Here is a 144,179-nt window from a genome sequence, read left to right as displayed (position 1 = left end):
TATTGATAGCATGGTGACTGCATGTTTCCTTTCCGCTTTTACAAGTAGACGATAAATGCATCCTTATAAGCCTGGGGTATTGATGATTGGAAAACTTCAGTCAGTTACCTTGCCTTATGCGAGCCGTCGGCTTTGTAGACCTCTGCTGGTAGCACATCTCTTAAATGTGCTTTTCCATTTGACAGCAGGTAGATTGCTTTCATTCAGAGTTTCGGTGAGCTCTGGACCATCAGCAAGTGATATGTTTATTTCCACTTGGGGCAGTCGATAAGCTGATTGAGGATGTGGCTGAAGTGTACCGTCCATCTCTGGAGTATCTATTCTTCGTGAGTGAGCATGTGGTGCTGTCAGCAGTCAGTATAGGAGTTCCTGATGCATTTGGCCCTTAGATTGTTTTTAAAGCATACATTAGTTCTTTATATCATTCCTTTCTGTGTAGGACTGAATCGCATATGCCATATGCCTTATTGTTCAGCCAGAAGTTTTGCAATTCTCCTAGTTTGCATTGAACTGTCACGTTGATGTTGTTGAATGCTGCCTACTTTAATGATAAATTGCTGTCTTCTAGATAAACCTTATGTAGTAGATGTTTCTTATTCAGAAGTCTCAATATGACAGCATCGTTCTCACCAAACCAATTTTGATGTTTATGTGTGGTAAGACCGAGTGTTTTGGATGCAGTTCAGTACACAGTCTCTGTAGTATGCCCTTTTAACCTCGACATTCTCGAGGTTTGTACCGATTATATCCAACTGGCTAAACAGTTCATCAACAAAAGCCTGTTTCACTTTCTCCTGTTTTCATTTTGGCAACAATTAGGTTTTTGGGCAGTTTTTGCCTTGTAGCCGTCCGCTTCGCTCAGTTTGGATATTAAACTAGGAGACTATGAGCCTTCATGCAATCGCACATCCTGCCTGTCCTTTCTCCTGTTTGTGACGTAATCACTAAGATGCCAGTGGTTTGGTTTCTGTGAGTATGAGAGTGGCCGATTAGACTGTGCTCTGAACTGTCTTTGACGCACTTGACTGGTCGAAGATCGCCTTCCCTCCTTAAGTTGGTCGTAGAAGATCAGATTTTCTGACATCGCTATTATGATATCGTGGTGACATGACCTACCCATTTTTCAACTTTGATTTCATCAATACAATGTGGATTTTTGGAATGCCTGCTCGTGTGAGACCCTCAATAACCGAGACCATATCCTGCCATCTAAGCCTTCTTAGTTTCCTCAGACAGCCCACGTGAAAATAGTTCAGCTTCTTTAACGGCTTTCAAGTTTCGCAAACATACCACAAATATGTTTGTAGTCTGCCAAAGCCACGATTACGTTAGCAATATTGACGTTGGTTTCATCATCGATGTGGAATGCATGTGACAGTGTGCTGATGATAAAGGTAAACGTATTCATTACCTCGAGGGCTTGGTCATTTACTGTGATGGTAGGCTCTATGTAAAACTTTCCTTGTGCAGGTCGGTGCATCACCTCTGCCTTAATGAATCTTATTGTGGGACCGAAAATGCCACCAGCTGAAGAGAAATGGTCAATACTGTGCTCTATGTCAGATTTAAATTTAGCATTCAGGAACAGTTATTATCAAATAGGGGATCAAGAACAGACACTTCATGTGACTTCTTCTTCGCTTGTAGTTTTTTTTCTGATTGAACAGCTTTCCGTCAGTCCAGTATCGGATGTCAATCTCACTGTCATATTACGGAAGGAATCAGCAAGTTTGGCAAAGAACATTATACTAATGAGGGTTGGGGCATCAGTCTTGCTTGACTCTATTGGTGGCTGGGAATAGTTCAGATTACTCATCGCCATCCACAACACGAGCAAGCATGCATTATGGAACTGCCGAACCATCGTTAGGAAATTATCTGAGCAACCAATATTTCCCATGATCTTCCAAAGGCCTTTCCTGAAGCCACACTGACTCTCAGGCCAGAGCTCTTGATCGATGTGGTGCACAAGACGATACGGCAAAATTCAGGCAAGGTCTTTGACGGATACTGACAGCATGTTGATGCCGCGTTGATTGTAGCAGGGTTGTCTGTTGTCCTTCCGCTTGTAAGGCAATGACTACCGGCTGGCGAATCCTGAGGGAAAGAAAGTGGCGGACAGGGCACCATTTACTTTACAAATATTCCGATTCAGTGTGCTCTGGCTGCAGAGCTTGATTGAGCAGAACGCAAACAGTAGACAGTTTCTTCATGTCTGCGCAATGGAGCTTTTAGGTGGAGCGCAGTCTGCGCAAACTGGTCCCCCTCTCCCCTTTAAGCCTGGTGTTCATCTGACATGGCCTAGCAAGCCAGGACGGGGACAGCGATGTCCACAGGCTCTATGTTTTATATCGGATTTTCCCACTCATAGGCAGATACCAAACATGGCTAAAGAGATCAGCCTTCCCTGCTATTTCGAACCGTAGCTGGTCGGTCACAGCCGCAAGTTACTAACAGATATGGTGCGCCCTGGTCCCGACCACTTGGCCGTTGATCTAGAGACCTTCCACCCTAGCCGGTGACTTTCCTGTAGAAGTTCATACGCCTAGTGATGCAGTGTTAACACCACCCCCTCAACGTCGTTTGTCCTGCCAGGTGAATCGGTGTACTGGACTATGCCGGGAATTGTTCCTTCTTGGAGGCAGACGGGAGAGATTTGGGAGACGGATTTGGACCAGTGCGTCCGTCCTCTCAGAGAGTGTAGCTGCCAGACAACAAAGGTACTCCCTCTATCCAGAGCCCCCTGTACTCCTGTCAACAATTAGAACACCCGGATTAGGCATATGTTATTGCGTACGACCATGACAGTAAATTTACATTCACCCTGCTAGATACTCTTTTATCTAGGAAACGTCTGTCTTGTCCTCTGACAATCCCGGTACAGTTGTATTCCATAAATTGATCATTTCATGTAGGTCTTACAATTTAGCCAGATACTAAGGGCCCACACAAACGAAATTCATATTTATCTTTATCAATCGTTTCAAAGCTTTGCAATTTATATCTCGACCTAAAATTTCACACCAAAATTCTCAATAAAGTCACACACATCGAAAACACGCAAGGCTTTTGTTTGAGAATAGTATTTTTTTTTTCTCAGGAATACATATATAATAATAACAGACTTTGATCAAGGAGATTTGTTTCCTACTGGTGCCCTCTCCTACTTCTACTAAAAATTACCAGACTATCTGGTTTCCGATTTGATTAAAATCAGATCTCGCCGTCCTACGCGTGTAATAGTGGAAATCTGATTTGAATCGGATTGTCTGGTTTCCTGCTCTGTATTTTCATAGTCTGGTTCCATCTTTTTCACACTGCTTTTCAAAATAGTATACAGTTTCGTATCTGGTCAATTCCACAGCATTCAAATATCAGCTGGTCAAACGTACATAATAATGTGCCTATATATATATATTTCCTAATAATATATGCTAAATAGTCAAATAAAAAGTCAGAACAAAAACTCACAGTGCGAAGCTACGGCCTAATTGTTAAACGAAAGTAGGTCAAAATGTAGGTTTGTGGAAAGGTCCGAAGTCTAAGTTTTGTTAAACTGATGCATTTTTTTTATAGCTTCAGTATCAATGGCGGACTACAGTCGGAATGGAGAGACAGCAGTTATTACTCTGAATAACCCTCCTGTCAATTCATTAAGGTTATAAGATGAAATTATATGGAGTATGCCAAGTTGCAAAAACGTTCAAGATCATAGGGGCTCGTTACAAAGAAAATCAAGGGATGGGTAGTCCTACATGTAAGACATAGCACATGTTGATTTTGTAAATAAATAAATGTCAGCGTCAGGTCTTACATGTAGGACTAGGGATGGGGGTTCTAACCTGTAATAAGTGTTATATTATTACAGGTTAGAACCCCCATCCCTTAATTTTCTTTGTAACGAGCCTCTGTGTTCAAGATAGATTCATTGTTGAATTTGAGTTGAACCACAGATGTCCAGTGTCTGACGTTTTATCAATAAGGAAATCTCTGACATGAAATCACCTTATCGGTAATATAAATGAATGTTCATTTATATTACCAATAAGGTGATTTCATGTTGTCAGAAATTTTGCCGTACCTTACTGATAAAACGCCAGATTCCTTTAGTTGAACTCAACGTGCACATCATACTTCCAACCTAGTACTAATATTAGTACCCTTACTCCAACCTCAACCACAACAAATCAAGTTGAGGCTACGACATTGTAGCTAACTTCCAACTGCTTTGATGGCCTAAGTGGCTAAAGCGTGCGCCTAGAATGCGGAAGGTCGCGGGTTGCAACCCCGCCGAATAATACTGAAGATTTACTTTTTTAAAATGGTACCAGCAGCTGCATTGTTTGCTGCTCAGTATTAAGTGTTTAGTGATAGGACTGGTCGACCTGTGTTAGGAATAATGTGGACTAGGTGGGAGATGATGCTACACGTCTGCGCCTAGTCCTACATTGTAAAACGTATCACATGCTGTTTTCGTTTTGCAATGCATCTTGCAGTGCACTATAAACTGCCACACTGCAGATACCGTAGCAAAATGTCTGAACAAATTTGAAAACCATGTTAAAAATCCGAATCACAAATGCACGTCATACTGCTGAACTTTCAAGTTCCATAGTGTTGAGGGGGGGACTAAAAAAGCATGTTTGTGATTCCAAAGGAGATCAATGCGCATCATACACAAATAAGCTGTTCTGTAATTTAGAAAAATTTGTCGACTTTAGTAGAAAAAAAAAAACTGAAAATTCAAACTCCATTTTTTACACAAAGTTGCAAAATTAAAAAGAGGGAAATGATTAATTGATATACCAATTTATCAATATCCTCACATCGATAAAAGGGGCAAAAATTCAATACAAAATGATACTTTTGTATAAGTTACTTTAATCTTTTGCAGTCATGAATAATTATTGTCATTTGCCTTTTTATTCTTTATATTGATAATTCATCTGTAGCATGCACTTGCACTTATTTATGCTGGTAACAAATAAAAACTGTTGAAAACACACCTACAAATTAGCAAACACAAAGTGACTAAACTTGGATTAAAATCCCCTACCCCGCTTCAAGCTTATTATTTTATCCCACCAGAATGCTCAGCTCGTACTGTTAACAAATATCAACATATAGAAGACATTCAAGATTTGTTCACCATGTATGATTTAAGTACTTTACCGATTATTTAATAAACACTTTATTGATCATTTAATAACCACTTACACAAAGTTTCACCATTGCTTATCATTTTTTCTATTTGAATATGAGGGCAACACTTCTGGTGTGCCATGCAGTGAAATATGTTACATTCAATTCTGACTGAAGGATTTTGTTTGTTCAAGTCCTCAGTATAACAATAACCACCAATCAGAACTAACTTGTTCACTACACAACACAAGTATTGAAATCCGAGCTTGATCTAAATACAAAGCAACAATGCAGATGTGGAGCACTGCATATACTCACTTATAAGAAGAGCCCAACTGCAAACTGCACAGACCCAGATCTACTGTCATATAATGCACTGGCAGATTAGGGTCTTTGCAGTTTGCATGGAGTGATCAGTAGAAAAACAGACTCTGATCTGCAGATGCATTATGCTACAGCAGATCAATATCTATGTTTGCAGTTAGACTCAACTTATAAGCGAGTATATACGGTATATAATTTTATTGGAACATGATTGTTACATGCATGATTGTTTGTATAATAATATGATTTGTTTGGTATGTTATGTACCTGTGAAGTTGTAGCGAAATAAAAAGTAAAAATTATTACTTACAAAATACAACTTATACTGAGACAAATTATAATTATTTTAAGATTATGTAGGTTGGATTGTTGTAAATGCACAGTTTACTTATTGATACCTGTGATATATGTTCTAGGCACAGTCTTTTAGGTGTGGCAAAGTATTCTGTGAGATTTGAGTATTTTCCCAGGGACATGTACACACGTGATTTTCAGACAGATGGGTTTTTTAAAGATAGATTTTTTTTCATGTGCGTTGTTTGACCAGGGCAGAAAGCAGTTGTACAAACTGCATTTCAGCGGTGGACATTTTGCACTCATGCATTAGCTAGTTTGAGTTCATCTGATGCTGGACTGATACATGTTGGTTATTAAAACATTACTGATGTTCAGTGTGTTCCAGTTTATAGTACATGGGTTAAACATGTCATTTTTTGTTCAAAAGTCCGTACACATAATCGTTAGTCATGAGCTGCTCCAAATCCAATATTTCTAAGGAAGAACCATCCACCATTAAATTTGTTACTGTACAGTTGCTCTCTGCTGCATTCAGTGATGACAGAATTTATTTAATAAAAATGTGTCTTATTTATGTACATTGCCAGGATGCATCAGTAAAGACCAGGGGACTTGGGTCATTTAACTGTTGCATCTTCACTAGCCAAGGTTCCAATAACCGATAACCCTATCTACACCTTGGCATATTGAGCAGATATTTTTGAGCTTCGAGTCTGTGAATTTCGGTGGCACTGCATCCAATCAAAATTAAATTGTTCAAATTTGAACACTGTTCCAACAGAATCGAGACAAGGGGAGCACACAGTTTGAATGGACTGATAAATATGCCATTTTCGAGTGTTGGTCCATGTTTGCACAAATACCTTTCACTCAAATATACCTGTAATGGCTTTCTTCTGGTACAGAGTCATAGTTTCGATGTTAAACTTACAAAGTAATTTTTTTTTAAAGTTCATTGCATCCACTATTTTGGTGGCTGTACAATGCACCACACTGTTGGTTAGTTGGCAATATATACTAAAGGAGGCAACACATGAAATCCAATAGATGTCACTAAGACAAAGCACCAATATAGCTGTTTGATCTGCCAAGGTGTAGATTGGGTTTAACTTATCAGAACCTTGGCTAGCAAAGATGTAGGGATAGAGGATAGTGTATTAAACAAGTGTGGCAGGCATTAATGTTAATATTCATGACTTTAACAAAAAGTCACCTAGGATGCTATTATTTTGATTCTCTTGAGCGACAGAGTGCCCAGATAAAATGCATAATTAATATTTCATTAAATATGAGAGTTTTGAGTGCCCAGTAGTTATCATGATAGATTTGCAACTTATGAAGTACAGGTTTAATGTAATCAATCAATCAATCAATCAATCAGTTATCCACCATGTATGAGGACTATCAAATAATGGAATTTGATTTTACTTAAAGAGAAAGCAGACTTCATAAATATTCTCAAATGATATTAGTTGTTACCAGTTGATTGAGTTTGAAATTGTAGTAAGAAGCATGTTTATTTACATGTTAATAATGAATTTATACATTGCAGCTCTGCAGTTCGTAGTGGATTAGCAAGTGCAGTTCAGAGGGCATTAGATGATCGTGCCATAAAATGCATTGTCATTTGTGGCAGTGGAAACACTTTCTCAGCTGGCGCCGATATCAAGGAGTTTACTAGCACAGAAATAAGAGGTTCTGGGAATTTAATTTTTATTTAATTTAATTTAATGATACGGTAAATTTTGAGGCACTGTACATTATCTACTCTAAGATGAATGCCCACTTCAACTGATGTCTAAAATGGGACAGATATTGTCCCCTTTATGGAGGTAGGATAGTTTATGTATTAGACTCCAGTCAAAATGCTGGAGATCTTGTCTCCATGATGGGAGTTCTGGAGGGTAGGATGACCATAAATGATAGAGACACCAAAAGTGAATGCTGGGCATCTTGTTTCCATGATGGGAGTTCTGGAGGGTAGGATGACCATAAATGATAGAGACTCCAAAAGCAAATGCTGGACATCTTGTCTCCATGATGGGAGTTCTGGAGGGTAGGATGACCATAAATGATAGAGACTCCAAAAGCAAATGCAGGACATCTTGTTGTAATGACAGGAATGCTGGATGTTAGGATGACAATTAATGATTGAGACAACAGCAGCAAATGCTGAAGAGCTTGTCCCTGCGATAATCAACATGTCTACCAGAAATTATGCAGCTGAGAAACACAACTATGTTGTGTTATTGATGATTGAGCTAAATGTTTTTGTATTTGAAAAAGTTTTTGACACTGTCCCTGAATTGTTAAAGGATCAGCTGTTTCATTATTGAATTGCAGGCATAGACTCTTTATTATGCTTCCAGAAACAACATGTGGTGGTAAATAGTTCTAAATTAGCTTGGTCCAAAGTAGCTTTGGGAGTACTGCAAGATACAGTACTTGGTACTTGGACCAGTGCTCTTTTCCTTGCACTCGATGATTTCTTGATTGAAACTGAGTCAGAAATTTGCTTCTTAGCAAATGACTGTATGCTACACAGCCTCTTAGCAAATGACTTTATGCTACACAGCCTCTTAGCAAATGACTTTATGCTACACAGCCTCTTAGCAAATGACTGTATGCTACACAGCCTCTTAGCAAATGACTGTATGCTACACAGCCTTTTAGCAAATGACTGTATGCTACACAGCAATCAAATTCAAGCAGGATACTAGTATATCACAAAATAAGTGGGCACAAAAATGGGGAATGCAGTTCCAACCCCCAAAAATGCACCATATTAATCAAAATTACAAAAAGCATGAAAGATATGCCACAATGATAAAACAAGTATTTCATATTCATTGGAAAATACTACTTTAGACAACCTCAAATAAAATATTTACGGTTACAATCACTGTTGATCTGAAAAGGAAGCTCCAAATCAGACTTATTCATTAAACCAGTTGAACTTGGCCCTTTTAAGATAACCTGTCATCTTGCCCAGAAACTGAAAGAATTAGCCTGCAAGGGATTAATTTGACCTATTTTAGAATATCCTTATATGGTTTGTGACCCACAGTCGTACGTTTTAGAAGATGAAATTGAAAAAATCCAGAAGCATGCATCCAGGTTTGTTACTTCGGATTATGATTATACACCAGGAAGTATGAACTCAATATTGAATAACTTGTCTTGAAAATGTAGACTGGATGTGTGTGTGTGTACATATATATATATATATATATATATATATATATATCAGTGCTACAAATAATTCACATATCCAGACATCTTGCTCCCCTCCAAGTTTAGATTGGGCCTGTCCTGTATTCAAAGTGAGATGCATGCTGGGCTTGTTGAAACAAATCTAATTTGCCTGAAGAAACCTTGAGTGTGTCATACTAAAAATACAATTTTGTACTCCCAACCCCATGACACGGTCATGTTTCGAGAAAAATATTTTTCACTATCTTCAAAAATACCCCCCCCCCAACACTACTTTCATTATGTGCCCGTTACATGTAGCATGCATAAACAGTAAACAGTCATGATTGGAGCTGATGTAAAACTATCCCTTGGGCAGTTTAAATAGCAGCAATTACAGGTGAAATGGCCAGGTATAAATCACCATTTCACCTATTACTTAATTGGTTGACAGTAGCTAGTGAGATGCGCTTGAAGGCTTCAGCAGGTGAGTCCATTGTGCTAATTTACATAGGATCATGAAATGGAACAACCCATTTTAGGTAAATCAGAGATGCTCGAGGTGTGTACAGGGCCAAAAGTTATTGCATAATATTGCCTTAAATGTGATTTTTTAAGCCACATGTATTATATTTTTGACAAGTTTGTGAACAGCGGTAATGTTACTTTGAAGTCAGATTTTACTGCATATATAGAATGCAAAGCATGATCATTTCATTTGTCGGAATAGTGTTCAGGTGTACTTCATTTCTGAAGCCAATTTATTAAGCAGTTAGCTATCAGCAAAGCATAACAAAAATAAGTTCAGAACTTTTGGGTTATGGATTTTACTTTGTGAAGCACACCAGCCAAAATAAAGATAAGGGGTGGGGGTGGAGCTATTAATTCTTTACACATACTGCAAACAACACATTGACATATGTCAACCATCCAGTCCCTGGTGAGTGTAGGGATGAATACTAATGACACTTGCATTACCTTCAAGCCATTTTGAACCCTATTCAATTTATATTTAAATTGTAGCTATTGCATCATTGTGTGACAATATTAAAAATTGGAAATTTTAGGCACATGGAAATTGGAGTCTGGGCTTGTGGAATTTCAGTCAGGGCTTGTGAGTCTATTTAAGTCACCAGCCCTGGGCCAGTCTATCTATATATATCTATATATATATCTATATATTTATATATATATATATATATATATATATATATATATATATATATATATATATATATATATATATATATATATAGTTTTAGATGGCAGTTATTAATGAAACACATAATTATAATTGGGATTAACTTTGGAAATAAGTCTTTTCATTTCCAGTTTTGTAAAATGCAGCATTGGAAATTAAAATCCCTCACCCCTCAATAACATTTTGGATTAATCTCATTTGGATCCACGGTTAAAGTTTTGAGAATATTTGTGTTTCAGGTACAACTTCAATAGTTGATGCTGGTAACATCATAGAGAACAGCAGGAAGCCAGTAGTGGCAGCCATAACTGGCACTGCCTTGGGAGGTGGGCTGGAAGTTGCCTTGTTTTGTCACTATAGAATAGGGCATTCATCATGCAGGTAGGAATCTGGTCTCTGTTTCGTTAGGTTCATGCAGAAAATGTACTCAGCTTTGTGCATTAAGTAAGCCTAGAGAGGAATGCACAGCAGTAATATGATTGCTTTGGCTAAAAAATCCTGGGTTTCAATCCTTGTCTGGCACATGCGAGTGTACAAACGAATATGTACCCATCTAATGTTGTGGGTTTTTTTTTTATAGGTTCTCCAGTTTGCAGCATCTGAGAGACCAAACAGTGTCTGAATTTATTAAGAATATTAACATTCAGTGAAATCTGTCACTTAAGGACACTGGTGACCAAAAATATTGTTCTTTATATGCAGGTAAATTTTATTTCAGGTTTAACAAAACATTGAACCATTATAAGCAGATATCTTTTTTTACAAAAGCACCTGCTACACAGAACATTGGTACTACTTTTTATATGATCATTGGCAAAATATTAAAAAATTTGATGCTTTTTTTATACCTACAGCCCGAACATTTTGTATTGGTTGTAGTTGCAGGTATGCATTTAATGCTCACCATATTTTGCCCTTTTACCATTTTGAGTTAAAAATTGAAATGAAGTTGAGTACAAGGTTTTGGTTTGGTGCTTTACGGTACAGGAACATGGGCAGAATTTTAGCGCTGGAATTGAAGTAGTGCTTTGCCTAAGGACACATTACAGCAGCTGACCCAGACTGGTCGGATGGTATGATTTTAACCCATTCCCTTTTGGTTATGGGTCAGGAACATTAACTACTTAGTGATCTGAAGTATGACAAGCATTGTATAGTTGATGCAATCTTGATTCCATAGCAACTTGGACAAGGTATTTTGAGGCACATGTAGCCCTGTATTGTTAATTGTTATAAATATTGAATATCATTACCATATATACTCACTTACAAGTCAAGTCCAACTGCAAATGCACAGGTGAATATATACTGTATTCAGTGTTTGTAAAAATCATTCCTAAGTGAATTAAGATGTATCCAGGTAACTGAATACATGGTTTAGTCTTAACTTAGACTTTATAAAACACAAGTTCAAGTTCTACTGATGGTGTTTCTCAAAGAAAACCATAACTATGATTGGGTTATGGTGTGTTACTGACTTTTAACACAGAAATATTTGATGCAACAATATGTATATATTTCAAATATGCTGGATCATTTTCTCGATGAGTGTAGATAGATTCATGGTGAAGGGGCGTGTGTGGCAACATAGATACATAGCTGTATATACATAGTTACAAATTCAAAGATACTATGTGGTGTATTATAATTTTTAGGGTGGGATTTCCAGAAGTCCAAATTGGCATTTTGCCAGGAGCTGGTGGTACTCAGAGACTGCCAAGGTTAATAGGGGTCAAAAGTTCAATTGACATGATCACATCTGGGAGACATGTGATGGCAGATGAGGCCTTGAAACTTGGAATACTGGACAAGGTACATTCATCGTGTGATGCTTTTCATATATTTCTTAAACTTTCATAATTTTTCTATTACACATACTGTATTTACCTTATATGTTGGGACATCATATTTGTTGGGACACCATAAGTTTATTTTAAAAGTAATTTTTTTGTGCATTGTATGTTCTGGGACACATCATTTTTTTGTTGATTGTAAGTTGTGGGACACCTTTTAAATCATTCGAAAATTACGTGTCGGAAAATGTACTCAAATGTAAATTAAATTAAAGAAAACTTTAAAAAAAAAATGCTGTGAGTGTTGTTTGTTTACACTTTTCTTCCTAGATGCAAATTTCTAAGAACAAGAGCTCAGGTAAGAATGAATCGTTTGTGTATATGAGAACGAGTTCAACTTTTTCTGTTTTAATTAATGCTTCAACAAAGTTTTTTTTTACAATTAAATGTCAAGGTTTATTTGCTGTTCATGCTCGTTACATGACTTATTTTGGCAAAATAAATATTGATGAGCACAGTATAAACTATTCACTGTAATTATGTAAAAATATTTTCAGAGAGAGAGAGAGAGAGATACCAGTAGATAGTGACAGTACAGAGTGATTGATAAACATACTAATTCTGAAACCGAACATCTTTTATTTACACAGCAGTGATATCTGACAATCCAAGTACTGCTAAACAAACTTGAATGCTGCTAATATATTTAATTTAAATCTTTCAATCTGTCCACATTCTTAATTGCTCACTCAACCTTCTCAGACTCAAATCTATTGAATTTGTCCTCTTCACTGTTGCTGCCATCACATTCAGTATCTCTTATCATATTGTCCTCACATCCATTCAACTTATTGTTAATACCACAAACTTTAAATGATTTTCAGATGAGATCTGGCTTGCCATGAAACGATTTGACTGCTTTCACAATCCAGTCCACAACTGTTTATTTAAAAAACCTGTTGCCCAGTTCCTACTGGCTTGAAACTCAATTTATAGATGTTCACTTGGCACAAATTCCTTGGCATAAGCGCATATAGTGTCCACACTAACAGTGATCTGCAGACCGCATTGGATGAGAACCCACTTTGCAATTTTTCCATCTAACTCATTGCCATATGATACTAGTCTCCCACTCTTTGCTAAATGTCCCCATTCATTCAGCTGCTGAGAAAAATCTAGTTTTGACCAGTTTGCAATGGCTGGTTTGGGGATTTTGAAATGTCTTGCTGTTACTCGAATTCCATGCAGTTTTGAGAAATTTACAACTTCCTCTTCCTGCTTTAATGTAAAACACTTGTAATGCCCTCGCCTGATATCATCATTTTCGTAGGCATCATCTCTCTCCTGACTGGGGTCTCCAATTTTGTGTCATTTTTGCAGCTGGTTCTTTTTCTTTTACATCACATTCCTCCTCTCTAGCATACTTTTTTGGTCGTCCTATGGGCCTCTTAGGTGAAGCTTTAAGCAACTCATTTTCTTTCCATGCACAAGGCAAGGCCTCTGCACTGCTTGAGTATTGTACGACAAACTTATTCACAATGGTGGAGATCAATAATTTTGTTTATTTTGTTTTATTTTTATTCACTTTTATATATGCTATGTCCGTGATAGCAAAGACTGTGAGGTATCACTTTTTGTTTAAATGTTTGAGAAGTTATCGTTTCAGTGTTCCATTGTTTCTATTTATTTTCAAAATCCCAGTGAAAACCGGTAGAAAGAAATCAAAGTTGGCTTCCCCATGTTGGCCAACTTTGTATACATGTGTATAGTTGAAAAAAATCTCCACGTTAAAAGAAATCCAAAGTCTGTTTCCAGGGTCAGCTTGCTTTCTAATAAATTAACTTTTGTAGTTGATATCCTACTGTTTATGGTTGCTATAAGGTGTGTTTATTTTATACAACACCTGGGCTTTCATTTATATGCCATCTGTAGTCATAATTGACACAAACGGGTTTTGAGTTCTTCAGTGTAAATAGTACACACAGCATTAACTTGCTTTAATAATACTTTTTTTAATCCATGGAATCAAAAAGATTGTCATATGTACTGACAGTGAGTGTATTTCTAAAAATGATTTTAGTTTGTGAGATATTGTCATATTGTTACCCTGTATATAATACACTCTTGGTTGTTTGGTACCTTACACTGTGTCACGCATGAATGGCAGGTGCTTTTGAGCAATGGGGTTGATAATTCTCTCTCTCTCTCATTCGTATGTGATTTTGTAGGATCCAGTTTTCATTCTCATGACATTCAAAACGTTGAGGACAACCAAACATGATTTGTTTCTCAATATTCACGTCAATGACCAAGACTACAGATGGCATATAAATGAAAGCAATAACACTACGGATGCATGCGCTACTTATACGGAGTTCGTGGATATAATTTTCCTTTAATAAAATGCTAATGTGCTAATGTTGACCAAAAAAGTGAATAAATGATAACAGTACAAGGTTAGTTTCTTTCATTTTATTATCAAATAAGCATTTTATTTATCTAATTTATTGCAACATGTGGTGTGGCTGGCTGTGGCCTGGGTGGGTGTGTGCACAAATTGAACACAATTTATTTCATTTCCTAAGTCTTGGGACGCATGATATAGGTTTAAAAAAATTCACCAAAAGTTCTGGAACACAAAAAAAATTATTATTTTTTTTGTGTCCCAACATATGCAGTAAATATGGTATGTCATGATGTCACAGTATATTTAACAGTTCTCAGACATTGTATATGAAAGCTTTTTGTTTGACACCTTATTTAATAAATGGCAGTTTAACATAGGATGCATTCATTTGCTTTAACCATTATTTGACAGACTGGAAATATGCGCTTTCTGTCAAAGCACTTTATGCATGGAAAGTTAACATGTTTGAATGATTTAAAGACGCAATATTATTGAAGAACAGACCCTCTTTAACATTAATTATCCATTAAAAACTTATTATATTAATTGTTATTAATTATACCTAAAAGTTTATTATTATTATTTTCTTTATTGTTAAGGCTGTTCTATTTAAACATACATGCTACCCAGGGAAGGCAGTTAAAAAAAAAAATATGACAGGGTACACAGAGTTTATTTTAAAATGTTAAGAAATTTCTAAATTGTATCTATGGGTGATCTGCTGGTACATTATGCAATGACAGATCTTCAGTACAGTTTACAGCTGAACTCAAATTGGTGGCGCTCTACAGTTTCGTATTTTGCATAGGGTTAGGATTTTAAAGAAAAAGACTTCTAATTTCCCCATAATTAATGTCACTACTCACAAACATGCCTCATGGCAAATTATGTAAGCAAGAGCAAAATGAGCATAATTGGCTTATTTTCATGCTTAGCATCAATATGAATGTACCATTTTATTCAGAACATCTTACATAATTATATGAAAATTAAACAAAATAATTGCATACATTTTTATTTTTGCTTTAAGCTGGCACTCTACAGTCTTGTATTTTGCATAGGGTTAGGATTTTAAAGAAAAAGAATTTCCCTGGCTTTCCTCACTGGTTATACTGGCTATTTAAAAAAGACCTTGTATATCTTAGGTATAATTGAAAGAACCTTTAATTCCCTTTATTGTGATGTATGATTGATGGGTGTAATATGGGTTATAGAGTATACAGCTTGGCCTTACTCCAGATGTGCACCTTTCAAAAAAGTGCTAGCTCTACTTGGTGATTTTCACTTCCTGAACTTCAGAGGTAAATTGTATAAAAAAGAGCAGATAACTTTTTTTTACATTTTTTATATTTGGTAATTCATTCATTGCACTTTCAGAAGCTGTAATGTCTAGTCTGGCAAAATTCATTTCCCTATTTTAATAGCTGCTATGGATAGTGCACTTTAGACTAATTCAGGCTGATTTTTTAGCACAAGGGAGCAGTCATTTTAGTTAACAGTGTGCTTAAATCATGTTCAAGTTCCAAAAGTACAATATCCAAAGAAATATCATCCACATTACATTAATGTAGCATAGAGGTATGCCCCAATTTTCTCCATTGTGCATGTTTTAAATGCAAACAGCTTTACCTTAAATATGTCACTCTCTCAAAAGTACATAACTGGTGAGTGCTCCCATTATAGGTGATATGAACATTTTCATTGCAGAAAACAATTCTTCCATCTTTTTACAGGTTGTATCAGGTGACATTGTTAATGAAGGGATCAAGTTTGCTTTATCTGTAAGAAGGAAGAAACTGACTGACCGTCAGCTGAAGAACAAAAACGTAGACCTTGTTGATCCTGGCATTTTTGATGGTAATATAAGTATTTTAAACTTTTAAGTACAAACAGAATATATTTTATCCCAGTATGAAGATTTTTTATCCGCATGGGTTGAGATATATATATCAGCTATGTTGGTCTGTCTCTCAAAACACATTTGTTCAGGACTCATTAATTCTCGGGATTGTATGGTTATGTCAAATTTGCAGTGGCAAATTTGAAAATCTTATTACATAAAAATATTAGCGATCAGTTTATAGGAAAAAATGGATGTATCCTAAATTCTTGGAAATTCTTTTAAGATAGTGGAGCATCAGTCCCTTCAAGGAACTATGTTTTTCTTACTCGAATTTTGACTGCTCTGGTGGTCTAGTGGTTAGAGCGTCCACCTCAGATGTGGGATGTTGTGGTTTCGAACCCCAGCCGAGTCAGCCCAAAGACTTATAAAAATGGTACCAACAGCTACTTCGCTAGGAGCTCAGCATTAAGAGGTTAGAGCTAGGACTGATTGGCTTGGTGTCAGGATAATGTGAATGGGTGGGACATCATGCTACATACCTGCGGCATGATGCCTCAGAGTTAACAATGTTCCCACGCTACTGGGAAATTGGTGAAAAAGTCGGGAGAAATTATAACTTTTTTCCCGACCGTGAAAAGTCCTTGAATTTTGCAAATATTGAAGAAAGTCAGGAAAAACCTGTGCATTTTTCTCCACAACTTGATGCCCGACACAGTTACGTAATTGAGTCGTAACTGAACTGATTGTGAGTTAAATTTATCGAGTTCTAACCAGAACATTAGGAGGTTGCAGTATGGATCATTGCCATACATATATTTGTTAAGACAATCCAAACACTCAGTGGATTGGATTCATCTAGTAGACTTTTTTTTCACAGCTCAATATCTATATTTTTTATATTTATGGAAGGTATGAAAAAAGTCTAGCATCACAAGAGGCCAACATGGTGGTGTTAAGGCATAGCCGCTTAGCAGATGGCTAGCAAACTTAAACGTTGTTAAATTGGTTTATGCCTGCATGAAATCGATATGAAAATTATTTTTTTTCTTAGAAAATACAAGTATTAAAATCATTATGTCTTTATTCTGCTGAGCGACAATAAAACTAATGCGCTGATAAAGTTTGAGCTGGTATTAGCGATTTTGATTGCTGGTCACATGAGAATACACAGTCTCACAACTCTCATTTTCATATATTGTAGAACAAAATTTAAAGTCGTTGAAATAAAAATACAAAAATGAAAGGGCACAAAATTCTCTATATTTATTCCGAGACCAACTTCCAGAGTTTTGTTGTACCACATGACTACCATGTTAACATGTGCTCTCTCACTCAGGGCACATACGAAGCAGGGAACCAGACTACTCTCCTTGATGAATCAAGTTTCTTGTAGTTGTTCTTGAAATAAAAATGTTGAGTTGTTTCGGGTTTTTACAAAATTATATCAGCCTTTCATTTATTATAATTGAAATTTTGTACAACAACATTGAAAGGAGTTTGTTGTTGATATCACTTGACTGTTGGACTTCTGATGTTGTTGTTTGAGATTTGTGAAGTCATGTGACTATTAACGCAAATGGCTAGTACCGTGTCAGGTTTCATCTATGCTGAGTTTCGTCTATTCTGTCAGCGAATTAAAGAAATAACAATTATAATACTTGCCATTTTTGAAAAAATAAATATTTTCCTTTCAATTTCATGCAGGTATAAACCAATATAACATAATTTAAATTTGCTAGGCCCACTGGTAAGCTATCTTACGGTGGCGGCAGATTTCAAATATGTAATTGTTCTGAACTCACACTCCATCCTAGATGTCCAACTGTGAATATTGGGTTGGAATATACTGAGGAAACCCGGATTAGAAGATTAGAAAAATGTCGAATCTATGAGCTGATCTTTGGCGTGAAATTATTATGCAGTGACTTGTATCTTGAAGCATTGGTTTTAGATCTTAACATGGACTGCAGGAGAAATGGGAAGTTGTCATCCCTTTTATGTTATATTAAGAAACGATAAGAGCCCATGCATCAATACAGGTTTGGGAACTGGTTTATTGAACTACAAGAAGAGAAGTTGATTTTACAGAAAATTCAGCCCTTGTTTGTACAACAAAATAATTTTGAAGGTCTTTTGTCAAAATTTAAATCAACCCTTTTGTAAATGTCTTTAAATGATCAAATGTCAGTTGGTTGAAAAATCTTGTTTGAGATTTTATTGGCACACACAAATTCAGGGTTAAACTTTTTTATGTTACAAGATAAGATTCTAATACTTTGCATTTGTTGGGGTTTTTCATATTGTGATAACAAATGTTTACTTTGTATAATATGCACATATATTGCTCTAGGATTCTTTAGAATTAAAGGTTTGAAAGGAAACAAAATAAGCTATGCTCATTGTGTTGTTTCCACGGAGCAACATAATGCAGGTCAGCAAAGTAAAGTTAGAATTTTTATTCTGTACATTGAAATGGCTTTAAATGCCAATTCATAGGAATATAGTCAAATTTGTTTCATGTGACTCATTTTGTGGTTTTGTACATGATCATCTTTTCTGACATATATATTTTGCATAGTCTTGAAATAGAAACATCTTCATATTTGGAAAATGCATGTTTTATAATCCAAAATGTTCTTTAATTCCATTCAGTAATGGTCATATGTTAACCTTGACAAATGAATTGCATCCTGGAATAAACCTGGAAAAGACCTGTAAATTTATATTTAGAAAAGCATGGGAACCATGTGTTAGACATCACTGTAAACTGGGGGCCTCGAGTGTCCAAGTGGTCTAAAGCACTTACCATTATGGATCACTGCCATCTCACCTCTGTCTACATGGGTTCGAGTCTCGGGTTCAGCCAATTTGGGTATGTGAGAAAGTTTGCCAGTAGCTTCTTGTGGGTCGGTGGTTCTTCCTGGGGTTTTCCCGGTTTCTTCCTCGACCATTAATACTGGTCGCCATGTATAGCCTATCTTGTGCTGAAAAATTTCATTAAACCCCACGACAACAACAACACTATAAACTGCCACACTGCAGACATTGTAGCGATATGAAAGAAAGATTGTTAAAACTACGTTAAAAATCCAAATCAGATTTTTCATCATTAATGAAGATTAAACTGAAACCAAGAATTGATTGAATGAGATTTTATAAAAGAAGATGTGCCACTTCCTGGTAGATATCATTTGCTATATTTATTCCACCAACTGCAGTTAGAAATTTGGTCAATCAAAGGTATATTTACCATCATAATTTTACTACTTGAGATTAAGATAGTCTCATGAAAATTGATTATTGCTGTGTAAGAACATTATTTATGAACTATAAGTTTGACCGAAGTTTTGTGTAGGGTCATGGAACAAAGGACATAAAGCATAAAAGATCAGGTACTGTTTTCTGGCATGATCATCAACAGTATTAATGTTCTTTGTTAAAGTTTTAGATAAAAGGTTTTGATTCGTTGGATGGTTGTTAATGGCAATTCATTGTCTATATTACCTGGCATGGATGTTCCTGGCTTTTAAAAAGTTGTCACCCAAAAAATCGCCAACCTCAGTATTTTGTCACCAGTTTTCAAAAAATGTCGCCAGAAGAAATAATGGATATTTTTCCAAGTCTATGACTGTGATAGGCAATGAAAATTGAAAAAGATGGGATAGTTATTACTTTGTTGACAAGAAGAAATACAGCTATGATATTACAAAATAAATCATTACATGACTGTTTTGCATTATTAAAATGTCATAGAAAGTCACATGATGATCCGTCACGATGCTAATAAAGTAAAATAAAGCTGCAAAGAAAGTGTTCCTCATGGCACAGATAATGGCATTTTTACTTTTACTATTAGCAGTGATCTTCGCTACTTCCATGGTCTTTGCATCCCACATCATTGTTAGTACATAGGTATGACTGTTGTCACTTGAAAAAGATGCATTATCAAATGTAAAATATCTACTTTCCTGACATCTATGGTGTCTTGCTCTTTTTTTAAATAAAAACATCAGGTATTAAGCAAATCTATATTATGTATATCATTTTCCAAATAACAGTTTTGTAAAGAACTTTAGTTAATGACATTTTAATACTAAAACCCTATGATTGTATTTTGCAATGTAAGATAAGTGACGTATAATATGACTGTCGATTTCATGCATTCAGGAATTAAATGTCCCACCCCCTTTTTGTGGCTAGCTTTACAAAGTACATCTCTGTCAACCAGGAGTTCAGAAATGTATTTTTGCCACGCTTGACATGCTTTGCTTATAGTGAATTGCTTCCTAAATCCCAAGAATGATCACAGAACGCTGTAGATCGCAGCAAGCAAACTAAGATCTCCATTCCCACCAGTGAAACTTACACGAGTCAACACCTGGCATTAATGTATTGTATATATAAGCATTAATTACCATCATTAAATTAGAAGAAGGAATGAAGAATCATATCACAGAACATATGTCCCCCCACCCAAAAGCCAATTCTGAAAAAATTTGTAATTGAGTCAACTGTTATATGCATATACTAGTTAACAATAAGGAAATAAGGTGGGATATAAAATGTAGGAAATAGTTATCACATGCATGGTAGCTTGAGACATCATTTGAACTGTTAATATAAATTCATGCCCATTTTATGCATTGTTAGTTACAACAAAAAAGGGCATTGTTTATTTATCAATCAAGTGCTAGTGCTTTCACTCATGGTAGAACAGACGGTTTCTTTGAAGTATGTCGAAGAGGCTTAAGTCTAACCTTCAGCTATAGTATAGAATATGAAGTGGAGGTACGTTGGGAGGCGGGCAAATAACACACTTCACAGGGAGAAATGACATGTCCATTTTGAGAATTTCACATGTACTGGACCCGAAAAATCAGAGAATATTTATTGAAAACGATGCTTAAATATGCCACAAAAAAAGCTTCCTGATGATAGGTCCCAATCGCGTGTTTTCAGATTCAATCACCCGACTTGGCTTTTGAAAAGATTTATTTTTTGCATGGCACACTAGAATAACTGGTATTAACTAAAGTTTTTCAACGACTATTTGAATTCTTTTAAAATTAATTATTTCAGTACATTTGAAACTTCAACACAGAAGGGGCATTTTTCATTGGAACGTATTTTGATTTCTTGCAACTATTGGAACTGATAGGACTTATAGGAAATAGGAATTCATTCACCATGCTGTAAGTTAATTTAATTCTTTCACTCCTGTATTTTGAAAAATAAATTATTTTCAATTATGCAAAATTTGTTTGTTTTGCTATTTCTTATTGTGTAGTTTAAGTCCTTGCAGTCATAACCTGGGATTGATGGCAGAAGTAAAAGATCAATGAACAAAATTAACATGTATTACTTACCCTGCCTGGATTCATGTTCGGTGACACACTCTTTCAAAATATCACAGCCATTTGTAAATGAATGGATGACTTGTGCCTTGATACATATATCACAGAACATCTGCTTTAACTTTGTATCATATTTCAGACACAGACACCCAAGTTTCCAGCTATCGAGAAATTTTCCGGAACTTTTGACCAGTTCATCATGATATGGTGTTGCACATGAAGCATTATTACCATCACTACAAACCGCTCCAGTGGCATAGTGGTTAGAGTGTATGCCTCGGATGCAGGAGGTCATGGGTTCGATCCCCAGTCGAGTCATACCAAAGACTTACATAAATGGTACTAACAGCTGCCTCAGTGCTAGACATCACTATAAGCTGCCACACTGCAGACATCATAGTGATATGACTGAAAAATTGTTAAAGCTACATTCAAAATCCAAATCACACAAACACACCATCACTACATGTAGATGATGTTGGACTGCCAGGTATAACATCAGGTTCAGTGACTATGTTGTCTGATGAATTTGCACTAAATCCAAATGCTGTTAATTTTATTAACTTACTCTTAGGATGACATGATGAACATGCAACGTCTGACTTATGTTTAGATTTTTTCCATTTGCTTTGTATTTATACACAGCAATTGGTACTTCAAAAGTAATCAGTTTTCTCAGAAGTTTCAGCAAAACTATTTTATTGGTATATTTTATAAAGAAACAGAAGGATTTTGATGTCTTTTAATTTATTGTAGCTGTTTCTGTTTGCATCTCCAGAGGTTGGTCAATTGTAGGTATAGTCTATAGCATATATTACTCAGTCCAGATGTCAACATAAGCGGATTATGATGTAACAATGCACTGTAAAGATGGGTTTGTCAATACAAACAAAGGATTTGTTTATGTAACAGATATATTCCAGTGCATTGTGTCTAAGTATGTGGCTTCCTTTCATGGTCCTTTTCAGTGTTCCTTTCCAAATCCATGATTTATGTACAAATTACACAACCAAAAAGGCTGTTGCCAAAAAAGTCGCCAGATGGTATATTTTTTCACCAGTCAGGAAAACAAAATCGCAATTTGTGACATTGGTGAAGCCCAGGACAATCCCTGCCTGAGGATGTGGAAGTCCCTTTACCAAGAACATACCAAGACAGTCAACCCAAGGTGGCCTCAGGGTAGGTATTAAACCCATGATCTGGGTAGGGGGAGTAAGGAGGGGGGTGAGGGTGTCATCATAGTGTGGTATGATACTCAGTTCAATGTACCTATTGTTATTTGTATTACCATGACAACTTTCTCATGAGCATTTCTTTCACATGAAAAATCTTTACATTTCAGCTGAAATTACTCGTATAAAGAAGAAGTATAAAGGCTATGTAGCACCAATAGTAAGTATAACTGTACACCAATAGTAAGTATAACTGTATACCAGTAGTAAGTATAACTGTATGTACCAATAGTAAGTATAACTGTATACCAATAGTAAGTATAACTGTATGCCAATAGTAAGTATAACTGTATAGCAATAGTAATTATTATTGTATGCCAATAGTAAGTATAACTGTATACCAATAGCAAGTATAACTGTATAGCAATAGTAAGTATAACTGTATACCAATAGTAAGTATAACTGTATACCAATAGTAAGTATAACTGTATACCAATAGTAAGTATAACTGTATACCAATAGTAAGTATAACTGTATACCAATAGTAAGTATAATTGTATACCAATAGTAAGTATAACTGTATCCCAATAGTAAGTATAACTGTATACAGTAGTAAGTATAACTGTATACCAATAGTAAGTATAACTGTATACCAAAAGTAAGTATAACTGCAATGATATTGATAATAATGATGACAGTTTCAGACCATCATTTGTATATTTCCCCTGTTCAACAATCCTTTTAAATACTATGCAATCTTCATCATTGAAATAACAAGCCACAACATTCATCTCTATAACACGGACAACCCTAGGTCACTATGAATGAATGTGCAAGTTAATTGGATAATTAGGTACTCAGCAAGTAGTGGGTGTTGATATTACAATAATTAGGTACTCAGCAAGCAGTTGGTGTTGATATTACACTAATTAGGTACACAGCAAGCAGTGGGTGTTGATATTACACTAATTAGGTACTCAGCAAGTAGAGGGTGTTGATATTCCACTAATTAGGTACTCAGCAAACGGTGGGTGTTGATATTACACTAATTGCTGAGTGTCTTGGTTCACAAGCTGCTTGGTAGGTAATGTATCTGATTAGAGGCAAGCAGCTGGTTGGCCATGATTAAAATTTGTATGTACATATGAAGCGACCTTGGTAAATGCATCTGAAAAAGTCAGTCATTGTTTACTGAATAAATTTTATGTAAAGATACTTGATATACATGCCCTTTGATTTCTCTTCATGCATGTGTGTAGTCATTTTTAAAAATATAATCTCATACTTCATTACAAGACTATAATGTATGAAATAAATAGGAATGTTGTAGCTGAGAAACTTTTCTTTGATAACTATTTTTTGAAGCTTTATATTTACTGAACACTTTATGTATTACAAAAGATAGAAATATACGTAGTTACATGTGACATTTAATTTACCATGACCTAGTTTTGTATTACAAAAGACAGAAATACATGTAGTTACATGTGACATTTAATTTACCATGACCTAGTTTTGTATTACAAAAGATAGATATACATGTAGTTACATGTGACATTTAATTTACCATGACCTAGTTTTGTATTACAAAAGACAGAAATACATGTAGTTACATGTGACATTTAATTTACCATGACCTAGTTTTGCCTGAAAGCCATCCATGCTGCAGTCGAACTTCCATATTCAGACGGGATGGAGAGAGAACAGAGTCTTGTGATAGAGTTGTTGACCTCAGGGCAGGCCAGAGCTTTACAGTATGCCTTCTTTGCAGAGAGATTGACTGCCAAGGTAATTTCCAATCTACATATTAGATGGTAAAATATGTAAGTATAGCAGTTGTGTTGAATAATTCACAAGTGTCCAAGATCTCAGAAATAACCAGTGTGTGAGTATTGTGAATGTGAGAGTTCCTTGATATAAGACACAAGTGAATTGTTCAATTCAATAGATGTGCTAACACACATTATTGTTAAGTCTGTGAGTACATAGGTGTCAGTGGTTATGAAACTCACTTGAATAGCACCTGGCATTAAACTGCACTGTGTTTGTTTACAATAAATAAAAATCATTATTTAAAACAAAGACAGGTTGAAGATACACACAAAGCAGAATGTTCCAAAGCCCAATTAAAAATGAATATGTTATATTAGCTAATTATGAAATAGACCCCGGAAAAAAGGTGGGATTTAACTTGGGTTCTGTGGAGATGATTTAATCTTGGGACATATATGATATTTTAAGCTGGAATTTAAGATTGCTGATGTGAGCCATTATCAAGATAGATTTACACAAGCTTTACACCTCGATTCTGATGAATTTACACGTTTTACACCTTGATTCTGATGAATTTACACTTGCTTTACACCTTGATTCTGATGAATTTACACAAGCTTTACACCTTGATTCTGATCAATTTACACAAGCTTTACATTTTGTTTCTGATGGATTTACACATGCTTTATACCTTGATTCTGATGAATTTACACAAGCTTTACACCTTGAATCTGATGAATTTACACAAGCTTTACACCTCGAATCTGATGAATTTACACAAGCTTTATACATTGATTTTGATGAATTTACACAAGCTTTACAACTCGAATCTGATGAATTTACACAAGCTTTGCACTTTGATTCTGATGGATTTACACAAGCTTTACACCTGATTTTGATGAATTTACACAAGCTTTACAACTCGAATCTGATGAATTTACACAAGCTTTACACCTTGATTTTGATGAATTTACACAAGCTTTACACCTCGATTCTGATGAATTTACACAAGCTTTATGCCTCAATTCTGATTAATTTATGCAAGCTTTACACCTCGATTCTGATGAATTTACACAAGCCTTACACCTTGATTCTGATGAATTTACACAAGCTTTACACCTTGATTCTGATGAATTTACACAAGCTTTTCACCTCAATTCTGATGAATTTACACAAGCTTTACACCTCAATTCTGATGAATTTACACAAGCTTTATACCTTGATTTTGATGAATTTACACAAGCTTTACAACTCGAATCTGATGAATTTACATAAGCTTTACACTTTGATTCTGATGGATTTACACAAGCTTTACACCTTGATTTTGATGAATTTACACAAGCTTTACAACTCAAATCTGATGAATTTGCACAAGCTTTACACCTCGATTCTGATGAATTTACACAAGCTTTACACGTTGATTCTGATGAATTTACACAAGCTTTAAACCTTGATTCTGATGAATTTACACAAGCTTTACACTTTGATTTTGATGAATTTACACAAGCTTTACAACTCAAATCTGATAAATTTGCACAAGCTTTACACCTTGATTCTGATGAATTTACACAAGCTTTACATGTTGATTCTGATGAATTTACACAAGCTTTACACGTTGATTCTGATGAATTTACACAAGCTTTAAACCTTGATTCTGATGAATTTACACAAGCTTTACACCTTGATTTTGATGAATTTACACCTCGAATCTGATGAATTTACACAAGCTTTACACTTTGATTCTGATGGATTTACACAAGCTTTACACCTTGATTTTGATGAATTTACACAAGCTTTACACCTCGATTCTGATGGATTTACACAAGCTTTACACCTTGATTCTGATGGAAATTCATGAGGTCCAGATTGTTTACTTTATTGTTTTCACTTAAGGGGACTTTGATTTCTATAACACAAAGCTCATGTATATGAAATAATTGCGCTCTAGTGAGACCAAACCACTGAAACATTGTCTTTTATAACTCAACTGTGTATGAAAACTTAAAGGGTTAAAAAAATACAAGAAATAACTATATAGTCTTTCCAATAAAATAGACTCGTGGACCTTCTCGTACAGTCATAAAATTGGAACATGACTCATGTTCCTTAACTCTAGGTTAGAGATTATTTTGGGCAACTGTTTTCTTCTACAGTTGATTGTCTACTGGAATAATTGTGGGATAAATTATAAATGCTAATTGATGTATGCAAATGGCTTATTTCACAGTAAATGTAATCCATTGAATTGGTTAAAAAAGGAAGCTATATTTAAGCATTTCATTGCCAAAATTTGGCCATTTAAAGATGATTTTGTTCCAAATAACTTTATACCATTGTCGTTTTGAAATGATGAGAAACAGATCATTTGATAGCTGTCAAAGTGACCATTGATGTATTGGTGTATTTGGTACACCAGTCCAGTAATATACAGGATGCCAAGAAAATTTCAGCTTTGATGAATGAAAACTAATAACACCTGCAAATGTATTATGTTGGCTGTCTTTCTTTTCAGTGGCAACATCCATCTGGTGCAAGTTCACAGACAGTGTCTCCCATTCCTGTTAAAACAGTAGGAGTGATTGGAGCAGGGACAATGGGAGCTGGAATAGCACTCTGTTTTATTACATCAGGAATCCCTGTTGTACTGGTGGAACAGGACCAAAAGGTATGAGGCACTTAAAGGGTTGTTAAATGAGATGTAAATCTGCTGGAAATTACTAGAGTCTTGTGATATATGTAAACGAAATGTACACTGTTACTAATAGTAAATCTCCTGAATTTATTTGCTTTTACAATGTAACAAATTATTATATTTCCTATTCAACACTATGAAATTATCTTGCACACATAACTTCTGAAATTGTTCTGTTTTGCACACCTGACATGAAACTGTTTGGTTGACACAACATATGTGAATTTATGCTGCTCACGTAACAGACATGAAGTTATGAATATATGCTGTTCACATAACAGGCATGAAGGTATGAATTATGCTGATCACATAATAGAGATGAAATAATGAGATTATGCTGATCACATAATAGAGATGAAATAATGAGATTATGCTGATCACATAATAGAGATAAAATAATGAATTAAGCTGATCACATAATAGAGATGAAATAATGAATTATGCTGTTCACATAATAGAGATGAAATAATGAATTAATATGCTGATCACATAACAGGCATGAAGTCATGAATTATGCTGATCACATAATAGAGATGAAATAATATGAACTATGCTGTTCATATAAAAGAGACAAACCCCCCTCTTAATTGGCTTTTGGCAATTAAGAAATCAACATTTTCCAAGGCTTGGATTGTGTGGATGGGGGATGGGGAGGGTGTCATCCCCATGAAAGGTCGGCTGACCCTGTCCTGTTGCCATAGACAAAGGCTAGATCATATCATAAGAGTGAGATTATGATGCTGACAACTTGCACCTGCCAAAGTAAGCCACTTGATTGATTGGGTAAAGTTAACATATGTCAATAGTTTGACATAAAATATACACAATAGAGAATGCTAATTATGAATAATTACAAAGTAGGCACAAGGGTGTGTAGTATGTTTAGCATAAAATACATTGCAGTTGCAACATAATGTGCATGGTTCTATGACAAGGATTAATTTATTGCTGCTCATAGCAAATAAAAAGGAAAATCTTTTGTCAAAAAAGTGCTTAGTTTAATTTGAGAGGTGAAAATGTTGGATTGAAATTTTGTCCAGTGTCTGTATTGTGAGATATCTCAGGCCCACTTGTACTTTTTGTTAAATTTTCTTTCAGCAACAGGAGACATGACAATAAAGAGAAACAAAAATTAAAGAAATGGTCACTTTATTAACTCATGATTAAAGATCAGCATCATTTAAAACTTTGTTATCAAACTATTTAGAACCAGGAAATGGTTTATGTACAATTATTGGCTGTCAACCATTAATAATGATTCACATTAAGTATTGGTGGTTTTGTGGGTTTAACACCATTATTTAGCACATGATAATCAATGTGTGGTGGCCAGTATATTTGGTAGAGAAAACCCTGTGGAGAAGCGCTTACCCTCCGGGAGCTTTCTTGACACATTGGCCAAGCCTGAGACTTGAACACAAATCAACAAAATTTAGATGTCAGTGATCTGTAATGGTGAGCACCTTAGACTACTTGGCCACCCTCACATTAAGGAAACTGATGTCTGTATATAAGGGAACTGATTCCTGTATATAAGGAAACTGATGCCTGTATATATGGAAACTGATGCCTGTATATAAGAAAACTGATGCCTGTATGTAAGGAAACTGATGCCTGTATATAAGGGAACTGATTCCTGTATATATGGAAACTGATGCCTGTATATAAGAAAACTGATGCCTGTATGTAAGGAAACTGATGCCTGTATATATGGAAACTGATTCCTGTATATAAGGAAACTGATTCCTGTATATAAGGAAACTGATGCCTGCATATATGGAAACTGATACCTGTATATAAGAAAACTGATGCCTGTATGTAAGGAAACTGATGCCTGTATATATGGAAACTGATTCCTGTATATAAGGAAACTGATGCCTGTATATATGGAAACTGATTCCTGTATATAAGGAAACTGATGCCTGTATATATTTGCCTTAGAAGTATATGAGAACCTTTGGATTTTCTTCTTGTTTATATGGCATTTCCTTTTTTTAAGGTTACTGTATTTACTTTTAAGCATTTTGCACAATAATGCAAAAATGTGCAGATACATAAGTTCAGTAAGTAAAAGTCTTGTTCTGTTAGTTCAAGACCAGCATGGAGTGACATGTATTTTGTTGAAGAAATGTTTTGCTTTAACAAAGAGGCAATAATTAAGATTCTCTTTTCTGGGCCATGTTTCTCTCTCAGTCAGTGAAGTCATGGATGCAGGTGGTGTAAAGTTTGCTTGTTTGTAATGTGTTTAATGCCACATAGGCACACAAAAGGTTATCTGGTGCCAAAGCAGTTGGAGTTCAACCTTGCAGAGGAGTATACCAAAGCATCTAAAACAGCCAGTTCTTTGAAGGTTTCAAACCAAAACCATTCTGGTCACAAGTCGGGCCCACTAACTACTGTGTCACCATATATCCTAGGTTCAGTACTAAATGTTTGTGTGTGTGACATTCTACTTGTTTTAGGTACCATTTTGTTTCCAGTTTTTAGACAAGAGTCTGAAGGTGATGGAGAATGACCTGAAGAAGAGTATAGCCCTTGGGAAATTGACAGCAGAACAGGTCAAGCAGGCCGTGTCCACTCTTCGTCCTTCATTTACTTTGGAGGACCTTAAGGAAGTAGATCTGGTTGGTTTTCTTGTCATAATTAGTGAATCATATGTATCTCTCCTGATGGCAAGAGGCAGTTGCATAATTTTCAAAATGAATATTTTTTAATGTGTTTTTTTAAACTGTCATATATTATACACCTTAGGAGGGTTCACAGATAATACTGTAAATTTAAAAATTTAAATGGGATGTCAATTTTTGTGGATTTCATAGTCACTGTAAGAATAAATCTTAAGACTCAACAAACTAAGATTCTTTGTGAAAACAATAGGACTCTTTGCCCTATCCATAAATTCAGAAACTGTCGAAAATGTAATTTATTACAAAGCCAAGAAAGTGAATATGCATGAAAATAAATAAAGTGAAAAACTAATGGGCAACTTTTTTACATGCTTAGTTTGCGCATAAAAAGCATTGATGTACAAACGATTTTATTTGTATTTTTATTGCATGCATGTTTTTTGTCCATTGAAAACTTTATGACAAAAATCATACCAATGTATAGCGATATGGGTTGAAAGAAAACCAAATAAAGCTTAGTGTTATATCTTTATTTCCTTTTCAATAAACTATTATTTAACAATTTTTTATCATTTCGGCAATACAGCAGTTCAGTATATAACTCTGTTTTCAATATATCTCAGTTCTGACTGTAACGTGGTTGGACAATGAGGTGCACATTTTGGGCCACAACTACCACATTATAATTAGGAAGAGCTGTAAGTTGGGGTGTGTGTCTATTTTTTAAATTTGCTATAATTGGACATTAAAATGTGCACATGTGGGTGATATATGGACATGTTTCTTATCTGAATTACCACTATTAGAGCTTTAAGAGGTAAGTGTTAAGACTGGTCGGCCTGGTGTCAGGATAATGTGACTGGGTGGGACATCATGCTACATGTCTGTGACATGATGCCCCAGTGCTAGACGTCACTATAAACTGACACACTGCAGACATCGTAGTGATATGACTGAAAAATTGTTAAAGCTACATTAAAAAACAAAATCCAACCACTGTTAGAGCTATAGTCGGATTTGAATTCATTGTAAACAGATTTCTCAGAAAGACATTGAATGAAATTAGAAATACTTGCAGCTATGTGAATCTTTAATTCAGTGGTTCCTAACCTTTTTTGACCACAACCCTAAAAAATTAAATGTTATTTTTTATATTATTATTTTTTAGCCTCACAACCCCATTTCCACATTTTGATTTTGCCACCCTAAAATAAAATTCTGGTGACCCTCCACTACCCTCTAGAATGTCCTCATGGTCCTGATTTGGGTTGTGACCTGGGGATTGGGAACCACTGCTATAATTTAAAAAGAAAAGTAGCAGAGAATTCAAACTATAGAAAATTATGTTTATGCATATCAGTTAGTGCTAAAATGACATAAACCAGCTATCTTCATTTTTGCCAGTTCACAAGCTGGATTTAAACTAGTGTAGAATAATTCTGACCTAAAGATACAATAAAACTATTAATCCAACACAGAGAGAAATCAATAAATGATTGTAAGGGTGAAAAAGGTCCCAGTATTTGGCAGTTTCCACTGCAGTGATTGAAGTTTATGCAGATGATGTAGATTTGAGGAAGTTAAATTTTGTGAAAACTGTTAAGCATAACCTGATGTGTTTTTCAGGTGATAGAAGCAGTGTTTGAGAACCTGGCTTTGAAGAAAGAGATATTTGCAAAGTTAGATAAGATTTGTAAACCACAGACCATTCTTTGTACTAATACTTCTTCTCTGGATATAGATATGGTAAGTACAGTGGCAGGCTTAAATATGCTGAAGGCTTTAAAGTCATCGTACATTTTTTCATACAATGGTCAGGCAGTTTTCTATTTGAATAAGAACATTTTATTGTCAAAAATTCATAAAATACAATTACAGTTGAATGTGCTTATAAAAAGATGTTAAGCACTGGTCACCCATTTTTTTTACAAGCAAAATTTAATAAAAGACCCTGGGTGTAAATAGTTATTATAATTACAGTCTGACTAAAATCAGTTCGGTATTATATTTATTAATTGGTAAATATCACAGAAAATATATGATGGGTGTAACTTTGTATAATTTATGATGGGTGTAACTTTGTATAATTTAGGCATTAAAAAAGAAAATTAATTTAAACTTTTCATTACATAATGTAAATCTAAAAATGTTAGCTTAAAATGTTTGGTTGATTTATCAAGGTAATTTTTTGCAGAAATTGTACGCTAATCCCCCTCTTGAACGGCCTCCCTGACCAGCGGCCGCCCGCTCCTTACTGCCAGAATCCATTGGCACTGACAAGTCTGTGTTCAAAAGTCCCCCACATTAAAGTCCATCTGGCTAACTTGACCAGTGGACAGCATATTAGTGCAGTAATATAAAATTTACCCCTCACAAGCGGCCACATTTTATTTTAATATGTATCCAGAACCAGTATTTTATTCATAACGTGTGTTAAATAATCCGATTTTGGTTTCCCGGTGTCAGGTTTTCGTTACTGAAAGAAGTGAAGTACATGTACCACTAAGGTTAATATTATATCATTTAAGCCTCACGAGAAGCCACATTTATTCCATAAAGCCAAGAAAAACTCAAATCCGATTGGCCTTACTGCTTTTGTATCATAAGATGTCCGGTTTAGTCACTCTGATAATACAGTTATTGAACAGTAGTAACAGCTGAGAAGTGGCAGTATCGATACCCAGGTCAGCAGGAAAATGGTTTGATAGCCTTTATGGCTTCCCCATGTAAGATGTTGAGTTTGTTCACTTTGATAGGTAGTGGCTATTACTACTGACAATAATTGTCATGATCACAAATCCTAACGGTCGCGAGGTCAGTCTGCGTGATGTTAATGGTACATATCGAAGCCGTTTTGGCTTCTCTCACTTTGTGTAAAGAAATGTATAAAAACAATAGGGTACCAGACTGCGACTAATGAATCTGATCACAAGATCACTTCCTTTAACCGATTCGGCCCCAATCCCGTCTGTAGGCATGATGAGGCTGTATCCTACTTCCGAGCTCTGCAGCATCAAGGTCATTTAAGATACTCCAGCTTGGCTGGTATTGCAAAAAAGCAGACAGACATAGCTCTAAAATGATACCAAATATTCTGGAAGTTCTAGTTGCACTACAAAATACAGAGGGAAAAACCTCATTTTTTGGACCCGTTTTTTTTCCACCCAAAATTCGCTCGAGGTCGGAATGCAATTTTATGTTCGGATTTTAGACCTTTTGGCCTCAGATCTAAGGCATACTGGTCTTAACTGCACACAGACAGGCAATATCTTTGCAAAAACTATGATAAGCTGGGTATTTGGAATAAATTGCGGTCTCCATACGAAAATGATGAGTCCATTAAGCAAAAAAAATAAAAATAATAAAAGAACTCAAACTTTTACCCTTCTGCTCATGCGCAAGCAAAATAACCATTGGAAAATGATGTTTCTAATGCAACTAGGCATTAGTCTCATGGAAAATCTGTTGAAAGCCGATGTATTACGATGTATTCAGAAATAGCCCCCCCCCCAATGTCTTTCCTACGCACATTTCAGGCAAAAACAACAAAAACCTCTGGGGCCAAATGAGTTAAAAACACATGGCTATTTGTTTAAATGCATACATAATTGTTTTATCAGTCTTGTAGTTGTCAACATGAATAACTTACTGCAAAAAGATCAACATGTTATCAAGGAAAAGAAAAATTCTCAGTTTAGAAGAGAAAGTAATTCAACTGACCAAAAGGGGTGGTGGTTCGAGGATCCTTGCAGAAACCTGTGATGTCGGAAAGACTCAGATAAACATTGTTGTGGAAGATAAGGGAACAATTCTGCAGAAGTGGGAAGGTGGAATGGATAGAGAAAGGAAGATTGTTTGAGCCAGGAAATGTTTATATCCTGATTTGAATGACAAGGTTTTTGAATGGTTTTGCACTGTACATGTTAAGAAAATTCCACTCACCAGTCAAATGATCCAAGAAAAGCAACAATTTTGTCAGTTGAAATGGGATATGGCAACTTTACCGAAAGTAATGGAGGGTTGCACAGATTTTATGTCCGACACAATATTAAGTGTTCTGTCTTTAGTGGAGAATCAGCTGATGTTAATAATGAAGTTGTCGAAGGTTTGAACAAAAGAGTAAATGATATATGCAGGGGATATTACAGCAAGGATATTTTTAATTGTGACGAGACTGGTTTGTTTTTTAGACTGTTACCAACAAAGTGACAGATGATGTGATTTGTAACATAATTATAAAGACAGTTTTAAAACTATATCAATGGTTATTCATAACATTCTTTTGAAAATGATGAAACAATTTGTTTTACATTTATTTCACAACATGCATGTGATTTTTAAATGAAAATATTAAATGTTTTAGAATTAAATATACTTGTGAATTTCTTCATATGTATTTACCACTCGCATTTGTCATCCTCCTTAGGCCACTTCCCTGTTGCAATTGGGGTGGCCTTATAAGAGGGGGACTACTGTATTAACATAATTATGTAACAAAATGACTTGTATATGTTTATGGAGTAATACCTAGACCAGTGGTTCTACAAGTTTGTAACCACAGATTTTAGTAGCAATTATGAGATGAATGCATTGTTTTGGGATGCAAAATGAAGGAGTGGACTCATGGATGTTTCCGATGAAATAATGCAAAGCGAAGGAGTGGACTCATGGATGTTTCCGATGAAATAATGCAAAACGAACAAGTGGACTCATGGATGTTTCCGATGAAATAATGCAAAACGAACAAGTGGACTCATGGATGTTTCCGATGAAATAATGCAAAATGAAGGAGTGGACTCATGGATGTTTCCGATGAAATAATGCACGTGATATTCATGGTTTTGGCCGTTGGTATTTTGTCATTTTTGGTTTGATAAATCCCTTGTGCTTGAATAAAGTAACCACATTTATTTGCTCTTTGTTTCTGAAAATCTTTGCCACGTGATATTCATGGTTTTGGCCGTTGGTATTTTGCAAATACTTTATGCTTCTAAAATTCTGTAATAAAAGACTTGGCAGAATGTAATAATTACAGATTTTATCAAGAATTCGTAACTAGCATTTGAATGAGTTAAAATTGCCTTTTGTGACCTGGAAAATTAGATGGCATCAGCTCATGGCACCAGAAAAGACTTATGTAATCATGTGCCTTTTGTGTGTTTTGATATTTGTAAACAGCAGTTAAAACAAATAATTCTGTTAATTCTTCAGTTTCATTTTTTTCCTTAACATTTTTAAGTAGAAGAAATTCACTTCATATTTTAGTGTTAAGTCATGTTGGCTGAAAATCGATTACAACCACTTCATGAACAGCCTTGACATTCATGCAGCGTAATTGATTTCAGTCTCCATGAACACTACAAAGTTCAGTTACAGTAATATTAAAAACAAGAATAAGCAATGGTTGATTGAGTTATATGGTGCTTAATTCTTTGAAAACACTTAACAGTAGAAGCAGAACAGCTTGCAAAATCTCCCAGAATTCATTCAAGTCTTTACACAGATGACTTGCTAATACAGTAAAACCTGTTATGAGTGACATCTGCTATAAGTGACCACCTGTCATTTCTGACCCAATCATAATGCACGGGTCAATTTTATTATATAAATGCTGTCATAAGTGACCTCCTGCTCAATGTGACAGGGACTTTCAATATCTTGGCAAAATATGCATTTTGACACTGCTGTGAATGGCAGCATCACAAAAATGGGGATAAACTCCACTGACCTTTATTTAAACCCTATAACAATGACCGATTATACCATACCTCACTATTCCCCCCCCAAAAAAAAAAAAACGCTGGCTACCAAAATCTGAAATTTTGTAGGTATATTTATAATATTATATATTTTTATTGTAAACCAGACTAAAGTACACCTTGATTATTCCAGCACTTAACCAGATTCCCGGCCTTATCATAGCTACCGCCAATATGTACGAGTAGGACTCAATATCCAGCTCTATGAATGACTCTATTGCGAGAACAGAGACAGAAAACACTGCAGCTTATGTAAACATTAGTAATAATAACTGCATGATAAGTAAAGATTGTTCTGATCAAAAGCAAAAAGTTAAAAAAAAGATTAAAAAAAAACAGAATTCTGGCTATTGGTTTGATCTTTGTGACAGATGGTACAGTCCGTAAACTAGGCTAATGTACATGTCATGAATTGCCATTGTAGTGCTGAAATTAAGGTAGTAGTTGCATATATTGTTTGTCTTTTGAGTCTGTATTAAATGGGGATGAATAGGGTCTTTGTCTATTAAACCAGCATGTGAGAATCGTTGCAGAATTTAATTGATAGTGTTAAAGGCTTGTTATAATGATTACAGTCTAGTCACCAAGCTGTCGTCTATTCAAGTTGGTGCGACTGGGTTATACACTTTGTTTATAAAATTAATCCTGTATGTCTTCTTTGAATTAAGCTGTTGACTTTTATCTCTGAGTAAATGATTATGTTCTCTGTTTCTGGTACCAAAAACTTACAACAATGGTACTAACAGGTGCCTCGCTTGGCACTCAGCATTAAGAGGTTAGTGTTAGGACTGGTTGGCCTGGTGTCAGAATAATGTGACTGGGTGGAACATCATGCTACATGTCTGTGGCATGATGCCCCAGTGCTAGACATCACTATAAACTGCCACACTGCAGACATTGTAACGATATGACTGAAAAATTGTTAAAAGCTATGTAAAAAATCCAAAACCACACACATAGTCTGTTTCTGGATGAGATAACTGTTTCTTTTTATTTCATTAACTGCTAGATATGCAATTATGCAATGCATGTGTATAGATTTTTCATATTTTCCCAAATCGTTTTAACAGTCAATATTGCAACTGTGCAATAACAATGTTGACACCTGGTACCTTAATAACAATGGAAGAACCTCCAACTAAAATGAACAAATTTTAGTGCTGGAGAAAATAATGAATGTAACTGAAAGAAGTGAAAAAGAGCAGACCACTCACAAATGGTGGTTTAAATGCCAGTAAAACATATTTAGGGTGTTATAAACAAAAAGGTATAAATCAGAAATGATTTCATATGCTAATGCATGTACATGTGATCTTCAAATGTAAATGTGATGTCATGTTTAATGATACCGGTATATCTTATTGCTATATAATTTTGTTTTCAGATGAATGCATACAATATTTTAGCAAGAACTATTAATAAAGAATAGAATATATGTGCAGCGATTATGGTTATTTTTCTTTAAATTGTTCTGAAACTGGTCTTTTTGCACAAAAATGTTTTAAGAAACCATTTCTCGAGAGACCATTTTTTGTTGTTGGCAGAAGGTGCAGTCTCTTATAACAGGTTTTACTGTATATATTACTTTCACAGATTGCAGATTCAACCAGTAGAAGAGACAAAGTTATCGGCACTCATTTCTTTGCTCCCTCTTATGTTATGAAACTACTAGAAAATGTGTATGGAGAAAGCACATCCCCTGAAACAGTTGCTACAGTAATGGCTCTTGGTAAAAGGATTAAAAAGGTAAAATTCTTCATTTTTATTCAGTAAATTCACTTATTTTCATTGATATCCATGTTTTTGTATTTTTGAGATAAGTTTTTGTCAGTACTTGAACATGTGAAATGGGGAAGGGTTCCTGTTGATTGCACAGAATTATTCATTAATTCTTGAAATTGTGATTGGAACAACCACAAAAATTGGGACCTTATATAAAGCAATGAGTTTGTGGTACTGGTATTTAAATAAATTTTATATTTGTTCCCTCACTTTTTATCTAATTTGTTGATATCACTATTCAACACTAAGCAGGCTTTCAAACTTTTTTGAACATTTACTTGCCCAAGGCCAAATCAATTTGAGATTTTTGCTTGTCTGTGCAGCTATCTACTTTCCATGCTCAAGTATAAAACTACCTCCCAAAACATATCCATTGAAGATTGTGATATTCGTTTGACCTCAAATAAGAACACATCACATAAAATCAATCACCTTTTATGCAAATCTTTATGGACATGATGGCAAATTACCTGACAAGAGAGATCTTGACCCCAACCGATGTGAAATATGAATGCTATTTCGAAAAATCAGAATATGAGCTTTTATTTTTCTCCTTCTAATACATTGCCCAGACACATAAGTTAGGAATATTAGCCTGTGACCTGGCAAATCCAGCCCTACTAAAATATGAAAATTGTCTTATTGTCTATTTTTAGATAGACAAAGGGCATTAACTCTTGTCAATTACCTACTCTTGATACCACCAGGTGTCACCAGTTTTTAGCATTGCTGTGTCCTGAGACACATGCAGTGCAAAAGCCTACGACAATCAAGCCCTTTTTTCTGTTTCTATCGACCCATCTAACGTTAATTTAGCATTTATAATGCAGATTTATCTATCTACTCCAGGTTATATACTTTATTTTACAATTTCTGCCAATATTTTGAGAGATTTGTCAGGATTTCGTCTTGTAGGACCACCGCCTCACCATGTTATCATTGACCTTACACAAGGTCATTATGGGTTAGCATTCATTTGACTTTATTCACTTACTCTGTCTGCTACAGAGCTTTTAATAGTGAATTCTGATGTGTTGCTTGATAATTATGCTTAATTTATTTGTATTTCATGCTGTTTTGAAAGAACTATTATTAACCAAGCATGCAGCACAAGTTTTAAATGTTTTCTGATATGACACTTCACTGATCTGTTAGTTACAACAGTGTTTTTAGTGAAGGGAGTCATATGCTTGGTGTACTCTGACATCTATCTGGATCAGAGTAGCCTCAGATCTGTGCCTTCAAGCACTACTTGAAACACACAGAGACAAGTCGTGACATGCGCATAATCACTTCTGCCTGTTCAAGGTTGGAAAACAAGGTATCAAACCATCTTGGTTGAAGTGGGTTATATGCTCAGCATACTCTGCGATCTCTCAAGATCAGAGTCACCTCATGGGGATTACAGCTCATAAGATTAGAGCCATTTCTGCGAGCCTCACTTTCGAATGCAGTGTTTCAATCCAAGACATTATAGAAGTTGTTGGCTGGCATGGAGAGATCAAGGGGTATCGGGCTGTGTTGCCTGGGTCATTAGGAGATTGGGTTATCTTTCATGGGGAATCCAGGCACTCATCTCCAGAAGGACACCTGAGGTAGAGGCTGGATGCTCAGCACCTCCTCCTATTATTATTCTCCTAATGTAATATGATTGGGTAACATATTCGAAGGAGAATGCAAATTTTTTAAGTAAATTGTTTCTCTGAGAATACTTACCCAATCACATTACTTAAAACCCTCACAACCACCCTGCCATACTAGCATCAGCATTGAAGTCTTGCTCAGCTAGAAACTGGCAACACCTGAGGGTATTAAGGGGGGAGGGGCAATGGGCAAGAGTTACTGCCTTTTTTCTATCTAAAAATAGACAGTAAGACAATTCTTGTCTTTAAGTAGGGATGGATTCGCGAGGTAGCCAAGAAATATTCCTAACCTAATGTGATTGAGTAAATGTTCTCGGAGAAACATAATTTACTTTAAAAATTTGCTTCTCTATCTATCAGTTTATTTTAAGAATTATACCAGGCTGATTCAGAGTGCTTTTTAATTTAATTCTTTCTTTGGGAACCAATTTATCCCACCATGTGACATGCTAAGAGCTATTGAGAAAAAGCTGCAGTGTGTGGTATTCATCTAATACTGATGTTTAGCATGTTTGTTTGGAGATAATAATAATAATGATAATGATAATAGTTTTATTTTGTGAAGTCAACTCAGTTATTATTTACTCATCTCCTCTGGGACCCTATTTTGAACAAACTATTTTGAAGACAAAATAAAGCATGAGATTGAAGTTAGACTTAATATCATAAAAATAAGGACATTGAAGTTAGACATAGCTATCATAAAAATACTCTAATTAACCTGTGATATTCACACCTTTCTTCAGCTGTCTCAGGTGAATCTGTCACTAAACTAATGTGATTTTAAATGTCCAATATTTAGTTGCTTTGTGATTAAATCGCTTTGGTACACTTTTGCAAAATACTATCAAGCATTACAAACATTTTGGTGATCCAGATATTTTGGTGTTGAAGTTATGGTTCTCCTACATACAAAGTTGTCTGACCCCCAAAAACGGAATTGTACTCTACCAATTGCAGTCACATAACTTGAGGTTAAAAATATGAATGAATCCCCCCTCCAAAAAAAGTCAGAATGGTTGGCATTTCTGAAACAGTATATTTTTTTTTTGCTGATGGGTCATCTGGATATATAATTGCCGATGTGAAAATGAACTTGATTTGGCAGTCAATAGGAACTGTGATTTGTCAGCATCAGTTAACATTGCCATTGGCAATCATTGTCAAAGTGACAACATTTCCAGAGTTTTGGAAATAATATTTTTATTTTCAGGCTGTACATGATCATTGTTGATGCCTAATGAATCATCTTATTCATTACACACACAAAAATTGACAAAAAGTAAATGTTGGATAATTTTACTGATTTTATCTTCAGAATCTTCTCTGTTATGTGTAAAAATAGATATCAGTTAATGATTAGACTATATGATGCATTCTTAAATTGGAACTTCTCTTACATTTTTATAGATACCAGTTTTGGTTAGAACATGTGATGCTTTTGCCGCCAACCGAATGCTAAATAAATATCAGCAAGAAGTAAGTTGATATGTAAGACTTGATGCTTTCTAGTTTTAGATGCAGATCTTTCCAAACACATCACATACATTTAACCAATCTCTTGTGTCATGAAACCATCTGGACAGCTATCTCGGTGTTCATTCTCAAATTGTTAAATTGTTGATTTTTTGTAAATTATCATTGAATGATTTTAGAATCATTAAAATTATCACATTATGTTATTAGTTGTTTGTTTTTATGCATGTGGAAACTCAATGATGTTGGATTACTCAAGTATGAATTTTTATTTTGGAGTTTGGTCTCTCCGTTTAGTGATTAAAAGACTTGAATCTTCAAATTTGTTGAGTCCAAGAATAACATCATGAAACAAAATAGTTAGTTAACGTGTAAAGTCAAAAACATTTTTACTGTCTTTTTAAAAAACTTGGTTCTCATTTTTATTTCTCACCATACATCATAGTATTTTTATATCTATGCGATTCTGCAGGGATTAAGGTTTCATTGACTCAGTTATGTCTTTTCATGGTAATGAGTGCCAGTTACGCCTTTATATGCTAAACACAATTACAATCCATCTAAGTAAATTTGCAACTTATTTACTTTTCTTCTGTATAAAAGCTTGGTTTTTTGGTACAGTAGAGTGAGCAATGTTTAACTTACATTGTGGCATTTTTAAGACTGTACAGTGTTTTGTTGACTCAGCATGGTCATTCAAGGTAAAACATACTGGCATACTTGTAGCTTCCCTTGGGTCAGTGGTTCTTACTGGGGTTTTCCTGGGTTCTTCCTCCACCATTTATACTGGATGCCATGTATAGCCTATCATTACAATGCATTGTCTTGGTTAATTTTAGCTAGGACTTGAGATATATTTCAGAGATGTCATGATAATCCAGATAAGTTTAAATACTGAACCTGAACTTTTTTAACATACGAGGACACACATCATCTTTTCAGGAAATGATGACACCAAAGAGGATGAGGTATTTGATACAGTAAACTGAACTTCATCGACAAGGCTAACCTTAAAATGGCCCTATTAGACGCCATCTATAGAATCAGAAAGATATATTGTACTTATAATACTGCTACTTTTTTCATTCAGTATCTAAAATGGCCAGATGTTGTCACAGCAAAATATGTTGCAGCAAAAAATATCAAGATTTTAAAATGTATTATATCACATACATGTTATATGACAGAACTATGTTTTTTCTTCTTATTCTTTTTCCCTCCTATTTTGAGTCGAGCATAGGGGTGAGCGTTATACACACCAAAATATGGTATATTTCAGTCCAGATTGGTAGATGGCTTTTTGTTTTATGCTAGGTTGTGATATACTAAATTTTTGCAGGAGAAATAATTTTGATAATTTACTCTAGTAGAATAGCATTTTTTTCACTGCCCTGTCAATGCATATCAGTAACATTATGTCCAAGAAATTTGAGCTAATATTAAACGCCCATTTGGTCTAATGGTAATTATGGCCACCTTGCATACCAACAAACCAAGTTCATATACCACAATTTGCATATACTTTCTTTTTATATATGCTGTCTTACTTTCAACTAGGGAGGAGAACTATTTTATTACTGATATTTTTCTGAGTGAATGTACATAGAACACAGCAGAACATGAAGGGTAATTTGCTGACAATATCATGCAGAATACAGTAAGAAATCTGTTAACTAAATCTGTTATGATGATGAATAATATGCTATTGACTTGGTTCAGGCAAATCTGCATTGAAGAGGCTATGAATGAATTCAATTTCCAGCATTCCAAGACATCAGTTACAGGAATTATGCCCCCTGATTTTCCTTCTCATTTTGTCTTGGTTCATCTGCCATGTAATCCTTTGAAAAGTCATTTAGTTACAGTTTCATCACCATACCAATAATGTATTGGATGTGCCATTAAAACCAACAAAAACTCAGCAAAAAATGCCATTTTGCTTTTTTGCTGCATTACTTTATCAAGGATTATGAAATTCATCCAAATTCGGCATGCAGTGTTGTGTTGATGACACCTTCACTGAGTTTAATTATCAGCTTTCCACATTTTATAATTTGCAAGAGTTTTGCCCCCCCCCCCCCATTATCAATTGTGATTTGGATTTTGCTGCATAACGTTTCTTAGAAATATTGGATTTTGACCATATTTATCTCTCATATTAATATTGTCAAGAATTAATGAGTAGGACTTTCAGCATTCATGTCTGTGTCCCCTGGTTGCCCATTCTCCTCACTTGGGTTTCACACGACAAGTTCCTTGTAAGACCTTGCTAAATGAACTGCAGCAAACTGGAACCTCTATAATGCTCTCACTACCAATAGCTCTAATTTTTAAAGCAATTTATATGATCAAATGGTTGATGTTATGTATTAAAAATTACCATAAATTGTTCATATCCTATATTAGTGACTGTTTTTGTTTGGTTTGGCATCATTGGTGCATTGGTTGTTTCATCATCACATGTGCTAGATTTAGCACATGTATATACCCTGGCAGTATGGTTTAACATCACTCTTTTCAGAGATTTATGATCTATATTCATTTCCTGAGACTTATTCTATATCATAAAATTTGAAAACGTTTCATGGATTGTATTTTATTAAGTGTAACTTCTAGTGTATCCATCTCAGGCCTTGTTCCTTGTGGAAGAGGGAGCACTGCCCCATGAGGTAGACCAGGCCCTCATTGACTTTGGAATGCCTATGGGAACCTTTAAAGTAGCAGATCTCTCAGGTATGGATAGGTGTTAGCTAAAGTTTTCTCCCCTGGTAATAGATGTTTGAAATTTTGTGTGTTAAGCTTTCTTAAGCAGATTATTTGACAGGATTAGTAACTTCTTTGATAGATACGTTACCCAATATAAATGGATTGGGAGAATCTCCAACCCTCCCAATCATAAAACACTGGCAGAACATCCAATATTTTGCAAGCCCAGTTGTCCCAGTAATATCTCAAATCCAATCCTCCCAGTTGAAAAAGATGTTACCCCAGCCTCTTGGCTTGTTTTAGCATTAAAAGTGCTAAGAAATACATTCTTGCCAAGACAGCAGTCAGATTACAGTGTTCTTCCTCTAAAGATATTAGTATTTAATTCTGTCATTCATCAGTTACTGTTTTTAATGTATGCCAAGTCATTGTCTTCAGAGGCCTTATAGATACCTGCATATTTTTGCCGTTTCCCAAGTTTGGTTGATGTTTAGAAGTTATCTCATGACAGGGAAGTATGCTTCATCTCTTTTCTTACTGATCTTCCTCTATTCTCATCACAGCTGAATATTTTGCATAAACTATCCTTCCCTGGGTCTCAAATATATTCTACTGGAACAAAATTAATACATTTGCTGGTATTTATTCATTATTATTATAACATTTTTCTACTTTGAATACATTCCCCAATCGCATTACTTTAGGAATATTAGCCTGCAACTTAATGAATCCAGCCAACTAAAGGACGAAAATCATCTGTTCTTGTCTTAAATAGACAAAGTGCTATAACTCCTGTCTATTACTTACCCATGCCACTGCCAGTTGTTGCTAGTTTTTAGCTTTGCTGCTGTTCTGGTAATGCCATACAGTTTATCCTCTGACAGTCCAAAACATTTTTATGTTCTAATTCAATCATCCATTGTTACTTTTGGATTTAGTGTGTTGATTAATGATTCTGTCACAGGCTGTATATGTTCTTTTTTATGATTTCTGCCAGATTTGAGTGATTTTGCTTCCTTGGGGACTTTGTCCTTTTAAGACCACATCACACCACTCTATTGTTAATCAATGCAAAGTCATTATGAATTAGCACAACTTTAACTTTATTCGCTTGATCCATTTGTAATGGAATTGTTTCTAGCAAGTTATTTACATGCTGCATTGCCGAGTTATGCTTTGTTTTTCCCTTCTATGTCATTTCAATAGAAAGATATATATATATATATATATATATATATATATATATATATATATATATATATATATATATATATATATATATATATATATATATATATATATATATGATACACTTGAAATGACTGTAAAGCCTCAAATAACAAGGTACACTTGAATCCACTCTGAAGCCCAAAATAGCAAGATACACTTGAAACCACTCTAAAGCCCAAAATAACAAGGTACACTTGAAACCACTCTAAAGCCTTAAATAACAAGATACACATGAAAACACTCTAAAGCCTCAAATAACAAGGTACACTCAAAACCACTCTAAAGCCTTAAATAACAAGGTGCACTTGAAATCACTCTGAAGCCCCAAATAACAAGGTGCACATGAAATCACTCTAAAGCCTCAAATAACAAGGTACACATGAAATCACTCTAAAGCCTCAAATAATGAGGTGCACATGAAATCGCTCTAAAGCCTCAAATAATGAGGTGCACATGAAATGACTCTAAAGCTTCAAATAACAAGGTACACATGAAATGACTCTAAAGCCTCAAATAACAAGGTACACATGAAATGACTCTAAAGCTTTCAAATAACAAGGTACACATGAAATGACTCTAAAGCTTCAAATAACAAGGTACACATGAAATGACTCTAAAGCTTCAAATAACAAGGTACACATGAAATGACTCTAAAGCTTCAAATAGCAAGGTACACATGAAATGACTATAAAGCCTCAAATAACAAGGTACACATGAAATGACTCTAAAGCTTCAAATAACAAGGTACACATGAAATGACTATAAAGCCTCAAATAACAAGGTACACATGAAACGACTCTAAAGCTTCAAATAACAAGGTACACATGAAAGGACTCTAAAGCTTCAAATAACAAGGTACACATGAAATGACTCCAAAGCTTCAAATAACAAGGTACACATGAAATGACTCTAAAGCTTCAAATAACAAGGTACACATGAAATGACTCTAAAGCTTCAAATAACAAGGTACACATGAAATGACTCTTAAGCTTCAAATAACAAGGTACACATGAAATGACTCTAAAGCTTCAAATAACAAGGTACACATGAAATGACTCTAAAGCTTCAAATAACAAGGTACACAGGAAATGACTATAAAGCCTCAAATAACAAGGTACACATGAAACGACTATAAAGCTTCAAATAACAAGGTACACATGAAATGACTCTAAAGCTTCAAATAACAAGGTACACATGAAATGACTCTAAAGCTTCAAATAACAAGGTACACAGGAAATGACTCTAAAGCTTCAAATAACAAGGTACACAGGAAATGACTCTAAAGCTTCAAATAACAAGGTACACATGATTGCACTTTAAAGTCTCTGTGTCTATATGACATAACACAACAGCGGAAGATCAGGGTCAACACTCTTTGGTTTACTAATAATTTCCAGCAAACATAGGAGACCTATATATATATATATATATATATATATATATATATATATATATATATATATATATATATATATATATATATATATATATACCATCACATAACATGCCATTAGGTCAGGGTCTCCATTTTTGTTCTGTACTGTAGTCAGTTTATGTATTTAATCCTTTATTTTAACCAAAGCTATTTTAGCAGTAGGTATCGTGCATGGTGTACTGTTTATATTAACTGACTTTTTATTTACCTGCACATGGGTTGGTGTTACATGCTTGCTGCTTATCATGTACATTATGCTGATCCAGCTCCTAAAAATAGGAAGGATTTAACATTGATCTTGACTATATTTTTCAAAACTTTTTACTTTGTTGGAACAAGGGATGGTTTGAAATTATTAAGTTATAAAGGGATTGAATATTTCTCAGGTAGATTGTTATTGTGCCAGTTAAATCCTTTCAGAGAATGAAGGCAGGATTCTAATCCATACTGGATTGGAAGCTGATTATAATAATTTCCAACAAACAGCAGAGATGTATATCAGCAATTACATAGCATGCCAGTTGATTCTAGTTTGCTTTTCCGCTGTTAATAAATTCTAGCAAACAGTGGTGACCTGAATCTATTGCATAACATGCTGGTAGGTCAGGGTCTACACTTTTTCTTCTATCAGTAATTTCCAGCAAACAGAGGACACAGATCTGCCATCACATATAATGCTAGCAGATCAAGGTCTGCACTGTTTGCAGTTACAAAATGACAGCTGATACTAGGCATTTCAAAACACTGAGTGACTTCTCAGAAGTTAGTTATTATTCACATCCTTTGCATATTTTCTAGGTGTTGATGTTGGCTACAAAATAAGAACAGAGAGAGCTAAAAGATACAACACTAAGCTGAACCTGGAGACAAGATTCTTCAATGGGGAGAGATACTGTTCTCTTGGGGACAGGCTGTGTGAAATGGGGAGATATGGAATGAAGACTGGTAAGCAAGGGAGCTAATGATGATTATTAGAGGTTGTTTGTTAAATTTAACTGCCCTTTCTTTTAAATTATAACTTTAGAGTGAATGAGACAGAGACACTGTAAAATCTGGATTATAAGCCTTACCAGATTTTTTAAAAATAATACGGATTCCCAAATTTGCCAGCCTATAAGACAATACATTTTTACCAGATTTTTTAAAAATAATACAGATTACCATATTTGCCAGCCTGTAAGACAGTACATTTTCACCAGAAAATGTTAACTTTGTCTTATACTCCCTAACAACTTTTATATGGATTATGTCATCCAAATTGTTTTTGATATCATGTGACACATAATTTTACATATAAAAAAAAATTCTCCAGTGAGTACAAAAAATATAATCTGTAACAAATATTTCATTTGGGGGAAGATATCGTGTATGAAAAAATATAGAACCCCACATTAAGAAGGATTTAAATCAATTACATGATCGTCAGTAATAAAAATTAATTTGTGTCAGATATAATTGTGCTAAAGAGCATGCACTAGTAATATACATTTAAATTTGATTACATATATGTGTGTTTGAATTGACAAATTATAAGATGAATAACCAAGACAAAGATATTTCTTCTTGCACCTCACAATCAAGTAAAAATTATTATGCCCCATTATGAGAGGGGGAGAGAGAGAGAGAAATGTATTGTTCACTTAACTGATGAGTATGATATTACTCATATACAAATGCAGCACTATTCCATTATCAATTAATACCACTGGGTAAGAAATACTTTTTAGTTTCAGTTAACACTTCCATTGTCCAAGAATAACTTTATCATGGTATTTACATGCTAATTAAATAGGCTACAACTATAGTCATGTATTCCAAGATAACACCTGTTTGAGGTCAAGATCGGCAGACCAGATCAGATTAGTGAGGCAACCAATAGGGAAATGAGGCTACACATAGTTTATTATGAATATGGTACCATATAATGAAAGGAAATGCTGGTTACTCATGTAAATTTCTCAACCAGTGACATCTTTTGAACTTGCCAATATATCTGTCAACAATTTAAAGTAGGAGCAAAGATCAAAAACAATTGCTGCCTAGTACAATAAGAGTATATGCACTTTACAAACAAATCATATTTGTTGGGAATGGAGGTCATTACACTTGCAAAGAAAGTTAGCATGCGAGTCTGTATAGATATAAATACTGTGAATATAAAAACTCAGAAGGAATATGGTATGTATTTTCATAGTTTACATTTACTATTTATTAAACTCTTTTTGACAAAAGTTTCAGCTAAATGGGAACAGTACGGTACAAAAAGAACATGAAGAGCTGTAATCTCTCATTTTGGGCAATAATACTTTATTTTGAACACAAGTTTCAAGAAGAAAGATGACATGAAATACATATGCTTTTCTCTGTGTATCTCTTCAAAAAAGAACTATGGAAAAGCATTTTTGCATTAATTATTCAATTTTGTCAGATATAGTTACTTGAAATTACTAGTTTAATTTTATCCTATCTGTAACTCAGTAAATTTTCATCATCATTATATGTAGCTAAAAGTACATAATACATTTTAAATAGTTTGTCTAAAAACAAATTACGTACTTTCAGTTATATGTAATGATCCGGACCTGAAAGGTTACTGAGTTACAGATAGGATAAAATTCATGATGCTGTGTGGAACGAAGTGAACAAGACGGAGACACATTATTGATGTGGCTTCTTGTACTTAGCATCAATATATAAATGGATAAAGGATAGAAAATTTGTCAAATTTGCTCATTCGACTTATACTCTGCATTGACTTATAGGTCAGCAAATATGGTATATATGCTTATTTTTTCCATGTGCTTACTGACAGCAAACTCTGTCATAATACAGCTATGTAGAGAGTCTGAATGTGTAAGCTTATTGATTAGATTTGACTGTGTATGTAAGCTTATTGACTAGATTTGACTGTGTATGTAAGCTTATTGACTAGATTTGACTGTATATTACAAAAGATTGATAATTTAAAGATGCGTAAAAAAATTTTTATAAAAAGGTGCTGTAAACAGATAATTAATCATGCTGGCCATGTAATTAAGATAAACGATGTATCAGAAAAGCAGATTTTCTAATTCAGACTTTGATTTTCTTTTACACATATATATGCACTTATTTTACTCTTGGATTATAAGTCTGACACTCTACCAACTGCTTATGAAGCTCACAAGAAATGATATATACAGATCATCCATATATAAAGATCATCCATGTATACAGAACATCCATATATACAGATCATCCATGTATACAGATCATCCGTATATACAGATCATCCATGTATTCAGATCATCCTTGTATACAGATCATCCATGTATACAGATGAGAGGCTTTAGCAATGAATAGTGGGGAAAAAAGATGGCATATCATCAGTATGGATGTAACTATAGAAAGACTTATCATTCTTTTTTCTTTTTTAAATTTATTAATGAAAAACGGAAGAAAAAAGTTTAGTTTGCAACAAAACGACAAGAACTTCTGCTTATAAACCAGAAGTGCTTTCTCTTAATATTCAAAATGCTAGAAGCATTGCAGAGGTTACTGCATGATCACGTAATGATGTCATCTCTAGTGAATGCACTCATGTGTGACAGATTTATGCCACATGGCTTTCTTAAATTGGACAATATATATATATACATATATATATATATATATATATATATATATATATATATATATATATATATATATATATATATATATATATATATATATATATATATATATATAGTGTGACCCTGATATTGCGCACTCCATTATAACGCAAATACAGATATAACGTGGTTTTGGCATGGCTCCCGAAATTCCATATACATGTATTTTTCCTGTGCACAAAAAAATTCTTAAAAAGTACGAAAGAGACGTAAAAGTTGCTTATCATTTTGGGGAAGAGATTGCGTATGAATAATAGAAGACGATCATGGCCTGGATCCTGAAATGTTATATGTATTTTTCTCGTACACAAAAAAGCATTTTTCTCATACACATAAAAGTATTTTTTTCTTCTTAAAAGTAAGAAGAAGAAAAAATGCATACAAAGTTTATTCAGAGATCGTGTAGGTCTTCGTCAATGTCGCAAACTTGGTTTGTTTTTCCTTATTGGCTGCAAAACATACCATGTGGCTTTTTTTATTTGTTGGCGACATTGTTGGCTGTTTAAACTTTTATATGCAACCATTGGTTTGGGGTGCAGAAATTCAGAGGCCCCATGAAAGGAAGCCGCAAACTGGATATAAAATGCACTGAAATTTATCTATTGTTACATAAACAAATTCTGACAAACCCTCTAAACAGTGCATTGTTATATCATAATCCGCTTATCCTGACATCTAGCATGAGTTCTGTATGTTGTGTAATATCCGCTTTTTTGTTGTTGACATTTCTGGTAATGGAGATCAGCCAGACAAGGCATTGTCTCGTAATCTATCTTTCATCGGATTTTCAGCCGCTCGCTAGTAATTAATATATTTACAAGACTGACATTTGTATGTGGAATGTAAGTAAAATATCCTTTTCGTTTCATTCAGAATTAAATCCTTCAGAACGCTCACGTTTTCTGTAATAATTCCTGTTATCAGAACACCTGCGTCTCTATTGTGTGTTCACCCTTTGTTAATTTTCAGATGCATGCGTGGAAAGCAGCATCATGCTACTACCACAAATGTCTAAAAAACTATAAAAAACCCATCTTATTTATTGGTTTATTCAGTAGGCATGGAGGGACAGTAAATAGAATAGTCTAAACGACAGCCAATTCCTTTTTAAAAATGTAGCCAGATAAAATAGTTTGCTGAAATTTCAAAGGAAACAGAATATCTTTGAAGCACTGACTATTATGAAAATGTACTCAGCAAATGGAAAAAATACCAGTCTCAATCATGCAATATAGTTATTTGATTTGCTGCCACAATAAGAAATGGGCATTCGTTTGGTTCTCCAAAGTTGTCCTTTAGCGGAGACTTCAATAGCGCATGCTCCCTTCATCAAAGAAAGGCAACTACAATCTTTCAATAACAGCAAAGAACTTCTTCAAAGGAAGTCAGTACCAAACTTAAATAAAAGTGATCGAATCTGATGGATTTTTGCATTTTCCAACATAACTGGAACACGTTAATTGTGCTGTGAAAGTTTCCTTTTTGTAGGGAAAAAGTTTATGTCAACGGCGGCTTAAAACACAAACTAATTTTTACCAAAATTGGAACATTAAAGTAAATGTGCTTCATCATTCAATACATGATTGTGTTATGTTTTTCCATTGAATTCAGACCAATATGACCTGTTACATAATTGATGAATATTTTAAAGCTGTGTGTGCATATTTTTGAGGGAATCACTTGTATTGTGGATTCAATGTATATGATGAGGTTCGCAGGGGAGTACATGGTGTTGATACTCTATTCTTGCTATACATTAGACATTTACATATAAACAGGATTCACATATATGTACCAATTCATGGTTCTCTAAATAAAGTAAACTATTTTATTATGTCTTCTCTGTTTTCACGACAGGTTTATTTCTCATTTAATATGCATCAATTCAAGATGGTAACTCTGCCGACAAAGCACGTATTTTACTGCCCGCATTTATTACCCTCCCCCCCCACACACACAATTTTTTTTTGGGTGGGTACATTTTCTTCAGCTAAATGACTTGGTTGCATATAACTAGATTTGGTATATAATGGAGTCAGGTTTAATGGCTCCCAACTACTGTGTTATAGCGGGGTCACTGTGTGTATATATAAGGGTATATATATATGACCCTATATTTAAAGAAAACGTGTCAATAAGACATTTGTTAACCCAGTGTAACCCAATTCTTAATTTTTTACATATAAATTTATTATGTTGAACCTGGATATAAATGACACCTGTCCATCAAGGATATAAATTTTATGGTCTTTTGAATATTCTTTAGGTTTCACTCTGAAAATGACTTTGCCAACACATTTACAAATTTTTTCATTTCAGGCAAGGGATGGTATAACTATAGTGATCCTGGTGGTCAAAATGCCATTCCAGATCCTGAAGTGACCAAAATCATCAAGGAGCATTGCCGTAGTATCGGAATCCAGCGACGCCAAATTTCATTTCAGGTACACATCTTTCAACTTAAATTGGAACTGTAGTTCTCTCTTGCACAACTCAAAAGAAATCACAAGCAGTTTTGACTCAAGTTCTGCTACCATATGAACCCTTGGTGAGGATTATATAGTCAAACTCAGGTAACCAGAATTCCAGGATTTAACATGTTAGCCAATCACTGACAGTGTGGTGCATGTTTTGATTCCTTAATTTTAGCTACCAGGATGATAAAAAATAACCAAGTTCAGACTGACGTTGCCCAACTTGATTCTCATTGTGTTGAAACCAGAAGAACCTGAAAGATAAAACACAGGCCTTGGATAGGTAAAAGTTTAACTTCTTTGCACATTTTGTGTAAAGCAAAGAAATATAAATAATGTAGTCAAGCCTAGAATTGAAAAAAAGTTTTTGAACTTTGTTCAGTCACTGTAGCAGCAAATGTTTGGTATTTTTTCTAACTTCTTGGTTCATATTAAGGTGGTATGTCCATGATTTGGTTATTATACTTTGTGTTTTGGTTCATATTAAGGTGGTATGTCCATGATTTGGTCATTATACTTTGTATTTTGGTTCATATTATGGTGGTATGTCCATGATTTGGTCATTATACTTTGTATTTTGGTTCATATTATGGTGGTATGTCCATGATTTGGTCATTATACTTTGTATTTTGGTTCATATTAAGGTGGTATGTCCATGATTTGGTCATTATACTTTGTGTTTTGGTTCATATTACGGTGGTACGTCCATGATTTGGTCATTATACTTTGTGTTTTGGTTCATATTACGTTGGTACGTCCATGATTTGGTCATTATACTTTGTGTTTTGGTTCATATTAAGGTGGTACGTCCATGATTTGGTCATTATACTTTGTAGTTTGGTTCATATTAAGGTGGTACGTCCATGATTTGGTCATTATACTTTGTGTTTTGGTTCATATTAAGGTGGTACGTCCATGATTTGGTCATTATACTTTGTGTTTTGGTTCATATTAAGGTGGTACGTCCATGATTTGGTCATTATACTTTGTATTTTGGTTCATATTACAGTGGTACGTCCATGATTTGGTCATTATACTTTGTATTTTGGTTCATATTACGGTGGTACGTCCATGATTTGGTCATTATACTTTGTATTTTGGTTCATATTACGGTGGTACGTCCATGATTTGGTCATTATACTTTGTATTTTGGTTCATGTTACGGTGGTACGTCCATGATTTGGTCATTATACTTTGTATTTTGGTTCATATTACAGTGGTACGTCCATGATTTGGTCATTATACTTTGTATTTTGGTTCATATTACAGTGGTACGTCCATGATTTGGTCATTATACTTTGTATTTTGGTTCATATTACGGTGGTACGTCCATGATTTGGTCATTATACTTTGTATTTTGGTTCATATTACGGTGGTACGTCCATGATTTGGTCATTATACTTTGTATTTTGGTTCATGTTACGGTGGTACGTCCATGATTTGGTCATTATAGTTTGTATTTTGGTTCATATTACGGTGGTACGTCCATGATTTGGTCATTATAGTTTGTATTTTGGTTCATATTACGGTGGTACGTCCATGATTTGGTCATTATAGTTTGTATTTTGGTTCATATTACGGTGGTACGTCCATGATTTGGTCATTATAGTTTGTATTTTGGTTCATATTACGGTGGTACGTCCATGATTTGGTCATTATACTTTGTATTTTGGTTCATATTACAGTGGTACGTCCATGATTTGGTCGTTATACTTTGTGTTTTGGTTCATATTACGGTGGTACGTCCATGATTTGGTCATTATACTTTGTGTTTTGGTTCATATTAAGGTGGTACGTCCATGATTTGGTCATTATACTTTGTGTTTTGGTTCATATTAAGGTGGTACGTCCATGATTTGGTCATTATACTTTGTGTTTTAGTTCATATTAAGGTGGTACGTCCATGATTTGGTCATTATACTTTGTGTTTTGGTTCATATTAAGGTGGTACGTCCATGATTTGGTCATTATACTTTGTGTTTTGGTTCATATTAAGGTGGTACGTCCATGATTTGGTCATTATACTTTGTGTTTTGGTTCATATTAAGGTGGTACGTCCATGATTTGGTCATTATACTTTGTGTTTTGGTTCATATTAAGGTGGTACGTCCATGATTTGGTCATTATACTTTGTGTTTTGGTTCATATTAAGGTGGTACGTCCATGATTTGGTCATTATACTTTGTGTTTTGGTTCATATTAAGGTGGTACGTCCATGATTTGGTCATTATACTTTGTGTTTTGGTTCATATTAAGGTGGTACGTCCATGATTTGGTCATTATACTTTGTATTTTGGTTCATATTACGGTGGTACGTCCATGATTTGGTCATTATACTTTGTATTTTGGTTCATATTACGGTGGTACGTCCATGATTTGGTCATTATACTTTGTATTTTGGTTCATATTACGGTGGTACGTCCATGATTTGGTCATTATACTTTGTATTTTGGTTCATATTACGGTGGTACGTCCATGATTTGATCATTATACTTTGTATTTTGGTTCATATTACGGTGGTACGTCCATGATTTGGTCATTATACTTTGTATTTTGGTTCATATTACGGTGGTACGTCCATGATTTGGTCATTATACTTTGTATTTTGGTTCATATTACGGTGGTACGTCCATGATTTGGTCATTATACTTTGTATTTTGGTTCATATTACGGTGGTACGTCCATGATTTGGTCATTATACTTTGTAGTCTGGTTCATATTACGGTGGTACGTCCATGATTTGGTCATTATACTTTGTAGTTTGGTTCATATTAAGGTGGTATGCCCATGATTTGGTTATTATACTTTGTGTTTTGGTTCATATTAAGGTGGTATGTCCATGATTTGGTCATTATACTTTGTAGTTTGGTTCATATTAAGGTGGTATGTCCATGATTTGGTTATTATACTTTGTGTTTTGGTTCATATTAAGGTGGTATGTCCATGATTTGGTCATTATACTTTGTAGTTTGGTTCATATTAAGGTGGTATGTCCATGATTTGGTTATTATACTTTGTGTTTTGGTTCATATTAAGGTGGTATGTCCATGATTTGGTCATTATACTTTGTAGTTTGGTTCATATTACGGTGGTATGTCCATGATTTGGTCATTATACTTTGTAGTTTGGTTCATATTACAGTGGTATGTCCATGATTTGGTCATTATACTTTCTATTTTGGTTCATATTACGGTGATACATCCATGATTTGGTCATTATACTTTGTATTTTGGTTCATATTACGGTGATACGTCCATGATTTGGTCATTATACTTTGTATTTTGGTTCATATTACGGTGATACGTCCATAATTTGGTCATTATACTTTGTATTTTGGTTCATATTACGGTGATACGTCCATGATTTGGTCATTATACTTTGTATTTTGGTTCATATTAAGGTGGTATGTCCATGATTTGGTCATTATACTTTGTATTTTGGCCACATGACTTAAAGTGAGTGCAGCATAAATTTTAATTAATTCTGACTGCTACTAGTACCTAGATTACATCATTGTAATCTTTGATTGGGAATAATATTTAATAAACTGCCAATGAAAAAACAGTTTATACTCTTTGTTTGTTTCAACAACAAAATCACTCAAAAGTCCAGAACGTTTCATAGCTGTTTTGAAGCAACCCCTACAAATCTACAGGAGAAGAATATGTACAGATGTCTTCACACTGTAGTGGTCATGCTTTTTTTATGAGGGTGACTGAACCTAGTGAGCAACTTCAATTTTTACATCAGCATCATTAAGCAGTCACTGAAAAAAATTAATGTGGTTGTTTGAACTTTGTTAATTTTATGAACAATAATTCATTGTTATTTGTTAAGTGAACTGCCCTTTTTGAATATGTGCATTTTGAACTTTGAGTTATAGGACTTTTGATTCCTTTTAGAATTTCATAAATGCAGTTTCTTGTTCTGTATTTGCAGAACCGTTAAACATTTTCCTAATGCAGTATGGCATAAACAGTCTTTTAGAAGTAGATGTGCCTCTTGGAGATTTTGTTTCTTTTACTTAATTTTTGATAGAGATCTTCACATGGGAAGTTTCCTGTGGAAGCCCATCCTAATCTGGGAATGTCTTGACACATTCAGATGATGTTTGTCTTTGAGACAAAAATCTGCTCATCGAGGCTATTCCACTTCATTTTAATACAGTTTTGATAATTTATTTTACGTTTTACTTCCATGCAGGACCCTTTGGGTCACTCATGCTAGTTGAATTTTATATTTATGTAGGAAATCCTGGAAAGAATGCTGTTGTGTATGATCAGTGAGGGTTTCAAGCTTCTGGAGGAGGGCATTGTCAGCAGACCTCATGACCTGGATGTCATCTGGTGAGTACAGTTGTCCCTCATTATAAAGCCCCTCACTATACCTCTCACTCTCTCTTCTAATGTATGCTTGATCATGCATCATGTTAAATTAATTTCGTTTTGTTCTTTTGTTACTGCTTACTTTATTTCACTTTATTTACAGGGTTCTTTTACTGTTCAGAAGCATAAATTGTATAGTTTTAAACTTGGTTTGTTAAATTTGTTAAATCTTTTTGTGTTTTATGCACTGTTGGTATATCGTTTATAGCCTTCTTAGTTTTGTTTTGTTTTGTTCGGGTTAACACTGGTTTTTCAGCACATGATAGACTATACATGGCAGTAAGTATATTTAGTAGAGGAAGAAATAACCAGAAACATATTGGAATCTAGTTTTCTCTCAAGTTTTTCAAGTCAAATCTTGAACTAAGGTGGAAAGAGGTTAAATGTGTGACTGGTCTTTGTAAAGACAAGTTCTTTGGACCACTTTAATTTATTCAGTTATGTGTATATATATATATATATATATATATATATATATATATATATATATATATATATATATATATATATATATATATTTTTTTTTTTTTTTTTTCTTCAATATAGTTTGTAAGAGTCATTTTGTTAATGACATTTTTAATTCTAAGATCCTAAAAATGAATTATGTATTTCTGGGACTGATTTGTTTAGTGCATTTGTCAATTTTATCCATAAATTCCATTGTCGAAATAGGCCATGGGTGACGTGAAAGGGGTGAAAATAACATCATGTCATCCAACAAGGACATATGTACTGATAGAAAGAATAGTCTGTCTTAGTTCCTGACTGGTTAAAAGGGGAATAGCTGGCTTTGTTTATTGATGTTAGTGATGGGGAAAAAAAAATGATACTAAGAAAGCCTGGAACCACATTCTAGAAACAGCATTAGATATTGCATTATTAGCTTAATATAGCTTTCTATAAGAAGCACAGGAGAATATAGAATCATTCATTATTAAACCTCTTGATATCATTCTTGAAAGAATTCATTTGCAACTGTTCATTGGAATTACTGAGTTTGGAACATTTATTCCACGATATACATATATTAATAGCTGAAGCTGAAATGAATTATTGTGAGTTTATTCCAAGGACAATTGAATATTTACCATCATATTCAAAGATTTTACTTTGAATTCACATAAAGGCATTTGGATTTAAAACTGACTTCTTTTGTACTGCTGAAACAAGTACATAATTGTTATCATTTGGAATACTTTTGGGATTGTATTTGGATCACCTTGGATCTATTCGAATTGATAGAACATTTTAGGACATAGAAATTCATACCAAACTGTATGTTATTTTTAATTCTTTTACTTTGTAAATTTGGGAAATAAATTAATATTTTTCACTTATGCAAAATTTGTTGGTTGTCACTCTTTCTTGTTATGTAGCTTAAGCCCCTAGATCATAACAACTCAAGGACATTCCTGATTATTTCATTGTGATACATCAAGGATGTTAACACTTGAGCACATTCAATACTGGGATTCATTTCGAACACTCTGTACTTTTGGACTTCAGATAGAACTTTAAGGATCATTTAGGAATTAATTCATAATAATGCACCTTCATTTTAAACTTTTCATTTTGTTTTCAAAGGAAATGAATTATTTGTTGAATTTTATCGAACTTATGCTTTTTTCTATTAGTTTAAGACAGTAGAGTTGTAAACGCAAGCACTTTTGCATAAGTGGAATGTAACATAGCAAATTGGCATTTTTTAAGTGGAATTTAACTTAGCAAATTTTAAGTTATGGACCCCACCTTGAAGATTCTGGTGGAAGGCATTGTTAGTGGGCCTAAGAACTGGATGACATCCAGTGAGAGTTCTGTCTTGTATTGCCAGGTGTCAGGATAAAAGATTCAGTTTAGTAATGTATCCATGACCTTGCTATTACAAATACATCCAATTAAGCAAATATATTTATGAAATCTTTGTTAATCTTTTCTTTTCTGTGAAAAAACAGAAACTTCTCTGGCAGTGCAAGATGTCACACAGAATAATATTGCCAAATTTTACTGCTATGAATTTCATCTCTGACAATCAGAAAATGTGTCAGATTCACCTTAGTGTTGGACTGTTGAGTTGCCCATAATTTGTTTTCTTTTACAGGTTACATGGATTTGCATGGCCAAGATATTTGGGTGGTCCTATGTACCATGCAAAGCAAATGGGACTAAAGAATGTGTACAAGAAATTACAGGACTATCATAGAAAGTTCCGTAAGTACAGATACAGCTCTCCCTCATTATAACACAGTATTAGGGTCTGTAACATTATGTATATAATCATGATATGGTGAGAATGATTGAAAATTCCATTAATTTGATTTGTGTGTTGGTGTGGTGTTAATTAAGATATCATACTAAGCTTTTTGTTGTTTTCTTTCAACCCATATTATCATGCATTTTTAATATACCAATTCAAGTAAAGAGGCAAACACTAGTACCATTCAGACCACTTTGAAGTCAGTCTGATGGATCACACATCCAGTGCCAATAACTACTATGTGGTCCACCTCTGCTACTTATAAAACAAAGATTGACCAAGAATTTATGAATGCATCAAACTATTTTGTAATTTGTATTTTCTTGGTCAATCCTTCAGTCATTCCATTTGTTGAAATAGCCATGGTATCTGAATAGTGGTTTTTTTCTTCATGGTCAATCCTTCAGTCAGTCCAGTTGTAGAAATAGCCAGGGTGATCCAAATAGTGGGGTTTTTCATCTTGGTCAATCCTTCAGTCAGTCCTGTTGTAGAAATAGCTAAGGTGATCCAAATAGTGGGGTTTTTCTTCTTGGTCTATCCTTCAGTCAGTCCAGTTGTAGAAATAGGGTGATCCAAATAGTGGTTTTCTTCTTGGTTAATCCTTCAGTCAGTCCAGTTGTAGAAATAGCCAGAGTGATCCAAATAGTGGGTTTTTTCTTCTTGGTCAATCCTTCATTCAGTCCAGTTGTAGAAATAGCCAGGGTGATCCAAATAGTGGGGTTTTTCTTCTTGGTCCATCCTTCAGTCAGTCCAGTTGTAGAAATAGCCAAGGTGATCCAAATAGTGTTTATTTTTCTTCTTTTGGAGAAATTTCTAGATAATAAAATGTGTGATATTTTACGTCAATTATTACACCAATGTACATCCAGGCTTTTGCACATGATTACATCTGTCAAGCCTGATACTCACTGATATTTCTATCTGTTGACATGAAAATTTAGTGGGTATGTTGATATGTATATGTAGATATCCTGATTGGATTTGTTTGCCATTAGAACAGCTTTTCCTTCCTTTTGAAAATAGTGTATATACTCGCTTACAAGTCAAGTACAGCCTGCAAACAAGATAGACTCTGATCTACCATCACATAATGCATGTGTATGTTTATATGCATATATAGGTGTCCTAATTAGATTTGTATGCTATTACAGCAGCATTTCATCTTTTAAAAAATTTACTGTATATACTTTATTGTAAGTCGAGTCCAACTGCAAACAACATAGACCCTGATCTGCCATTACATAATTTGCTGAGAGATAAGGATCTTTGTTCTACAGATTACCATTAACAAACTGCATAGACTCAGATCCCCTGGTACATTATGCAGCAGCATATATGGATCTTTACAGTTTACAGTTGGACTCAACTTATAAGTTAGTATTTGTGGTACATTTTAAACTTTTTATATTTAGACTCTATTATTGGCATTGTGGGCATATATTTTTAAAAAAATAGAATAAAAATATTGTTTTACAGTTTATGATGGACTTGACTGGTTCCATTACTTTTTCAGCATTCAGTATGCACTGGCAGCCCAGTCAGCTCCTGAAAAACCTGAGTGAGACAGATCTTCCTATGGATAAATGGACATCTTTGATCAACTACAGCAGCAAACTTTAATATGTTTATTATACAATTTGCTGGCATTGACTCTGTCACTATCTGTAAGAAAAGGATTGTCATTTAGAAAAGTTTCTCCAGGTTTATATAATATGAAATATTAAATACATAAAGCATAGTACACAAAAATAACATTATGCAGAGCATAAATTTGATTTCTGTACCCTGTACAAGAAAGTTGTGATGGATTTTTTTCCCTCACATTTTCAGTATAATAACTTCAATGAATTGTGTGTTGGGGGAGGGGGGGCTAAAGCACTTAAGTTTGTAGAACATTTGAGTTGTAATTCAGTGGTAGCAGGTTTGATATCTGCCCAGGCATGCCTTGATTAGCTGCTTATTGTGTCCTTGGGGAAAATCATTGGACTTCCATTTCCTTGGCATGATATTGCCAATAATGATAAAAGTGCCATTAAAGCAAACAGTGATGTGTGATTTCTCAAAATGCTTTGAGAGTATGTTAGGTGTTATTATATATGCATTAGAGAGGATAACAGTTTTTAAGCAGACAAAGTGTGAAATTTCCACATTGTTTTCTGACGTGTATATTTTATCTTTTTTTTTCTTCAAGTTTAACTATATTTAAGGGGGAGATGTGGTAGACTTGATCAGTTTCTTATCTATGTCTGATAAGATCAGTAATTTATTATACTATTTGTAAATTTACAAATATAATAAAAAATGTATTTAATTGACATGTACATAAAATTAAGACAGTAAATCATTTAGAAGATAATTCATATGGAAAGGTGTAATTTGATGTTATGTACAGGTTACCTTTGCTGCATGATTGACACATGATTGACATAACAATCACCCTGGCATCTGTCTGAATATCTACTCTGAGATGGAATGTCTGCTAAAGGAAACCTATTGGATTCACCATCTTAATATGGTATATCCAAAAGGTCTAAATTCCAAAACTCTATACGACATTCATTAATCAATTTTTTTTAAAAATTATGTCAAGTTTACAATTAGTTAAGAAAATTTTTATATTATTCTAATTGCAGAATAACTTATCTAGTGAAAGTATAAACTAATACCATAAAAATAAGTTTACCAAGTCTTTAAAAATGAAAGGGCATTTTAAAATTAATTTTTAATATATTATGATTAATTATTTATAAAATACCTTTTTATTTTATGATTATAAGTATTACGCACACCATAATTTTTTATTAGATGATTTGAGTTCTGATGAAATATTGATTTTTTTTAAATCTGCATTATACATAATCAAAACTGTTTTTCTCTATTTATTCATAAATTTTGTATATAGTTATCAATAGAGATATATGTATCTTTAAAATCCATTTTTATGTATTTTTATGTATTAAAATATCATTTATCTGTACTGTATATGCATAATTCCATGTCAGATATTTGTTAAAGAATAAAATAATTATGTTAAAAATGTAAGCTATGATGTCATCTTGTTTGTCATATTTTTTATATCATTGATCACTTACTGGAAACAACATATTTAATGACGTAAGGAAAATATATTGAATTCAGTCTGATGAAGCAATAAAGCGAAACTGGTCACATTTTACAGATTGATGTTGTTTATTTTATATATATATATATATAGATATAATTTATGGTAAAAATATTTATATTATGAAACATGCTGTAACAAAATACTCTGAAAAAATAAAATATAATTTTTAGACCTTCCTTTAATCACATATTGGCAAAACACTTGTTATTGAGCAATATATATTTATTTTATAATTCTGTTATTTATTGACTAGAATCATTAATGATCATACAAACTTTTTGGGATAGATTAACTGTAATAAGTAAACAAACAAAACTATGATCTATTGTAGAATATGCATTAAAATATTAAATTTTTATCAATAATTTACCAAATTTAGAAGTTTCATTAGTTCAACACTGAAATTGTAGAATGTTTTATAACAAAGACAAATTGGAGAAATCATTTTTGAAATACAAGAGCTGATATGAAAAATTAATATTAATTTATTGGCTCAATAGAAACCAAAAATATGTTTGTACATTAAAACCTTTTTATTTCCCTGATATGTTATGGTAAAATATTAATTAATTTGGATCAGAATTACACTTTCTACAATATTTCAAAGTAAAAACATTTTTTATTACAAAGAAATAGAACAAAAGGGAAAAATTAAATTGTGGAAATGTTATTGACCCTAAACTGGATATTACTGTCCTTTCAAGATCATTGGTTATTGTTTTCATAATTTACCTTAAGTCCTAAACAAATTTGAATTTTATTCCATATTACTAGTTTATAAATCGTAGACTGATCTTGCAATAGACCACATACTTAATGGGCCAATATTTGGATAGTCTGATTTTGCTATGGGGCTTAAAATGTTAGTGGACCAATTCTGTTATTGACCAAGAAGTCCTGTAATCATTGTAATGCACATAATTAATGCTGGATACTGACAAGCAGAAAAAGTTGTCATATGGACTCAGTTCAGGTAAATATTCTTGGCATTCTCACCGGTAACAGACTAATTTTAACATCTGGATAAAAAGTAAATGTGTTATGACAGAAGCATCAGATTAAATTGCTAGCATGAAGAATGCAGCAGATTTTACAGATTACAAGTTTTAAGATTAATTCACAAATTGTACGCATTTTAATGTATCATAGGTAGAATCTTTAGTTTGTATTCAATTTACATCAAATTTATTAGTTTCTTGCATAATTTCTTATCTTTTACTAAACAAGCTCATCAAATGAGAAATTATTAATTTCATTTGTTTGGGGCTATGGATTTCATCTTTGTGTACACTTGGCATGATGAAATAAACTTCACAACATTCTTCAGCAATTATATTTAGCAAAGTGAAGTTTGCCAGCCCTCATGGTCTTCAAAGATGCAGCCTCTTTGCCAGCCCTCATAGTCTTCAAAGATGCAGCCTCTTTGCCAGCCCTCATGGTCTTCAAAGATGCAGCCTCTTTGCCAGCCCTCATGGTCTTCAAAGATGCAGCCTCTTTGCCAGCCCTCATGGTCTTCAAAGATGCGGCCTCTTTGCCAGCCCTCATGGTCTTCAAAGATGCGGCCTCTTTCCCAGCCCTCATGGTCTTCAAAGATGCAGCTTCTTTCCCAGCCCTCATGGTCTTCAAAGATGCAGCCTCTTTCCCAGCCCTCATGGTCTTCAAAGATGCAGCCTTTCAGGATTGTCTGTTAGATACAGCTTTATGTTCATGTTCTTAATGGCTACATTATTGAAAGGCCACATAATTTTCTACTTTATGGTAGATGGATTACCATATTTGAACATTTCCAAATCTGGAAGCTAGCCAAAAGGTCATCATTTTATGTGTGTACATAAATATAAAATACAGCCTGCATTATGCAATGATAATGAATGATAATCATACATTAGAAAATGTCAAATGTGAAAGGCTTGTAGGTGTGTCTGTAGATAATAATTTATTATGGAATGACCATATTGATAAGCTTTGTAAAACACTGTCATCCAAAATTGCCCTACTCAGCAGAATCAAGAAATATTTACCTATGGAAACTCGCAATCTATACTTCAAGTCATATATTCTTCCAACAATGGATTATTGTTCAGATGAATGGGGAAACTGTGCTAAATCTGAGCTTGACAGGGTTTATAAACTTCAGAAATGAGCAGTATGCATTATGTTGGATGCATCTATTGATCATCTCTCAAAAGCATTATTAACAGAACTCAAATGGTTCACAATATATGACAGTATAGATTTTCATAAGGCAGTTCTTTTATGTAAATGTCTACATGGAACTGCACCAGAGTATTTTCAACACAATACCAGTTGAGATTAATATCACATGGAAAACGTCTACACCAAAACCAAGAACAGAGCAATTTAAAAAGAGTTTCCAACACTCTGCTACAGTTCTGTGGAACTAGCTTCCACTACATATAAAATCTCCTGAAAATATTAGAGTATTTAAGAAGAGATATCATGAGGATATATGAGTTTTTAATAGATAATGGAATTTAGTATTTGAATATTAACATGCTAAAATAAACACTAATTATTGCTATCTTCATTTAATGTGCAATTTTATACTCTCCTTAAGAGGGCATCAAGGGAAAATAGTCCTTGACTAATGAGTAACCCTCTATAAAAAAAAGCATTATTATTATTAGTAGTAGTAATAGTAGTATTTTTATGCTTTCTATACACTCATATTACACTTTGCATTATGGTGTTTTATATGCCTGCCATAATACAGAGCATATTCTGTTAAGATGTTGTGTATCCTTCTGTTGCCAATTTTGCTTCTAGATAGTAACTTATTCTTCACCATCTACAGTTACAAAACTTTGTAGATGATTTGCACATGAGGTCAGGAAGAAGCATATTGAGTTGAGGGTCAAAAATCAAAGGTCAATGTCACTGACTGCAAGAAGAAAAATAAAATTATTTCAGCACAAGTTTTTCATCCCTACTGTTACCAAAATTTGGGAATGGCTTGCATGTGGGGTAAGGAGAAAAACCTTTTGATTTCAGGGTCGAAGGTCAAGGTCTCAGTGACTGAAAGAAGAAAAATGGTTTCTGCACAGTAACATTTCTTCTACATTACATACATGGACCAAGCTTTGTGTATTCCTTGTACTCTGAGTAAAAAAGAAGCCTATTGATTTGGAATTAAAGGTCAACATCGTGGATACTGTGAATAAAATAAGATAAATGTGGTTTTTTTTACATAATAACTTCAATTCTAGACCATGTACCTTGACCTTGACTAAAGTTGTTGCAGGCTTGAATGTAAGGTATGGTGGAGGTCTGTTTAATTTGGGGTCAAAAGGTCAAAATTAAGAATCATTGTGACTAAGAGAAAAATGGTTTGTTTTATGGGTTTTACCATCATTTATTAGCATATGGTGGGCTATAGACTATACACAGCAGTCATTATATTTGGTGGAGAAAGAAACTAAGAAGAACCACAGACCCACTGAAAGCTACTGCCAAGGTTTCTCAAATACCCATGCAAGTTAAGCAAATATCACTTTGCCACCAGGGGCCCTCAAAGAAAACTGTGTTTGGCAGAATATACCAAATTCTCTACCAAACTTTGTGGATGGTTTGCACAAAGCATAATAAAAAGTCCTATTGATTTTCGGGTTAAAAAGTTAGAAGCTCATGAGAGGTGAAATAAGAAAAATAATCATTTCTGCACAGCAGGTTTAGTTAAAGACCATACAGCTTGACCAAAGATCCAGGTCACTGAGACCCACTGGTCATAAATTGCTAAATACAGGTAATTATCAAATGACTCTTTAGTTGGAGGGTTTATTTGTATTGAACAGTATAATGACAGCTATTGACCAATAATAATAATAATAATATGTGTGTGAAATCACAAACACACTTTTTTAGTTTCACCCCTCACCCCCAAACACTGTATAGGATGTGAAAGTTTGGCACAATGACAAGTGTGTGTGTGATTTGGATTTTTAATGTAGCCTTAACAATTTTTCAATCATATCAATATGATGTCTGCAGTGTTGCAATTTATATTTCTTTCTAGCACTGGGGCATCATGCTGCAGACATTTAGCATCATGTCTACCCCAGTCACATTATCCTGATACCAGGCCAACCAGTCCTAACACTAACCTCGTAATGCTGAGTGTCAATCGAGGCAGCTGCTGAGACCATTATTACAAGTCTTTGGTATGACTCAGATGGGGATCAAACCCATGACCTGCATCTGAGGTGGACACTATAGCTATTTAGACCACCAGAGTGGTCCAATAATAATAATAATAATGTTATTTTTAATACAGGCCACTGGCCCATGATACATATCTATACATCATGCAGTACAAAAAGATGCTAAAGTGCGTAACAAAACAACACATTTCTTGGTAGTAATATACAAGAAAGTAATCAATACTGATTTTTTGTAATTGGGTGAGATACAAGTATATTCATAAAGTAATCACACAAACAAATTCAAGGGTAACCCTAAAACTTGAATGGAGCAGGTTTTGTGATATTGATCTAAAGTCTTGTGTAGGAGGATTTGTTGATTGCTAGATTTCTCTAATCCTTCAGACTTTTATAGCAAACATTGCTAAATTAGTCATCAGAATTTTACTAGTGTCATTTAAATAAAAGACCTAATTGTTCTAACGTTGGATTTTTGTATACAATGGTGGGTAAGTAATAATAATAATAATAATAATAATAATAATTTGTATAAAAAAATGTATTAGAATTTAGCTTTACAAAAGATATGAACTGTTTTACTGTCAAGACATGAAAGCATATCTATAAACTTGGAATTTCATTCCACAGAATATTTAATCTTAGCTCAGCAGAGTTTCTTCAAATGAATACCTGGCTTTTAAAAGGGAAGTAATAAGCCATCTGCTGTATTATAGGAATTCCATACTGAGAAGTTAAGTCTGCATTTCAAAATCAGCACAAATGAATCTGCATGTGTAGTTAAAATCATTTTGATATAGAACTTTAATTTTTTTTTGTTTAAGTTGTTTTTTTAGGTGTCTTCTTGTTTTTTGTTTAAATTATTTTTAGTCAATTAAGCAATAATTTGAGCACCAAAGTCTTGCTAATAAGCTTGATATAAATTATTCCAAGGAAAAGAAAGAACAAAATAAGAAGCCACATACAAATTTAATTTATTGATAATTTGTTCGAATATGTGCCCATTAATGACATTATGTCAAGTTATAACACTGGTCTACAGACAAATTGCTTCTGAAATCAATGTAGTCAAACTTTACTAATTCTGGGTCACTGAGAAAGAAAATGATGCTGAAAATTGTTGATTGGCTCTCGTTCTAAGGTTATGACACTGGGTCAGTATATATGACCCTTGACTTGGGGATGGTGGAGGATAAATGAGTTATAAAGGGAAGGGATCTCAATTTAAACCAGAAATTACTAAAATACATCTTTGACTGGATTTGTGAATAAGTCTATGACTGAGTTTGGACAATTCTTGCTTTTTAGGCAAAACAATGAATAATGCATTCTGAAGCTGGTATTGCATCATACATGATATGAATTGTATCATGTTATTCCTAGATGCAATCATAACTATGCTTACATCACTCTGCTGAACAAATTGCCCTATATCAGCTCTAGAAATCTTACAGTGTTATGCTCTCTTATTTGTCAGCATTTGATTTTGCAAAGGGACACATTTCTGTTTAGCCATAGTGGGCAGAAATGCCTCGTACGTTTGTGAACAATGCAGATAACTTCTGCTATGTTTGTGGTGAAGTAACTTTTGCATCACAAAAGTGCAGTCTAACCACTATGGTTAAGAAATCCAGTCACTTTTCTTTTGGCTGCAAAATTGGAGGTCAGAAAAAGAGGTGGGCCCCACACATATGCTGCAACACTTGTGCAAATGCCTTTTGCAGAGCCAATGATTTGGAGAAAGCTAATAGATCATATCAAGAATAGTTACTTCTGCATGTTGCCTCCAGCTGGGAAAGGTGTGTCAAAGAAGAAAAAGGGGACTGTGCATTATCCAAACACCATCAGCTATGCACCCACTACCCCACAGAGAAGTACTGCTGGTTCCTGATGCACCAAAATCATTCTCACTTGAGTCAGACAAGGAAGAGGAAGAGGATGAAACTTCTAGTCCTGAACTGGCAATATCACATGATCCATATTTTCTCCCATCTCCTCCTCTGAACCACACCTCATAATACAAGTTGAACTGAATGACCTTATCAGGGGTTCGGAACTATCCAAGAGTAAGGCAGAGCTGTTGGGCTTTAGACTACAGCAGTGGAATCTCCTGGCAGGTGATGTTAGGGTTTCCATGTTCCATGGAAGATGATATTGTAGCCTGCAACAACACAGATGGTGTGATGGCAGCCCTCAACATCATTCATGATCCAGATGAATGGAGACTATTCATTGATTCATCGCAGATGAGTCATAAACTGTTTTGCTGCATTGATTCATTGCAAATGATTTGTAAACTGTTTTGCTGCATTGATTCATTGCAGACGAGTTGTAAACTGTTTTGCTGCATTGATTCATTGCAAATGAGTTGTAAACTTTTGCTGCATTGATTCATTGCAAACGAGTTGTAAGCTGTTTTGCTGCATTGATTCATTGCAAACGAGTTGTAAACTGTTTTGCTGCATTGATTCATTGCAGATGAGTTGTAAACTGTTTTGCTGCATTGATTCATTGCAGATGAGTTGTAAACTGTTTTGCTGCATTGATTCATTGCAGACAAGTTGTAAACTATTTTGCTGCATTGATTCATTGCAGACGAGTTGTAAACTGTTTTGCTGCATTGATTCATTGCAGACGAGTTGTAAACTGTTTTGCTGCATTGATTCATTACAGATGAGTTGTAAACTGTTTTGCTGCATTGATTCATTGCAAATGAGTTGTAAACTGTTTTGCTGCATTGATTCATTGCAGACGAGTTGTAAACTGTTTTGCTGCATTGATTTATTGCAGACAAGTTGTAAACTGTTTTGCTGCATTGATTCATTACAGATGAGTTGTAAACTCTTTTGCTGCATTGATTCATTACAGACAAGTTGTAAACTGTTTTGCTGCATTGATTCATTGCAGATGAGTTGTAAACTGTTTTGCTGCATTGATTCATTACAGATGAGTTGTAAACTATTTTGCTGTAAACTATTTTGCTGCATTGATTCATTACAGACGAGTTGTAAACTGTTTTGCTGCATTGATTCATTGCAGATGAGTTGTAAACTGTTTTGCTGCATTGATTCATTACAGATGAGTTGTAAACTGTTTTGCTGCATAATGCCAATGTTTTGCCATAAATTCCAGTTGATCATGGAGTCCATATAAAAGAAACCTATGAAAATATGAAACAACTTTTGAGGTGCATAAACTGTGATGAACATGAGTGGCAGCTTTGTGGTGATTTGAAGGTTCCTGCTCTCTTGCTTGGTCTGCAGCCTGGATACACAAAGTACTGCTGTTTTCTCTGTGAATGGGATAGCAAGGGAAAGATGGCATTAAAATCCTTTCAGTTAGTGGCAACAAATTTTATCGGAAACAACAAGGCAGAAAACTACAAGGAGTTGGTGAAAAACATCTTCAAGGCATATAAAAGCCTTGGTTACAACATGTCACTAAAGATACATTTTTGCACTCGCATCTTGATTTATTTCCCCCAAACTGTGGAGCAGTGAGTGACAAGCATGGCAAGTGATTTTACCATGACATTGCACCAAAGAAGAAACACTATCAGGGCAAAGCAAGCCCATCAATGCCAGACTGTTGCTGGACAGTGACAAGAAATGCTCCATTTAATAAATACAAGACACAAGCCAAGAAGCGCCAAGTAGACACTGAATAAGGACTAAACTACATACTTATATATACATAATAATTTTTTGTCTTTTGTTTCATAATAAATTTTATTTATATAACCCTTTTGCTGTTTTATAAAGTGTCATATAAACAGGACAGGTGAAATATTATCATGTAAAGTAACCATGAAAAGATCTAGGAGTACAATTTATGATTTTAATTCTGCTATCTACACAATATATATATATAATCTAAAAACTTAAATATCTTGGAAAGTGTAGCCAATCAGTTGTTTTAATTGTCATATTTGAATTCAGCACATCAAACTCCATAATAAATAGCAAAATTTATCTCTGCAACAGATTTCAAAAGAATTGTCGAACAGTGTAATTGATGTTTGGAGTTTTCAAGTAACCGGAATAAAATTTGCAACATTTATAAAATTTGGAGAAAAAGGTTTGACCCTAGTCTGGTGACCTGCTTATTATGCTAAAGTATAACGGTACCAATTGTGCAAGTCCAGGTGGGCAGGGCTTAAGGTGTAGGGAAGATTGCAGTCAGAAATAAAGAACAACACTAGCTATAATTGGTGTATTATGTAAGAGTTGTACTTTCCGTTAGGCTCAAAAAAAGTTAAGATTATGTGAAATTATGTTAATTCTGATGTAGATCATATTTTGTATTTTTTATGATTTTTTTTAAAAATGTGGTACACATGTCTGTAACTGTCTGTTGTGACTAGATAACTCTTACCCCTGTCTAGTTCCAGCAGAGTTATCTCTCTTAAATGCAATGTAGTACCTGGTTTTGTCCTTGTCAAATTGACAATCTAGCATCATTGTACTCTATGACTGTGTGTGTCATGCATGCTGAGGTAGGATATAAAGTATATTTATTTCACAAAACATTAGCATTGATGTCTATGGAAAAACAGTTGGTACCGTGATATCCTAAGCAGGAACCAGACCAGTTTGACCCTAAATTAGATCTATAAAGTTTCGTACTCAAGAATTCTTTTTCCTGAAGTTTGTGAAATCGTTACAGATGATCTAAAAGTTTTGTATCTGACTTTTGCGTAAGTTTCAAAAGAAATATAAACAATTAATTGTGCTTTTTCCATCATAATTAAAATGTAAGACAAATTACGAAGTCGCGTCTAAACTACAAATCGAAAGTAGGTTAAATCGAGTACTCTTATCAGTGGTGTAACTTTATATATAGTACGATGTACAGTCCATCATATTTGCTTAGCAGACGAAACATCTACTAGGAATGGCGAATTATACCAAAAGAGATGAAGTTGCAGTAATAGAGCTTAACAACCCCCCAGTTAATGCTCTCAGGTTAGTAGTCCTTTCATGAATTTATGTTTGTGAGGTAGGTTGCTTGTAGACCAACAAGTTGTTCTCCACCTTTTTTTTTGTTTGACTGGCCGCCAGTCAAACAAAAAAAAAAAAAAACGTGGAGCTGAAGCTGATCGTTAGGCGCACTGATGCTTCACGTTATAAAGAACGTATAACATAGTGTTAGACTGTATTGCTAATATGAAAACAACTTACTTGTTAAAAAATAAAATTAGTAATCCAAAAGTATATACAGTCTTCCCAGCCTTGCTAGACTAGTCCTACAATGTAAGACATAGCACATGTTGTTTTTGTTTTAGTGCTGTCACTCCCCTCCCATAAAAATAAAAAAAATATCGGGTGATGTGTCTTAAGTTGTTGAACTGGACGTGAGTCGCTGGGTCATAATGTAGGTTATCAGTCACTGGTGCGGTTATATTTCTAGTTTGTCCGATAAATCAGCCCCTCCCCCGTGATGATATCTTCCATCAGTATCGACACAGATTTTGGTGGGTGGGTTGATTTATCGGACTATATTTTAGCGTACTTCATTTTTCTAGACGTTTGTAATTATGTATTTCATGACGTAAACTATATATAGTTAACTACTTTCACGGGTATACATACAGCATAAGTGAGCTATTAAGTTTTGTCAGATAATCCTTAATTTTTAATGTGTTAATGTTTTTCAAATCTGATCTCTAGGCCTAATGATATTAATTTACAAGGTAGATGCTACTGCTTCAGGAAAAGAATATGTAGGTCAAAATATGTTTGAAATTGTTCATCCAGGTACATAGTTCATTAAATGCAGCACATTTTCAATGTAGATAACTAGAAGCTTTAGATTTTTGCCTTATTTTTTTCCATGTACTAATATAAACATTAATTCAAGCTGCCCTTTTCTACATCTCTTCCTTGTCTTCTCATGCCCCTCCCCATTTTATATTGTTGTCAGTTAAATATTTGAAAAGCTTTTGCAGCAAATAGCAAAATATTTTTAGTTTTATAACCTTTCACACAGTGCCATTAATTTTAATTTTCCAACATTTATAATACCTTTTAAATTTCAGTAACTACATGTGAACAGTATTTTAAAGATATAGTTGTGTAAACACCACAACAATATTTTATGAAAGTAAACGTGTGTAAGGAGCACAGAGCTTTCACATGGATCAGCAATTCAAATATTGACCTTCCTGGTGCTAGTCTGATAATGATGATGTGGGGAAAATGGTCTCCATATTAAACTTGTATTTTTTTTCTATGTAAACATTGGGTACTTACACTAAATTTCTCTTGACCAACAATGATTTTTAGTTGGTTTGTTGGGCTTGTGAATTGTCATCTCCTGTTTTCATGTAAGAAGTTTAGTACCTACATGATAATGGGATGTTACAATCACATTGTGACATGTCATAAAATGGCTTGTGAATTTTCATCCCCTGTTTTCATGTAAGAAGTTTAATATCTACATGATAATGGGATGTCACAATCTCATTGTGACATGTCATAAATGTCATAAAATGGCTTATTAGACACATGTAATTGGCAGAGATCTTTCTTGTCAGTTTTGATAACCAGTTTGTATGCACAGAAAGAAAGTGGCAGCCTTCAATGTAACAAAACATAATCTATATAATATGACAAATAGTTCAGATCATGACAGTCTTTGTTGTTATTGATGTGTGTAGAAAACCCCAAAAGCATTCCAAATATTTGCACTTATGGTTAGGAGATGGTTAGGTGTGCACATAGTATGTACCATTCCTTGGTCACTGCATTTGTGCCAGGAAGGCAGGCATTTCACCTATATTAAAGTAATCCCTCAATGTGTACTGTGCTGTAGGTGAGGTAACCTTATACTGGAGTAAATGATACATATTATTATTGTTGCATAATGTAATGGGATTTGTGACCATACCTAGTTCATAACAGGGACCATGTTATATGTGAGGTCACCTTATACTGGGGTACACCATACAAAGTTTTACTATTACATAATGTAATGAGATACTATTCAAGTTGTAGGAGTTTTGCTTTTATTATTCCTTTTTGAAGAAAAAAATGCTACGTTAATATAAATTGTAGTTTAGTATAATTTTTGAATGTCTCTGTTATATTTAGAATGTTTTTTAAATTACTGGTCAGGGTAAACTAAATATATGTTTAGTAAGAGCATTATAAAGTCTTTTCCGTAATAAATACATACTGTAAAATCTGGAATGGAGAAGTTTAATTACATCTATTTTCATGGGTAATTATATTATGCTAATGAATATCCACAAAATTCAATTCTTCATAAGGACAGTCATGTTGAAGAATATCAAGGTAAACAGTAAGATTTAGTAAAATTAAAATTTACCCACCTACCCCCACAGCATTGTCCATTTGCTCAGTTTATCCTTATGAAATTGTCCAGTAACTCCTTGAATTTATCCACAAGAAACCATCCATTCACTCCCAGACTGCAGAATTTATCCCCATGAATATTTCTGATTTTGAGAGTAATTCCTGATGAACTTACTTAATTTGCTTGAGTTGCTACCTTTTATCAGCCATTGTTTATGTCAATATTTATTATCGTTGTACAGGAATAATAAAGGTATTAGACCTGTTGCTTGAAACTCGGCCATGAGCTTTGTTTCCTGTTTTTAAATTTTTTTCCTGTTTACCTTTAGTGATGTCATCACAATTTGTTGATTTTTGTAACATTTAAGAAGAAAGCTCTATGTATTTTACCCTTTGATGCAATGCAAGTTTTGACTTTAAAGATGACAAAGATTTTAATACAAAGGGAGACAACTTTTGAGCTAGTGCAAAATATCTACAGTTTAGTAATTAACTCTTTTCTCCCTTTCTGATATGCAGTAGTTGTACAGTGCAACCAGTTGTTTTTTTTTTTCTTCAGCTTTGAAGTGAGGTCAGGTCTGGAGAATGCTCTGAAAAGTGCCATTGATGACCAAACTGTAAAGTGTATTGTCATTCATGGAAAAGGGAAGAATTTCTCAGCAGGAGCAGACATTAAGGAGTTTGGAAGAGGCACCAAGCAACAAAGTATTATATCTGTCATCATTGTAACTCAATCTGTATTTAAAGACATAACTTTTTTCTTGAAATATAATTTGAAATTTACCTATTGCTTTATATGTGTGTTAGGTGTTTATGCTCTAATAAACAGTAACAAGAAAAATGTGAAGACAACAAGCTTTGTAAAATTTAACAAATAATTTATTTCCCTAGAACAACAAGGTAAAAATGGAAAGAAAAACTTACGGTTTTAAGAATAAAATCCAAAAATAATCAAAAGAGAATCCAAGAATTAAAAAAATATTAGTCCTAGTAATAAAATGTTCTAATGAATTTGATTTCGAGTCCTGACAAAAATCCAGCATGGAAGGCGATGATGTATACTGTAGCCAGTATTGTATGGATTTGTCTACAGTTCTTTGTTGTACCACAGAAAATAATCCGGTCTCTTAATTCCGAATAAAACTTTGGAATGTCTTTGTCCAAGAATTCTGTATGAACACTAAAATATTCCAAGGAAAAGAATTAATAATTCTATAAAATAAAATTTCAACTCGACTGGTCACAACAAAACAATTTCAGTATCTGAGGTAAAAAGCCCAAACTGGCTAAATTCTCTATAGACAAACGTTATCCACTAACTTGAGATGCAAAACAGATTCCAGGATGAGGGTCAACCCTCAGGTAAAACCAGAATTTTTAAGAAGCTATTTGTGTCTTAAAGTCACCTAGTCCCAGTCAACCTTGACTTCACTCTTATCAATCACACATTAAAAAATACATTTTAAAAAAGTTTTTTAATTGATTCTCAATCAAGGCCAGGAAATAGATCAGCTTTTAGATACAAAATTCTATTATTAGATGTTTATGACTAAACAGTCAGGTCAAACTAATTTTTGGAAAATGTCAAATTCCAGTAAGCAAAATTACATTATTATAACATGCAGTGAAAATTTAAAAAACTTAAAACTTTTAAACAGACAATTAAATCATTAATTGAAATATACATAACACTTTCACCCATAAAGAAAAAGAAAGATTTATATGACAATGCTTTCTATTCACCATAGATAAGTATACATGAGGTTAAAAAAAACACAAGAAGAACTCTTATAAATTATACACAGTGTACATGAAATAATACAATTCTATACACTGGAAAGTGCATCTGCTATTAAATTATCATTTCCTTGATGTGCCTGATGTCAGTATCATATTCCTGTAACAACAAACTCGACCTTATTAGTCTTTGATTTTTATATTTCATCTTGCTGATGAAAGTAAGGGGGTTGTGGTCACTAAACACAATAACTGAAGAAGGAGCTGAACTGATGTAAACTTCAAAATGTTGTAATGCAAATATCAAAGCCAAACATTCCTTCTCGATTGTTGAATAATTTCTTTGGTGCTTATTTAATTTCTTTATAAAAAAAACACTGGATGATCAACACCATTTTTGTCTTCTTGAATCAGTACTTCTCCAACCCCAACATCACTTGCATCATCAGACAATTTAACTGATTGGCTGAAATTCGGATCTGTCAGAACTGGCATGCTTTTAAGTATAGCTTTTAACTTGTCAAAAGCCTCCTGACATTTTTCAGTCCAAAGGAAATTGTATTTCTAGCTCAGTAAACTTCTCAGAGGTTCAGCAATCATAGAAAAATTGGAACAATTGATAGTATCCAGCCATACCTAAAAATTGTATCAGTTGCTTTTTACTAACAGGCACAGGGAATTCAGAGATAGCCTTGACCTTAGCATCTATAAGTTTAACTTGTCCATGTCCAATGCTATGTCCTAGAAAAGTTACACTAGCACGGCAGAACTCACTTTTGGATAAATTAATTGTCAAACTTCCATCTATGAGTCTGTCACAGAATTTCAGAATTGTCACTAAACGTTATTTCCAGGTGTTGTTGTAGATGATGACATCATCAATGTAAGCATCACCATTGTCTAGACCAGAGGTAATCGTATTCATGAGACATTGAAAAATACTTGGCAACCCTTTCATCCCAAATGGCATCTTTTTATTTTGATAAAGTCTATCTGGAGTCATGATTGCCAAAATTTCCTTTGCACTTTCCATCATTAGAGTTTGACCAAATCCTTTCAGAATATCAAATTTGGTGACATACTTGGCATTCCCAGTCTTATCAATACCATCATCAATTCTTGGTTATGGAAATGAATCTGTTTTTGTCACATTGTTCACCTTCCTATAATCAGTGCATATATGGAAAGTTTTAACTGGTTTCAGAACAAGTACACATGGTGAACACCCGTCACTTTTACTGGGCTCTATGAAATCATTCTCCAGCAAAGACTGAATTTCTTTTTTCAAGTATTCCTGTTTGAGAGGGTTCATCCTGTATGGATGTTGTTTCACAGGTTTGGAAGTTTGCAATTTCAGTGTCATGGAAGATTTTCTTTGTTCTTGGAGGAACATCTGGAAAATAATTTGTCATAGCTCTGGTGACTGCACAAGCTAGGAATTGTATCAAAATTCTGATCCAAGCACGGCTTGTCAGTTACAGGTGGATTAACCACAATCTTGTCTCCAGCTAGGTCATTGCCAAGTAATAAATTAATGCCCTCAATGGGTAAAACAGACAATGTGCTGACTGTCAAATTGGAAAATTTCAAATTCCAGTAAGCAAAATTACACTATTATAACATGTAATGAAAATTAAAAAAATTAAAACTTTCAAACAAACAATTAAATTAAATCAAATATAAATTAAATCAAATATATATAACAATGTGGAAGAAAAGAAAATTTGATTTTAGCTTTACCAGTCATAGAACAGAAGAGATTATTGAAATTTCTATTGTCCATCATCTGTCATCTGTCTGGATTACCTTGAAGCTTTCCACACACATTCATCCCATGGTGTAATTGGTCCTAAATGAAAAGTACATCACTTGGACATCCAATATTGCCACCACAGAGGCCTGTTATTGCTGCTACTCCTGAATGGATGGTATTATCAAGATAGGGTTTTCACTGAAAGACTTCTTATGTTGTCTGGCTGGTCCCAAATAAAAATGGTACCAATTTGAAAGTCATATTGTCATGTAGTTTTCTCCAAAGGACATTTTATGATGTAGTAGTGATACAAGATTTACCATTTATTTTAAAGCTATTTCAAGAACAGTGTAGCAAATAATGTTATGTAAAACATTTTAATTTCATATTATTTGCATGAAATGAGCAACCTCTCTTGAAAATGGTAGTTGGTCAAAAATGAAAATGGTGCCAGTCTATCACCACAGCAGCCATGTTGAATATCATGATATAACTACTACTCCTGAATGTGTGGTTGTATGAACATAGGGTTTTCACTAAAAGACTTCTTATGATGTTAAGTCGATCATAAATGAAAATGGTACTGATCTGACGTCCATTTTGAAAATCGTGTTGTTGCTAATCCTCCTGAATAAAAAGTAATACTGTATTGCCATGGTGTTTTAACCACACAACCTTTTGGGATGTATAATTGGTCCATGCTAAAAGTGGTGTTCATTTGTTGTCCAATATGACCACAAGAGTGGCCATCTTGAAAAAATGCTCGTAATACTACTCCTCCTGAGATGGTCATATCACTATGCAGTTTTTACTAAACAATTTCTTATGATATATAGTTTTGTCTTTCAGATTCCTTATGTCTGCTACAGTGGCTTTCTTGAAAATCTTGTTATCACTATTTCTCCTGAATGAATGGTCATATCAGCATGATGTATTCACTGTAAGACTTCTTATGATGTCCAGTTGGTTCTAAATGAAAATGATGCCAATCTGGCTAATAGGGCTATCACAATGGCCATTATGAAAATTTGTTATCGCTACGTCTGTAGATGGCTGGTCATATCATTATTGATATCTGGTTAGTACTAAATAGAAATCTTGCCATTATGATATCAAATGGCATCATGGCATTTGAAAATGTTGTAATAATTGCTCCTCCAAAATGGAAAGTCATATCTTATGATGCATAATGAAAAAGTTATGAAGTTGACATCCAGTATGTTCACCACAGCTAGTAATTTGAAAATCTTGTGTTTGCTGAAGATAACAAACATAGTTTCAACACTCCAAAATTAAAAGGAGAATGTGGTCTTACTATGATTTTCTTTAAGTTCTTTTTAGCCAGGGACTCTTGTTGTTTTTTGTGGGTTTTAACAGTACTTTAGACACACTATTGGTTAGATTATGCCAAGGAGCATTGGACTGAAGGAAACAATGAGGCAGCCAATCTGTGCTGGCCTAGGCATGTATCTTTAGATGATGAGTACAACCCTCAGCCAGCAATTGAACTACTGCCATTTGAGGTAGAAGAAGATGATGATGGTGATGATGATGATGATGATCGTGAGGGGTAATTACTGATTTAATCATCATGACTTTTCAGTGTTTTTCTTGTTGACATAACAATGTTGTTCATTTTATCTCACTTTTTGTCGTCTTCTCTCAGTGTGTCAGCACAAATTTACTGTATGCTCCTTGCTAAATGGTCACAATTTAGCCAGCTTGTATATATGTTGTGCTGTTTAAATTGATCAAAATGTTTCCACACAGAAATACAGTGATCCCCTTTTGGAAATCATTGCTTATGATGAGCCCCCGCCCCCAATGATAAATATATTTTCTTCATCAGGTGAGGCCATTTCTTTAATAAAATTGATATAAAGTTAGAACTTTGTCAGCAACATTATTTGCTACAAATATTTTTCATCAAAAGCTGTAAAAAAAAATGTAAAAGAAAAATGTAAAAGAAATATGGTTACGTATCATCTGCTCCTAACTTCTGTAAGTCATTTTGTTTCCCTATTGACCTGTATCTTACATAGACTTTTCTTTTTTGCTTTCATTTGTAAGAACCATGGATAACGGATGCTTGTAGACTGGCAGATGAAAGCTCAAAACCAGTAGTGGCTGCCATTGCGGGTACAGCTCTAGGTGGTGGCCTTGAGGTGGCTCTGTTTTGTCATTATAGAATTGGAACCCCCTCTTGCAGGTTTGTGGTCTTTTTTTCTTCTTCTACCAATCCCTTAACTTTTCATATGACTTATGGATTTAATATGTTTTACCTATCATATATACTCACTTATGAGTCCAACTGCAGACTGCACTGACCCAGATCCGCATAATGCACTGGCACTTCCGGTCTGTACAGTTTGTAAGGAGTAATCAGTAGACGTAAACAACATATACCCTGTTCTGCATGTGCATTATGCTACGGCAGATCAAGATCTATGTTGTTTGCAGAGGGACTTGACTTTCAAGCAAGTATAAATTGTAATTTTAACATCTTTGCCTTTTGAGTTTTTTTATTTAGCACTTAATGTATATCTTCCAAATGTTTTTCAAATTCTCTATATTTACATTTTTTAGCTTACTTTTCATCAGCGACATATACCATATTTACTCACTTAAAAGCCGAGTCCAACTGCAAACAACATAGATCCTGACTTGCCATTGCATAATATGCCAGCAGATTAGGGTCTGTATTGTTTGTTCTGCTTATTTTTCCAAACAGAATGCATTGATCCAAATTTTTGGTGCTTTACGTGACAGCGAGTCTTTGTAGTTTGCAGGTGGACTGGACTTTATAAGTAAGTATGTCCAGTAGCCAATATTGTGCTGATATGCCATTAAATTCCACGACTGCTTTTACTGTCTTACTTTTCATCCATTCTTGTATCATGTGTGCATCAGTTGACCCATTCTTTCTGTCTGGTCCAGTATTAAAGAAAACACCACGCACAGTCAAGCTCAGTTATTTATATCGAATAAAAAACTTCACGACTGAAACACAAGACATTTGAAAACTGCAGTTTTGTTTGTTGTTGAACATTCTTGAATACTCTCTTTTCATTCAGTGGATATTAAATGAATTTCACATACATGTATACAGTTAACTTGACACACATATGAAAAGCAAACCTGCAGTGTGGCTGTCTTGTGATAAAGTGACGTGTACACACAAAGACCAGATTACTGTGATGTACTTTAAGAAGTCATTCAGCATTACTCAAGAGTCATATCTAGGTTTTGAAGTTGCAGTGTGAGCAATATTTTGGATGAGCAATGTGTCATGCACCAAACTGAGTTACCTTTGTGTTGTATTTTATTCAACATAACAATGCTTCAAAATGTATAACCATGCCACAGAAGAGGTGGGAGGTGGAACCTGTCTTTTGATCTCCTGTCATTGAAAATGTTAGTTTTTCCTGCTTGCCCTAAATGTTGCACAATGCTACTTTTTGGTCATTATGGTCTTTGTTATGTTTCATCTATGGATACCTCTTGGTAGCAGATTTGCTCATCAACAAATGACCCTTGTTATATTTGAGTGTGCGAGGTCTCTCTTTCCACAGTTTGTAGGAACTGCACAAAATCACACAAGTAGAACATTTATACTCCTGTGGTTGTTACTTACAGTCTACTGCATTTATACATGAACAGGCAGTAGCATGTAATTACTTTGATTAAATAATAATAACAATAATAATGATAATAGTTTTTAGAAAAGTGTCGTAATATTTTGTAGCAATACAGCTGCCATACAGTCATCAGCTTTTTAGTTTCAGGCCGGCTTCTTGATGTGACAAGAGTGTTAAGACTACAGGTTACTTTATCATTTGCTTAAATGCAGTATTTATTACCATGACTGGTATTGTCATTTTCAAAAACAATGGAGAAGGATTTATTCTTTAGTAAAATCATATAATTAAATAAATGTGGTTAAAAGACAACTAATTTGTGATTTTTGCAAAATCAGAACATTATTTTAACTTTCTTGATAGTTTTGAGTTGTGGTATGCTTTTGCAATTTTGTTTCTTTATTTTCAGGGTGGGATTTCCAGAAGTTCAGATAGGCATTTTGCCAGGAGCTGGTGGCACCCAGAGATTGCCAAGGTTAATAGGAGTGAAAAGTTCAATTGACATGATCACCTCTGGGAGACACGTGATGGCAGAGGAAGCCATTAAGCTAGGAATATTGGATAAGGCAAGTATACCCCAAAATTACATGAAAGCTAAGGCAAGTATACCCCAAAATTACATGAAAGCTAAGGCAAGTATACCCCAAAATTACATGAAAGATAAGGCAAGTATACTCCAAAATTACATGATAGATAAGGCAATTATACCCCAAAATTACATGAAAGATAAGGCAAGTATAGCCCAAAATTACATGAAAGATAAGGCAAGTATACCCCAAAATTACATGATAGATAAGGCAAGAATACCCCAAAATTACATGAATGATAAGGCAATTATACCCCAAAATTACATGAAAGACAAGGCAAGTACACCCCAAAATTACATGAAAGATAAGGCAAGTATACCCCAAAATTACATGAAAGACAAGGCAAGTACACCCCAAAATTACATGAAAGACAAGGCAAGTATACCCCAAAATTACATGATAGATAAGGCAAGTATAGCCCAAAATTACATGAAAGATAAGGCAAGTATACCCCAAAATTACATGAAAGATAAGGCAAGTATACCCCAAAATTACATGATAGATAAGGCAAGAATACCCCAAAATTACATGAATGATAAGGCAATTATACCCCAAAAATTACATGAAAGACAAGGCAAGTCCACCCCAAAATTACATGAAAGATAAGGCAAGTATACCCCAAAATTACATGAAAGACAAGGCAAGTACACCCCAAAATTACATGAAAGACAAGGCAAGTATACCCCAAAATTACCTGATAGATAAGGCAAGTATAGCCCAAAATTACATGAAAGATAAGGCAAGTACAGCCCAAAATTACATGAAAGCTAAGGCAAGTATAGCCCAAAATTACATGAAAGACAAGGCAAGTACACCCCAAAATTACATGAAAGACAAGGCAAGTATACCCCAAAAGGCAAGTATGCCCCAAAATTACATGAAAGCTAAGGCAAGTATAGCCCAAAATTACATGAAAGATAAGGCAAGTATAGCCCAAAATTACATGAAAGATAAGACAAGTATACCCCAAAATTACATGAAAGATAAAGCAAATATACCCCAAAATTACATGAAAGGTAAGGCAAGTATACCCCAAAATTACATGAAAGACAAGGCAAGTATACCCCAAAATTACATGAAAGACAAGGCAAGTATACCCCAAAATTACATGAAAGACAAGGCAAGTACAAGGCAAGTACACCCCAAAATTACATGAAAGACAAGGCAAGTATACCCCAAAATTACATGAAAGATAAGGCAAGTACAGCCCAAAATTACATGAAAGCTAAGGCAAGTATAGCCCAAAATTACATGAAAGACAAGGCAAGTACACCCCAAAATTACATGAAAGATAAGGCAAGTATACCCCAAAAGGCAAGTATGCCCCAAAATTACATGAAAGCTAAGGCAAGTATAGCCCAAAATTACATGAAAGATAAGGCAAGTATAGCCCAAAATTACATGAAAGATAAGGCAAATATACCCAAAAATTACATGAAAGATAAGGCAAGTATACCTCAAAATTACATGAAAGACAAGGCAAGTATGCCCCAAAATTACATGAAAGATAAGGCAAGTATACCCCAAAATTACATGAAAGATAAGGCAAGTATACCTCAAAAATACATGAAAGACAAGGCAAGTGTACCTCAAAAATACATGAAAGATAAGGCAAATATACCCCAAAATTACATGAAAGATAAGGCAAATATACCCCAAAATTACATGAAAGATGAGGCAAATATACCCCAAAATTACATGAAAGACAAGGCAAGTATACCCCAAAATTACATGAAAGACAAGGCAAGTATACCCCAAAATTACATGAAAGACAAGGCAAGTATACCCCAAAATTACATGAAAGACAAGGCAAGTATACCCCAAAATTACATGAAAGATAAGGCAAGTATACCCCAAAATTACATGAAAGACAAGGCAAGTACACCCCAAAATTACATGAAAGACAAGGCAAGTACACCCCAAAATTACATGAAAGACAAGGCAAGTATACACCAAAATTACATGATAGATAAGGTAAGTATACCCCAAAATTGCATGAAAGACAAGGCAAGTATACGTCAAAAAAACATGAAAGATAAGGCAAGTATACCCCAAAATTACATGAAAGATAAGGCAAGTATATCCCAAAATTACATGAAAGACAAGGCAAGTATACCCCAAAATTACATGAAAGATAAGGTAAGTATACCTCAAAAATACATGAAAGACAAGGCAAGTATACCTCAAAAATACATGAAAGATAAGGCAAATATACCCCAAAATTACATGAAAGATAAGGCAAATATACCCCAAAATTACATGAAAGATAAGGCAAGTATACCCCAAAATTACATGAAAGATAAGGCAAGTATATCCCAAAATTACATGAAAGACAAGGCAAGTATACCCCAAAATTACATGAAAGATAAGGCAAGTATACCCCAAAATTACATGAAAGATAAGGCAAGTATACCTCAAAAATACATGAAAGATAAGGCAAATATACCCCAAAATTACATGAAAGATAAGGCAAGTATACCCCAAAATTACATGAAAGACAAGGCAAGTATACCCCAGAATTACATGAAAGATAAGGCAAGTATACCCCAAAATTACATGAAAGATAAGGCAAGTATACCCCAAAATTACATGAAAGATAAGGCAAGTATACCTCAAAAATACATGAAAGACAAGGCAAGTATACCTCAAAAATACATGAATGACAAGGCAAATATACCCCAAAATTACATGAAAGATAAGGCAAGTATACCCCAAAATTACATGAAAGACAAGGCAAGTATACCCCAAAATTACATGAAAGACAAGGCAAGTATACCCCAAAATTACATGAAAGATAAGGCAAGTATACCCCAAAATTACATGAAAGACAAGGCAAGTATACCCCAAAATTACATGATAGATAAGGTAAGTATACCCCAAAATTGCATGAAAGACAAGGCAAGTATATGTCAAAAATACATGAAAGATAAGGCAAGTATACCCCAAAATTACATGATAGATAAGGCAAGAATACCCCAAAATTACATGAATGATAAGGCAATTATACCCCAAAATTACATGAAAGACAAGGCAAGTACACCCCAAAATTACATGAAAGATAAGGCAAGTATACCCCAAAATTACATGAAAGACAAGGCAAGTACACCCCAAAATTACATGAAAGACAAGGCAAGTATACCCCAAAATTACATGATAGATAAGGCAAGTATAGCCCAAAATTACATGAAAGATAAGGCAAGTATACCCCAAAATTACATGAAAGATAAGGCAAGTATACCCCAAAATTACATGATAGATAAGGCAAGAATACCCCAAAATTACATGAATGATAACGCAATTATACCCCAAAATTACATGAAAGACAAGGCAAGTACACCCCAAAATTACATGAAAGATAAGGCAAGTATACCCCAAAATTACATGAAAGACAAGGCAAGTACACCCCAAAATTACATGAAAGACAAGGCAAGTATACCCCAAAATTACCTGATAGATAAGGCAAGTATAGCCCAAAATTACATGAAAGATAAGGCAAGTACAGCCCAAAATTACATGAAAGCTAAGGCAAGCATAGCCCAAAATTACATGAAAGATAAGGCAAGTATAGCCCAAAATTACATGAAAGACAAGGCAAGTATACCCCAAAATTACCTGATAGATAAGGCAAGTATAGCCCAAAATTACATGAAAGATAAGGCAAGTATACCTCAAAATTACATGAAAGACAAGGCAAGTATGCCCCAAAATTACATGAAAGATAAGGCAAGTATACCCCAAAATTACATGAAAGATAAGGCAAGTATACCTCAAAAATACATGAAAGACAAGGCAAGTGTACCTCAAAAATACATGAAAGATAAGGCAAATATACCCCAAAATTACATGAAAGACAAGGCAAGTATACCCCAAAATTACATGAAAGACAAGGCAAGTATACCCCAAAATTACATGAAAGACAAGGCAAGTATACCCCAAAATTACATGAAAGATAAGGCAAGTATACACCAAAATTACATGAAAGACAAGGCAAGTATACCCCAAAATTACATGAAAGACAAGGCAAGTATACCCCAAAATTACATGAAAGACAAGGCAAGTATACCCCAAAATTACATGAAAGATAAGGCAAGTATACCCCAAAATTACATGAAAGACAAGGCAAGTATACCCCAAAATTACATGAAAGAGAAGGCAAGTATACACCAAAATTACATGATAGATAAGGTAAGTATACCCCAAAATTGCATGAAAGACAAGGCAAGTATACGTCAAAAATACATGAAAGATAAGGCAAGTATACCCCAAAATTACATGAAAGATAAGGCAAGTATATCCCAAAATTACATGAAAGACAAGGCAAGTATACCCCAAAATTACATGAAAGATAAGGTAAGTATACCTCAAAAATACATGAAAAACAAGGCAAGTATACCTCAAAAATACATGAAAGATAAGGCAAATATACCCCAAAATTACATGAAAGATAAGGCAAATATACCCCAAAATTACATGAAAGATAAGGCAAGTATACCCCAAAATTACATGAAAGATAAGGCAAGTATATCCCAAAATTACATGAAAGACAAGGCAAGTATACCCCAAAATTACATGAAAGATAAGGCAAGTATACCCCAAAATTACATGAAAGATAAGGCAAGTATACCTCAAAAATACATGAAAGATAAGGCAAATATACCCCAAAATTACATGAAAGATAAGGCAAATATACCCCAAAATTACATGAAAGATAAGGCAAGTATACCCCAAAATTACATGAAAGACAAGGCAAGTATACCCCAGAATTACATGAAAGACAAGGCAAGTATACCCCAAAATTACATGAAAGACAAGGCAAGTATACCCCAGAATTACATGAAAGACAAGGCAAGTATACCCCAAAATTACATGAAAGACAAGGCAAGTATACCCCAAAATTACATGAAAGACAAGGCAAGTCCACCCCAAAATTACATGAAAGACAAGGCAAGTGTACCCCAAAATTACATGATAGATAAGGCAAGTATAGCCCAAAATTACATGAAAGATAAGGCAAGTACAGCCCAAAATTACATGAAAGCTAAGGCAAGTATAGCCCAAAATTACATGAAAGACAAGGCAAGTACACCCCAAAATTACATGAAAGATAAGGCAAGTATACCCCAAAAGGCAAGTATGCCCCAAAATTACATGAAAGATAAGGCAAGTATAGCCCAAAATTACATGAAAGATAAGGCAAGTATAGCCCAAAATTACATGAAAGATAAAGCAAATATACCCCAAAATTACATGAAAGATAAGGCAAGTATACCCCAAAATTACATGAAAGACAAGGCAAGTATACCCCAAAATGACATGAAAGACAAGGCAAGTACACCCCAAAATTACATGAAAGACAAGGCAAGTACACCCCAAAATTACATGAAAGCTAAGGCAAGTATAGCCCAAAATTACATGAAAGACAAGGCAAGTACACCCCAAAATTACACGAAAGATAAGGCAAGTATACCCCAAAAGGCAAGTATGCCCCAAAATTACATGAAAGCTAAGGCAAGTATACCCCAAAATTACATGAAAGATAAGGCAAGTATACCCCAAAATTACATGAAAGATAAGGCATGTATACCTCAAAAATACATGAAAGACAAGGCAAGTATACCTCAAAAATACATGAAAGACAAGGCAAATATACCCCAAAATTACATGAAAGATAAGGCAAGTATACCCCAAAATTACATGAAAGACAAGGCAAGTATACCCCAAAATTACATGAAAGATAAGGCAAGTATACCCCAAAATTACATGAAAGACAAGGCAAGTATACCCCAAAATTACATGAAAGACAAGGCAAGTATACCCCAAAATTACATGAAAGATAAGGCAAGTATACCCCAAAATTACATGAAAGACAAGGCAAGTATACCCCAAAATTACATGATAGATAAGGTAAGTATACCCCAAAATTGCATGAAAGACAAGGCAAGTATACGTCAAAAATACATGAAAGATAAGGCAAGTATACCCCAAAATTACATGAAAGATAAGGCAAGTATATCCCAAAATTACATGAAAGACAAGGCAAGTATATCCCAAAATTACATGAAAGATAAGGCAAGTATACCCCAAAATTACATGAAAGATAAGGCAAGTATACCTCAAAAATACATGAAAGACAAGGCAAGTATACCTCAAAAATACATGAAAGATAAGGCAAATATACCCCAAAATTACATGAAAGATAAGCAAATATACCCCAAAATTACATGAAAGATAAGGCAAGTATACCCCAAAATTACATGAAAGACAAGGCAAGTATACCCCAAAATTACATGAAAGATAAGGCAAGTATACCCCAAAATTACATGAAAGACAAGGCAAGTATACATCAAAAATACATGAAAGATAAGGCAAGTATACCCCAAAATTACATGAAAGACAAGGCAAGTACACCCCAAAATTACATGAAAGACAAGGCAAGTGTACCCCAAAATTACATGATAGATAAGGCAAGTATAGCCCAAAATTACATGAAAGATAAGGCAAGTACAGCCCAAAATTACATGAAAGCTAAGGCAAGTATAGCCCAAGATTACATGAAAGACAAGGCAAGTACACCCCAAAATTACATGAAAGATAAGGCAAGTATACCCCAAAATTACATGAAAGACAAGGCAAGTATACCCCAAAATTACATGAAAGATAAGGCAAGTATACCCCAAAATTACATGAAAGATAAGGCAAGTATACCCCAAAATTACATGAAAGACAAGGCAAGTATACCCCAAAATGACATGAAAGACAAGGCAAGTACACCCCAAAATGACATGAAAGACAAGGCAAGTACACCCCAAAATGACATGAAAGACAAGGCAAGTACACCCCAAAATTACATGAAAGACAAGGCAAGTATACCCCAAAATTACATGATAGATAAGGCAAGTATAGCCCAAAATTACATGAAAGATAAGGCAAGTACAGCCCAAAATTACATGAAAGCTAAGGCAAGTATAGCCCAAAATTACATGAAAGACAAGGCAAGTACACCCCAAAATTACACGAAAGATAAGGCAAGTATACCCCAAAAGGCAAGTATGCCCCAAAATTACATGAAAGCTAAGGCAAGTATAGCCCAAAATTACATGAAAGATAAGGCAAGTATAGCCCAAAATTACATGAAAGATAAGGCAAGTATAGCCCAAAATTACATGAAAGATAAGGCAAATATACCCAAAAATTACATGAAAGATAAGGCAAGTATACCCCAAAATTACATGAAAGACAAGGCAAGTATACCCCAAAATTACATGAAAGATAAGGCAAGTATACCTCAAAAATACATGAAAGACAAGGCAAGTATACCTCGAAAATACATGAAAGATAAGGCAAATATACCCCAAAATTACATGAAAGATAAGGCAAATATACCCCAAAATTACATGAAAGATAAGGCAAATATACCCCAAAATTACATGAAAGATAAGGCAAGTATAGCCCAAAATTACATGAAAGACAAGGCAAGTATACCCCAAAATTACATGAAAGACAAGGCAAGTATACCCCAAAATTACATGAAAGATAAGGCAAGTATACCCCAAAATTACATGAAAGATAAGGCAATTATATCCCAAAATTACGTGAAAGATAAGGCAAGTATACACCAAACATTACATGAAAGATTACTGTTTTTATTAAAACTATCATTTTAAATATGGTCTGAGTTGTGTTAGGTCTTGTGGGGATAGTTTTGACTCTTGAACCAGGTCACATCAGAATTGCCAAAAAAGCTTTTATTGTGAAAAGAATGAATGGAGTTTTGAATAAGTTTGAATAAATTATTCTCAGTATGTCCTGTTTTCATTAGAACAATTAATACAGACCCCAATCTCCCAGTGCATTGTGTGATTATGATAGTAGATTGGGGTCTATGTTTTTTGTAGTTGGACTTAACTTATAAGCAAGTGTATATAGTACTTATTATCCCGATTTGACCTATGTATTGCCATTGATGTCACAATGTGTAACTTACTATAATACAGAGTTATTGTATATGTACATGTCTAATATCTCAGGTGGACAAGTTTTTATATAAGTATCAGCTATTGCCTATACAACTTGTCCACCCAGAATATTAGTACACATACACTAATGCATTATTGTATACTATAGCTATAATTAGCATATTTTAACATTAATCCAGGGAAGAAATGATTTGAAATAAAGATGCTTGTCTTGTTCTTTACCAAACTCCATTCATACTTTCATCATCCTGATGCACACAAATATAACCAGTGTGTTGATAACATTACGATATCAAATATTCTATCATATCATTTCTTGCATCTTTATTGACAGTGTATTACCATTTAATGACATATAGCGGAAAATATGATTCCAGTATCAGTGCTTCTTTTTACCCCCATTTGCACATCAGAGACCCCTACATTTTTTAATTTAACCCCACATTCTGATAAAGGGTGCATGTATTATCGATGTCACCAATGAAGAATCGCTTTGGAGGAGAAAACAAAAGCCTGTTTCTTATTGCCACAGTAACATCAAATAATTGTAGAACATTGAGACTGAATGTTTTTCTTTTGCTTAGTATATTTACAGAACAATTGGTACTTCAAAGTTAATCAGTTATTTCTAAGTTTCAGCAAAAAAAAAATTTCCAGGCATATTTAAATAAAAGAAATCAGCAATCATTTGGTTGATTTTAGCAGTTATAGTTCCTGCCTTCTAAAGTTGGTTGGTTGTAGCTAGTCCTGGTAGCATGACTACTGGATAGACCAACAAGTAGATCTCCATCCTTTTCATTGACATTTCTGGTAGTGGAGTGATACAGCTTTCCATGCATGCATCAGAAATTAAAAAAGCTCAACAGACAATGGATACACAGGTTTTCTGTTATGACAGGAATTACTACAAATAATTTAAGTGTTCTGAAGGATTTAATTCTATGAGTGAAAAGAAGACAGGTTTTACTTACCATCTGCATACCAAGATCAGTCTAAATAAATATAATAATTACTTGTGAGTGGCCAATAGTTCACACTATTTCATCCAAAAGATCCATTATGAGATAAGGCCTCATCCGGTTGATCTCCACTACCAGAAATGTCAACAAAAAAAGTGGAGATCTTACAGCATACAGTGCTCAGGATAGATATCAGGATGAACTGATTATGATATAACAATGTACTGTTAAGCTGTTTGGTCAATATGAACAAGGAATTTCTTTATATAACAGTAGATAGATTCCTGTGCATTTTATATCAAGTTTGCGGCTTCCTTTCATGGCGCCTTTGAATTTTGCCACTCCAAAACAAAGATCGTTTAAACACTCAACAATGTAGCAGAATAAAAAATCCCACATGGTAAATCTTATTGCCAATTAGGGAGAAAAAAAATCACAATATTTAACATTGTTGAAGCCCAATGTGATCCTTGAATATGCTTTATACATGTTATTTTTCCTGCTTGCATGAAGAAAAAAACATTTTTTCATTTACAAGAAAAATACATATAAGTTTATGAAATGTTGGGAGCAACACCATGATCATGCTATATCCAAATTCATGCTATAACAGAGCATTCTATAGTGCGGTCACAATATATATAGTAACTTGGTGCTTATTAAACATCGTGATTGACACTTGTAATTTTAACAAATTTAGTTTCAGTTCAATGTTTTCATAGTTAGACTTAAAGAACTTTGCCTTTTAATTTATTGGTATCCATTTTCCATATCTCTCATGGCTTTAATTCTAATTAAGTTGTTTTAACACCTTTCAAGTAGGCTGGAGAGAAATTTTTCATTTTTCCAAATTTAGTTGTTAATCACAAGTCAGCAAGATGAGTAATTTTAGTCCCACCTGAGTCTCTTTTTGTATCATCCAGCAGTGGATCAAAAGAGACATAGCATTCAAAGAAATTCTTGTTACTTGTTGGAACCAGTTGATATAAAAGGTGCTTCTTTTTTTTCTTCAGATTGTGACAGATGACATTATTGAGGAAGGCATCAAATTTGCCAAGTCTGTTGTTGGCCATGATCTTGGTGGCCGTATTTTGAGAAACAGGAAAGTAGAAGATGCTGGCCCTAAAGTGTTTGATGGTAATTAATATCTTTTTTGGTAATTAATATGTCTTATGCATCAATTTTATGACCCCATGTCAGTGGAAGGGCCAGCATAATTTTCTCCTATCCATATGTAAGACCATACACAAAAATAATGAACATGTATACCATAATATCCAAAGATATACCCAGGATATTTCATGCACGATTGTAAATACATTATGAGGGTTTTATATAGACGGGTTATTCAATTTTCACATTTGCTTATAAACTCTGTATATGATTGTGTATATATGTTTATATATATGTGTGTATGTTTATATATATGTATGTTTATATATATGTTTGTATGTTTATATATATGTGTGTAAATATATTATAAGCTTGTCTTATATGTACATCATAGAGCCCCTCAACAGTGACTAGTTCCTGTGTGTAACTAACTGAGTCATCCTCTGAAAATAAAGTTGTTATTATTACTATTATTATCAAATGTTGAAGACTTTCTTTTAGATATATGGATACCCTCCATAAGACAAGAGTGTATTATATATATCCTTCCATCTGTTACCAATTTGGTTTCGGCAAAATAACTCTAGTTGTCCACCATCTACAGTTATCAAGCTTTGTGGCTGGCTTGCATTTAGGGTAAGGAACAATCCAATCAATATCCACGTGAAATCCTCACAGGCCGAGGTCACTGTGACTGATAGATGGAAAATATTTTCTGCATAATAAGTCAAGTCCTCCATCATCAGGAGTTACCTGACTTTGTGGGATAGGTTGCACATGGGACAAAGAAAAGCGCCCATTTGATTTTGGGGTTTTTCACACAAAAAGGTCAAAGGTCAAGGTCTCTTAAAAAAAAAAAAGGTTTGAGCGCAATAACTTTAGTTCTTCATCAGTATGGTTACCACACTTTGTGGATGGCATGCACTTGCTATAAGGAAGGACCCTGTTGATTTTGGAGCCAAATAGACAAAGGTAAAGATCACTGTGACAGAAAGAATTACAGAATGGTTTCCACGCAATAACACTGCATGACAAGCCTCAACCAAACTTTTTGATGGCATGCACTAAGTGTAAGGAAGAATTTGATTTGGGGTCAAAAGATCTGTGCTGTTGTTACATTCATTTTGCAAGTTTTCACAGAGTTATCTTCCTTCAGCAAATTTGAGAGAGTTACATTTCTTTTCAACTATGTATTTTGCATGTCAATTTTTCCTCTCAAAAAATAGTTTTCACAATTTCAGTGCTCTAGTTCTGCTACTCATTACCTCCTGGAGATTCTTTTCTTTGTCACCATATATTGGGGTGGGTGGGTAGGAAACACATATTTGGGTTTTTATTTTGAATGCATCCAAATACATCTGCTTCTTAAGATTTTCATGTAGCAAGGTGCCTAGATGTATAAAGGATGTTGTTTTCTGTATAGGTCATGCATATGTAGCAAGATGCCTAGATGTATAAAGGATGTTGTTTTCTGTATAGCTCATACATATGCAAATCTCAAACTGATCCTACATTTTTTAAAGGTTCATCTGCCCATGTGCAGTTTAAACTGATCATCTTTAGATATCAGGTCAAAAAATCTAAAATCCAGACACAAACTCTGGTTCCAATACCAGTAAAATTTTGGCCTAAAATGTCAGGTCTCAAAATTTAGGTTTTTCTTGTAACTGTATTTTGTAATACGAGCAGAAAGTCAACTTTATTTGGTATCATTGTAGAACTACATCTTGCTATTTGGTATCATTGTAGAACTACATCTTGCTATTTGGTGTCATTGTAGAACTACATCTTGCTATTTGGTATCATTGTAGAACTACATCTTGCTATTTGGTGTCATTGTAGAACTACATCTTGCTATTTAGTATCATTGTAGAACTACATCTTGCTATTTGGTATCATTGTAGAACTAGATCTTGCTATTTTTCTTTAATACCACCCACTATGGTGTATCGTAAATGATCTTGACAATACAGAGCTTGAAAGTAGGGAACAACCTCATGGTACATAAATGTGGCTGACAGGATTAATAAGTTAAATGGATGTTATTTTGTTTACATCTTGGTGTCACTCAGATTCATTGAGATCTATATTTTCACTATTTGGATTCTTTTTTTTCAAACTTTTTCTTTTTTGAATTCTCCACGCTTTTCTAATTGTTTAAACTCAGAATTAACTTTCACTCATATGTCGTTGAATTGTTACATTGAGCATTTTTCTTTTTTGAATTTAAACTGATTCTTTTAAAAATCAGAGAGTTATTATGAAGTTATTTTAACTTCTCCTCTGCCAACATACAAAACAAAATCATTTGTATTTGCATATGAAATAAAACTTGTCAGTTCAATATTTACAAGAAAATGCCTGTAATATACTTGTAATAGAAGTGACAGTAGATTGTATGCTGTGTTTTAAAATACCAGGTTATTGGGATCTCTATAAAATTAGAAGCCTGCTCTTAGATATGTGTGAAAATTGCACACCTTTGATTGGCCATGAGTGTAGGAGTGGTGGTAACAACTTATAAAGATCATGTAGGTCCTTGAATGCTGTACTACAAGTAAAGGAATTAATTACATAACTGAAAATTTGTATTTGAGCGAGAGAATGAATTCTTTGATTATGAAGTTTTTAAAAGAAAATCACCAGTTTCACTTGATATGATTGTGAAAAGAGAAGATTTAATTTTAGTATTTGGTAGTTACATCTCTGCTACAGTTGTACTTGTCATGGTTACGAATTGAGGAAATTTAATTTTCAATAATTGGTAGATATGTATCTGCAATGATTTCACTTGACATAGCTGTGTGTGGAAGAAATCTACTGGTATTTTTCACTAATTGGTAGTTATGTGTCTGCTACAGTTTCACTAGATATAGTATTACTGTAAATGGAAGAAAATTAGTTTTTGGTTATATCTCTGCTATAATTTCATTTGATATAGTCATGAATGGAAGAAATCTAGTTTGTGATGTTTGGTAGTTATGTCTGCTCTGTTTCTATTGATATAATTGTGAATGGACAAGATCTGAGTGTTTGATATTAGTGATTATATTCGCTTTGTTATTTATTGACATAGGTGTGAGTGAAAGAAGTCTAGTGTTTGGTACTTTGGTAGTTATTTGGCTACCATTACATACCATTCTAATTCATATGACTTAGTGCCACAGTTATATTATTTCTTGATTACTGCCATTACATACCATTCTAATTCATATGACATAGTGCCACAATTATATTAATCCTTGATTACTGACATTACATACCATTCTAATACATATAACATAGTGCCACAATTATATTATTTCTTGATTACTGCCATTACATACCATTCTAATTCATATGACATAGTGCCACAATTATATTAATCCTTGATTACTGCCATTACATACCATTCTAATACATATAACATAGTGCCACAATTATATTATTTCTTGATTACTGCCATTACATACCATTCTAATTCATATGACTTAGTGTCACAATTATATTAATCCTTGATTACTGCCATTACATACCATTCTAATTCATATGACTTAGTGCCACAGTTATATTATTTCTTGATTACTGCCATTACATACCATTCTAATTCATATGACTTAGTGCCACAATTATATTAATCCTTGATTACTGCCATTACATACCATTCTAATTCATATGACATAGTGCCATAATTATATTATTTCTTGATTACTGTCATTACATGCCATTCTAATTCATATGACATAGTGCCACAATTATATTATTTCTTGATTACTGCCATTACATACCATTCTAATTCATATGACATAGTGCCACAATTATATTATTTCTTGATTACTGCCATTACATACCATTCTAATACATATAACATAGTGCCACAATTATATTATTTCTTGATTACTGCCATTACATACCATTCTAATTCATATGACATAGTGCCACAATTATATTATTTCTTGATTACTGCCATTACATACTATTCTAATTCATACGACTTAGTGCCACAGTTATATTAATCCTTGATTACTGCCATTACATACCATTCTAATTCATATGACTTAGTGCCACAGTTATATTATTTCTTGATTACTGCCATTACATACCATTCTAATTCATATGACATAGTGCCACAATTATATTAATCCTTGATTACTGCCATTACATACCATTCTAATACATATAACATAGTGCCACAATTATATTATTTCTTGATTACTGCCATTACATACCATTCTAATTCATATGACATAGTGCCACAATTATATTATTTCTTGATACTGCCATTACATACCATTCTAATTCATGACATAGTGCCACAATTATATTAATCCTTGATTACTGCCATTACATACCATTCTAATACATATAACATGGTGTCACAATTATATTATTTCTTGATTACTGCCATTACATACCATTCTAATTCATATGACATAGTGCTACAATTATATTATTTCTTGATTACTGCCATTACATACCATTCTAATTCATATGACTTAGTGCCACAGTTATATTATTTCTTGATTACTGCCATTACATACCATTCTAATTCATATGACATAGTGCCACAATTATATTATTTCTTGATTACTGCCATTACATACCATTCTAATTCATATGACATAGTGCCATAATTATATTAATCCTTGATTACTGCCATTACATACCATTCTAATACATATAACATAGTGCCACAATTATATTATTTCTTGATTACTGCCATTACATACCATTCTAATTCATATGACTTAGTGCCACAGTTATATTATTTCTTGATTACTGCCATTACATACCATTCTAATTCATATGACATAGTGCCACAATTATATTATTTCTTGATTACTGCCATTACATACCATTCTAATTCATATGACTTAGTGTCACAATTATATTAATCCTTGATTACTGCCATTACATACCATTCTAATTCATATGACTTAGTGCCACAATTATATTAATCTTTGATTGCTGCCATTACATACCATTCCAATTCATATGACATAGTGCCACAATTATATTAATCCTTGATTACTGCCATTACATACCATTCTAATACATATAACATAGTGCCACAGTTATATTATTTCTTGATTACTGCCATTACATACCATTCTAATTCATATGACTTAGTGCCACAATTATATTAATCCTTGATTACTGCCATTACATACCATTCTAATTCATATGACATAGTGCCACAATTATATTATTTCTTGATTACTGCCATTACATACCATTCTAATTCATATGACATAGTGCTACAATTATATTATTTCTTGATTACTGCCATTACATACCATTCTAATTCATATGACTTAGTGTCACAATTATATTAATCCTTGATTACTGCCATTACATACCATTCTAATTCATATGACTTAGTGCCACAGTTATATTATTTCTTGATTACTGCCATTACATACCATTCTAATTCATATGACTTAGTGCCACAATTATATTAATCCTTGATTACTGCCATTACATACCATTCTAATTCATATGACATAGTGCCACAATTATATTATTTCTTGATTACTGTCATTACATGCCATTCTAATTCATATGACATAGTGCCACAATTATATTATTTCTTGATTACTGCCATTACATACCATTCTAATTCATATGACATAGTGCCACAATTATATTAATCCTTGATTACTGCTATTACATACCATTCTAATACATATAACATAGTGCCACAATTATATTATTTCTTGATTACTGCCATTACATACCATTCTAATTCATATGACATAGTGCCACAATTATATTATTTCTTGATTACTGTCATTACATGCCATTCTAATTCATATGACATAGTGCCACAATTATATTATTTCTTGATTACTGCCATTACATACCATTCTAATTCATATGACATAGTGCCACAATTATATTATTTCTTGATTACTGCCATTACATACTATTCTAATTCATATGACTTAGTGCCACAGTTATATTAATCCTTGATTACTGCCATTACATACCATTCTAATTCATATGACTTAGTGCCACAGTTATATTATTTCTTGATTACTGCCATTACATACCATTCTAATTCATATGACATAGTGCCACAATTATATTAATCCTTGATTACTGCCATTACATACCATTCTAATACATATAACATAGTGCCACAATTATATTATTTCTTGATTACTGCCATTACATACCATTCTAATTCATATGACATAGTGCCACAATTATATTATTTCTTGATACTGCCATTACATACCATTCTAATTCATGACATAGTGCCACAATTATATTAATCCTTGATTACTGCCATTACATGCCATTCTAATACATATACCATGGTGTCACAATTATATTATTTCTTGATTACTGCCATTACATACCATTCTAATTCATATGACATAGTGCCACAATTATATTATTTCTTGATTACTGCCATTACATGCCATTCTAATTCATATGACATAGTGCCACAATTATATTATTTCTTGATTACTGCCATTACATACCATTCTAATACATATAACATGGTGCCACAATTATATTACTTCTTGATTACTGCCATTACATACCATTCTAATACATATACCATGGTGTCACAATTATATTAATCCTTGATTACTGCCATTACATACCATTCTAATACATATAACATGGTGCCACAATTATATTACTTCTTGATTACTGCCATTACATACCATTCTAATTCATATGACTTAGTGCCATAATTATATTAATCCTTGATTACTGCCATTACATACCATTCTAATACATATAACATGGTGCCACAATTATATTACTTCTTGATTACTGCCATTACATACCATTCTAATTCATATGACATAGTGCCACAATTATATTATTTCTTGATTACTGCCATTACATACCATTCTAATTCATATGACTTAGTGTCACAATTATATTATTTCTTGATTACTGCCATTACATACCATTCTAATTCATATGACTTAGTGCCACAATTATATTAATCTTTGATTACTGCCATTACATACCATTCTAATTCATATGACTTAGTGCCACAATTATATTATTTCTTGATTACTGCCATTACATACCATTCTAATTCATATGACTTAGTGCCACAGTTATATTATTTCTTGATTACTGCCATTACATACCATTCTAATTCATATGACTTAGTGCCACAATTATATTATTTCTTGATTACTGCCATTACATACCATTTTAATTCATATGACATAGTGCCACAATTATATTATTTCTTGATTACTGCCATTACATACCATTCTAATTCATATGACTTAGTGTCACAATTATATTAATCCTTGATTACTGCCATTACATACCATTCTAATACATATAACATAGTGCCACAATTATATTATTTCTTGATTACTGCCATTACATACCATTCTAATTCATATGACATAGTGCCACAATTATATTAATCCTTGATTACTGCCATTACATACCATTCTAATACATATAACATGGTGTCACAATTATATTATTTCTTGATTACTGCCATTACATACCATTCTAATTCATATGACATAGTGCCACAATTATATTATTTCTTGATTACTGCCATTACATACCATTCTAATTCATGACATAGTGCCACAATTATATTAATCCTTGATTACTGCCATTACATACCATTCTAATACATATAACATGGTGCCACAATTATATTATTTCTTGATTACTGCCATTACATACCATTCTAATTCATATGACATAGTGCCACAATTATATTATTTCTTGATTACTGCCATTACATACCATTCTAATTCATATGACTTAGTGCCACAATTATATTATTTCTTGATTACTGCCATTACATACCATTCTAATTCATATGACTTAGTGCCACAATTATATTAATCTTTGATTACTGCCATTACATACCATTCTAATTCATATGATTTAGTGCCACAATTATATTATTTCTTGATTACTGCCATTACATACCATTCTAATTCATATGACTTAGTGCCACAGTTATATTATTTCTTGATTACTGCCATTACATACCATTCTAATTCATATGACTTAGTGCCACAATTATATTATTTCTTGATTACTGCCATTACATACCATTTTAATTCATATGACATAGTGCCACAATTATATTATTTCTTGATTACTGCCATTACATACCATTCTAATTCATATGACTTAGTGCCACAGTTATATTATTTCTTGATTACTGCCATTACATACCATTCTAATTCATATGACTTAGTGCCACAATTATATTATTTCTTGATTACTGCCATTACATACCATTCTAATTCATATGACTTAGTGCCACAATTATTTTAATCCTTGATTGCTGCCATTACATACCATTCTAATTCATATGACATAGTGCCACAATTATATTAACCTTTGATTGCTGCCATTACATACCATTCTAATTCATATGACATAGTGCCACAATTATATTAACCTTTGATTGCTGCCATTACATACCATTCCAATTCATATTACATAGTGCTACAATTATATTAATCCTTGATTACTGCCATTACATACCATTCTAATTCATATGACATAGTGCCATTGTTATATTATTTTTTGCTGCCACTATGCCAGTGATGAATATAAACAGTTCTAAGTTCAGTTTGTATTTATAGAAACATGGATGGCCTAATGGTCAGACTCCTAACCAGAAGGGCATTGGTTCAAATCCTGGTACTGGATCAGCCCAGTTCATCAACCATGGTATGCTCTTGGGCAATGCAGTTTACTCCATTTGCAGTGGCACTAAATAATATATTGAAGTTGCTATGCTATAAAATATCTCCCAAAATCTTTATATTTGAAAAATAAACTTTATGTGGGCTGTTCATACTGCTGTTTTATGGTAATTTTCTCACCCTCTGAAAAAAATGAAAATCAATCTTTATGAAAACTATAGAGGTAAAATTCCCTGTCTTAATGTAAATCCTGGATAAATCAGTGCTAAGATTTGGTTACACATATAACATAGTGCCATAGATCAATCAGTGCTAAGACATAGTGCCACAGATAAATCAGTGCCAAGACATAGTGCCACAGATAAATAAGTGCCAAGACATCGTGCCATAGATAAATCAGTGCCAAGACATAGTGTCACAGATAAATCATTGACAAAGTATAGTGCCACAGATTAATCATTGCCAAAGTATAGTGCCACAGATAAATTGCTGCCAAAACATAATATCACATTGAATAGTTTCAACAATCTCTGACCATATTTTTGCAGATAATTGGAATGTGTTTTTAGGAATTAGTTGGTGGTTTTGATGTCATGAGTATCCACCATACTCCACTGACATGCTGCTGGTGCATTTTAATTTATAATAATACTGTTATGAGTATCTGACATACTCCAGTAACATGGTGGTGGTACAATTTATAATATTAGGTAGTGTCATGAGTACTGACATGTTGGTGGTACAGTTTATAATATTAGGTACTGTCATGAGTATCTGACATACTCCAGTAACATGGTGGTGGTGGTACAATTTATAATATTACTGTCATGAGTATCTGACATACTCCACTAATATATTGGTGGTACATTTTAATTTATAATAGCAATGTCATGAGTATCTGACATGCTCTACTGACATGTTGGTGGTACAGTTTATAATATTAGGTACTCTCATGAATATCTAACATACTCCACTGACATATTGGTGGTACAGTTTATAGTATTACTGTCATGAGTATCTGACATACTCCACTGACATGGTGGTATAGATTATAATATTAGGTACTGTCATGCGTATCTGACATACTCATCTGACATGGTGGTACAGTTTATATTATTACAGTCATGAGTATCTGACATGCTACACTGACATGGTGGTACAGTTTATAATATTACTGTCAAGAGTATTTGACATACTCCACTGACACGGTGGTACAGATTATAATATTAGGTACTGTCATGAGTATCTGACATACTCCACTGAGACATGATGGTACAGTTTATAATATTACTGTCATGAGTATTTGACATGCTCTACTGACATGTTGCTGGTACAGTTTATAATATTACTGTCATGAGTATCTTGACATACTCCACTGACATGTTGTTGGTAAAACTCAATTTGGAATAGTAAACCAGCATAAGCTTCCTCAGATCCTGAAATACAAAATCATTGTTCCCAAATTTACCTCACACCATTTATTTTCTGCTGTCCCTTGATTTCTAGTTCCAATGTTTAAGAAGATAATGAGAATTCGATGATCATTTTACACATATACAAGGCAACCTGTACATAATTCTGAGGTATCATCACTCTATTATAAATGATGTCGAAGGAGTTTGTGACATTGTTTTTACACTGATACCCTTGCATACATGAATGGTCAGGCATGATTATGTAGTTCTACTTTTCTTTAAAATGTAGCATATGCACATGAAATTAGGCTTGTGTACTCTGCCATCCTAGAGTAAGACCTTGTTTTACAAAATGCCACTTTTTATGTAGACTTTATGCACTTAGATGCTGTCTAAATTCCCAAATCTCCTCCATGGTCACTGATGTTTTAACTCTAGATGAACTTGTCAGATGTATATTATATTTCAATCAGTCTTTTTCTTATTTCAGATGAAATTAGTCGAGTCAAGAAAAAGTATAAGGGATACATTGCACCATTGGTGAGCATTACATTTATTCCTGAATGACATAAAATCTGAAAGGCAAAATATTACTGTTCAGAGTAATTTTTATACTTTTATTTAATTCTTTTTTGGTAAACAAATCTATAATTGTTTAATTTGACAGACTGATTCAATACCAGTTTCAGTTAAATTCAACAGTGTCTTCATATGTTTTCTTGACACCTAATATAATATTTGTGATGACTATTCAAAGATTACAGACAGCACCTGCAGTTGTTCATATACCATAGTTGTATTAATACTGTAGATTAAGACTGATGTTTTATTTTCATAAATTCTTTCTAAGCTTCAAATTAAAATTTTCCTGCTGCACATTTAAAACATAAACATACATATACTTTATCATTTTTTCTAAAGACATTGATGCTTTTCTTGTTGTTGTTACATGTTAATGTTGTTGTTCTTGGAGCATCAGTGCTTCCATTAAGCTTTTGTAGTTTTCTTTGAAACTTGCATGTATAGTTATGAAACTTGATGGATTAATATACTAGTTGCCATTATAAAAATAGGTCACAGTGATCCACTTTTCACATTCCACTTGTAAAATTAAATTATTACATTTATGGAAAGAAAATCTTTCTGCCTTGTACAGGTATCTCATTGTTCATTTAATTTGTTGTTTGCCTCGATCATGAAATCCACAAAACATGGTACTCCTCAAGGAATAGCGATTTTCCATTTTTTATTCTATTGTTCTGGGACTGCTCAGGTGGCCTAGTGGTTAGAGCATCCACCTTGGATGTGGGAGGTTGTGGGTTTGAAACCCAGCCAAGTCATACCAAAGACTTATAACAATGGCGCTCAGCATTAGGAAGTTAGTGTTAAGACTGGTGGGCCTGGTGTCAGGATAATATGACTAGGTGGGACATGATGCTGCATGTCTGCAGTATGATGCCCCAGTGCTAGACATCACTATAAACTGTCACACTACAGACATCATAGTCATACTGAAAAGTTTTTAATGTTATGTTAAAAATCCAAATAAACACACATGCTCATTCTATTTTGCTTTTTCAGTTTTGTCTGAAAGCCATCCAGGCGTCAGTGCAGTTGCCATATGATGCTGGTATGGAACAAGAGTTACAGCTATTTCAGCAGCTTGTTAGTTCTCACCAGGCCAAAGCACAGCAGTATGCTTTCTTTGCTGAACGAACATCTGCAAGGGTAGGTTAATTAAAGGCATCACTACTGTAAGTGATAGGTCTCAAGGCTAGTAAATTTATCTGTGAGCTAGTGCAGTGCATGATTTTGGTAGTCCATATGGCTTAGCCAAGAGACAAAATAAAATAAATATTTTATTATCTGTTTAAACTTTGATTCTGCTATCTGATGCATACATTCCCAGACTGGTCAGCAGAATTTCATTTGGAAAAATGAAACAAAAAAATATAGCAAATGCAAATTTAATACTGCTGTACCTTGTTATTGTTTTATTTGATCGCTATTACTGTATATGCTCGCATATAAGCCCATTCGCATATAAGCTGACCCCCAAACTGAACAGGTATAAACACTAAAACGTGTTTGTCCCGTGTATAAGCTGACCCACAATTCCGAGACATCTCAAGATGCACGAGGTAAGTTCTAAATGCATTTATTTAGGCAAACTTATAATGACATGTTTACTTATCTCTAGGTTGGCGTTCATTATTATTAAAAAGAAATGGTATAAATTTGTTTGAAAAATAATTTATTTAATTTTCTGTTTTCTTATTGTTTCTGCCTAATTTAGATTTGTGTATAATTTGATCGAACGATGACAAGAATTTAGCAATCACGAGTTGCTGTAACACTACCTCTCCCTTTTGACTCGATTATTGTTTGTTTATGCATTATTGCATTGGACATTTTATATCAATGTACCGGTAATTATGTTTTTACTTTGCTTTGAAATTGTAAATAACTAACTCATTAAAATGTAATCCAGTAAGACAACACAATGAACAACAATACAGCTTGATTCAACTCTCACAATTAGGCTACTGAACCTATTTACATAATGGCACCACCACATGTACATTGTCGGTTTGATTACACGCTTAATTAAGTACATCCCTTTGAGTCAAATCATGAGCACCTTTGTGCTAAACTTTAATGATATCTCCAAAATACAATAATGAAGTTTCGGAAATAATGCTTCAAAAATTATGCCAATACCATAAAAGTTGAGTCGTAGTTTGCTCTGATGTTAATGACCTTACACCATACCTGTCAACTTTCACACTGGGAGGAGGAAAACAAACTCCCCAAGTTTTGGTGTCGCTCCATGCCTACCTCCCGATTTCATAATGTCTTCCGATTTTTGCACAGAACTCCCGATTATTACATTATGACTTCGATTTTTATTTCTTCTAAACAAGAAAAGTCCTACATGTTCTGTTGTATCACCTGTGAATTATTGTTTTGACAAAATAATTACTAAAAAGAATTCGCTTCTTCACTAAATAGAATGTTAGTTTAAACATTATTCGCATAAATTAATATTTTTTGATCTCTATAACATTACAAAAATATAAAAAAATAAACCACACCAAAAAAATCATCCACAATTAATTTCAATCCCATGATTGATCACTACGAATGTTATAACCCCATATGCTATAGCACCATTCCCACAAAAGAAACTTACACAAGTGAACACCTGGCATATTTATGCCATATATACCAATGTTAATTACCATCATTAAATTAAAAGAAGGAATGTAAATACATATCACACACCAAATGTGTCCTCAAAAAACTAATTCAGAATACATGTTTTATAGTAAACAATATTAAATGCTTTACAAGTTGACAATAAGGGAATAAGGTTGGATATACGAGGGAAAATATTTGCCACATGTACAGTACCATGAGGCTGCCGATTTAGGTACCTTAAGTTCAACAAAATTGGGAATCCTTTATTTGCCAATTAAATGCTGGTGCTTGCATAACACAGAGTAGTGTAGAACTTGGTTTCTTTGAATTACGACGGAGGGCCAGTCATTTTCACAAAATGTTTTGCATCAATAAGGATTAACTTTTAATTATTCGCTCTGGCTTTCTTTCTTGTTTATTTAAGACTAATCTTTAGCTTTTGTGCAGTTTGGCCTCAGCTGACCAGAATACTGTAAGAAAATAGGGCACGTCCTGGGGAAAAATAGGGTACATCACAGGGAAAAACGGCGAGTCAATTTGCAAATTTCACACATATTGGACCAGGCGATCGATCAATATGTTACACATCAATGTACTGGTGTACTTGCCGGTCAAAATTCCCTCTTAACACAAGCCAGTTTCAGGGTTTTACTGATTAACTGGCCTGTATTGCTGTCACAAAATGAAAGACAAATTTGCCGACTATCAACATAGGAGATGCTGAAATGTCAAGCTTTTCATTATGTGGAAAGTTATGATGTTTGTTCAACTAAACCACAAAACAAAAATTGATTGATGTTGATCTTAGTTGATCTACATGAGAACTTTGGCCTCTATTATTACCACTCTTCATGAACATGTAAATTATGATGGTTATGTGCCTTGTACAATTAAACGTGCAGGACCTTTCGAAAAATATTACCTTCATTTTTTTAAGATATTAGGATGTTTAGGAGATAATAGTCTTGTATTTGAAGATATTAAGATGCTTAAGGGATAACAGTGTTATATTTGATGATTGATTGATGTTTAGGGGATAACAGTCTGTATTTTATTTGAATTTAATATTTAGCAATCGTTTCAGAATATTTTATGAAGAGATTATTTCAGTATGAACTTAATTTATGATGCCCTAATGACACAAGGTAACTAATGATGTTACCGGATTACTATGGTATAATCAGGTAGTTTCAAATCATTGATCTGCTTATGACAAATATATTGAAAAGCACCAAGAAAGTTGTTCTTTCGATTCTTGGAATCCCCAAACCACACTTAGTTTTAGTAATCTTTGGTGAATTTAAATGTCAGGAAAACGTGACCTTATTGATGCCCATCAGATCATCATTTTAATGAGATTGTTATAAATAAAGCATTATTATTATTATTGCTATTATTGCTAATGTTTTTGACTGTTTCATAATTTTTATGTTTTAGATTTGGTTGTTCAGCTACTAGTAATCAGAAATAAAATTATACCTGCACATATTTCAACCATTTTCTTATTAATTTACAGTGGCAGCTTCCCTCAGGTGCTAACTCCCAAACTGCATCTCCTCTGCCAGTGAAGACTGCAGGAGTGATTGGAGCTGGGACAATGGGGGCTGGAATAGCCCTCTGCCTGATCACTTCAGGAATACCAGTAGTACTGGTTGAACAGGACCAAAAGGTACAAGTCATCTCTAAAAGGAATACATCAATTGACACTTAAATTGTCATTAAAGATGACTTTGGTGCTTAGACCTGCTGCTTTTGTCTCACCTGTGAAGGATAAAGCTATAGTCCATTCAGCTTAGCAATATCTGAACTTTTTTATAAGCATCTCAAAATTGAGATAAAAGTACCTAATTTTTTCTGTGCATGAATGATTTCAACACCATTTTTATTGACATACAGTGCAAAACTATTCATTAGATACAAGCTGAAACAGGGTGGTCTCCTTATATGCAAATTTGTTTTTATGTTGTCATGTCCTATTCATTTGTTTTCAGCTCTTGGTCATAATGTAGTTGACTTCCTTGTGATTTCTTGGGAGCTACATCCCTGTATATGTACATAAATCATGTCAAATAATGTGCCTGTCACAGGTAAGTGCTTTTTCTTTGAATCAAAATATAGATTTTATTACTTGCGACACAAATCATATCTTAAACAGACATCAGATGAAATTTTAAATAGTTTAAAGAAAAATAGATGATGCAGATGATGTTTGCTTGCCTGTGGCATGTGATGGGTCCCATAATGGCACAACTCTATATCAAAAATAAACTCTTTCATAACTTTGAGGACCATCATGATGGATTATATGTCGACCACTCTTTTTCAGCTTGTATCTAATGAGCAGTGTTACCGTGTATATCGATGCAAACAGTGTTGAAATCATTCATGTGCTAAACAAATTCAGTCTGCTTTTACTACATTTGAATATGCTTATGTGAAATTCTCTGAGCTACAGACATGGATATTGCTGATTTGAATAAACTGTAGTTGAATCTATTATATGTGTTGATTTGGCGTTGGAAAATCCCACCGGAATATCAGAATTTGTGGAGATGAACAATGCTTTGCTTTGTTCCTGCCTACAAATTCTGATCCTGAGGTTTGGATTTCCCTAATTTTCATATTTTGGGATTTCCCTATTTTGGGGGGGGGGGAATTTCCCTATTCCATATTTTGGGATTTCCCTATTTCACAGGATTTCCCTTTTTTTGGGTTGGATTTTCCTAACCAATATCAACACATATGAGGACTTATTTTTTCCTCGTTTCTTACAAAGAAATGATGCTGAAAAACAAAGATGGAATATTTTCTGAAAGCTTTTACACGATTAGACAGAGCATAAAACTTAGTTTACAATAATTTCTTGTTAACATATGATTTCATTTTAAAAGGCTAGCAGAATGTGTTTTCAAAACACAGAAAATGCAAGAAACAAGCATACATTTATGACCTCACAAGCTTAATGATGTCATCTACAGTATCAGAAAAGTGCACATGTAGGAGAGGCATAGGTCACATGCTTTTCTCACGTGGACAGACTATAACACATACATTCAACTAAAATATTGACACAAAAGTTTGTATCCATGGTATTTCACCATTTTTCTAGACTATTGAAGTGACAGAATGTTTCATGACTTGTGACAAATGTCAACTAATTTGTACATGCCGGAAATTGTGTCCATAATTTTACCATTTATATCATGCTCAGGTATTAACCAACCAGACGTCCCTATTCATTTACTCAGTTATTTGGTTGACTTGTCGTTTGATTATATGGATAGTTTGGCTTTGTCACTTCATGGAAATTTTGTTTTTCAACATGTGTATCATGTCAGAACATAACAAATCCATTCCCCAAGTTTCGTTGAGCCCACAGAATGGTAAAGTGAGAAATAGACGGCCACTTTTTTGGGCACTGGTACTGTCAGCAGCTTATGTTCAAGAGTTTTCATAGATTTGGGTTAACCATTTATCTCATGTAAGTGCCTATGGACACATCTACCCTTTATCTCATAAAAGTGCCTTTTGTCACAGCTACCCTATTCTCATAGAAGCGCCTTTTGACACATCTACCCTTTGTCTCATATAAGTGCCTTTGGACACATCTACCCTATTCTCATAGAAGCGCCTTTTGACACATCTACCCTATTCTCATAGAAGCGCCTTTGGATGCCTCCACCGTTTTGCATGGAAGTGAGTCTGACATTTCTACACCATTCTCATGGAAGCACACTTAACTGCCTGCTGTAAGCATCAGCCATTTTGAGCTGGTTTTCGTAGTGCCACCTTCGGGGAAAAACCCCTATTAGATACTACATTCATTGATGTCAATGATCATTACGTTAGGTCACATGGTCCATGTTTAAACTCTAGTCATAATCTGCTATTTAAAGTAACCATGTCACATTTTCCATTCTCCAAAAAGAAGGCAGGGGATTTTGTTCAGTACTTTTCTGTTAAAACTTCAATAACATTGGTAAAGACTCTGGTATTGATATAGGCATCACTGAGTTTTTATAATTTATCAAATTCAGGTGATTTAATGATGTAGATGTAAACAAAGAACTAGCAAATTTTTTAGTATGAGAAGTTGCCGCTACCGTTGGTCACATGGCTTCACTGGCTTGATGGTAAATGAGTTCTCTCAAGATTTTAAAGTAGATAAAAAAAATTATTCCATGAAAAGTAAATATACAGCTATAATGATCAGATTTTACTCTTAAATCTTTCTATACAATGGTTAAAATTGATATTGTACATAACATGCACTGCACTGCTGTAACAGTTAACTGGCAGGCCTATGTGTATAGAGTCAAATAGGTAACAGGTGTACTATTTGTAGCACACTTTACTGTTTAACTTTGGTACATTTATATCAACTGCCTACAAAACCATACACTCTTTGATAGGGGTCTCAAACACACTGCCTGCAGGGCCGCATGCGTTCTGCCAAGCCATATCATGTGCATGCAAAATGATTGGCATCATAAGGCATCATGAGAGATTATAAAGGTTTTGCACCCCTTGGGCCATTGAAAATGCCCTCATGCGGCCCTCAGGGTGGTTTGAGTTTGAGACCCCTGCTCTATGAGGTAAAGGGTTAAAGTTTTTCATTTGCATATGTTTCCTAAACCCATTAATAGATTCTCATCATACTTGGTAGAAGTCACTACAAAACTGAGACAATTAATTATCTTGTTGCCTTTACCTTGGGGTCAAGGTAACAGTCTTAACAAATTTGCATTACAGTTTGGGTTCAAATTTTTTCATTTGCTTTAATTTCCTGTACCCATGAATGGATTTTCATCATATTTTGAATGAATAATTATGATGCTGAGATAATTCATTCTGTAACATGCTCCATGAATGCTTTGACCTTGTGGTCAAGGTCATGCATTTTACAACAATACTTTGGTCATAGGCTTGACATGTAGGCCCTGGTCTTCTCGTCAAAGTTTTATTTACAAATAAAAGATAAATTACTTGGGTTGAGAGTTCTGGCATAGAATGGTGGATAAGTCCAAATGTCTTCATCAACTGGAAACACAGTTATAACCTGTATGATAAAGTTATAACATGTGCATTAAGTTTGGAATTCTGTTGTTTGTTCAGTTTTTGGAAAAAGGAGTAAAAACAATGGAGGGAGACCTTAGAGGAAGTGTTGCCCTGAAGAAGATGACAGATGAGCAAGCCAAGAAGACCATGTCAATTCTTAAGCCATCTGTCAACTTGGAGACTCTCCATGATGTGGACCTGGTAAATTATTTATCATATCAAATCATTGATTTATCATTCCAATAATCCATTTCATATCATCATAGCTGCCAACCCTTATGATTTTGGCATGAATTTCACGACTTTTTCAGCAATTCACTGATTCATGCCGAATGCAAAAAAATACAAATTTCCCAATTTTCAGGTATTTTAAATCTTTAATAAAATAACCAATTTCCTGTTATGTGCTAGTCGTGATATCAACAGTTGCCAAAACGGTCCGGTACTACTGGTCATGATATTAGTGGAACTATAGCTGATTGGTACTGTTGGCCCAGTAAGTATTTTAGCGTATTTTAATTAATATGTATAAAAGTAGTTTTACAAATGCTTTTAAGAGAAACTGGGGCCTAACTGGAATTTTGCTCCGTACAAACACTTATTTGAATTACGATTCACCAAGGAGGAAAAAGAAATGTATTGCACAAAAAGTGAAGTTTAGTGTGGAATATACCAAAAATTGGCCGTGCATCCAGCCATCAAACACCGAGATACATCATGCTTCTTGCACGCAGTGTGCCACACATTTTAGCATTGGGCATGGTGGCAGAGACGATGTGAAGAAGCACATAGGTAACAAAAAGCATATAGAGGTTGTGAAAATTAAGAACTTGCAGCAGATTTCAACTCTGAAATATTTTAAGCCATCAGCAAGCTACCAACACTGAAGCATTGTTTGTGAATTTTCTTATGAAAAACAATCTACTTTTATCAGCTGGAGACCATGCTAAACATTTGTTCCAACAAAAATTCCCAGTCTCAAAGATCGCTTCACAATTTCATATCAAAATTCACTAATTTCTTTCCCTATTTTCACTAATTGCGAGCCTGGAGGGTTGGCAGCTATGTATCATTCGTCTGCCACAATAATAGTTAATGTTTTTTATTTACATTTTTAAGTGCATAACATTTGACTGACAGCTGAAGACATAATGTTGGAGATGTGTGATGTGTATGTTTTCAGCACATGTTTGAATTCTTTATCCATTATTAACAGTTTTTTTCTAGAAACTTAAGAATATTTTCTGCTTAAAAGACCATTCTCAGAACAAACAAAGGTATCATTGAGAAGTTTTTATTTCAGCTTGTTTTAGTTGTGAGTGAGACATAGCAGTCACTTTTCTGATGGCAGCATCAAGATAGCTTGGCACTTTTACCTTGAGGTCAAGGTCATAGTCATAGAAGATTTGAGTTAAGGCTTTTCATTAAAGTCATTTTCATTTGCTTATTTGTCATAAACCCTTTGATGGATTTTCTTCATGCATTGGATGAATCGTTATGAAAACAAAGTAGTTCAGTCTGTGACATACTTTCCTCTTTTGACCTTGGAACAAGGTCACATTTTACAGTGATGCTCTGATCATTGACTTGATATACAGGATAATACAAATAAACACTGGCATACAAAGAATGATATGTCTTGTCACATAGAAAAAAGTTTTGAAGTTACTATGTCTATGACATTATATGGGATACAAGTTTATTACAGTTAATAGACTGCCAATCGATATATTGTTTATTGAAAATGCATCTTGGTAATAGGTTATAAAACAGTGGGACTGAGAACAAGTTTCAGCAAAATCTATTTTAGCTTTTATTCCTAGTAATGGACATTTTGGAAACATATGCATGTTTTACAAGTTGTTTTGGAGCTTGTCGGGTACTTTTGAAATGCTACTTGTCCATGGGACAAATGCTTCCAAAATGTAAAAATCAAACCCAATAAATCCATTTCAGGTGATAGAAGCAGTCTATGAGAACCTGGCCCTGAAGAAAGAGATATTTGCCAAATTGGATAAGATTTGTAAATCAGAGACCATTCTGTGTACCAATACTTCTTCTCTGGATATAGATATGGTAAGTACATAAAAACTTGAAAACAATCTATCCTTAGAAGTGTTAAAAATAAGCCAGCTAGTTTTTATAAGTTTTCTATTTGTTGGCCATTCAGTTTCTTCAGAGTTTTCATTTGATACTGAAATGGCTTCAAAATACCCGCCTCCCGTTTTTCATGTATGACAAATGCAGAGAGAATATTATAGAATCATTGCTGAATATTTTAGTAAAAATTAAAGTCAAAACTTGAAGTAGAATGTTTTAAATAAAATTAACAATGAATGAAACTAAAAAGTAATTTGCCAAAACTGATTTAATTTTATGCAACATATTAACTCTGAAGTAAGATCTGCAAACCTTGCTTTGTTCCACCCACCCCCAAAATCTATATCCCCAGGGTAAAGTTCCTTGGCAGTAAGAATAGACACAATGCCAGTATTCGTTACATATCTGAATTTTTCTGTTCATGACCAATATATATATATATATATATATATATATATATATATATATATATATATAGGGTGAGAATCTGAATAGTCTCCTCAGGTGTCAGGATAATGTGACTGGGTGGGACATCATGTTACAAGTCTGCAGCAAGATGCCCAGTGATGGACTACTATAAACTGCCACAATACAGACATCATAGCGATATGACTGAAAGATTGTTAAAGCTATGTTAAAATCAGATCTAAATCACATATTAGTATTAAGTAACTGTAACCTAAGTATGTTAGTTATGTCTACAACTGTTCTTTATTGCGCAATTACATTATTTTTTTAATATTTATCTTGTTGTTATTGACTGACTGATAAATTTATTGACTGACTAATTGTCCTGCAATTAAACTTTAGTATGACATAATACGCTTCGGACTAATCCACCGCATTGGAGATCATATTGTAATAAATTTGGAGTATGTGCATTTGGTTATAGCACCCCGTTTTAAGGAATTCTTAGATTTGTGTGATTACTTGTTTGATTATTTGAACTTGATGCAATGGAAATATTCCTTAGCTCAAAATAATTAGCCATTTAGTAGGAGCAAACATCACGGAGTGAAGTGTTAGTGAATTTCCATGATAACGTGGTTGACTTTTTGTGAATTCAGGTCAAAACCGCATGGGTGTCCCTGGAGTAATATAGTCCCTATTAAAACCTAAAGGTGTGCATTAGTTGTGTGACTGCAGTGGCAGTATTTACGGTAGGAGACCAGTAAATTACACAAAGGAATAAACAAGAAGGGACTCGGCATATACCATTTATGTTGCCATGGTGGCAAATTTGATGCAATTGTATTGGCTTTCTAATTTATAACTGAAGTTGTATAGAAGTCTTTGGATATTTGGGGTAAACTAATGACTTCAAGTGGAATTGTGTCAGGGTTTGACACCACTTGGTTTTATCATTACTTTCATGAAAGGAGTAGTAAGTAGACACAGAATTTTACATCTGTAATGATGGAGTAGCAAATGAGCTTACAGTTTGTTTCTTTATGCAGTAGTTTCTATCTTATAAGGCCACACTAAGCACCGAGATGATGGTTTTATAAAAGCCAAAAGGAGTAACTTCGAACCAGTGTGTGGCAACAAAAGGGAGACCACTGTAATGTAAAGTATCACTGACACTGGATTCCTAAAATCCATATTGATATCATTCAGTAACATTATTCTTACATTTGTTTTGGCTCTGCTAATATTTTAACAGTGAAAATAAATTTGCGTAATGACTAATATATACTAACACATTAACTCCTGGAGGTTTTTGTTGTTTTCGCCTGAAATTCAAGTATGAAACACATTTTGAAAGCTATTTCTGAATACATCCTAAAACATCTAATTCCAGGTGATTTTCCAATAACCTAATGCCTTGTTGTGTTAGAAACATTGTTTTTCATTGGTTATTTGGCTCATGCACGAACAGAAGGGTAGAAGTTGGAGTTACTTTTTTTAATACTTTTTTTTTGCTTTTGCATTATTTTTATATTGAGACTACTCTTTATTCCAAATGCCCATCTTATCCTACTTTTTGCAAAGGTTCATCTGTCTGTTTGCAGTTTATACCAGTCTGCCTTAGATCTGAGACCAAAATGTCTAAAATCCAGACACAAAATCGGATTCTGACCATGGGCAAATTTTGGGTGGAAAAAATTAGGTCAAACAAATTAGGGTTTTCCCTCTGTATTTTGTAGTGCAACTAGAACTTCTAGATTTTTTGGTATCATTGTAGAGCTACATCTGTCTACCTTTCTATAATACCACCCACTTTGGTGTATCATACAAGACCTTGACGCTACAGAGCTCGGCAGTAGGCTACTACATCTTGCCACATAAAATCATCACCAGGGATTAATAACAAACATTTGAGGTGGCAGGTTGGAGTTAGTTGGATCCAACTTATATGTGAGTATATATGGTTCTAAAGAAAATTATGATGCAATATGGCATCAGTAAATAAAATAGTTCAGGTACATCCTGGACTTTAATGCCAGAAATTTGTAGTGAATGTATGTTCATTCCCTACCTTTGTCAAAATGTGTAGTAGCCTAAAATTAATATTCAACAGTGTTACAGCATATTTATTTTCATTTAAACTTAGATTGCTGAAGCAACCAAGAGAAGGGATAAAGTTGTTGGAACTCATTTTTTTGCTCCAGCATACATCATGAAACTTCAGGAGAATGTATATGGAAAGGATACATCTGCTGAAACTGTTGCCACAGTTATGGCACTTGGAAGAAGAATAAAAAAGGTTAGAACTGAAGTCTGTATTTTTCATTAAGTTTATTAAGAAATTGGTTTATTGATGGAAGCAGCACTAAATACAGTAAGGGTATCACTTTGTTGATATATGCATTTCAGTGGCTTTACTGCGAGTTCTCTATTCATTAACATTTTTTAGTGTACAACTCAAGCTCAGATTAAAAATCCAAGCATTATTATATTCCATAACTTTGGTTATTGTTAATTTAGAATTACAGATTTTTCATGGTCTCCTTTTTTCTTGGTACTCTACTTTCATTGTTTTTTCTCATTTAATCTGTAACAGGAACATGCTATTTGCAATAGATGCCAATTCTGGTAAATTGTTTGGATGCTTAACTGCACATATTTTAAAGACCCAACACTAATGGGATCCTCTTGAGGAAACAATTGTCATTGACTGTATCCTATTGTGGAGACAACAGGATCCCTTCTCCAATCATCTGATTTACCATCTTACTAGCTTATATGTCAAGTTTAACTGCAAACAACATAGACCCTGGTATGCCATAACATAATGCAGAAGCAGATCAGGGTCTGTGTTTGTTCTATTGATTGTTCCTAGCAAACTGTAAAGACCCAGAATCACTGGAACATTATGTAATGGCAGGTTTGGGTCTATGCAGTTTGCAGTTGGATCTGACTTATAACTGAGTATATATGGTAAGCATGAGTAAAAATGTAATTTTTCACAAAACCATAAAAAAAACTGATACACGTTATAATAAAAGGATTCACAGTGTACTCTAAATACTTGGCACTTGAGCTTCATGCTCAAAAAGTTTGGAGCCTAAGTTTCATGTTCATAAAGTTTGGGAGATTTAGTTTCATGCCCAAAATGTTGGGAATTTGAGTTTCATGCTCAGAAAGATTGGCACTTGAATTTCATGCTCAGAAAGATTGGAATTTGAGTTTCATGCTCAAAAAGTTTGGAGCCTGAGTTTTATATTCATATACTTTGGCACTTGAGTTTCATGCTTGGAAAGTTTGGCACTTTCGTTTCATGCCCAAAATGTTGGGAATTTGAGTTTCATGCTCAAAAAGTTTGGAGTTTGAGTTTCATGCTCAAAAAGTTTGGAGTTTGAGTTTCATGCTCAAAAAGTTTGGAGAATAAGGGACCAAGTTAATTGGTACTTCACTTGGACATAAGGCCAAATGAGCTTATGATATGGTCGTGCATTTGCTGTACATCATACATTTTACATCAACAATTACAATTTTGAATTTCTTAAAAGATCTGCTGTCAAATTAGAATGCATTACCAAACAAACAAAAAAATCAAAACTTTTTCTTGAGAGCTGCTCAAATTGAATATGATTAAATTTGACAGAGAGCCTCCTGGCATGAGAGCTTTTTAATTTTATACAAATAATGCCATGTATGTTGTTTGGTGTTTTATTATTTAGTGAATTATTTAGTGCTGAGTCAATTAGAGAAAACTGCCTTGTGAAAGAACACACCAGGTAGCTGACCCAGGTTGATTTGATGGTAGGATTTGAGCCTATTACCCTTTTGGGAATTAATCCAGCATGCTAACAACTTAATCACAATGGATCCAGCCTCATTAAGTTGACTCTTACAGCATGCAGTCAGTAGCACCAGGCCTATTCTATATCCCTGAGACTGCAGGAGGTGCAAAATAATGATGATCCACTATTCATTATGACCAATGTCAGAAAGTATCCTTCTAACCTAGATTTATTGGCTATCTGCTTCTTTGCATTTTGCTAGTAGGTGGGTGTCAGCCAGGTGAGTAATACTGGGCTCATTTGGCCTCTTGTTTGATTTGAATAAATTAGCAAGTGATGTAGCAGCATTGTCCATTTGACCTCTTGTTTGATTGAACCTTTTGAATAAATTAGCAAGTGATGTAGCAGGCATTGTTTCTGCTCAGTCTCTCTTGGTGGCAGCTTGACATAGCATTCGTTTTTATATTTGTGTGTGTGTCCATATGTTCACCCACATGCTACATTAACTTAAGTGTTAAAGACTTTACTTTAAAAACTCTTGACATGTACAGCACTAATTTACTAAAAACACAATGTAGGACTCGACATACAGCCATTGCCAGCTTCTTGTTGTATGCAGGAATTGATGGTACAGTTCTTTTGTCATCAGTTTTACATCAGTTTTACATCAGATTTACATCAGTATGAAATCATATGCATAATTGTGCTACTCACCAAGAACGGATTAGTTATTACTATATATTTGCACTCATCGATAAAAAAGAAGACACGAATATTGATCATACACTCTATGTTTATATACATGCATATATGCATACGGTGATTGCAAGCTTAGATATAACCCAAGTCTTTGTACAAATATATCTTTCTGTTATTGTTTGCAGAGAAATATTGAAAAAGGTTACAACAATCATTAACACAAAGACTGATCTTATTGTGATAGACTTAGCATATAAAATATGTTAGACATGGCATATAAAGTGTGAGAGATTTGGCATATAAAGTGTGATAGACTTAGTATATAGTGTGTGTGACTTAGCATATGGAGTATGATTGCATATAATGTAATAGATAATGTGTAGTAAATTTAGCAACTAAAGTGTAATAAACTTAGTGTATAAAGTGTGATAGCTTAGCATATATGTGATAAACTAAGCATATAAGGTATGATAGACTTGGCATATGCATAATAGCCTAAGCATATAACATGTGATTTGTGTAACATATATAGTGCAATAGATGTGATGTATAAAGTGTGATAGACTTGGCATATAATATGTAATAGCCTAAGCATATAACATGTGATTTGTGTAACATATATAGTGCAATAGATGTGATGTATAAAGTGTGATAGACTTGGCATATAATATGTAATAGCCTTAGCATATAATATGTGCTTTGTGTAACATATAGTGCAATAGATATGATGTATAAAGTGTGATAGACTGGCATATCATGTGTGATTTATGTAATATATAAAGTGTGATTGACTTCATGTATAAAGTGTGTTATGTATGATAGACTTAGCATATGGAGTATGATAGCATATAATGTGATAGGTAATGTGTGAGGCACTAAGCATATAAGTTATAGACTAACATATATTGTGTGGTAGACTTAGCATATTAGTTTGGTAAATTTAGCATATAATGTGTGATAAACTTAGTGTATAAAGTGTGATAGCTTTGCATATATGTGATAAACTAAGCATATAAGGTGTGATAGACTTGGCATATAAAGTGTGATAGACTTGGCATATAATATGTAATAGCCTTAGTATATAACATGTGATTTATAGTGCAATAGATGTGATGTTTAAAGTGCGATAGACTTTGCATATAATGTGTGATTTATGTAGCATATAAAGTGTGATGAACTTTGTGTATAAAGTGTGTTACGTGCTTAGAGTGTCATAAACAGTATCAAGAAAAGAGTGAAGACAACAAGCTTTGTAAAATTTAGCAAAAAATTTATTTCCCTAGAAAAATAAGGTAAAAATGGAAAAAAGAACTTATGTTTTATGAATAAAATCCAAAAATAAATCCAAGAATAATCCAAGAATTCTATATGAGCACTTAAATATTCCCAGAGAAAAGAATTAATAATTCCATAAAATAAAAGTTCAACTCAACTGGTCACAACAAAACACCCTTCAGTGTCAAAGGTAAAAAGCCCAACTGGCTAAATTCTCTATAGAAGAAGATTATACAATAATTTAAGACACAAAACAGATTCCCGTATGAGGGTCACGTGATTACTTTCCAGAACAAGGTAGAAGCTTTACAGCATATTCCCCCAATACAGCCCGATTTCACTCTTTAAATCACACATTAAGAATGAATAAAAAATAGTTGTTTACTCCAACTGTTACTAATTATGTATCAAGGTCAGGAACTAGGTCAGCATAAGATACAATGTTACAATATTAGGTGTTTATGGAAATAAACAGATCAAACTAATTTCTGGAAAATGTCAAATTCTATTAAACAAAATTACATTGCTAAAACATGTAATGGAATAAAAAAAAATTTTAAGCTAACAAACAATTATATTAAATCAGTTTTAAATTAAATCATATATACATAATAAGTGTGATAGATTTGGCATATAAAGTGTGACAGACTTGGCATTTAAAGTGTGATAGATTTATCATATGACATGTTATAGACTTAGCATATAAAATATAATACCACAGCATATAATGTGTTGCAGACTTAGTATATAAAGTGTGAAAGAGTTGGCGTATAAAGTGCAATAGACTTGATATATAATGTATGAGAGATTTATCATATAAAGTGTGACAGACTTGGCATATAAAGTATGATAGATTTAGCATATAAGGTGTGATAGATTTGGCATTTAAAGTATGATAGATTTAGCATATAAAGTGTGATAGATTTGGCATTTAAAGTATGATAGATTTAGCATATAAAGTGTGATAGATTTGGCATTTAAAGTATGATATACTTGACATATAAAGTATAATAGATTTAGCATATACAGTGTGATAGACTTGGCATTTAAAGTATGATAGATTTAGCATATAAGGTGTGATAGATTTGGCATTTAAAGTATGATAGATTTAGCATATAAAGTGTGATAGATTTGGCATTTAAAGTGTGATATACTTGACATATAAAGTATAATAGATTTAGCATATACAGTGTGACAGACTTGGCATTTAAAGTATGATAGATTTGGCATTTAAAGTGTGATAGATTTGGCATATAAAGTGTGATAGATTTGGCATTTAAAGTGTGATATACTTGACATATAAAGCATAATAGATTTAGCATATACAGTGTGACAGACTTGGCATTTAAAGTATGATAGATTTGGCATTTAAAGTGTGATATACTTGACATATAACGTATAATAGATTTAGCATATACAGTGTGACAGACTTGGCATATAAAGTATGATAGATGTAGCATATAAAGTGTGATAGATTTGGCATATAAAGTGTGACAGACTTGGCATATAAAGTATGATAGATTTAGAATATAAAGTGTGATAGATTTGACATATAAAGTGTGATAGATTTGGCATATAAATTTAAAAATGCAGAAAACACTAGCCTTATGCAGACTTTAAACAGCATTGTGTTGTCCAATTAGCAACTTACATTACCAGTGGTATTTGGTAATACTGTATTAAATATTAAAAGGAGTGCTACTAATACATCATGTATCCAAATCTGTAATACTAAGCCAATTTTTATTCCAATAATTAATGTCATTGAAGAATTATAACCAAAAATTGTATTCTCTGGACAATTTTTTAAAAAAGTAACAGAAATATTGTTGGTTTATATGGCAGGTACCTGTGTTAGTAGGAACATGTGACTCTTTTGTTGCCAATAGAATGCTTCATCCATATGTTACAGAGGTAAGCTAACCACATTGGTAAGTGTACATATAATTTTTTTATATGACTCTCTTAATCAGGGCCAGTGCAAGCTTGAGCAGTGCACTTGCACAGGGATCTGTTTTCAGAGGGGTGCCAATTGGAGAAGAAAAAATGGCACAAAATCAGACAAGGGAGCTAAAATTAAACAAAACCTTTGTTTTTTCTTATTACGAAAAATCTTTTTATTTGGTCATAGCTTATGTGAATTTATGACAAGCTTTCTTTTCAGCAATTATTTTAATGATTGTGGAGCAAATGCTAAGTGTATGTTTCACACATATTTCTTCACACTGGCCATGCTGTTAATCAAAATATTTAAGTTTCCATTTGGTGAAAATGACTGAGACTATATGAAAATGCTGAAAAGGAAAAAATAAATTGCTGAAACTAAATTATTAACTCATAAGTCAAGTCCAACTGTAAACTGCGCAAATCCAAATCTGCTATCACATAATGTGCTAGCAGATCTGGGTCTCTGCAGTTTGTTAGAAGTAATCAATAGATAGTCTTTACAGTCAGTATATTTGGTGAATGAAGAACACAGGAAGAACCACAGAACCATGGGAAGTTGCTAGCAAGCTTTCTCACATACACATGTTCATTGAGCCATGTCTTGAATGCATACAGACAGAGGTGGGATGTGTAAGTGATCTGTAGAGGTGAGCACCTTAGACCACTCTGCCACCCATGGCCTTAGACCACTCTGCCAGCCAGGGCCTTAGACCACTCTGCCACCCATGGCCTTAGACCACTCTGCCACCCATGGCCTTAGACCACTCTGCCAGCCAGGGCCTTAGACCACTCTGCCACCCATGGCCTTAAACCACTCTGCCACCCAGGGCCTTAGACCACTCTGTCACCCAGGGCCTTAGACCACTCTGATACTAAGGGCCTCATCACTAGCACAAACAAATATACACTGATATACCGATATATTATGCAATGGCAGATCGGTTATATATTGTTTGCCATTTGACCCAACCTATAAGCAAGTACATACGATATATGAAAATGCAGAAGAGGTACAAAAAGTGACAATAGACCATAAGATACAGTTATATTGTCCTTACCATTATTAGCAATTTAGATTGCATCTCATTGCTTGCTTTAAAATGTAAGACAAACAGGGTACTACATATGAATATAAATCATTGTGACCTCATGTTGGGGTCAAACCGTAAAGTTATTTTTTACTTGACTATAATTGTGATGGATAGAAACTAACTTCGCTTTCCAATGTGATTGCCATTTCATCATGTTGATGCCTTCCAAACATCAATTTGAACTGTTGCAGATGTTATAAGCAAAGTGGTGTCTATTTACCTGTTTACCACCAGAATTGAGAGACAAAAACTTATTTTTGACATCCCTAAATATACGTAAAGTGATGCACATTCCTCAGGGTTATTACCTTGACCTAATTTTAGATCAACTTATCATTTTTTAGATTTAACTCATTTCATTTGGGATATATTCCAGTGGTATTTTACCTTTTCATACGGGATACAATTTTGGTCTTATGTTCAATACATTCGGTTTACCATTTGCTGGAAGTGTGCATTTAAGATACCTAAGATATACAAGGTCTTTTTTAAATAACCAGAATAACCAGTGAGGAAAACCTGGGAAATTCATTTTCTTTAAAAATTAAACCCTATACAAAGTACAAGACTTTAGAACCCCATCTACATTATGCAACGACAGCATGATTGAATTTTAACATGTGGAAATCAAAATGTGATCAGTACTGAAGAGGCAAGTGATGGAAATGATGTGCTTGCTGAATTAGTTGAAAATATAGACAGTTCTTTTGTGGAAAATTTACATTTTAGGCAGTGAGGATCATTATCTTTACTTTATCAAAATGAACCAAGTTGATGATAACCGACTATTTTAAATTTTAATTTCAAAACACTAGTTTTAAAGTGTGAATATCAACATGGTGGACAGTACTGAAGTAGCCAGTGATGGAAGTAACATGGATGCCAATTTTTATGAAATTATCTTTAATTTTTTTGACTTCAACAAAATTAACTTAGCTAATGATAACTGGTTAGTAGAAAATTTTATTTCAAAACTGAAGAGACAGATCAAAATGACAGACAGTACTGAAGCAGCAAGTGATGGCAATGATATGGATGCTGATGTTGATGAAAATGTATGCAGTTTATTGGGATAAATCTATATTGTAGGAGGTGGGGATCTTGACTATATCAAAATGAACTGAGCAGATGATAACTCATTAATTTGTATTTTTGACTCCAGTATTAATAATGATAAAGACTTAAATGGCTTTCAAGCTAACTGGACATCTGAGAACTTCACTACTCATAAAATCACTCATGTACTGAGCTTGGAGGGACCGTGATTCAACACCCAGATGAAGATTTAATTTGTCATTATTTTGATTTGAAATGGGATCAACTTTTCAGGCAACATTTAGTTGCAGAAACAAACCTTTACTAGGAACAAGAGCACCCACTCTCTGCACCAGTTAATATTCCAACTCGGAAGGCGTTAATGGGTTTATGTTTTTGCAAAGATGTTTTGTGTCTTTCATCCATGAATGACTAATAAGGACAAAAAAAATGTCATGACTAATTTTAGTACCATTATGTCTCATGATCATTTCAATGAAATATGGAACTACTTACCTTTTAAACATTTTTGAAATAATAACATTTTTAAAAATATAATATGTGTACATAATAACATGAAATTGTATTGCATTCCTGGTCATGGCCCAAAATAAAGAAAACAAAACTTGGATTAGACTTTATTATTGAATAAGAATATTGAAACCAAACAGCTTTGTCGATTTTCCAGGAAAGATCTAATGTACTTGCTCTCCAATTTTCCTGCAAGTCTTTTTTTAATGTTATTACACTGTACGAAATATTGGCATGTCAGACATAGCTGTTTGACCAGTCCTTGGCTTATGCAGGCCTGGCTATTGTAAGGTCCTACTGCTGGTTCTAGACTAGTGAGTCATAATAAAAAATATTTCTGACCCTGCATATTTTGAGGTAAAATGAATATTGCAGGTTAAAAAAATGCATATAAAGCAAGTAAAAAGAAATCTAAAGTATGTTTTTAATTTACTTAACTTTACTTTGCACTAAACTTTATAATCTGAGAATTTTCACTGAAATAATATATCACTTTTTGGGCAATTTCATGTTTTTTAAAATGGTATAAAACTTTGAAAAATTATTTAAAAGCTTATCCTGTACAACCAGATTGACCATTATCACTGCATCATCTCATGTTGATTTACCACTGAATGGAAAAAAGATCCAGTTCTATGCAACTGCCTGCCTGATTGGGCTTCAGTATGAAATGGATTAAGTTTACTGTTAATAATAATAATAATAATGAGGACTTTGTATAGCGCCTAATCTTTAGAAGCTCTAAGCGCTTTACAACATTAGACGACACCTATAAGATAAAAAATGTAATAATATTATTACAAAAACAAGCAACATTAAATTAGAAAAACATTAAAAAATAAAAAACATGCTGAGAATATTTCTGGTAGGAAACATTATTAGGTCTTTAAGTTTGTTCTTGCAGTCGAAATGAGTGAGTTTTGAGAGCCCTCTTGAATGTGATCACTGTGTCTTTGTGTCTAAGTTCAGTGGGCAATTCATTCCACGTTGCTGGGCCCTGGTATGCAAAAGAACGCTGTCCATATGACTTTGTTTTCATAGTGGGAATAATGAGTATACGATTGTCAGAAGAGGAGCGTAATTATCTTGCTGGTGTGTACACATGGGTGAGGTCAGATAGGTATGTTGGACTAGAATCTGACAGTGAAATGTAGCACAATATATATATATATATATATATACATATATATATATATATATATATATATATATATATATATATATATATATATATATATATATATATATATATATATATATAATATAGGGTTGTTGTTGTTATAGGGTTTAACACCATTTTTCAGCACAAGATAGGCTATACATGGCAGCCAGTATATTTGGTGAATTAAGAACCCTGGAAAACCCCAGATAGAACCACCAACCAACGAGAAGCTATTGCTGTGCAAAAACAGATTGTTCTATATATACTCACAGATAAGTTAACCCCATCTGCAAACAACAAAGACACTGATATGCAAGTATGTGATACACCAGCAGATGAGGGTCTGTGTTTGTTCTACTGATTAAAAATTGCAGATCTGCTGGTACATTGTATGATGGCAGATCTGGGTCTGTGTGTTTTGCAGTGGGACTTGATGTATAAGCAAGTATATACAGTAGTTTATAGGGCATTTTGGTGTACTTTTAAACCACCATTGGGTTCAGTACCTGACAATGACAAGTCCAATTTTTCTTTTGTGACATTTATGTTTAAGATGTTGAGGTGAAGGATAAAGATATGTAAGAGAAGTATTAAGAATTTCATTTATAATTTAATTTTTATGCTAAAATGCAGGCTTTGTACCTAGTTGAAGAAGGAGCATCTCCATATGAAGTGGACCAAGCCCTGGAAGACTTTGGGATGCCTATGGGGACATTCAGGGTCAGCGACCTATCAGGTAAAACATCGTGTGGGGAATCAAATCAATTTCAGGTGCTGCCAACCAATTATTCGTAAGTTAAGAATTAAATTTTCTTCAGGATGTCTTGCTGAAACAGGGGCTGCTTTTGGAATTGGACAAAGTCCAGAATAGAGAAGACTTAGTGCAGATCAGAAGAATGGGCTGAATTTTCACAAAAAGTCCATCACAGAACATCATAAGTACTTAATTTGTCATTTCATTGAAAGTAACTGATGCTTGACTGTATCGCTTAATCAGAGAGCATTGGTAAAGCACTAGTAATTAAAAGATCATCATTTATAGGTTGAGTCCAACTACAAATTGCTATCCGGATCTGCCATACAATGAACAACATAGGCCCTGCATTATGCAACAGCAGATCAGGGTTTCAGTACCTCAGTCCCACCATGAAAATAAACATGAAAATTTTAATTACAATTAAGATACAATGTTTTGATAATTTATGCACAAAGTCATTTGTCTTGAATGATAGATGTAACAGTGTTCAAAACATGTAAAAGGTCAAATTATTGGAAAATAACTCTGAGGATATTATTTTATATTTGATTCATGAACAAAATTCTCCAGTTAATTATCAGTTGTAATCATATGATTTTTTCATAGCTACACTCATTCTTTCAGGGAGTTTAGGCCTGTTGTGATTTATTTAAAATTTTCTACAATTTACAGTTGTTATCAACATTTACCTGATTTGGTAAAAAAGATGTGCACTACTGTTTTAGATAAGAAATAGATCTTGAGTTAATTCCTGGGTTAGTCGTAGAAAATCTCCTTGCTTTTTATATTATCCTCATACCTGACCCCAATACCTACCTATTCCTGAAGTATTAGTCAGGGGGCATAATCTAAAATCTGTAACATGTGCCATTCTGGCATGACTGCATGCATACAGTTGGGTTAATTAAATATTTGAAAAATTCACTAATTTCAATTTTGTGTATTAGACCTTTGAGCCACCCTCATTTGGGACATCATGGCATGGGAACAAAAATTAAACCCATCTCACAATTTTGTGAATTTCCACTCAGCACTTTATGAAGAGATAGAATTACAGATGGAAGGATAGAGAGGGAGATGGATGGATGAACAAAAATGAAGGGTGTTGCAATATCTAAATACTAAATCATGGTGATAATGCATCTGTAGTCTAGTTATTCTGTTTTATAATGCATTTACACCTATGGTCAAAAGAACTAACAGCTTAAAGCTGGATACACTTATTGGTTCAACAGGCACTGAAGAGTTATTGAACATAATTACTAAGCAACAAGTTTTATTCTTAAATTTATGGCAGATGTGTCAAACCTGTGGCCCAGTCCTTGATATTGTATGATCCTTGGCCATGTGAGCAGTCCTTCTAAAAATATTCATTTTAATTAATATGCATAATTAGCAATAAGGAACTATTCTTGCTCACATGGCTTATGACCTTAAACATTTTATCTGTTTTGGTCCCAAGCCATAAAAGGTTGGATGCCCCTGATTTATGGATCATATTAACCATTACAAAATGTATAATATAATCATTGATAAAACTTTTCATTGCTAAACTTCTAATATATATTTTTATTGCTTGATTTACATAGGTTTAGACATTGGTTATAAGGTTAGAAGAGAGGCAGCTAAGAGACAGGGAATTGAGTTAACATCAGACACTCGCTTTGTGAATGGGCAGCGAGTTTGCTTATTGGCTGATGTGCTAGTGGAGAAGGGCAGGCTAGGTATTAAGTCAGGTAAGAGTTGATTTTTTTCATTTTTTACTTTTAATATAGCGATAATGCACTTGATTTGCAACTCAGCAGTCTGGTGTTCAGTCTTATCTAACAGCAAGCACCAAGATTTTAAAGTGATCACATATCCATCCAAGATGAGTGGTTCACTGGTTTTCTCTGCCTCAAAGACCACACAAAAATCTGAACTTTGAGTCTAGAAATCTCATAGTACACTCACACCATCCAACAAAAGATATGAACAAGGCAAACTTCATTAGATATAGATAAATAGAAGTTTGAACTTCAAAATCCCTTTCTTTTCTTTACAAAATAGTCATATTTATGTTTAAAATATTTTGAACATCTGCATGCCAGACTTTTCATCTACAAGGGGCATTGGTACAAATAGATAACAATAAAAATGTCAATTAACAGGACTGAAGAACTTGACCAGGTAATTGATTGCATGAATGACTGATAAGTTTCTACAGAGTAAGACATTTATTTGGGAACAATTTGTCCATCCATGAAGAATCAAAAAGTCACATCCCATCTTTGCTAGCCAAGGATCATAAATCCACTCCATTCAACGTCAGTCCTTGGCATATTTAGCCACCTGCTGAAATGGTGTTTTTAAGCAGTGCCCTCTTGTGGATAAAAGAGTCTCTCCTCCCACAGAAAATTGTTTAACCATTGAGAAAGCTTATTGTGTGACTTTTTAGGTATTCAGTAAGGTGATTTCAATGATGTCCACAGGCATTGACTTGGAAATAAAAGTTGCTTTAAATGTTTTGATTGGAGATACTTTTACATCCCACAATTTAAATGTAGCAAAAGCTCTGATTGGATCATTTTCTTTTAACTGCATCCAATCAGATAGCAGAACACTAAATACAATTTCATCTTGCTCTGGAAAGAAGTGGCTCAGAGACCCTTGGCTAGTGAGAATGGTGGTAACCATATTATCTGAGTTTTGCTGTATTACATTTCTTATGTTACATTTTTAGGCTCGAATAAACAGTAACAAAAGAAAGAGTGAAAACAGCAAGCTATGAAAAATTTAATAAATAATTTAATTCCCTGGGAAAACACTATAAAAATTGAAAAAATAAGAACATACGGTTTTAAGAATCATATCCAAAAATAATCCAAGAATAATCAATGAATTAAATTTTAGAAGTCCTAGTAATGAAATGTTCTAATGAATTCAAGTTTGAGTCCAGATGAAAAATCCAAAGTGGAAGATGATGACATATACTGTAGTCAGTATAGAGCTGATGTGTACAGTCCTTTGTGAACCACAGAAAATAATATTCCAGTGTTTGAATTCCAAATAAGATTTAAATAAATGTCTTTGTCCAAGAATTCTGTATGAACACTCAAATATTTCCAGGAAAAAGAATTAATCTTTTAGGATCCAAATAATTTGAATAAAAATTAAAACTCCAAAATGACACAACAAAAGAATCCTTTATGTCCCAGTGTTTAGAAGCCCAACTGTGAGATCTCTGTCTAAGCAATGGTTTAAAACTTGAATATTGCGTAAAATAGATGCCCGGATAAGGGTCATGTGATCATGTTTACATCATTTACTCTCAGCATGGCCCTGAAAAGAACCAATCATTTTACTCAAAAAAAAAAAAAAAAAAAGTTGTTTACGTCACTAAAATCTATTTACAAGTTGAGGGTCACGTATTCAACACAGCCTCGATCTCAAACTTATTATTCCCACAATAAAAATAAATAAATAAAAAATCTTGTTGATGTGACTGTTACTAATTTTGAATTAAGGTCAGGAACCAGGTCAACCTTATGTGTTTACAAAACTGAACAGTCAAGGTCAAACTATTTTCAGGAAAAAGTATCAAGTTCCTAGTAAACAGAACTACATTATTTTGACATATAATGAAATAAAAAAATGACAAGATTTTAAAACTTACAAGCAATTAAATCAGATATAAATTAAATCAAATATACATAACACATTGAAGGTTATTCCCCAGAGTTTACAGTTTTCAAGGATTTTATATCATGCAATAATCTGGCATGGAGTCTGTATTTAAACTTTTGAGCACAAGTTTTTTTATACTTGTAATTTTTAGCAGGAGTATGTGATCTTAATTGGAGCATTGGTTTCTTAATGTTTTAGCACCAGTTTGTACTGATACTTTCAAGCTTGAGTTTTTACTGTTACTTTTCAGCATGAGTTTGTGCTTTGTTCTCATACATTTGAGCTACTTGTCCTAAACCATTTGGAGGATTGTCATGAAACTTGACGGACATAGTTGGTCCTAACTTAAATGGTGCTGCTCAGGCAGCCAATATGACCACCATAGCAACCAGCTTGAAAATCTTGCAGTTGCCACATTTTCTGAATCGATGGTCTTACACATATAGAAATTTCATCAGAAACTTATGTCTGATTGGTCCTAAATGAAAATAGAACAACTTGGACATCTTGAAAATTTTGTTTTTGATACTTGTCCTTAACAGTAAATCACCTTGATTCAGGGTTTTCACCAGAAATTTTCTTATGTTGTCTACTTTATCCTAAATAAAAATAGAACCACTGGGACATGTTGAATTTTTTTTAATTGATACTTGTCCTTAACAGAAAATCACCTTGATTTGGGGTTTTCACCATAAGGCTTTTTGTGTTGTCTACTTTGTCTTAAATAAAAATAGAACAACTTGGACATCTTAAAAATTTGTTATTGATACTTGTCCTTAACAGAAAATCACCTTGATTTGGGGGTTTCACCAGAAAGTTTCTTATGTTGTCTACTTTGTCCAAAATAAAAATAGAACAACTTGGACATCTTGAAAAATTTGTTATTGATACTTGTCCTTAACAGAAAATCACCTTGATTCGGGGTTTTCACCAGAAAGTTTCTTATGTTGTCTACTTTGTCCTAAATGAAAAAAGAACCACTGGGAAATGTTGAATTTTTTTTTATTGATACTTGTCCTTAACAGAAAATCACCTTGATTCGGAGTTTTCAGCAGAAAGTTTCTTATGTTGTCTACTTTGTCCTAAATGAAAATAGAACCACTTGGACATCTTGAAAATCTCATTATTGATACTTGTCCTTAACAGAAAACCACCTTGATTCAGGGTTTTCACCAGAAGGCTTTTTGTGTTGTCTACTTTGACCTAAATGAAAATAGAACCACTTGGACATCCAATTGGCCGGAACAACTATCTTGAAAATCTTGTTATGAATCTCTCTGAATGCAAAGTTATATTAGCCTGGGATTTGCCGCAGAAGATTTCTTATGATGTCTAGTATGTACTAAATGAAAATGTTTCAACATGGACATCCAGTATGGCCACTTCAGTGGACATATTGAAAATCTTGCTTTTTTTACCCTATTTAGAATGGTTGGTTATATCAACATGAGATTGTCGCCTAAACCTTTCTTATGATGTATCATTTTTACATAAAATAACAGAATTTAAATCTTTGATAGTCAACCTAAAGCATACTATAAACATTAAGAAAAAAATCATTGAGCATACAATTGTCATAAATTATGTTAGATAACTACTTTGAGGGTTTTATTAATATTAACGATTTCCAAGTTTTACAAATATTAAAATTAATCTAACGTTATAATAAACCAGTAGCTAATCAGTAAATGGCAAATATTTTCTTTTGCACAAATCAGTGGAATCTTGATTGTCCAAACTATAATTTATCTGAAATTTGTGATCCATTCAAACCAGCACATGGCCTCACATTTTTGAATTCCCTATTGTGGGTTATATTTGTTAACACAAATACTTTTCCCCAAAAGAGTGGTTTTAAATGTTGATGCTTTATACTTTATACTTTGGCAATTGAATTTTTTATTTTATCATGGATAATCAGCAGTATTTCCTATCCATGGCAAAAAAGGTGAAGTACACATGTCTTCACAACACTCTATTGGGGACATTTTACAATATTTGAAATACTTTTGACTACACAACACTCTATTGAGGATATTTTACAATATTGAAATACTCTTGACTACACAACACTCTATTGAGGACATTTTACAATATTTGAAGTACTCTTGACTACACAACACTTTACTGGGGACATTTTACAATATTTGAAGTACTCTTGACTACACAACACTTTATTGGGGACATTTTACGATATTTTATTTGAAATACTCTTGACTACACAACACTTTATTGGGGACATTTTACAATATTTGAAATACTCTTGACTACACAACACTCTATTGAGGACATTTTACAATATTTGAAGTACTCTTGACTACAGAACACTCTATTGAGGACATTTTACAATATTTGAAATACTCTTGACTACACAACACTTTATTGGGGACATTTTACAATATTTGAAATACTCTTGACTACACAACACTCTATTGGGGACATTTTGCAATATTTGAAATCTTCTTGACTACACAACACGTTATTGGGGACATTTTACAATATTTGAAATAGTCTTGACTACACAACACTCTATTGGGGACATTTTACAATATTTCATGTACTCTTGACTACACAACACCTTATTGGGGACATTTTACAATATTTGATTTGAAATACTCCTGACTACACAACACTCTATTGAGGACATGTTACGATATTTTTTTAAAAATACTCTTGACTACACAACACTTTATTGAAGACATTTTACAATATTTGAAATACTCTTGACTACACAACACTCTATTGGGGACATTTTACAATATTTGAAGTACTCTTGACTACACAACACTTTATTGGGGACATTTTACAATATTTGATTTGAAATACTCCTGACTACACAGCACTTTATTGAGGACATTTTACAATATTTGAAATACTCTTGACTACACAACACTCTATTGGGGACATTTTACAATATTTGAAGTACTCTTGACTACACAACACTTTATTGGGGACATTTTACAATGTTTGATTTGAAATACTCCTGACTACACAACACTCTCTTGAGGATATTTTACGATATTTGAAATACTCTTGACTATACAACACTTTATTGAAAACATTTAAAATAGTTTATTTAGCTTTTAGTTAGGATGATTGTTTCATTACATTTCTTTTCAGAATTTCTCATATGATCAAAGTTTTGGCCACATTAATTTAGCAGATAATAAACTGATGGTATTCATATTTTTAATCTCAATATGAGATCACTAAGTAGCTAAAATTATCAGGTGGTTATAAAATGAAACACTATATAATGGTAATGATGGGGGGAGGTGGCATGGTCAAAATCTGATGTAGGAAAGTTTAGATTTTTGGAAGTAGCCAACTTACTTTTTTTCTTTAAATGCATATTATTGTAATGAAAAAAGGGATGTTTTACTGACCCAAAAACAAATCTATCATTTGATACTGATAGAGAAACATGTATCAAAACTTCTGATTATCAAAACCATTCTCATGTCCCCAGACCAAAAAAATGTATGCTATTAAAATACACTTATGATTTAATTTCTGTACATTGTGTGTAGCATTTCATTGTTCTTCCTTTCAACAGGGAAGGGCTGGTACAGCTATGGCTCACCAGGAAAACGAGAAGCCATACCTGATCCTGAAGTTCTTGACACAATTGAAGAATACTGTCGCAGGTTTGGAATTAAGAGACGAAAGATATCATCGCAGGTAAACTGTCATGTGTAAAGCACTTTTAAAATTTACTTTTTCTTGTGAAAATGTTCACAGCATTCATAACTGAAAGAAAAAAAAGGCTATAAGGTTAAACTGAACAGAAAAGTAACACCTTATTAAAAATAAAAAAATAAACTGATAATGGGGAATTAGAAGAATATAATGAAGGTTGGACTTGTAACCCATGCTTTGAGGGTTACCTAACCACCCAGTCCAGCCTGATCCAGCTACCATCTGTGTGTGAGTTTGGGTTTAAAGAGTTGTTTTTTGTTATCTATATGATAAAAGATATAACATTTGTTTTTTATGTTGCCATCAACTTAATGGTCATCAGCTTTTACTTTTTCTTTAATTAGCCTCATTTGCTGTCTCTGATATTTATAAAAAGGAGGAAATTAAATTGGGCTTGTCCATCATTCCACCTGTCTCTTTCTGTTCCACTTTCAAATCTGCACATTAATGCATTTAATTGTTGTTAGATTTCAGCCAAATTTACTATGCAGTTTGATATTGATAAGACCTTGACTAAATTTGATTGTCAGCCTTATACATTGTCTATCAGTTATAGCCCCTGATTGTCAGCCTTTTACATTGTCTATCAGCTATAACCCCTGATTGTCAGCCTTTTACATTGTCTATCAGTTATAGCCCCTGATTGTCAGCCTTCTACATTGTCTATTAGTTATAGCCCCTGATGTCAGATCCAATCCCTTTCTTTTCTGCATAAACCCTCTTAACTATTTTTGGTTTCCAATAAATTTTGGAGCCATGGTAATTCAGTTGGTAGAATATTGGACTCATGATCCAAGCGTTGCAGGTTCAGTGCCAACCCACACCAGTCTAGATTGACTGCATCTTGCATATCCATGGGTAAACTAACTCCCATTCCCTCAGCACAGTAATGTGTGAAAAATGTGGTTAGACGAAAACTCGGCCAGATTTGCTGCTTGATATTGATGAACTGTAACTGAATTTAGTTATCAACTTTTTGCATTTTTGTTTAGCAGAATTTTGATTCCCAGGCTACCTTAATTAGGACTTCATCTCGACCAAACATGGCATATTAATGAGACCTTGGGCAAGTTCAATTTTCAGCTTTCTGCATCACCTATTGTCTCTAATTGTTGGAGCCATCCAATTTTTGTTTTTATCTGCACAAAGAATCCTTTGATTAGTATTGGATTTCATCCATATTTGGTAATTTGCTTGATACAGATGCAACCTTAGCCGAGTTTGATTGCCAAACAATTTGCATTATTTTTTTGGTAGAGTTTCAGCCCTGACTGTCAGACTCACCCACTTTCTTTTCCATACAATAAATCCCTTAGTTATTCTGCATTTGAAACAAATTTAGTGCTCCGCTTGATATTGATCAGTCAATGGCTGAGTTTGATTGTCAGCTTTCTGCATTAACACTTTGCAGAGTTATAGCCCCTGATTATCAGACCCACCCGTCATTATTATTAGATTTCAGCTGAATTTGGCATACATCTTAATACTGATCAACCTAGGGTGAGCTTAGTTGTCAGCCTTGTGTATCACAGTTTAAAATGTTATAGACCCTGACCGCCACACCCATCCACTTTTGCTTATGTACAATCTGGTATGAAGCTAATCATTTTCATGACACCTTGACTGGCTTCAGTTGACAGCTTTCCATGTCATCGTGTAGCAGAGTTACAGCTTCTGATTCTCAAACCCACCCATTTTGATTTCCACACAAATACTCCCTTAATTATAATTTGATTTAATCCAAACTTGGTATCCAGCTTGCTCATTTCAGCAGAGTAAGATGCCTAGATTGTCAGACTCAACTACTTTAGCTTCCAAATAGTAACTGTCTTAATTATTATTGGGTTTGAATCAAATTTTATTGGCAGTATGATATTGATATTGAGTTTGATTATAAGCATTTTATATCATCATTTAGTGAAGTTATATTGTCCTTGATTGACAGACCCAAGACTCTAATTTCTGTCACAGGAACTATTTTATTTGTGATTTGATTTCATCAAAATTCAAGAAACAGCTTGGTATTTATATAGTCTTGACTGCAGTTGATTATCAGCATTCAGCTAAATTATTTAGTGGAATTAAAGCCTATGCTTGTTGGATTCATTATCATTAATTTTCAATCCAATTTTGGTAAGCCTCTACTGATGAGACCTCATCAGCTTAACTTGTGAGCATGTGATTCAACATAAATGAACAGCTATTAAGACTTAGCTGAAATGTTATCTGAAAGAATGCAATTTGGTTGAAACAATGAATAAAGCAAATTCTAATATGTTTGGGAATAAATAAGGATTTAATTGACGCTATGCATGCTTTGCACTATGTAAGTACTGTACATTAGAGTTCAGCCTGGTCTCATGGGTAAATTCAACTGGCCCACAAATTATGAAGTCTGTATTTACCATCATTTAATTTCATGTTGAAGAAATCAGAAAATATGCACATGCAAAATAATAACAAAATCAATCATTGTGCTTTATAACAGTTTAATAAGTGTAGGGATGCCAAAATGTATTCTTTTTACATGCATATGTAAAATCTTTTTTCGTGTCCCAAGATTTACAGCAATTACAGTAGTCAACAAAAAGGCTTAAAAAATGTTAAGTTTAGACATTGGCCCTCGGATAAGCCTACCCCTCTTCCAGTACTTTTTTTCCCCCTAAATTATTTGGCTTATATGCAAGTATATACGGTAAGCAGGGGATGAGTGGTGTGTAAAGAACACTTTATACTCTTCATATACACAAGTTAGCATTTTGATCTTGTAAACAGTAAAACCATGGCACTGCACTGTCATATTTGTGGAGCATATGAGGAAAAGAAATGGGTGAAACTAATACCTGAAATGTATTATCACAATTACAGGTAACAAATGTACCTTGGAGAGCAAACACTTAACTGCTGTATTGGATTTTAAGTTACCAGCACATTAAAAATGACAGTTAAATGCTCTGCAATCATGTACAGTCTAGTTCTTTTATGATTCCACCATCTCTTTGAGGAGTATATAGTGTTATCCATGTCTGTTTGTCTGTCTTTTATGATCAAATCATGAATTCTGATTTCTGCTCAAAATTGTAGGAAAGAGAGCATGGATTGAAACTAAATTTGGTATAAGATGTAATATTGCAAGATCTCGATAAGGTAAACGAGTCACCATTCTCAGACAGAATTTAATGACCCTTTTTTAAATTGGGACTTTTCTGTTTGATCTTTGAACTTTGCCCTTTGATTGCATTATATTATTGGAGGATTCATTGTTGTATTCACACATCTTGTCATCCAACTTCTGTTTTTATGTGACTTATTTTGAAGTGATGCCATGCAGGGATGGGATGATTTATTACAGAGAACTCATTTACATGAAAATTTGGATGTGAATTATTATATAGCAACAGGATGTGTTGGATTATTGCTGTATTTATACCTATACAGAAGCATGCTGTAAATAAAATTCACTTTTTCCATTTTTTTTCTGTTGGTCTACTCAGTCTGCATCTGCAAGTTTGCATCATTATAGAGGCATTATGGGATGAAACAGTGTTGCCCACCAAAATGGAGTAACTCTGTAATGATAAATAGGCTCAGATTCAAAACCTTTTGATTTTCACCAGATTTGCAATACTGATGTTTGCATACTCGAAAGAAAATCAGAACTATCGCTGTTTTCATGGCAGTGGCTCTTACCATTGGAGTGAAGTTTAGGCACATCCTTTCAGATTGAAATCTACACTCTACTGAGAGCAAAGTGTGTCCATTTTACAAGCTGTACAGTCCAAGGTGACTGGTTACAATGAAATGTTGATTCTATGACAGGGGTAAGTAACCGTTCTGGATATAGAGTCATGGTTATTTACACCATACCATACTGACTTTGCAGGATTTATTAAACAGTTTAACAAGACTGCCATGCCACAAAAATAGTGATACACATATCTTATAAGCTTTTTTAGTCACTAATAATGTGTGGTGTTTTTGTCCCTGTAATAGGAGATCTTGGAGAGGATGCAGCTGGCTATGATAAATGAAGGCTTCAGAATCCTGGAGGAAGGCATTGTCAGTAAACCTGAAGATATTGATGTCATCTGGTTGGTATATCTTTACTTCTAATCAGTTGTCTTATATATTTATGTGGGAGCCAGATGTTCAGACTTACCATTCATATTATACATCCCTGATTATATGGATTTAGTGTCTCAAATCATGTGGACTTTGTGCCCCCAATCATATGGACTTCGTGCCCCCAATCATATGGACTGAGTGTCCAGTCTGAGTAAAATTGACTGGGCCAAGTATAACTTTATTATGTACTCATCACTGGGCGCAGTAGATGCAAAATTGCACCTTGACAATAAATGTGAGTGCATTTTCTACCTTTAACAATTGCCAAATGTTTGGTGCATGTCAGTTATAATTAAGTTATGCCCAGTCTGCCTAGTTGTTAGTCTAGAAATATGTTGCAAAAAAAATGACTGACTGTTTACACTGGAACCTGATGTAAGCTTGATACTAAATGGACAAATATTATGAAGATATTATCTTGCATTATCACACATATCCCTTCATTTCTTAATGACATTTTGATTTACAGTGATCTTTTCAGTAATTTTGGCATCATTTTGGTATGGAGAAAGATTCCCTTTAAGTGAGCTGTTGCATGTCTTTATGAGTCAGACCGCTGAGAAGATAAGAGATGGAAAATATCAATATTTATGGGATTTTTCATCTGGTCATGTTTCATCATGTTACAGTTGCTATAGGTCACCACTATCTTCAAGACTGAATATTTATTATTACATTATCATGCAAGAATAATTATTTGTTTTACAAGAAATTTGAAGCCAACTTGTAGTCAAAATGAGTATTTTTAGTGTCTCAGCCAGTTCTCACCAACTTTCACACAATGTATGCTGTTGTAATATATTTATAAAGCAGATAATGTCAAGACAACAGCAGATTGGTTGAAATCTAGTTCAGGTAATGACCTATAAATGTTCCATTTTTTTTAGCCAATCAGTAATCTTTCTTTTTATGGTACCAATGTGTTGCTCTCTTGAATAAAGGTTTGGCCCATGAAAATGGATCATTTAGTATGATAGTGTAAATTGCTTTTGAAATCATAAAACTCAAGTTACTGATAGTTGTTTTTTGAAAAGTAATACATATATAAATAAATGCTCGTAATATTTCTTTGGTATGACAATGTATTAATAAAGCCACACAATCTTGAAAATACTGGTGATCTGGGGCAAGCGTAACAATGTCTGACCAGACAAAACTTACAACATTTTAATATTTTCTGTCTCTTAACTTTTTCCATATCTATTTCATAAAGATATGTGATAACGTATAGAAAAGTGAACTCTGACGCCTAGATTACTGAAATGTTTCACTGTAAATGTAAATATTGCCAAGAAAACAAGGGGCTTTGTGTGCAACTACAATTTCTCAAGCTACAAAACTTATATATTATTATATATTTATCTGAGAAGCCATGTATTAGAACATATTTGGATGATTTTGACACAATTTAGTGACAAACTTGCAATATGTGCATGGGGTTCTTTAGTAACAGCATAAGCAGTGTGGTGGATAAGTGCATTATTTTCAGTATAATGACAACAGGAATGAGTAACTCCTGCAACTCTTGCTTGGGAGATTATTCTCGAGTTCTTCTACCCCTCCTAAACTACTTGGTTGATTACTAATGAAAATTACACACACATTCATCCCAACGTCTAGTCCTAAATGAAAAGTCTGCTGCTTAGACATCCAGTATGGCCACCACAGCAGGAATTTTGAAAATTTTGTTATTGCTATTCCTCCTGAATGGAAAGTCATGTTGAGATGAAGTTTATCATTAACTACCCTGGGAAATTGGGGTGGGGGTACCATTTTGGAGGATGTTGTGGTTGTAACAGACTACAAACTTTAATAAAGACCAAGTGTACAATGAGACGACTTCCCCAATCTATGTTAATTCTTTTAAAGTTTTAAAAATAAATGTAAACCTTTGTTTCAGGATTTATGGATTTGGGTGGCCGAAGTATATGGGAGGCCCTATGTTTTATGCCAGTGAAATGAAGCTGAAGAATGTGTATCGGAAAATCTGTGACTTCCATCAGAAATACCGTAAGTATATAATCAAGAGAAAATCAGTGGCTGTGTAAAGTTTTGTATATTTGCCAACACTGATTGCAGAAAAATCTGTTGGTCAGATGTAAAAGAAAGAAAAGTCACCTGTCTGGAAACAGGAAAGAGGCTGATGAAGAATATTCAAGCATACTGTTACTGGAAGCTTTAGTTTGCATAATGAGAATTATTTTAAAAATTTGCTTTGAAGTTTTATGAATATGATGAATTGTTGCATACGGTTGTAAAAGAAGGTATATGCATTAAATGTCATGTTGAGTTTCACTTCTTGAGAATTTGGTAACATTTGCTGAGTTTCTTAAAATTTACTAACTCGAAAATATTATTTACAATACTGGAATGGAAATATTTTTTATGAGAGCAAGGCCATATCTTAAATATTGTGTTTTCATTTTGTTAAATGTCTCAGCCATCGATGTGCACAGTAAACTGATTGCCAGACTGAAGGAGATGACCAACTTGTAGACTTCACACATAAATTTCACTTCTTTAAATTTTGCTTAAAGCCTTCTGCAACCTGAAAACTTAAAATATGGTGATCTTTAACACTTGATTGGAAATATTTTATGAGAGCAAGTCCTTAAAATTTTGTATATTTACATTCATTCCATTTCAGCCTTCAGCATACATTGGACACCCAATAAATTGCTGGCCAGACTGAGTGAGACTGACCCACCCATCAGCAAGTGGACTTCACTTATAAATTCCGACAGCAAGCTTTAAATTTAGCCTTGAGCCTTCTGATGACTCATTCAGTATGTGGTAATTCAGAAGTGATATTGATCAAGTTTCTGTCATAACTTGGTACTAATATGTCAGTATATAGTACTAATATGGTACTAGTATAAAATATGGTACTAATAAGTCAGTATTTATTTAGGACATTTAAAGATACAGAATCACGAATATTGAAAACTGATGAGTTGAGATTTTTTATATTCCCTATGGTTAATTACTGCTTTAGGTTATTTAGACAAGATGAAACTGAAGAACACAATTCAGAGATAATGTTTTTATTGTCGTTTTTTAACCTCATATTCTCAATTTTCATTTTTTTAAAAATATTTATGAAATTTTTTACTATTATTTGAGGAATATTTGTGGTACTTTCCTTTAAAAGGCCTTTTCTAATATTTACAGCACCAGTGGAACAAGAGAGATAATTGCTATAAGGTCAAATCAGTCCCTAAAAATTTGAGTTGGTTCCCTCGATTTATAAAATTGATTTAGACTACAATTGACTCGATAATAATAATAATAATAATAATAATAATAATGACTTTATGTAAAGAGGAAAATACAGTTAGCTGAAGAATTAACATACCTTGAGGCCCTAAAGCAAAGAATTTATTTATATACAAAGGCATTCATATACACACACAGGCATGCATATATATATATATATATATATATATATATATATATATATATATATATATATATATATATATATATATATATAGATATATATATATATATATATATATATATATATATATATATATATATATATATATATATATATATATATAGATGTATATATATATTAGCATTTACATGTATAAACAACAATATATTTACTTTCTTTCCCTTAACCAGATAGATAGTCATCCATACATGTTGAACTTACATGGTTAATATACATCAGTGTGCAATTAGTTAGAAATAGATGGGTAGTATATATAATGATGCCAACAGGCATTCATGATACACATTTGTTTTCATTCTCATTTTAACTACATCTTTGAAGCCACTGGATGTATTGGCTTTGGTAGAAAGAAATAGGTTGGGTATTTCTAATCTCAACTGGAATACTATTCCAGAGCAAAGTTCCAAACTTTCTTGAATAATTCCTTATTTAGTTTGGGAAATTTATACTGTTTGGCAGACATGGATCGCAGGTGGCTAGTATTACCAGGTAGCTTAGACTGGAAAAGTAACTATAAATATTCAGAAGCACTATTATTGAATATCCTGTACATTAACCAGGCTTTTCTCAGCTGGATTTGGTCTTTAGTAGGTAATAATTTTTAACTTACAAGCTTAATTATCCCTTCATTCTTTGGATTGATATTAGCCCAAATTAATTTTTTGAAGACATACTAGCTTTCTTGTGTTTTATCATTTGGATTACACCATACTCTATTGCACTGATCTAATCAGGGTTTTATTTAACTTTTATAAATAGTTTTTTTCTGTGCTTTTCTGGGAGAAAATTTCTTATCCTACTGAGAAGACATAAACATAAATTAACTTTGTTAATGATACATTGTATATGTTAGGTCATTGATAGGTTATTATCCACCAAAACACCAAGTAGCCTATCATGACAGACCATTTGCAAATTTGTATCCTTCCATGTCAGGCATAGTTCATCACTATCAAGATTTGTTCATTTTTGCTGTGTTGAGATAAGTAATATTTTAGTTTTACCAGTATTTAACACCATGCCATTGCATGTGCACCAGTTGTCCAGTTTGTTTAGGGCATTCTTTAAAGAAATTTCCAGTTCATTCTTTGTGTTTTGGTAATGTTGTGTTGTCTGCAATGAGATATGTATATGAAATTGAGTCTCTAGTAAAAGTGGTAGATCATTAATAAAAAATATAAATAGTAATGGACCAAGAATTGAGCCTTGCGGGACATGATATCTAACAGACAGAACATCATTTATATAAACATATTGAGTTATCTCTTTTAAACATGAAGTAAACCATCTAACTGTGCTTTCATCACAGTGGTAAATTTTCAGTTTCCAAAACTAGTTTTAGTCTGACTATACAATTTGTTACTATTATTAGTGATACAAACTATATTTGGCAAAAAAGAATGGATAATATGTCACAGACAAAGAAGAATTGTTCCGTACAAGCCAAAATGGCATTGCTGCCAGTTGCAAGTACATGCATACATTTGCATGTATCAGTAATATAGACTGTAAAATCAGAAACATTTGATTGAAAATAATTTGATGGTTTGTGAGTAAAGAGATGATTTTATTGGGATAAAACTTTATGCAGTCACAGTGTTTACCAAAGGAACAATAATGTATGTTGGGACCATTCATTAACCAGCCAAATATAAATTAAATATTTCACTTAATAACTTTTCATTTCATAGTAGAGACACATAAAATATGAAGTAATAATTGATTTGCAATATTTGGTTATTACATGTAATCTGGAATCTTGTTTATATGGATTATTGCATTTTCCAAAGCAAATGCTTGCCCCCACCTCCCCAATATACACATTTATATTGCCCAACTCATTCTTCTGACCTGTCATGTATTTATGTTTGTGTGACCTCTCTCTCCCAAAAGAACCCTAGTCTCATTCAACCAGACTCTCCTGTGTATCTCTGTGAGATCTCTGCCAGTCATAGGTGTGGTTAAAACGAGTTTTACTTTTAGTGCCTGAACAAGGCTTTCTTAACAGTTGGGAACAAATGTAATTTGATTGGCCAATCATATGAGGTGATGTAATATATTATTGTGACATCATGATTTGCATACTCAAGGACATTTTCATTCATTGATTGACACCATCCTCCTAGACAAAACATCTGTGTATAAAGTAATGTTTAACTTTATTTTGTTTTGAATTACTGCAAAAACTATCATAGGAATAGATGTTTTGTAGTTTTGATTCTACAAAGTTTTACAAAGTACCTTCTGTAAGTAACAGTTAAATTACCAGACTGAAATATGGTTGAGATCTAAAAGAACCATGAAAAAATGCAAAAAGGTCTGGTTGAACAAGACATGGGGTTCAACTGGCCACAAGTTTGATTTTATCTAATTATGTTTCATATTTGTACATTATTATCTCAATGTTTTGTGTCTGTATGAAGTGTAACCAATCAGTTCCAGCTTTAAATTCCATTATCTAGTCAGATTTTATTTTTTTCATTCCTTTCATTAAACAGAACTATTTAATAATTATTGCATTTGATTGTTCTTCATTCAAAGAATGTCGGATACATTAATCAAAAACACTTCTCTTTGAACAAAATGATGAACATCTTGTTATATATTTTATTTACAATCTTTTGATTTGTTTTTACTTGTTCTTTTTAATTATTTGTGTGCTATTTCAGTAAAATATACTTGGGACCCAGGGAAGGCACATTTCATGTGAAGTAGTTCCTCATAGATATAGTTTAGAATTTTGTATCAGTTTCATAGAACTCCATGAATAATCATAATCTCCTGGCATGTATTTTTAGCTCTGCTGGTCATAGACTAGAAAGGCATATGGTATGGTCTGTTGTCTCTCATCTACCTGTCCATTAACACTGGATTGTTATTAATACTCCTCCTAAACTGGGTGGAGGATTGCCTTAAAACAATACATACATCATTCATCTCATGGTCTACTTGTTCCTAAATGAAAACACTGCTCTCCAGACATCTAATATGGCTGCCACAATGGTCATTTGCAATCTTGTTATTGTTAATCATCCAGAATGGATGGACATATCAACATGTTTTTTTTTTTTACTGCAAATATTATGTCTAGTGGTCCTAAATGAAAATGGTGCTTATCCGACATCCAGTATTGTTGCCATGGTAGTCATGTTGAAAATCATGCTATTGCTATCCATGGATGGTCATATTAGCATATGGATTTGACTGAGAGACTTATCAAGTTGTCTAATTTGTCCTAAATAAAATGGTGCTGATTTGACATCCAATATGGATGCCACAGTGGCCATCTAGAAAATCTTGTTATTGCTACTCATCCTGATGGTCATATCAAGGGGTTTTCACTAGAAGACTTCTTATGGAGTCTAGTTGATCTGAAATGAAAAAGGTGCCAATAAGACATCTAATATGGACACCAGGGTATCCGTATTGAAAATCTTGTTATCACTACTCCTCCTGAATGGTCACATTATCATGGGGTTTGTACTAAAAGACATTTTATGACAAAATAGAAATGACGCCAATATGGCATCCAATATTGCCATTATGGGAGCCATCTTACAAATCTTATCACAAATGTACTTGAACAGAAGGGGGCCCAAAGTGGCCCAGTTGTCTAAAGTGATCACCATTCTGGATCACTCACTGCCATCTCACCTCTGTCTGCGTGGGTTCGAGTCTCAGGCTTGGCTAACATGGGTATGTGAGAAAGATTGCTAGTATCTTCTTGTGGGTCAGTGGTTCTTCCCAGGCTGTTCCAGGGTTCTTCCTCCACCAGTTATACTGGCCACCATGTATCTTGTGCTGAAAAATGGCATTAAATCCTACAACAACAACAACTTTTTTCATAAAATACTTCATATGACCGACTGTTGGTCTTAAATGAAAATGGAAAATGATGCCAATCTGACATATACTATAGCTGCCATGGCAGCCTTCTTTAAAATCTTGTTACTATTCCTGAGTGGAAAATTATATCTAACTCCTACACCAATACACTTCATTAGTTTATCCTGAATGAAAATGGTGTCAGTCGAACATCCAGTATGGCTGCCATGCCTTAACAATTTTGTTGTCACTACTCCTCCAGAATAGATAATTATTATTGCATGGGTATTTCACCAACAACTTTTAGTGTCTGCTTTGTCCTAAGTGAAAAGGGTATCAAGCTGACATCCAATAACTGTAACACAGCAGCTATTAAAATATTACTGTTTAAGAATATCAGAGATTGTTTCAACACTCTGCAGTTGTAAGGAAAAATATGGTCTTTCTTGAATAATTTGAAATTCTTTTTGCCCAGTAAAGCATCAGTTTCTTTCATTGTATGTTTAAATGGAACACACCTAAGTATAGAATTGTTAAATGAGGTCAGTTACTTCAGTGTATGTTTAAATGGAATAGCCCCAAGTATATAATTGTTAAACGAGGTTGATTACTTCATTGTATGTTTAAATGGAACAGTCCTGAGTATAGAATTGTTAAATGAGGTTGATTACTTCATTGTATGTTTAAATGGAACAGTCCTGAGTATAGAATTGTTAAACAAGGTTGATTACTTCATTGTATGTTTAAATGGAACAGTCCTGAGTATGGAATTTGCTAAATGAGGTCAATTAATCAGTCGTTATGCAAGATACTATATGAAGTCATTACATTAATGTTTGAGTAGCTTACTTTACACTCAAAAATGTATCATTGTATTCTTTGAGTGCTGCTTATAACAAAAGGTGTTTTAATGAGATATTATAATTCATGATATAGCATGTGGTTTTATTATTGCAAATCTTACATTCAGACTATGCAACCTTGAAGCGATTCTCCTGCCAAAATTATTTAATATTTATTGGTTGATTTTTCAATCAAGATTTTAAAAATTGTTTCATATTTTGGTGCAATTTTTTATGTCATGATCAATAAATAATTTTAGTAAGAATGCTGTTTTTCATTTACGTGTTTTGTTTAGTTTATCATCCAACATGAATTCAGTTACAAAATATCTACATAACATAGGTTTCACCAATACACAATGTGCTGCAATGTACTGTATTTACTCACTTAAGAGTCGAGTCGAACTGCAAACTTGATCTGCCATTACATAATGTGCAATCAGATCAGGGTCTACTGATTACTT

The 144,179-nt window shown here is 33.8% G+C and overlaps 2 protein-coding genes across 4 annotated transcripts; both read left to right on the top strand.

Moving 5' to 3' along the window:
- Window positions 1–3,408: 3,408 nt before the first annotated feature.
- LOC149776341 (peroxisomal bifunctional enzyme-like) lies at window positions 3,409–60,422 on the top strand. Of its 3 annotated transcripts, XM_089942856.1 has the most exons (18): window positions 3,523–3,658; window positions 7,316–7,458; window positions 10,396–10,537; window positions 11,812–11,968; window positions 16,090–16,213; window positions 22,896–22,945; window positions 24,367–24,513; window positions 27,011–27,163; window positions 29,671–29,814; window positions 31,444–31,563; window positions 37,170–37,322; window positions 40,412–40,480; window positions 43,108–43,210; window positions 46,647–46,793; window positions 51,821–51,945; window positions 56,224–56,321; window positions 58,459–58,568; window positions 60,128–60,422. In XM_089942856.1, the coding sequence occupies exons 1-18, from the start codon at window positions 3,588–3,590 to the stop codon at window positions 60,232–60,234; spliced, it is 2,163 nt and encodes a 720-aa protein (XP_089798982.1). In that variant the 5' UTR covers window positions 3,523–3,587; the 3' UTR covers window positions 60,235–60,422. The 3 variants fall into 3 exon arrangements, with proteins under 3 accessions (XP_089798983.1, XP_089798982.1, XP_089798984.1); XM_089942857.1 differs by lacking the exons at window positions 3,523–3,658; window positions 10,396–10,537 and adding an exon at window positions 3,409–3,516; XM_089942858.1 differs by lacking the exons at window positions 3,523–3,658; window positions 7,316–7,458; window positions 10,396–10,537 and adding an exon at window positions 10,549–10,858.
- Window positions 60,423–70,711: 10,289 nt separating this feature from the next.
- LOC149776340 (peroxisomal bifunctional enzyme-like) lies at window positions 70,712–139,001 on the top strand. The gene is made up of 18 exons (XM_089942859.1): window positions 70,712–70,877; window positions 73,789–73,934; window positions 78,790–78,928; window positions 80,767–80,923; window positions 90,893–91,016; window positions 101,546–101,595; window positions 102,637–102,783; window positions 105,773–105,925; window positions 109,372–109,515; window positions 111,271–111,390; window positions 113,969–114,121; window positions 119,421–119,489; window positions 123,975–124,077; window positions 125,688–125,834; window positions 131,321–131,445; window positions 135,457–135,554; window positions 137,489–137,598; window positions 138,236–139,001. Exons 1-18 carry the CDS (start codon window positions 70,807–70,809, stop codon window positions 138,340–138,342), a joined length of 2,163 nt encoding a protein of 720 aa, XP_089798985.1. The 5' UTR covers window positions 70,712–70,806; the 3' UTR covers window positions 138,343–139,001.
- Window positions 139,002–144,179: the final 5,178 nt, after the last annotated feature.

The sequence above is a fragment of the Sinohyriopsis cumingii genome, chromosome 18 (assembly GCF_028554795.1).
Source record: "Sinohyriopsis cumingii isolate HCF-2022 chromosome 18, ASM2855479v2, whole genome shotgun sequence".
NCBI classification, from domain to species: Eukaryota; Metazoa; Mollusca; class Bivalvia; order Unionida; family Unionidae; genus Sinohyriopsis; species Sinohyriopsis cumingii.
Note: the sequence above shows the minus strand (reverse complement) of the source record. Positions and strands in the feature narration are given on the sequence as shown.

What these genes read in the sequence shown, in the direction of transcription:
- LOC149776341 (XM_089942856.1), top strand. Translation starts at nt 3,588, where the DNA reads ATGGCGGACTACAGTCGGAATGGAGAGACAGCAGTTATTACTCTGAAT. An exon ending in ATAGGGCATTCATCATGCAG is followed by an intron (nt 10,538 to 11,811) that starts GTAGGAATCTGG and finishes TATAATTTTTAG; the next exon opens with GGTGGGATTTCCAGAAGTCC. An exon ending in GGACTATCATAGAAAGTTCC is followed by an intron (nt 58,569 to 60,127) that starts GTAAGTACAGAT and finishes TTACTTTTTCAG; the next exon opens with CATTCAGTATGCACTGGCAG.
- LOC149776340 (XM_089942859.1), top strand. Translation starts at nt 70,807, where the DNA reads ATGGCGAATTATACCAAAAGAGATGAAGTTGCAGTAATAGAGCTTAAC. An exon ending in AAGAGGCACCAAGCAACAAA is followed by an intron (nt 73,935 to 78,789) that starts GTATTATATCTG and finishes TTCATTTGTAAG; the next exon opens with AACCATGGATAACGGATGCT. An exon ending in ATTGGAACCCCCTCTTGCAG is followed by an intron (nt 78,929 to 80,766) that starts GTTTGTGGTCTT and finishes CTTTATTTTCAG; the next exon opens with GGTGGGATTTCCAGAAGTTC.